The following is a 144179-nucleotide window of genomic DNA, read 5'->3' as shown; positions in this document are numbered from 1 at the left end:
TCTCTGTAGTATTCCAGCATGCTTTTTGTTTGTCTTGCAAGTAATGTATGCATTTTAAAAATTGTTATGGTCAAAGTATTGTGATATTTTTTAAAAAGTCAGCCTTAGCTCAAAGGTAAAGTTTAAGGGTAAAAACCAATCTGTCAAAAGTCAAGGGACAAGGGCCAGTCTGACACACTCGTATTTCGGTGATGATCCGGACCAAAGACGTCAAGAAGTGATTGTAACCTTTTTGACGATTTTTACTCCTTCGCCTGGCACCGAGTTGAATCCGACCAATGCTTTTCTTGCAGCTCTATATTCTTAATTTCCTCAAAGGCTACTTTTAATTAAATTTCAAGAACGTAACATCACCAATTGTTTACAGCTAAGAATACGTCCCTCCCCATCACAAACATGTCACGCATGGATCACAAATTCACAGATCATAAGTCATGAACAAGTCAGGGATCACGAGTTTCCTATTTAACAGTTATGGATCACAAGCACACTATGTATCACAAAGATACATAGCATTGTGTCACAATCTATGCATCACTTTCCTTTGCAGATTTATGGGTCAACTCTTTCTTCCTTCAAATACGATCATATATTTCAGTCATTCCTACAAGATAAACATTTATCCTTCATCATACATTCCGCAATCATGGCCTGAAACTAAGCTTTCAACACAAACGCGTGCTCAGTCCCTTAAACACGACAAGCACGGCTTTCAGACAGTTTCGCAGACAAACTTGCCCCAAGGAAATCCCTCTGAAAGAAACATGGCTCACAGCTCCCACTTCGTCACGAACCGCACATTATTGTTCTTGCCCAAACGTGCCTCGCTTCTATTTTCCGCACACACATTCACGCTGTCATTAATTTCAATAAACGTGTTAACACACGCGACCTAGAGGAGTTTTGAGACCTACTGAGAGCATGTGTGCTCGCAACGGCTACCCAAGAAAAACATACGCGATGCAAACGACGAAGTGACAGCTTTGTCACAAACATTTTCCACAAGTACTTCTATGTCAGTAGTCTGATTCCTTTCGATTACATGCGGGAAATTCAATCACTCGCTCTCACCAAATCCCCAAGGTCTGAGAGAGAGAGAGAGAGAGAGAGAGAGAGAGAGAGAGAGGGAGAGAGAGAGAGAGGATCTGTCGTAAATCTAGTATGATACTTTCACACTTCCTTTTCCTACCTACTAGAGACAGGTTTCACATGCATCATATGTTTCTGGTCTCCCAATGGACCCAGGAGATTGTGATTAGCATTAAGGGGGAGGAGGAGGAGGAGAGGGAGGTGGAAGGCATCCTCGCCGTAATCCCGTCAAGAGATCCTGTCGGTAATCCAAATATGGCCTACAGATACTTACTCATTATGCTAAAAATCGAAAGTAGCCTTTTTCCTCCTTTCGGTACGAGATGCGTATTCTCTTGACGCACCTGAAGGCACTTTTTATTGTTTTCTGGTTTGAAATGGACTTTTAACGAACATTGTAGTTGAATGTAATAGTATTTGTCTGTGTGAATGAGTGCGTGTGTGTGTGTGTGTGTGTGTGTGTGTGTGTCGTGGTAATAGCAGAGGGAAATGGCAAGAACGGGTGAACAGAACTGGATAAAAAATGTTGCCATATAAAACCTCTTGCTTTTAGTACAGTACTGAATGATAATATCCTTTTCAAAGAGCTTGATCATTGCTGATTTATAACAAATTAATGCATTCAGTTGTAGGAGTTTGTTTGTTTAATGCTGACTGGCCTTCGCGGAGGTTGGAACTCAACTGGATGCTGTTGCTGTTTCACCAGATGTTGACAACTTCACCTCCAATCTCCACTACTTTTCAGTCATATTCTCTAAATATCTTACTTAGAATTCTTGAATTCTGAAATATCTTGGTGAACTCATCACCACGAAATCCTTCCCTTTGTTCCTTGAAACTTTGCAGACCTTGTTGTGAAAGATTGCTGTTGGCAACAGGCTCTCTAGGCCTGTTGTTGATGCATAGCCACAAAGGTCATCATCTGAGGTCACATTTTCAGTTTACTGCTGACAATAACGACCTGTACTGGAAGAATAAGTGATGCCAGACTAATTCTCATGCATCATTTGTATATAATTAGCAGAAGGAGAGGCTTGGAATAGCTAATGCGCTCTTAGTTCTCAAGGAAGATAGAAAACAAATTGACCAAACCAGTATGAGAGAGAGAGAGAGAGAGAGAGAGAGAGAGAGAGAGAGAGAGAGAGAGAGAGAGAGAGAGAGAGAGAGAGATAAAGAGAGAGAGAGAGAAAGCATTCATTCATGGACTGAGGTTCACTCCAGCAAGACTACTACTGTTCAATCGCAAAGATTTCTGCCGAGTGTGTGTGCAGTTTCCGTAGAGTTTTACACAAATCTGAGTCCCCGTCTGCAGGAACATTGAGAATTCTTCTGAATAACCATGTCAGACATAAAGGGTTCCGTTATAATTAATGTGAATATTTATCATTTTCCCCATCACATCAACATTTAATCATACACTGATAACAATATATATATTCATATTATATATATATATATATATATATATATACTAGAGAGAGAGAGAGAGAGAGAGGAGAGAGAGAGAGAGAGAGAGAGAGAGAGAGAGAGAGAGAGAGAGAGAGAGAGTTTACAGCAGGTGCTTAAGGATGAACGTGCCAGCTCCATCCCCTTCCCCACCTTGTTTCTCGTTCAACCACAGATGTCTAACAACCAGGTACTTTATTCCCTGTTAAGTTCAACAATGGCACTAGCTCATGAATCAAACTCGGGACCTTTAGGTGGCGAGGTGAATATCCTAGCCCTGAATCATTGGTAAAATAATATATATATAATATATATATATATATATATATATATATATATATATATATATATATATATATATATATACATATATATTTATTATTTATTCCACAAAAATTAATAGTATACATATATGTAGCACACGCACACATATATATGTGTGTATATATATACATATATACATGTGTATACATATATGTATATTATTAATTTTGTGGAATAAATTTTCGATTTTAAGTAGCTTCTTCTTTCTGTTGTTGTCTGCTACTTTTCGGTATAAAGCTATTTCTATTTATCATTTCATATTCCATTCTTTTCTTTCACTGGTGCTTTCTTTTTATTCTTATTTCTTCTTAAAATAGTGAGTAGCCAAGTGTATAACAAAGAAACAATATTGTACTAAGAAATGAGAATAAAAAAGGGACCCCCAGTCAAAGAAAAGAATGGAAAATGAAATGATAAATGGAAATGGCTTTTTGCCGAACGGTAGCAGACGTTGACACAAAGAGAAAGATCGAAAATATATGCTACTAATTATTAGTGCTTCATATGCGCTGATACTCAACCATAGCTGTATAAGAGAGAATCTGTGTCAGAAGTTACATATATGTATATATATACATACATATATATATATATATATATATATATATATATATATATATATATATATATATATATATATATTTGTATATATTGTATATACACATATAAATATATGAATTATTGAATGTTCTTATTATTTTAGGAAAACCTGTTTTCGTCTTTACCATTGGGGGTTTAGCCTTGAGAGTAAGAACAGATATTCAGGAAATCAGAGAAACGTTGTCTTAAAATGACAGACGACACAAGTGTGTCATATATATATATATATATATATATATATATATATATATATATATATATATATATATATATATATATATATATATATATGTATATATATGTATGTATATTGTATATATAATTATATATATACAAATTCATATATATATATATATATATATATATATATATATATATATATATATATATATATATATATATATATATATATATATATGTATATGTATATATACATACAGAATGAATAAAATATCAGATTTCCCATTTGATTTTTCATAAACATTAAACATCCATATCTCCATGTTATCTCTGCCCGACTTCGAAGCCTTTCTTTTTCTTAAATAATTAACCTAACGGGCCTTTCACTTCACAATCACTTCCGTGTCAGGAATTTATTTGCTTCTTCCTTGCTTCCTGAGTAGTCACATTACGGTACTTTCATCATAAAAATAAAGAAAAAGTACCTAAGCTCCATATTTTGTTTTCTTTTTTTTGCAGAGCATGGAGTGTTTTTTTTTTTTTTTGCTATCTGTACCATCTTTCTCCGTGTAGTTCTGAATGTTCTTTTAACTTGCAATCTCTCTCTCTCTCTCTCTCTCTCTCTCTCTCTCTCTCTCTCTCTCTCTCTCTCTCTCTCTCTTCTTTGCGTACACAAACGGACCATGAAGGAAGGGATACAAAATGAAATACCACAGACTTCAAAACACATTTAATAAAACGTATCACACGACCACTTGAACATCAAGAGGTAAGAACACGAAGGGAAAAACAACGGAGGAATCGCCCGCACAACCCGAAGGAGGCGGCGACGAAGGAACACGAAGAAGGCTTTTGGCAACGACGGCGATATCTCTGAATCAGCCGGGGACCATCTTAGTTGATGCGGCGCCCCTGGATGTCGAATTGGACGCCCTCGGCTCTTTGCTGTTCGGCGAACCTGATCTGCTCGATGGCGTGGGCGGGGAGGGGGTGGGGCGTTGGGAGGATGTTGCTCTGGGGCTGGAAGCCGCCCTCGTCGGCGACGAACTCCACACGGGCGAAACCGCCGTCTTCAAGAGGCAGACTGCAAAGAAGAAGAAGACGAATGTGAAACACCATGCAAATGCAAGGCTTATAGCTTATATATATATATATATATATATATATATATATATATATATATATATATATATATATATATATATATATATATATATATATATAGAGAGAGAGAGAGAGAGAGAGAGAGAGAGAGAGAGAGAGAGAGAGAGAGAGAGAGAGAGAGAGAAAGAGAGAGAGAGAGAGAGAGAGAGAGTTCGGTAAAGTATAAAGACAAAGTAAAAATTGAAGAGAAGAATATACAACCTTGGCATTCATCATTCAATGTGTTGACCTACTGTACAGACGTACCTGCGGGTCAGTACCTACGTTCCCTCGTGTATCACAGATAGATAGATAGATAGATAGATAGATAGATAGATAGATAGATAAATAGATAGATAGGTAGACAGATAGGTGGACAGATAGAGACTGCACTAAATAGGAAAAAACTGAGACTTTCGATCAGTTTTTGAATTGGGAATAAGAGGATCACAACCCTTCTAATTGAACTTAACATTCTAGTAGCACATAAATAATTAATATATATGTATATATGCACATATATACAATGCGTGTGTGTGTTTGCGTGCACGCAGTCTTCAAACTCAATCGAAAGAAATATTTTTTCCAAAGCTTTTTCAAATGGAAAATGTAGTCTACAGGAACTTATATATTTTGTAGTGAAATATGGCTTATTGAAAAACTACAGAGTTATTAGATGCAGATAGTAGAGTTAGAGATATTATATATAGGGATAATTTAGTTTATAGACTTGCTATAAAGCTCGTACGGGGCACAGAGAAGATATAGTTTATAGAGGAGCTGTGGATTTAATATAGAAGGTATGGAAGATACGATTCATAGAAGAGAGAAGATATCGTTTATAGAAGCTACACAGTTATTACAAGGCAAAGAGTAGATATAGTCTATAGAAGAATTATAGAATTAATGAAGCGGAAAATGATAAACCTTATGCAGGAGCTATAGAGGTAGTATGCCTTATAGTCATAGTAAGGATATAGTTAGCAGAGGAAATATGGAGCTATATATATATATATATATATATATATATATATATATATATATATATATATATATATATATATATATATATATATTTATATATATATATATATATATATATATATATATATATATATATATATATATATATATATATATATATTATATATATATACAGATTTATATAGCAACAGACGTAAGGACAAATGGAGCAGACGGGGGAGCCAGGGAGACCTGACGACTCACAGGTAGAATCCGCGCATATTGACGGCTCCTTCGGCCCCGGGGGCGCCGGACACCTCCATCTCGATGCCGTTGTCGGCGGCGAAGGCGTAGTTGAAGTTGCCGTCTCCTTGGTCGACGCGTTCGTCGCGGAGGATCGCCACGGGGCGCTCGTCCAACTGTGGGGCGGCTACAGCCGCGGCTACCAGGCAGAGGGCGACTACCTGCAGGAGTAGAGGGAAAGAATTCAGCTATAAAACGGGTACTAGGAATGATGCTCACTGTCTAAAAATGATAAGCTAGAAGACATTCTAGTTATATGCGTGGTGTTGCATGACATTTTTCTCACATTTGATTGTGCTGCGTAATGTAACATTCATTTGCAAAGTACATTAATATATATATATATATATATATATATATATATATATATATATATATATATGTGTGTGTGTGTGTGTGTGTGTGTGTGTGTGTGTGCGTGTGTGTTTGTGTGTGTGTATTTACAGGTGTCAGAGATGCTAAAACATCCGAGGTTATCAAAATATGCCCAGTGGAAAAGACTGTATTAAAATGAACGAAAAAATGTTATTTTTTACGCTTTTATATATATGTATATATATATACATATATATATAATATAATCTATATACATGAAAAGAGAGAGAGAGAGAGAGAGAGAGAGAGAGAGAGAGAGAGAGAGAGAGAGAGAGAGAGAAAAGCATGTGTGTTTCCTGTGCGCATTAAGAAACATTCAAGTGAACAGTTCATTGAAAAAAGGAAATAGTTTCCAATCGTGAATACAAGCAGCTATTAAAATTCTTTTGATATTCATGAGGTCACACAGTAAACCAAACTAACGCACACCTATGCAGACCTGAGATCAGTCCTAGGAGGCAAAAGCAACAACTGAACCCATTTCCTCAAAAGCCAATTGCCCCTCTTTAGGCCTAAGAAGCGAACTGAATATCGGCGGTTAGTCGACGAAGGTTTGTTCCAGCATGAAAGGAAGAGGCCATGGGGCTAGCAACCTCATCCCAAAAAGCTTGCATCCCTCTATGAGAAGATGCAGCGCGCTCTTCCGCATACCCTGAGAATCTCTTCTTCCAGACTTTCCCCCTCGCACACACTCCCACGAATACGCACATTCGCACAGGCACGACGCGTACGGGCCGTCGACCCTACGCCAGCGCCCAGCTACTTACGAATCTCATGATGCGTTGGCTCTCGTTCGGAGGTGAACTGATGCTGCAGGAGGAAGTCCCGGGACCTTTATATAGGATAGAGGGCGGAGGGAGAGATGGAGGGAGGCTCCATCCGTAACCGTCGGTTCCTCAAGGTCACACACGCCGCAGGAGGAGGAGAAGAGGAAGGCGAAGAAGAGGAGGAGGAGGAGGAGGGGAGGACTGGGGTGGGGTGGGGCCTCAGAGGGACAATCGTCGGAAGGATAACCAGGTGGCGGAGCAACATTCCTGAAGGAATGGAGGATATGGAAGGGTTGCCGTGGGGCTTGGGGATGGGTTGTAAGAAGTGGGGAGGGGAATGGGGTGGAGGAAGGGTATACGGGGGTGGGTGTGTTGGGGGGAAGGGTGTCGGTGAGAAAGAATTATGGAAATGGTCAAGAGAGACGAGCCATTCCCTCTATACATTCACTGCCACGGGAACAAGAATGGAGGAAGAAAGGGAGAGTGAATGCTACACTCTAATACTACTGCTGCTACTACTACTATTACTATCAACGTTGCTACAGCTGTCACTACTATTTATGATATTGTTTCATTTGCTACTAATGCTACTAATAAGACTGGTGTTACTACAGCTGTTACTATTACTTCTACTACTCGGCTATTTATGTTTCAGTTGCTGCTGCTACTACTGCTACTTGTAATGACACTAATGCTGCAGCTGTTCATTATACTACTTGTAATGCAAATGTTACAGCACATGCTAATAATACTACTGTTTCTAACAATAATACTAACGTTGGTCAGTTGCCTCTGCTATTAGGAACATTTCTGCTCCTGGATTTTTGCGATCAGATGTTAAAGACAATGAAGAGTTATGTACAGTAGCAGCAGAATTATATTCACAATATCTTTTGCGATAAAATGTTAAAGACAATGAAGAGTTATGTACAATAGCAGCAGGGTTATATTCACAATATCTTTTGCGATAAAATGTTAAAGACAATGAAAAGTTATGTACAACAGCAGCAGGGTTATATTCACAATATCTTTTGCGATAAAATGTTAAAGACAATGAAGAGTTATGTACAATAGCAGCAGGGTTATATTCACAATATCTTTTGCGATAAAATGTTAGTTAAAGACAATGAAGAGTTATGTACAATAGCAGCAGGGTTATATCCACAATATCTCATCAGCGTCGCTGGCATGTGTGATTGCTATGCACAGTAATTTGTTTTGTTGTTTTGTGCTGTACTAAATAAAGAAAGCGAACTACGAAACTAGTTAAACCAGTAGAATAAACACAACAGCAGCAGCAGCAACAACAAAAACAACAAAAAACCACGAACGGCAACACCGTGAGTGACCATTAACGGGTTATAGCAAAATGGCACCGCGCGCCATTGGACGAAGAAGAGACGACTTGACCTTCCTCGCCATGTGGGGGTGAGGGGAAGGGGGTGTGGGAGGGTGGCAGCGGGGGGGGTGTAGTCAGAAGTAACCAGGATGCCTTCCTTCTGTTGATTCAATGTGGCGTTTCAACTCCCCTCCGGGGAATGATGAGAATAATGTGGCATGTCCTGAATGTAGGGATCGTGACACGCTCTAGATGTAAATATCATGTGGTATGTCCTAAAGAGTAAGAATTGTATGGCAAGTCTTGAATGTGGCATATCCTAGATATGTAGGATCATGTGGCATGTCAAGAATCATGAGGGTAATGTGGCATGTTGTATGTGCGTAGGCCACATGACATGTTCTAGATTGCGCATAAAATATGGCAATTATAAATTTCTGGCATGTCATATATATATATATATGGGACTGAATCTTAAGGATCTTGTGGAACGTTTTAAATTTATAGGTGGCATGTCTTCAGCACTAGATCACATGCCCTGTACTTAGAGTAGATATCAGTGTTCTATAACATGAATTATGACTGTGATGTTTCATACATATGACAACAAAGTAGCATGCCCTTAATTACGACGGTAATGGTGTGTGTCCTAGAGTCTTTGGATCAAGTAGCATATCCTAAATATTGATTATGATATGGCATGTCCTAAGTCCTTACACCCTTGTGTTATGTCTAAATCCTGGAGGGGATGTTACAAAAAAGGCCTTTTTATTGCACGCTTTTATTTAACTTGACTTCCGAGTCTGTCTGTCTGTCTGTCTGTTTGGGTCAAATCTTGTAACTCAAGTTTTGACCTGTTCCCTTCTTCCAATGGACCTGAAATTTTGCATGGTTACTCAATTCCGGTGACAATACAACCTCACATGATCAGTAGGTCAGCAGTGGCCTCTAGTGACCCTAACAGTGACCTCTCCCAGTTATCTCAGAGTTTGCATGAAGTGAATAACTCTTCGGATTTTTCATACCTTCTTTGACTCGGTAGAATAAGTTAGTAACTCTACAGATTTTTCAAACCTTCTATGGCTCGACAAAAAATTATAGAGTATCACGTTCAGTTTTGTTAGATACTGTCATAAATCGGTTACAAGTTCTCTCAAAACTAAAAAGTATAAAATAAAAAATATAAAAAAATTTTAAACACGCATTCATTAAAATGCAGTAAAAAGTAAAAAATAATTTTTTGAGACACCAGGATTGTCTCGCAATTAATCATGTCTACACAAATAAAAGCGTTGCTGCCATACATGGAAGGAAATGCTACAAGAAATAAAATATTTTTTTGTATTTCTTGTAACATTTCCTTCCATGTTTGGCCCCCACGCTTTTATTTTTGTAGACATGATTAATTGTAAGAAAATCTTGGTGTGTCCCAAAAAATTATTTTTTACTTTTAGTGCCTTTTTATAAAAGCGTGTTTAATTCTTTTCTTGTTTTTATGGAGTGTGGTTGTGATGTGGCGAATTGTGGTGATGATTTGATTAAATGCATTGGGCTTAGCTTCTCGACATAATTAAATGATGATATGAAATGATCTAAAGTCTTAGGGTAATATATGTGTTAAACGGCTCAGGATATCGTTATATAATACCATCCATTTTTATAATTATCATGTCCTTGTTCTGAATGCAACATATTACCCAGTGAATCGTGTTGAAAAAAATGGCATATACTAAATTGCTCTTTGAAATAAGAAATTAGAGTTCATCCAACTGGAAACGTATGAAGCGCCTTTTTAAACGCAAACTGCCTCCTGTTTGGGGTGAGGGAAGTCCAGCTTAAACTTGATCCAGTGACGCTGGTCACGTAGTAGTGACAACCTCTGTTCAGAAAACCTGAAAAGTCCACAGTTTTTATCTTTTTTCAGTCCTCCTCCTCCTGCTACTAAGTTCTGGAATGACCTTCCTAGTCCTGCAGCTGGATTCCAGGAACTTTGAGTGAATCTTTGTTGAGCACGTGGACACGAGTCTCACGTCATGGTTTGTTATTTGTGCCTCTCATTCTTTGTGATCTATATTATTTGTTGTCTTTTAACTCATTTGATCTTTTTGTTACTTTATTCTTTACTTCTTAATATCTTTTTTTTCTACTGAGGTGTTTTCCTTATTATAGTCCTTGAACTTGTAGCATTCTGCTTTTCTTACTAGGTTTTATATTTGGGTTATAATAATAATAATAATAATAATAATAATAATAATAATAATAATAATAATAATAATAATAATAATAATATAATAATAATACCGTTAGCAGGACAGACTTTATTGGCACTTGATCAAGTTCTATTGGCTTGTAGATAATTCCCACTGATACCGAAAAAGTTTTATAAAACTTCATTGACTTTTTCATTCAAATGAGCAAATAACTGATGATTAGGCACAAAAACAAATAACTACAAAATTTTACACACATACTATATATATATATATATATATATATATATATATATATATATATATATATATATATATATATATATATATATATATATATATATATATATGTCTGTTTGTGTTGTTTCTTCTCACATACTGATGAGTGAAACTAACAGAAAACATCAAGAGATGGAGAGAGAGAGAGAGAAAGAGAACTGGGAAGTGCGTTGTATAAGATAATAAATAAATAGTAAATAGTAAAAAAAAAAAGTGAGCAATTCTACTATTATTATTATGACAAATTTGACGGCAATAGACAAGGTGGTCGAGATATCCTGTCTCGACCCTGGGGACAACACGTACCGTACCGTTCAGAAGCTCAGACCAAGGTACATTCATTAGGCAAGCTTGTACCTTTGTCATTGGTGATCAAGGATGTCCCGGGGCTGGACGACGACTACAAATCTAAACGTGGGGTTCATTATACGAGACACAAGATAATGTATAGACATACATTATTATTATTATTATTATTATTATTATTATTATTATTATTATTATTATTATTATTCATAAAAATCTCATGACAACACGAGTTACTAAAATGGTCAAGAAATCCTCAGTGGTGTAAATGTAAATATATATTTCTAATGTATATTTACATTTACGTCGTTGTGGAGTTTATTATTATTATTATTATTATTATTATTATTATTATTATTATTATTATTATTATTATTATTATTATTATTCATAAAAATCTCAACAACATGAGTCACTAAAACGGTGAAGAAATCCATAATGGTGTAAATACAAACATATATTTACATTTACACCACTGTAGATGTCTTCACCATTATTATTATTATTATTATTATTATTATTATTATTATTATTATTATTATTATTATGCTGAAGGAGAGAAAGGATTGAGAAATGACAAATAAGAAGCGTCAAGAGAAGTTTATGAAACATTACTTTAATGAATATGCTTGACTGCAACTTCGGGTCAGCTAAAAAAAAAAAAGTAACAAATGCGCCTAAGTTTCTTCGGCGCAATCGAGTTTTCTGCACAGCATATAATACTATATGAAACTCTCAGCCACGGCCTACGAAACTCTCAGCCGCCTCCCATGAAACTTTCAGCCACGGCCTGGTGGTGGCCTGTGATAGTGGCCTACGTTGTTGTAGACGTTCGATTTTGGCTAACTTTAACCTTGAATAAAATCAAAACTACCGAGGCTAGACGGCTGCAAGTTGGTATGTTTGATAACTGGAGGGTGGATGATCAACATCCCAATTTGCAGCCCTCCAGCCTCGGTAGGTTTTACGATCTGAGGGTGGACAGAAAAAGTGTGGACGGACAGACAAAGCCGTCTCAATAGTTTTCTTTTACAGAAAGTTAAAAAGTCACTTCCAGTTTATATTAAATTTATAAAGAAATAATTGACCAGTTGACGCAAATTAACCCTGATGAACGCTGTAAGCTGGCAGGGGTTTGGATTTTGCACTTATATAAAAACAGTTCTAATTGTACTGTTCAAAGTTTATTAACTGAAAAATGTCAATTGCAGACACCACCCTACTTACGAACGAGTTCCGTTCCGGGCGGCCTTTTTCGTGTTGAATTGTTTGTAAGATGGTTACTGTACTCTTCCTGCCTATTTAAGCACAGTATGATAGAAAAGTAATACAGTACTGTACATTTTTCTCCTAAAACACAATACACTGTACATACAGTACTGTATGTGCAGAATAGGCCCGCAAAACAAAATTTAAACCTGCGGACAGCAAAGAGGAGCGCTCCGTACACAATCTTAATTTGCGATCCTCTTTGTATCTCTGAATGTTTGTAAGTTGAATGTTCTTAAGCAGGTTGGTGTCTGTGCTTCAGGTCTACATCAGTAGAGCGAAGATGACTGTTTACTGATCCAAAGTCAGGCCGCAAGACGCTGAAATATGCCAGAAAATACGTCTTGGCCGCTCGAGACGCGACTACACGCCTTCAGAAGTAGGCCTAGAATGGCGTTAGGCCTAACGAGAGAGACAAGCGAAAAATTCCAGCATAATTTTGCGGCCGATTGGTGGACCCGATACTGTGGCTGTGGTCTTTTGGAGGTTTACAGAGGTCTCTTGAAGGAAAGCCCTCTCCGTCAGGAAATACTTCGCGGAAGTATTTTCAGATTAGCCTGTTGAGTATCTGAAGAGAGGGTTCTCAAAGTGTCTTGATGCTTAAGGAACTATTTTAAGATTAGCTTCCTTGGTTTTTAAAGCAATTATTATAAAAATGGCTGTCATAATATCTAAAGTATATATTTAAAAAGATGCGGTGAGGATAGCATAATCAACTAATTGTTTGCGTAAAGTTTCTCAAAGTTAGCTCACTGATTATTTTGAGAAAGTATCTTAAAAAGCAACTGAAGTGTTCCAAAATTAGTAATCTAAGTAGGCGAAGCCAATATAGAAAAGAATAATTCTGTGTATTTTAAAACGAAGTATGCTAAAACCGGTTTGCATTTCTGAAAATTTAGAGAAACATTTTCAAGCTCAGTTTTCTGGGTATTTTTCTGGGAATTTGGGTAAAAAGGAGTTTCCTCTTTGTAAGCGAAAAAGGCTTTAGATTCACAACGGATTTTCACCGATTTCCATACGTATCTGAATTGAAGGAATGGTTCTCTGAATGTTAAAATTGCCTTTATTTTTTTCTGATCCTTGAGAATGACTTTAGGCTTAAAATTACCTCTGTGAACACTAAACAATAAAACTATCTGAGATTTCGTATAATCATATGAAATTCTGAATATCTCTCTGGGCTTAAAGATAACCATTTGAACTAGTAAATATCCCTCTGGGTTAATAACTACTGAACTGGTGAATAGCTCTAGGAACTCTAAAAAATTTATATAAATGTGTAAATAGGTCTCTGATATTGTGTGTGTGTGTGTATATATATATATATATATATATATATATATATATATATATATATATATATATATATATATATATATATATATATATATATATATATATAATAAATTTGTAAATAGCTTTTATGTATCTACTGAACTCATAAATATCTCTATGAGCTTTAAGAGTCTGATCTGATCTTGTCAAAGGATCCTTGAGCTTTATAACGATTAGCCTATATGAATTTGCAAATAACCTCTTTGAGCTTTGAAGGAAGTCTCTGAACTTTCAGATAACTACAGCCGCTTCAAAATAGCTGGCTAAATATACAAGTGACTCTTTGCTTTTCAGAATAACAATCTGGACTTGCAAATATTTCTCCGAGCTTGAAAATCGATCTGAACTCCAAAGCAGCCATCCAGACTTTGAGAATATCTCTTATTGAACTTTGAAAACAATTGTATTAGCTTTAAAATAATTTCCCATGATTGAAAATACTTTCTGAAGTTTAAAAAGAGCTCTTCTGACCATTGAAAGCCTCACTGACCATGTAAATAGGTACCTGAACTTCTAACATGGGTTTTAGTTTCTGTAAAAGAAAACTACTAAGATGGCCATTTGTCTTTCCGTCAGCACGTTTTCTGTCCGCCCTCAGATCTCAAAAAATACTGAGGCTAGAGGGCTGCAAATTGGTATGTTGATCATCCACCCTCCAATCACCAAACATACCAAATTGCAGCCCTCTAGCCTCAGCGGTTTTTATTTTATTTAAGGTTTAAGTTAACCATGATCGTGAGTCTAGCACCGTTATAGGTGCCAACAATACAGGCTACCACCGGGCCGTGGATGAAAGTTTCATGGGACGCAGCTAAAACTTTCATGGGCCGTGGCTCAGAGTTTCATACAGCAATATATGCTGTACAGAAAACTGTTTCTTCGGCGCATTTTTTACTTGTTTAGTATAGATATGACTCTCTAAACTGTGCTATTACCTCTCCGACCTTTAAAATGACTGTCCTTGCATTAAGGAAAGCTTTTTCAAGTTTACAGGTAACCGTCTGAGTTTCAATATTGCCTTTCAAAGCTTACAAATAAGTCCAGGAATTTTTAAACGGCTTTATAAATTATCTAAAAGCTTTTTCTTTGAACAATTTCTTCCAAAGTTTTTTCACTCTCGGTGTAAATGTCTTCGGGTGGGTACCTTTCAATCTTATCTCCACTATTTATCTCGAATCTTTTACCACACTCGTTTACGACCGCTCAACTGTACATTTATCTATGTTCTCTCTCTCTCTCTCTCTCTCTCTCTCTCTCTCTCTTTTGCAGTATTCGTTAATTCCCTCTTCTCAGCGGGTTTCGCGCCTTACTGAGTTCGCCATCATATCGCTAATCTGATCATCTTCAGCATCATCAACCGTAGTAGTACTTGGTCAGTGAAGAGGATACGTTTGCGACCTTGACTTCCTGCGTGTGAGTGTGTGTTTGTGTGTGTGTGAGAGAGAGAGAAAGAGAGAGAGAGAGAGAGATAGAGAAAGAGAGAGAAGGTATCTTAAGAATGGACAAACAGAACTCGATGAAACTTAGCCCAAATATGTGTCAGAATGGACAGATGACCGTCTCGCGATAGCTAACTTTTGTGGGAAATCAGTTCAGAACTGACACATGTTACTACAGAAATCACCTCGCTCATTATCAAAAAGATATTTTCAGATGCTCGAGTGCTTCACATACTTTAGGTGTATCATTTCTCTATACTGCAAGTGTTCTCGCTGTGTAGATCAAATTCTACATTCACTTGGGACCAGTAATTCACGATCTGGGGCCCTCAACACTGACTGCTCTCATAGTAGCTATAAGTGTAGTTGTCCATGTGTGTTTACGACGTGCTTCAATGAGATGTGGACGCACCCTTAGTGTAGAAACTTTGGCTCATTGGCTATCTCTTTCCCTTATAGTCAGACTCCAGAATTCTCTTCCTATTTATGTTTCCTCATCTTTCAAGAGTGTTGCACCCCACTTTTTTTTATCATTTTACTTTTTTTTTTGCATTTATCTTGCCTGGAAAATTTTTTCATGAGATCCTAGAGCAAAAATGAAAAAATAAGCATCCTCTCTCTCTCTCTCTCTCTCTCTCTCTCTCTCTCTCTCTCTCTCTCTTCTCGAAGATAGAAATATATATTCACATTGACACACACACACACACATATATATATATATATATATATGTGTGTGTGTGTGTGTGTGTGTATATATATATATATACATATATATATATATATATATATATATATATATATATATATATATATATATATTTATTTATATATATATATGTGTGTGTGTGTGTGTGTGTGTGTGTGGGTATGTATCTGTGTGTGCATTTGCTTATTTATCTGCATATCCATTAATATGGAAATTTGTCTTGGTACTTAATAATGCCAAAGTTATGAAGAACCATTGTCTTTGTAAACTTTCCAGGTAAAACTTTACCATGAGCCTAAAAATTAACTGAAGAGGCCTTTTAAATATCATACAGACAAATTACAGAAAAACTGTCATCCCACTAAACGTCCAATGAGATTAGTAAGATGGTAAATATAACAAACAATGTTGCTGAAAACAGCCATGAACAGAAACTAAAAAATCAAACCTCAAAACGAAAAAGAAAGTATTCGCGGCAAATAGCTAAGTTTAAAAGATAAAGAAAGCGAACAGGATGAAACGGCAATTAGGGAATCTTTCCTAGATAGTGCTTAGTACAAGCCCGCTGGGGATTACCGTGAAAACATAAACAAAAGACTGTAAATATCATAAAGATATTACTCCCGGAAAGCCTTGGGGGTCACTATCTAGGAAAGATCCCAATTAGGATTTAACGCAGAAAAAATCAAATTCACGAATAAAAGACTAAAAGTAAAATCACACATTGGGTGGCTGCACCAACGAAAAATGACTGTAAAGTTATGAGTTCGTTTTCCTAATAAACGTAAGGCTGAGACTGGCCAGGATTAACATTCATCCTGAGACTGGTATGCCAGGTTTGTTTGTACGAAGGACCAGTATGGCATAATGCTGGTCAGTGAAAGGTGGCTCAACCAGAATTCCTTATACTTAAAAGAAGATGTAGTTTCGAAAGAGGAAATTTCATTGAAGCTGAAAGGTCCCGGCGTTCCCAGGTTCCACGTCCAGGATATTTAGAACTTATTCCCATTTATCACGGAGCCCCCAACGAGCAGGTAAGCAGGGAACTCCTGAATTAAAGGTCAGCAGGAAGAGTAACCTCTTCCTCACTACTGGGCCTACGTTAAATGAATGGATGCGCAAAGCAAGAAATCATTGTGAAGTATTTCCGGCAATTTTTGAGAATTAAGTAACTATTACGGCCACTGTATTCAAATTCGGTGCACTAAATATCCATCCTGGCAGTGCTATACACTATTTTTTGTCGAATTTTATGGGGGATAAAAGCAGGACGAGCTTCCTCTGTAAATTAATCTCAACGGGAAACCGGGTAGTGGTTTCATAAGACTTGACTAAGTGCACAAAAACATGAAAGTGCAGTAACACTGTAAATGTGTTATACGTGCAGTATTATCCTGACTCACCTAAGTATTACAAACTATGTGGTCTTTCTTCCGAGGCAGAAGAGATGGGTCTTTTGAGCTAAGTGAAGAGCTTTCAAAAGATCCTTCCCTCCAATCTTCTCAAGAAACATCTCGTAGCAACACTGAACGAAAATGATAGATTGGTGTAGAATACCTTTCCGACGTCACTGGATCTTCAGCAGAGACAAAATGGTGCCTGGTACCTTACCTTTTAGTGCCGCTAGACGGTCGGCACGGTGCCGGATACCTGCACGGTGTCAGCGGATCCTGGCTCCAGGCGAGGCGAGTTTATTCCCGGCACGCTGCTTCAGATCTCACGGCATTGTGTTAATAGTGATTTGTACACCATAAAGCTGAATACTGTAACGTCTCGGCATACTTTATGAACATTAAACATAACCTAACTTAAAGTGCTATAACCTGACAAAATTTGAGTCCCGTTTTAGTTTTCTGTAAAAGAGAACTATTGAGATGGCTTTGTCTGTCCGTCCGCACTTTTTCTGTCCGCCCTCAGATCTTAGAAATAACGGATGCTAGAGGGCTGCAAATTGGTATATTGGTCATCCACCCTCCAATCATCAAGCAAAACAAATTTCAGCTCTCTCGCCTCAGTAGTTTTCATTTTACTTAAGGTTAAAGTTAGTCATGATCGTGCGTCTGGCAACGGTATAGGACAGGCCACCACCGTGCCGTGGATGAAAGTTTCATGGGCCACGGCTCATACAACAATATACGCTGTACAGGAAACTTGATTGCGCCGAGGAAACTTCGGCGCATTTTGTACTTGTTAACTTATACCAATAATGTAAAACCTTTATAAGCCTAAAGTTTCACCCTGTTCACATCAGTGCGCGTGCGCACACTCATCAAAATGGCTGCTTCTTGACCGGTCAGATTAGGTTGTGTCAGGAAGGAACCTGGAACCAAATTGTCTTCGGAGGAGAGGATTTTCGGTGACACCCGAGCAAATACAGAGGCCACGATCCATTTCTACACTTTTATGACTTCTGTTGCCCTATGTTCATATTTGTTTGCTAAATTACCTTTTATTATTTCCTTCTTCCCATTTTCACTTTCTTCGTTACGAACAATCCAGTCTATTCTGAGGCCTTTGCTTTAGAAGTCATTGTCATTTTAGATGTGTTTCTCGTGATTGCAGTTGTTGAATAAGAAAAAAAGACGATAACAATATATTCAACCGATGAGTCTCAGACGCCGTTTCTCAGGTTTCCCGGTCTTTTTGTGGTCGTGTGAAATAACATCGTTTCTTTATGGTATCAGTACTTTTACTCGTCATCTATGCTTTCATATTTTTTTTCAAACTGAAAGCTTTTTGGTTTAGCTGCACTCTTGTTAGTGTTGTTGGGTACGTTCTATTCTTTTCTCTCTAGCTACTTTATAACTTTATATATATATATATATATATATATATATATATATATATATATATATATATATATATGCATATATATATATATATATATATATATATATATATATATATATATATATATATATATATATATATATATGTATATAAATATATATATACTGTATATATAAAATATGTATATATACTGTATATATATAATAAATAAGTCTATATATATGCATATATATACATATGTCTATATATGCACATGAAATGTTATATATATATATATATATATATATATATATATATATATATATATATATATATATATATATATATATATATATATATATATATATATATATATTAACTTTATCAATTACAACAATTGTTCTGTGCATTAGTAGAATTATAAAAGGACTATTCAAATTGATGGTATCAAATGGAGTATTTATTCAGAAAAGGTTACAAGCTTTCTTTTCTTGGACAAACAGTTCACATTATCAAGCATCCGTTTGTACGGATACTTGATAAATACTCCATTTGATACCATCCAGTTTGAATACTTGATAATGTGGACTGTTTGTCCAAGAAAGCTTGTAAATTTTTCTGAATAAATACTCCATTTGATACCATCCAGTTTGAATGAGGTCCTCTTAGTAATATGTATATATATATATATATATATATATATATATATATATATATATATATATATATATATATATATATATATATATATTATCCGTAATAAGGGGTGGCTTCAGGGAAAAAGCAACACGGCGAGCACTGACACATTCATACTTCAGTCTCTCCACATGGCCATACCATCTAGATATACAATAAACCAGTTTTTAGCCTGTGTTCACCTCTTTATCTCATCTACCTTTCACCACATTACTGGGCCTTTCATTGTTCTTATGTCACGTGCTACGGAAGCAGCTCATCTCAGTAGCTTGAACCTATTTTCTTTCATTCGCATTCTACATGCACATTTCACTGCAATACAGGAAAGTTGGCTCAACAATCTCTTCTTACATTTCTCAACTTGAAGAGTCGATATTTTGTTGTGTGATGAAATATCGACTCTACTTGCAGAAGTCCTCAGTTTCAGTTTTACACGACCCCCTCCCTCCATCCCCACCTGCGACAGACCTTTTTCGCACCACACCTGCAGCACATTCCTTAAAGAAATACAACAAAGGTATAAGAGTAAAGAAAGCATAAATATTATTAACATTTAAAGAACTACGACAAATGCAATAGCGGTATGGCGAATGAAATCTAGAAAATAACTTTTAAAAATATTTCAAAAAAGTCGTAACATTAACAGAGACAGGAGCATAAGAGGAGGATAACTCGAGAAGAAGGAGAAAACTAAGTGGAAGGGTCAAAGAAGAAGATGAGCACGAATTAAAAGAAGAAGATTCCTCATGAATGTAAACAAAAACTTGGTCTCAGCTCAGGCAACGCGCAAAGAAAAAAACCAGTCTAGCATCATCTTCTTCTGCTTCTTCTTCTTCTTCTTCTTCTTCTTCGAATCTTGCGGACGAGTGAAAGTGAAAGGAGAATCCAGGAAGGACAACGAGTGACACGAAGATATAGACAAAATAGACAATTCTCTCTCTCTCTCTCTCTCTCTCTCTCTCTCTCTCTCTCTCTCTCTCTCTCTCTCTCTCTCTCTCTCTCTCTCTCTCTCTCTTCGTTGTTCTTAATCTCTTAAAAGCAGGTTATAGGCATATGCACACGCTCTCATCTGTGTATAGGTAATATTTTCTAAATCTGTGATAGGACCAGCTATCTATTGTTTTACAATCTGTGACAGGAGTCCATTTTTAGCAATCGCGTTTTTCAATTCTACATTATGATCCCCCTCTTTATCTCTTAAATCAGTAATAGGACATCTTTTTGGCATCTTTTTTATATACCTATAACTGGAATTCCTTTGTATACTCCTTTTCTATAGATATAATAAGACCACTTCTTCAACAATTTTTTTTTTAGTATTTGATGCCATCTACTTTTAGCAACCTTGGGGAAAACTTTTATAGTACCCTTTGGAGGTGGCGTCAGAATCTATGAGAGAAAAACTTCTTCAATATTTTTCTTTCTAAGTCTTAAATCTATATTAGGAGCCGTCTTTGCCATTTGCTCAGGATAGGTGGAGAACATTAAATCTAAAAGGGTACCCTCTCTGCCATTATTTTAGGAAAAAACCAATCAGAGGAAACTGTGTTAGCATTCTTTTAACTAATGCTTTGGAAACCCATGACAAGACAACAGAAAACCCTACAGGTGCATCGCGCCTTGGGAAAGTATAAGACGATCTCTCCCGACTCGTAGTACCGTGGCCACGCTCATACATACTCGTTTGTCTTTGCCTGTACCTTCCAGGCGAGGCCTTAAGTATTTAATTCTAAGGACTGAACACTCCACGTTGAACGCAGCACCACCGGCGGGGTTGTTGTTCTTGCTGTTGCAGATTTAATTGGCCTTATGCCAGCACGGGGTTGGTTGTAACGAGTAAGTGACCTTTCGTTGACGTCCATACTCGGAACACCCAACCAAAAGCCCCAAATCAAGAAGTCACTATGTCCAGGAAATTACTATTGTCCTGCGTGGCGAAAGGACGAGACTAGTGAGTGTGTGTGTGTGTGTGTGTGTGTGTGTGTGTATGTGTGAAGGCGTGTGTGTGTGTATGTGAGGGAGAGCATGAGCTTTATATAGGTTTTTTTAAGGAACTACTCGAACAAAGCTCAAAAGTTGTGCCTCTCCTCACACAACCTAAGTAAGGAAAGGATACCTATAATCTAGTAAAAGAACAAAAAGTCTTTTCATTGAATTCTACAATCTAGTGTAAAAAAAATCCTGCGAGCTAGTTATTAGAATCTTCCTCTCCAGTCTAGAAATACCTACAACCTAGTATAAAAATCCTGCAGGAGCATAACATCCTAGAATCTAGCCTGAAATTCTAGTCTAATCTAAAAACCGAATATTCCAGCCTGAAGAATTGCTCATTCCCCCTTGCTTCCCTAATCAGGTTTTCGTACAATTTACTCGTTAGCTCTTATTTTACTGAACAATTTGTGTTATTTCAACTTATTTTATTAAACAATACGTGATAGTTCCGGCTTGGCTAATGTGGGCACCAGCAGAGCTGGAAGACCAAGAATGACTTGGATGCGCGTGATGAGACAGTAGGCTGGAGATGAGCGGAGATTTGGGGAAGAAAAGAGGCAGGACAGACATAAGTGGTGGAATTTCACAGTTCCTTTATCACACAGCTGGAGGAGATGATGATGATGATGATGATAATGATAATGATCATTTGACTGCACAAGCTTTCTTGCTAATTATCCATTCTACTTAATCCTACAAAACCGCTTCTTTGTTCCATCTTATTTCACTGAAAAGTTTTTCGTGGTAATTACTCATTCTCAGCTGCAGTACTGAGGAGCTGCCACAATTCAGACAAATATCGCCTGTCGTCCTGAAAGACTTCCTCTACAGCCTCGGCTGTGAAACCCGACTTCAAGGACCAACGAATGTCAGCTGATGAGTTCAGAGCCTTTCGTTCGTGTCGCACGCATCCATCACTGACAAAAGTTGTGCAGTATTAGGCAAATGATGCCCATTCACGCTGATACGTGGAAAAGAATGAAAAAACGACGGTGGGATGACTTTTACTGCTTGTCTTCTCCCACGCGTCTCTCACACTTAATTCCGGCTTCTTCTTCTTCTACATCTGGCATACTCATCGGGTCAAAGGTGACGGTGACGTAAGAGAGGGTCGAGACAGCAAGTCCCGATCCTAGGGACATTACGTACTCGGCAGAAGCTTGGACCATTTAAGTTCGTAGTAGTGGGAAGATGGCTGTTACTTTGAAACGGCTCCATTACTCGTTTTATTTTGCCATAAGCTGTACTGGTTCAAGTATATTTTCTTGGTATTAACCCGGCATGTATCCACCTTCGTCAAAGTCCAGGGTAAACTCATGCTGTGACGCCGTATTTAGTACTAGCCTCTCGGGAATCAAAGCAATATATATACCCATTTCTATATTGTGTGATCGACAAATTATACTAATAAGCGATATCTTTGATTCCCGATGAGCTAGTACTAAAGACGGGGTCCCATTGGGCTTCCGCCATGTTTAGTACTAGCACCTCAGAGTGGATACATACCGGGTTAATACCTATTTTTACTATAGTACCATATGTTTGTATAGAGACCAGTGGAGAGAGAGGCTGTACCCAGCCTCTACAATTCTCAAAACCCCTGTCGTTCAGCAATGCTATCCCCCACCATTTTCAGAAACCACGTTCCTTCTTCTTCTTCTTCTTCTTCTTCTTCTTCTTCTTCTTCTTCTTCTTCTTCTTCTTCTTCTTCTTCTTCTTCTTCTTCTTCTTCTTCTTCTTCTAAATATGGGGTCTACGTTCACTGTAATGTTGACATTATTGCAGCCAGATCCTTTGTTCTTTGGTCTTCTCTTTATGATGAGATCTGGCTCAAATATCATTTAGATTCAATAGGGGTTGTCTGCTACTGTTACTGTTTACCTTGTCAGTTTCCTCAGTAGAGCATTATCTCTCTCTCTCTCTCTCTCTCTCTCTCTCTCTCTCTCTCTCTTTCTCTCTCCTTTATTATATCTCTGATGTATGAATTGTACCTCCCAATACACCGCCATTTGATTATTAATCTATACCGTTGTTGTTAACTAGGCTTTGAACTGAACTGGATTTTGTTGAAAACGAAGGTTATTGACATCAATATCCCCTTGTTTTAAAGGTGTTGATTAATATGTGATTTTTGAGAGTCTGTTACATACGGCGTGTCTAAGTTGTAAGTAAAACCAAAATAGAGAAAGTCGATAGGATTTACTGTAGTTAGACCTAAATGTAAGGTTTTCTTTAAATGAAAATAAAAGAACACTTAATTTTAGATGCCTGACTGTAATCATTGTTCGGATTTTAATGTTCATCGAATGCTTTCACATTCTTTCAGTCAGTAGTACGACGTATCTTAATAGACATTGAATTTTTGTTGCTTTCTCTTCGCCAGCTTTCTATATGTCCTTACTAGAATTATTTGCATCAGTCATACTGTTTTTTTTCTTTTCTTTGGCTGGTTTTTTCTTTGGTCCACTTTTTTTCTACGGAATGTCTATCGTTTGATCCAACTTTATGGCAGAAAATCTCTGGTGTTTTTCATGGCCATTTCTCCTGTTGTAGTTTTGTATTCTCTTGACATTTCCTTGTTATGTTCAGTAAGATACACCAAGTTTTTACTGTCCAGTCCCTGTTACTTTTGTTGCCAAGTCTTCACTTGTTTCAGTTTTGTGTTCTTTATAAGATTCTCTTCAGTATTCGGTGCTTTTTTTGCATATAGCCAGATCATATTACGTATTCCTTGCTAGTTCAAGTTGTCTTGTCCTCACGAGATTCGTGTGTCTGTTAAATTCTAAAATCTTGTGTCATATCTGAAGCTCCTCCATTTTTTTATGCTTCTGTTTGTTCTAACCATCCATATTTTAGTAGCTAACTGGATGATGAAAGAAATATGAAGATAAGATTCCTGGACCCAGACACTTCGATAAGCATGCCCAGGAATCCATAAGATATTGAAAACCAAGAGAAGAAATCTGGCATGATAACACTGAAAAAACAACGCTGATCAGTAGGGCTAGGCTAGGCACACTAGAATTAAATGATATGCATAGGTTAAAATGGAAAGATACAAAATGTGTTTGCTGTGAAGAAATAACTGAAAAACTTACAACATTTCTTACTCTACTGCCCCGCATTTAGTGACATTTAAATACGTATAGATGTGTGCAACAGCCATATCAAGAAAATAAAGAGGAATTAATGGCTAATATCCCTCTATTTGCAGATCTGTCGAAAGAAGAAATTGAAAATAGGAAGCAATTTATAAAAGATTTATGGTGTTACCGAGACAATTAACTTAAACACAAAGACAGAAAGAATAGAACGAACAAGGGAGCCGTTTCAAAGAAATTTCTTTCTACTACTACTACTACTACTACTATTAATTCGGCTTTGCGTTTTTAAATTGCTTTCGTTATTCGGCTGACTTAGGCTATAACAGCACTAATATTAAAGGCACCAAGTGACGATTGTAGTTTCAGAGCTACCCAGGACTGATTGTGGGTTGTCTCTTAACATGTACCTATATAAGTAACAGAGAAGACACAAGAAAACCATGGTAAGTGTCATTTGTTTTGATTATTCTTTTGCTGGCTCTGCTGAAAACTTCTGCTTTCGCTTAAAACACTTAATTACGATTAAAATGGTCGAGGTTATATATATATATATATATATATATATATATATATATATATATATATATATATATAAAAAAATTTTTACGGTAAAACTATAGAATAACTATGCATGGACCATTACCTTGAAAATTGGGTTTTCTTATATGCCTACTTTTAGTGTTGCTGATGATGAAGGTGGTGTTGTATATTGGTGGTCAGTTATCATTAACCTCACATCTCTATCGGTGACCCTTTGAGAGCGGTGGGTTTTGGTTGTGGTAAAACACAGGGAAGGAGAGTGGACATTTTATCGTTATGATGGCCACCCTGGAATGGTTCCGAAGGCATATGGGAGATATATGTTCAAGAAGGGATTGGCTAAAAAAAAAGCATTTATAAAAGGAGCTATACTAACCTAACCTAGTGCAGGGGCGTCATTTCAGATTTTTGTTTGGGGGGGCAAAGACAGTTTGGCCAGCAAAGTGAGCCTAATCAGCCAAGTTTTTTTTTTTTTTTTAGCTATTTTATGTGTTTTTGAAGCCACATGAGCAAGCTATTTCAGCAAAAATTATATACTCCCACTACTATATGTTTTATTTCATCATCACTGGTAGCTAGTAGACAGACAAAGATCAAGAAACATAATATTTCAGAGAAATTTTTTATATTTATGATTGCACATTTAAATAGAAAACATGCTGTTACTTCTTGGGGCTTGGGGGTGAGGAGCCAAGTTGAGGCTTTGGGGGGCAACTTGGGTCTTGGGGGGGGTAAGTTGAGTCTTGAGGGGGGGCAGTTGACCTCCCCAGCCCCCCCCAGATGATGCCCCTGATCTAGTGGGCCGTGTTACTTAGCTGGGGGTAGCCCCAGTTGAAGGAAACTCCACTTTTTACCAAAAGTCCCCCCTATAACACTACGCATGCACAATAGCATTCCAGGATGGCCAGCATACAATAACATAACAGTTCTGAGGTTAATTACAGGTTAATTACAATCTACACCAAAAAATAAAGGTAAATTCTTGATAAGCAACCAAAATACTAGGCCTGTAGAAAAAGTCAAATTCCAGGTCAATTATAGAAGGTGAGTTATACTATAGTACTGTATATATATTATATATATAGAAAATGTGTTGTCGTTCCTTCCAGTTCTTAGTGTTTTGGGATGAGGTTGGTTTGCCTAGCCTAAGCCCTTTGTACCCTTGGTCATGATTACCAGTAACCCACAAGGTAATACTACAGAATAGTTGCACATACGTTAATGTACGTTTTGGGGGGAATGGAAGGCAAGGGAAGCTTGGCCCTTTGGCCATGTTAGGGCACAGTGCCCTAGGATAAGTTAAGTTAAGGGAAGGTTGGGTTAGGAAACATTCCTGTTGAAGTATCTTTGATGTGCTTTTAAGCAAGGCACGGCCCATGGAAATAAGTCTAGCTTGAGCAATTCTTGTTCAGTTTTACCCCTGGTTCACCGTTTAAGTCAACAGAGGTGCGATGAGTTCCCATCGGAAACAAGGGTCTGAACCATAGAGGGTAAATGATATCAGAAGGTGTTATCCGTATACCAGTACTACATAGTTCGGTGGTCTTCCACCAGGGCTGCGCTGCAGAGCCTTGTGGCCATTTTGAAAGTCTTTTAACCACTCAAATTGAACAGGGGCTTGGTGCGATTGTGATTTTTTTTTCTATATCGCATTAATGGTACGATGCGCAGCTAGTAATTGCCAAAATTGGAAAAACAATTCTTCAAGAAAAAATGGGATAATGTTTGACAGGTAAACAAAGCATAATAGAATTTATTTATCCTTAATTTTGTGCTGGTCAGATATATGTCATCTTAGCAGTAGCTCCTCTTTCTCTCTTTAACATGTCTGATATATTCAGCTAATTATCGTGGCACATAAATGTGGTGGAAATTTAATTTTGATATCAACATCATTAATATTGTACATACCACATGATATAAAGTAAGAACGATCTTGATCGTTATTAAAAATGCTTAGTAGTACGTAGGCCTGTAGGTACTATAATGCTGTATGTGTCACCCAGTCTCATCTCTTAAGCATGTTACACTGATGCATGAGGACACCTGCTGTATTTTGTTGGTCATTAAGAATTATCTGCAGTATATAGGCTTCTAAGATAATATGGTCTATGCCATCATTTTTTTCAGTTTTAGACATCAAAGGCATGATACAGTATATACTATTTTTACTTATAGGACTTACCTGGTAGTTACATATAGCTGTCGTCTCTGACGCGCGGCAGAATTTTAAATTTCGCGCTAGCGCTATAAACACATAGGTGATCCCTCTACCAGCGCCCTCTATAGGTAACAAGGAACTATCCCAACAATGTTCTAGAACCCATTAAGTTTTCTGCCGAGAGACCGGCAACACGGTCTCGTTTTGTGGTTGAATTTTTTGTCTGCAATTTATACTTAAGTATTTCTTTGTGGTTTTTTGCTAGCTAGCGCTTTGCAATTTGTGGTCGGAATTAATTCTTTGTACAATATGTCTGATTCTGGTTCCCAGTATAGATTTTGTGCTTTAGGCTGTAGGACTCGTTTGCCTAAGGCGGCTATCGACCCCCATTCAGTTTGCTCTTCATGTAGGGGTAAATTTTGTAATTCAGAGAATACATGTGAGGAATGTATGCATCTAACAACGGATGAATGGTCAGCCTTAGAGAAATATCTACGGAAGTTAGAAAAGGACAGAGTTAGGAAAGCTTCGCAGAGGTCATCATCTGCTAAGTCTGTAGGGCAGGTAATTCAATCACGCAGTCGGAGTTGGATCATCTTCTCAAGAGTATTTTCGCTGTTGTGGAGGTCATCAGTTTCCTTGATTGGTCAGTGGCGGCTCTGGCTAGGAAAGTCAAAGAATTCGGACTTTCGGATGCGACAGTCGACGGATTTTCACTTCGTAGTCGACTGCATAGACAAGGGGGTATGCGATTGTGCCTTGAGCTAACTTCAGTTTTTGCAACCGGAGTTCTGAAGAAACGACAACTCTGGTGCTCTTTTTTTGGCGAAGGGTGTTTCCCGCAGCCAGAGGTCTGCTCTCCTCTTTGCCCCTTTGTCGAAGGACCACTTGTTCCCGAAGGAATTAGTTCGAGAGACTGCTGAAGCTCTCACACAAAAAGCAACACAGGACCTGTTGGCTCAGTCAGCAAAGAAGCCAAGAAGACTACTCCGTAGCTACTTCCACCAAAACTTCGGTGTTTTCGGACAATTCCAAGACGTTCAGGGGCAAGTCTGCTTCTTGGCCCTTTTCCAAGTTTCGTGGGAAAGGAAAATCTTCTACTCGACCTTCCCAATTTTCAACAAAAGAAATGAGTGTGCTGTCCTCCACATAGCAGTAGGTGCCAGACTCCAGTCGTTCTCGGAAGCCTGGCAAAAGGTCACTCAAGATCCTTGGACCTTACAGGTGATCCGAGAGGGGTACTCCATCCCATTCCAACAAAAGCCCCTCTATCGGACGCTCCAGTCGTTTTTTTCCAGCATACTCCAACGACTCTCAGAAGTTTTGCCGCCCTTCGAGAAGAAGTAGAAGCACTACTAAGGAAACGAGCCATCAATTAGTGCCGACCCCATGCTCTCCGGGGTTTTACAACCGTCTCTTTTTAGTTTCAAAGCGCCGGGAGGTTGGAGGCCGGTTCTAGACGTGAGCGCATTGAACGTTTTCGTAAAGAAGACGAAATTTTCGATGGAAACAACAGAGTCGGTGTTAGCATCTCTTCAACGGGCGACTGGATGGTCTCGATAGACCTCCAGGATGCGCATTTCCACGTTCCAATCCATCAGGAATCAAGGAAGTTCCTGAGGTTTGTTTTCCAAGGCAAAGTTTTCCAGTTCAGAGCTCTTTGTTTCGGACTGTCAACTGCACCTCAAGTGTTTACAAGAGTTCTGTCAACGGTGGCGTAAGAATCTTCACTTGCAAGGAATAAGGATGTCAATGTATCTGGACGACTGGCTTCTGAAAGCACACTCCAAAGCCAAATGTGTGGAGGACTTAATGAAGACATTATCTCTGGTAAAGGAACTAGGCCTACTAGTCAATGTTCCGAAATCGTCCCTCTCACCATCACAGCAGATGGTTTATTTGGGAGTGAGAATGGACTCTCTGACTTTTCGGCTTCTCCATCAATCACGGAGAGTAGAGTCTTGTCTAAGCATGATAGACGACTTTCTACATCGCGAGGTTTGCTCAGCCAACCAGTGGATGAGCTTTACTGGGGACCTTAGCCTCGATGGAGAAGTAAAGGTTAAAACTGGGGAGACTCAGATCCAGGCCTCTGCAGTTTTATCTACAAAGCCAATGGCCGTGAGAGACAAAACCCATCCTGATTCGAAACTTTCTTTTCAAGATCTCAGATCAGATCAAGAAGGAACTGTTCTGGTTGAATTCAAGAAGAAAGACTACAGGAGGGAATTTCTCTTTATAAAGTAACCCAGACCTCACACTCTTGTCAGACGCACGTTTCGGATAATTTAGGGAAGAAAACTTTAGACAACAAGGAAAACGGGCCTGTGGCAGGAAGAACAGAAAGAACTGCACATAAATGTGAAAGAACTGAAAGCGTACATCTAGCCCTGATGCAATTTCAGCAAGAGGTAAAAGGCAAGGTTAATCCTAGTTCAGTCGGACAACTGAAGCTCTTGCTTATATCTTGAGGATAACTGGGGCACTCATTTCCTTCTCCTGTATCAGGCGTCCCAAGGAACTTTTAGAATGGTGAGGGCGCTGGAAGAGAACGGCGGAAGGTCACGTTATTGACCAGGTTCATCTCCGAGAGGAATGTAACAGCGGATCTTTTTAAGCAGGAAGAATCAAGTCATTCCTGCCTGGAATGGACCTTACATCCGCAGGTTTGCAAACATTGTGGAATCTGTAGGGGTTGTTAGCTAGTAGACCGTTTGCAACAGACAGAACAAAACGCCTCCCAGTATATTGCTCCCCAGATGACAGACAAGGCACTTTGGGTGGATGCTCTGACAATGAGTTGGGATTGCCTAGATCTTTACGCTTTTCCACCTTTCAAAATTATCAGGAAGGTCTTGGAAAGTTGGCGAACCACAAGAACACCAAGATGACTCTAATCGTTTCCACGAGGGGTTGGCCATCGAGGTTTGGTTCAGCTGCGGATCTTCTGCCTCCTCTGGGGCAGATTCAACCCGAGGATCCTCCACGTCGAGCTGAAAGATCTACTCAGACAACCCCACTTCCTGAGGTTCCATCAGGGAACTTGTCCGCTGTGGAACGGCTTCAACCAGGCCTGGCAGACTGTCGTAGCGACTCCTCAGGTGGTGAGGTTTTTCAAAGTTGAGCCAGGGCAGCGCCATTGCGCGACTCCAGAAGCGAAAGTCTTCGGTTGTGATGTGGTATACCAGGCAAGATGGAATCAGTTTAGAGACTGGTGCAATAGACATGGAGTTTCATGGTCTTCTAAAACCTCTAAATCAACCGTGAGGAGTTCTTGCTATCCCTTTTAAGGAGAAAGGATTGTCTTTGAGCACGATTAATGGGGTATCGATCAATGCCTGGCTTGTGGGTATTTAAGCCACAGACGTCTAGACATCTTTAACAATCAGGATCTGCAGGATTTGCTTAAGTCTTTTAATACCTTTGAAGACGAAAGTTCCTAAACAAATAGCATGGAATTTGGACAGTTCTTAAATGGATTTGTTCAGATCAAGGCCGTGGATGCCTTTGGCAAATGCATCGTGAGGCTGGAGAAATTTGACTAAGAAAACTATTTTTCTAGTAGCAGACTCGCAACAGCCAGGAGGGTGAGTGAGGTTCATGCCTTGAGGGACAAAACTATTGGTTTCTGGGTTTCAAGGAAAAGCTGCCTGTTCTTCCTCTCAAGGTTCTTAGGTAAGAACAAGCTGATGCGCTCAGACCATGGAGAGGTCTTTCAGCGGGATTTCTCTTTCAGATCTTACCTGGGAACAGGAAGGAGAACTGAGAGATTGTTGTGCTGTCTGTGAGAGACCTTAAAGTTCTATATTCACCGAACAAAAGGTGAACCAGGGGCTCTTGAGAACTTGTGAAGTTCTGTGAGAAACCCCTCAAGACCACTTTCTGAAAGAATGCTCTTGCTTTCTTCTTAAGAGAAGTTATTTCAGAAGGTGCTGAATTGTCAGGACTCAGACACGGGAACTTGCTGAAGTGAAGAGCACATGAGATAAGAGCTGTAGCTACTTTTAGCTTTCAGGCACAGCACCTCAGTGCAAAAGATTGTGAATTCTCAGCATTTTGGGATGTAAGGTCGATCTGTGCCAAGGCAGTTGCCTTGTCAGGAATTGAAGACTGATTTTGACAATGGCAGTGCTGGCTGGGCCTTTAGTAGGGTTACTGACACGGTGGTGGGTGAGGGAGAAAGAGGGGCAATCCCTATCCGACTAAACATTTTCTCCTTGAACTCCTGAAATTGAGTTTGAGGTCATCTGTAGGTACTATGTTGTTGGTTTAGGAGTACCTACAATCTTTTAATTTTGTGATTGAAAGTTTTTAATTTTATATTTTGGTGATAGAGGTCAAATCCCTTATTGTTAATTTGGTTTTCGCCCAGAGCAAGAGGACTGTCTTGTCCGTCACTTTGGTGTGTCCTCACGAGACTAACAGATTGTATCTGACACCCGGATCTTTTATATCCTGTCTAGCACAATCGAGGAATAAGCAGTCCCCAGAGGCAGTATGAGCCGCTGAGTCAGCAATCCTTCAAGGTAAGGAACTGGAAAATTCATGTTTTTGATTTCTAACAAATATATGGCTGACATGGTCCCACCCCTCTAAAGGTGCCAATCAGGTATGAAAATAAGACCAGGTAAGTCCTATAATTTAAAAATATTTTTTATGATAAAATAAGGTTTTACTTAGGTACTTACCTGGTAGTTGGGCAGAATAAAGTGGTCCCACCTCCCCCTCTCATGTCAAGTGGGGCTAAAACTTAATGGGTTCTAGAACATTGTTGGGATAGTTCCTTGTTGCACCATATGGAGGGGAGGCCCATGGACTGGATCACCTGCAGGTGCCCATCCGCTCCATCTCGCGAAATTTAAAATTTCGCTCGCCTCCAGAGACGACAGCTATATGTAACTACCAGGTAAGTATAAGTAAAACCTTATTTTATCATAAAAATATGGTATATGCCGTACTTGCTGGGGCCGGGATGTGTGTATTAAACGCCTTTCATGAACTTTAACAGAAGGTGTGCTGACCTGGTCAGGGGCACGGCGCTGATGGTGGGTCTGGGTCCCGTTGAGGTTAACGGTTAGAGACAGCAGGAGTCTGATCACAGGCATTTGTGCTCTCCACGCCGATGATCAGCATTTAAGTGCATGGAGACAGTGTGAGTGCAGGTGTGTGGGGTTCTCTAACGGTGGTATATTATCCCAGGAGGAACAATGGCCAAGGATGGAGATCGACAGGAGCCTGGTGGTTGGTGAGATTGGGGTTCCGTTGGAGGGTTCAAAACCACGGCACGGGTCTGGTGTCTTATTTGCAGCCATCTGGAAAGGGAAGACCATAACTTGAAGGCTCCTATCTTTTCCAGCATCATCCTGCGGATACGGTGTGCTGCACGTGAAACCTACTGTTTTTGAGGCCCATTATGCATTTTCCCATTCTGATCTGCTGGCCGCCGCATTTTTCTGTTTTTGAATAGTTGATGAGCTTGCGGCAGGCATTTCAGGTTTTCCGAACCACTTTTAATAGCGAATTCTGGGAAGCCCTGAGGGACCAAATATTTTGGAAGTGGGTCTGTTTACTCTTTTACACGGGCTATGCATTTGTCCTCTTCAGGCTGGATAAGCTGACCGGCTTTGTTTGGTGACCAGGGTGTTAGCCTTGACGGAGTCTTGAGGTGTTGGTCTAGAATCATTAATCTGAATATTTGTGAATCAGCGATCTGGTTGCGATGATTTCCATTTATAGGAGTTGGGATTCAAAATTTCATGATCGTAGCTTATCTGAGTCATTTTCATTAAATCTGCAAATAAAGTCTGTTTTGTATATCAGTGTTTGATGCCCCAGTAGGCGTCTCTTGGTTTAAGAATAGGTTCAGTGAGCGTGGATTATTGGCAAGGTCGAAGGCAAGGGTCGCCCTGACTGAGCGATGGGTAGGGGCAAGCTGAGGAGGAGAATCTTTGTGGTGCTGAGATGATGGGTGCTGTGTCTTAAAACAGGTACAGCAATAGATGAGTTTGTTTCACCTGGGGATAGGGCGTTGAGCACAGTGCTGGCCTGTAGGATTTCATAAGGACCCGTGAGGTCCGCGATTCTGAAGTGGCTCTCCAAAGAGCATAGCCATACTAGGTTGCAACTCAGAATAGGACTTTGCAGGTTTAGGTGCAATTCCAGGGTAGTGAGATGATTGTTTTGCCCTGAGTCAGTGTTTTCGGAGCGTAGTGTGGAGTATTTAGTGATGTGGCCACGGGCGGGTTTTAGCGGCTGTGTGTAGGTAGGTAAATTTCTGGAGTCCGTTAATAAATACTGAGAATGTTTGAAGGGGGGATAAGAGCATACCCATTTCGGTATTTGACTGATTATGGAGTAGGATAAAACACACAAGTGTTCCTTCCTACGCTCTCTCTCTCGCTCTCTGTCTCTCTCTCGCTCTCTCTCGCTCTCTCTCTCTCTTTCTTTGGTGAGAGTTTGCACGCATCAACGCTGGAGGCATGTTTAGTTATAAGCGCTTTTTTTTTTTTTTTTTTTTTTTTTGTTAATTTTAATGTCAAGATTGATTGCGCCGTGTGCACTGCCGCTAATGGCCCGGGCATACCCTGTCAGTGATGTTGTAAGAGGTGTCAAAGAAAAGAGCAGGTAAAGGTTACTGCTATTTATTACAGATCCAGGAGGTTTATATAGCAAAGGCCGACTGACGCCGGGCCGTGAGAAGACAATGACATTGAGCATGACCTGAGGTCAAAACAATAAACAATAATATGCAGTGAACAAGTCAAATTACAATACAAAACATACAGAACACAATATAGATACAGTCTTGATGCCTGTGAATAAAGAAACATATGATACATAATTTATGACAGATGTATAAATACCATAAAGTAAAAAATTAGAAATTGCGTGACCTGGCACGTTTTAGGCGTGACTAATTGAGCTGTGAAGAAAATGGAAGTCACCAAATAAAACTTGCTCAGCGGAGACTTAATTAATGACGCCTGTGAAACACTATCCTGGCGCCGAATTGGTGACTTTACAAATAGCTTACTGGGGACCTTAGCCTGATGGAGAAGTTCTGAAACTGGGGAGACTGAAGATGAGGCCTCTGCAGTTTTATCTTGAAGACAATGGCCACGCAAAACCCATCCGGATTCCTTTCTTTTCAAGATCTCAGATCAGATCAAGAAGGAACTGTTCTGGTGGAATTCAAGAGAAAGACTACAGGAGGGAATTCTCTTTTTATCAAGAACCCAGCTCTCACACTCTTGTGACGCCGGATCGGGTTTCCCAGCGACTTTAGACAACAAGGAATGTTGGCCTGTTCCAGGAAGAACAGAAAGAACTGCACATAAATGTGAAAGAACTGGAAAGTGGTACATCTAGCCCTGATGCAATTTCAGCAAGAGGTAAAAGGCAAGGTTACTAGTTCAGTCGGACAATGGTTGACAGCTCTTGCTTATATCAAAAGGCAAGGGGGCACTCATTCCCGGCTCCTGTATCAGAGCGACCAAGTGAACTTTTAGAATGGTCGGAAGAGAACGTCAGGTCACGTTATTGACCAGGTTCATAAAAGGCGAGAGGAATGTAACAGCGGATCTTTTAAGCAGGAAGAATCAAGTCTTGCCCACGGAATGGACCTTACATCCGCAGGTTTGCAAACAATTGTGGAATCTGTGGGGTTGTCCGCTAGTAGACCTGTTTGCAACAGACAGAACAAAACGCCTCCCAGTATATTGCTCCCCAGATCCGGACGACAAGGCACTTTGGGTGGATGCAATGACAATGAGTTGGGATTGCCTAGATCTTTACGCTTTTCCACCTTTCAAAATTATCAGGAAGGTCTTGGAAAAGTTCAGGAACCACAAGAACACCAAGATGACTCTAATCGTTCCTTTCTGGCCATCGAGGAATGGTTCCCAGATCTTCTCCTCCTAACCGCAATTTTCCGAGATCCTCCCGTCGAGGAAAGATCTACTCAGGCAACCCCACTTCCTGAGGTTCCATCAGAACTTGTCCGTCTACCACCGCCAGCAGACTGATCCGACTCCTCAGGAAGAGAGGTTTTTCAAAGGAGGTTGCAAGCGCTATTGCGCGGAACCCAGAAGAAAGTCCCCGACGCAGTGATACCAGGCAAGATGGAATCAGTTTAGAGACTGGTGCAATAGACATGGAGTTTCTTTTTCTCTTCTAAAACCTCTCTAAATCTTTTTTGAGAGCAGTTTTGCTAGTTTTAAGGAGAAAGGATTGTCTTTGAGCACGATTATGTCAAATCGATCAATGCTTGCAACATGAGGTATTTAAACACAGAGGTCAGACATCTGAACAATCAGGATCTAACAGATTTACTTTAAGTCTTTTAATACCATTTATTGAAAGTTCCTAAACAAATAGCATGGAATTTGGACATCGTTCTTAAATGGATTTGTTCAGATCAGCAGCCTTTGGCAAATGCATCGTTGAGAAATTTGACTAAGAAAACTATTTTTCTAGTAGCACTTGCAACAGCCAAGGGTGAGTGACATGCCTTGAGACAAGGAAAAGCTACATGTTCTTCCTCTCTTAGGTTCTTAGCGGAGCAGGTGAATTTGGCTATCCAGACCATGGCCGAGGTGTCTTTCAGCATTAAGAGCCTTTCAGATCTTGTGGGAGAAGGAGAACAAGAGAGATTGTTGTGTCCGTGAGAGCCTTAAAGTTCTATATTCAGGAGGAACAAAAGGTATCAGGGGCTCTTCGGAGAACTTGTGGTGTTCTGTGAGAAACCCGTCAAGACCAATTTTCTAAGAATGCTCTTGCTTTCTTCTTAAGAGAAGTTATTTGAGAAGCCCAGGAATTGTCAGGACTCAGACACGGGAACTCTGCAAAGTGAGAGCACATGAGATAAGAGCCTAGCTACTTCTTTAGCTTTCAGGCACAATCTCTCAGTGCAAAAGATTGTGAATTCTACATTTTGGCGATGTAAGGATCTTCGCATCGCATTACTTGTCAGAATTGAAGACTGATTTTGACAATGGCAGTATCTTAGGGCCTTTAGTAGTTACTGACACGGTGGTGGGTGAGGGATGAAAGAGGGGGCAACCCTATCCCGAACTAACATTTTCTCCTTGAAGTTGGAAATTGAGTTTGTTAAATGCGTCATCTGTAGGTACTATGTTGTTGGTTTAGGAGTACCTACAATCTTTTAATTTTGTGGTTGAAAGTTTTTAATTTTATATTTTGGTGATAGAGGTGATCCCTTATTGTTAATTTGGTTCTGCGCCCAGAGCAAGGGAAAATACTAAGTCTTGTCCATCACGAGCGTTGTCACAGCAGTACTAACAGATTGTATCTGACACCCGGATCCTTTATATCCTGTCTATACAATCGAGGATAAGCAGACTACAGAGGCAGTAACCGCTGAGTCAGCAATCCTTCAAGGTAAGGAACTAAAATTCATGTTTTTGATTTCTAACAATATATGTGGCTGACATGGTCCCACCTCCTCTAAAGGTGCCAATCAGCTATATGTAACTACCAGGTAAGTCCTATAAGTAAAAATTATATTTTTATGATAAAGGAGGTTTTACTTATACTTACCTGGTAGTTACAGAGGGTAGTGGTCGCCCACCTCCCTCTCATGTCAAGTGGGCTAAAACTTAATGGGTTCTAGAACATTGTTGGGATAGTTCCTTGTTACCTATAGAGGGCGCTGGTAGAGGATCACCTAGGTGTTTATAGCCATTCGCAAATTTAAAATTCCGCTAAGGGCGTCAGCCTCCCTGAAGACGACAGCTATATGTAACTACCAGGTAAGGGGGTAAAACCTTTTTTATCATAAAATATCATATATATATGTACTGTATAGCCTATGTGTGTATATATTACGCCTTTGATGACTTTAACGAACTATGTGCTGACCTGTCAGTGGCACTTCCATGGCAGGTGCATTTGTGTCAACGTTGGAGGTTTACACGGTTAGATACAGCGAGGTATCTGACACATGCATTTGTGCTCTCCTGACGATGATCAGGATTTAAGTGCATGGAGACAGTGTGAGTGCATATGTGTGTGGCACTCTCTAATGGTATATTATCAGAGGAACAATGACTCACGGGAGGACTTCGGTTTTGGTGGTTGGTGTGATTTGCCTTGCGAGGGTTCAAAAACCACCACCGTGAAAAATACCTTATTTGCAGCCATAGGAAAGTGAGTACCATAACTTATGAACATTTATATCTTTTCCAGGCATTATGTGGAAATACCAGTTGTGCTGCAGTGAAATTCCTGTGTCTCCATTATGCATTTTCCCATTCTGATCTCCAGTGTGCATTTTTCTGTTTTGAATATTGATGTCTTGATTCACCATTTCAGGTTTTAATATATTTCTTTTAACAGGAATTCTGGGTTCATCCTGAGAGGACAAATATTTTGGAAGTGGTGTTTACTCTTTTACATACTATATGACATTTGTTGTGGTCTAGAATAATTATAACCTTTTTACTTTGTCTGGTGACCAGGGTGTTAGTCACTAATATTGGTTGGTCTAGAATCATTAATCTGAATATTTGTGAATCAGAATTTCCGCTAGTGATGATTTCCATTTATAGGGGGTGGGATTCACTCTATTTCATGATCGTAGCTTTTGCTGAGTCATTTTCATTAAATCTGCAAATAAAGTCTAGTTTTGTATATCAGTGTTTGATTCCAGTAGGCCTTTGTTTAAGAATAGGTTCAGTGAGAGGAGTTGGCAAGGGAGAAGGAATTCGCTGACTGAGGATGGGGGCCACCGCTACCAGAGAATCTTAGGAAAGTGAGATGATGGATGCTGTTCTTAAAACAGGTACAGCAATAGAATACGACCCTATTTCACCTGGGGATAGGGTCATTAACAGTGCTGGCAGCGGTGTTAGACATAAGTAGATAAATAGATAGGGAATACGCTTCGAAAGAGACATATCTTATTAATACTAGTATTGGCAACTCAGAATAGGACTTTGATGGTTTCAGCAATTCAGGGTAGTGAGATGTGAGACACGCCTGAGTCAGTTTTTCTCGAGTGCGAGTCTCTGTGTGTATTTAGTGATGTGTCACGGGGCGTAAGGTTTTAGTGTGCGTGTGTGTATAGGGATTTCTGGGCGTTAATAAATACTGGAGAATGTTTAGGGATGTATAAGAGCATTGAATTTCGGTATCTTGACTGATTATGTGTAGTAAAACACACAAGTGTTCCTTCTCTCTCTCTCTCTCTCTCTCTCTCTCTCTCTCTCTCTCTCTCTCTCTCTTCTCTCTTTCTTTGGTGAGAGGATTCTTGCACCATCAAGCAGAGGCATACGTAAGTGTTATAATTTTTGTTGTTGTTAATTTTAATGTCAGATTGGATTGCTTTTTATTGCACTGCAACTAATTTTTGGGCAGTGGCTGTCAGTGATGTTGTAAGAGGTGCAAAAGAAACGAGCAGGTAAAAGTTACTGCTACTTTATTACAGATCCAGGCAGTTTATATAGCGGCTGACTGGCGCCGAACCGCAGAAGACAATGACATTGAGCATGACCTGAGGTCAAAACAATTAACAATAATATGCGGCAAACAAGTACAATTTACAATACAAAAACATACAGAACTTCAATATGGATACAGTCTTGATGCCTGCGAATAAAGAAACATACGATACATAATTTATGACAGATGTACAAATACATATACAGTAAAGTTGAAATGGTAGAAATTGCGTGACCTGGCACGTTTAGGCGTGACTAATTGAGTGTGAAGAAAATGGGAAATCACCAAATAAAACTTGCTCAGCGGAGACTTAATTAATGACGCCTGTGAAGCACTCCACTGACGTCGATGTGGTGACTTTACAAATACTCCCCCCCCAAGACGTGGGACACGTCTGATTAATCTGTATATCTGCTGGGACGCTGAAGGGTGCCGCGGCTTCTTGAAGACAACTGAGGGGTCCCGCGCGTGAGGCTGCTGGGCTGCTGTTTGGTGGGCCCTTCCTGGGACGACGGCGTGCCGCAGTTGGAGGCGGGGCGTGGGCGGGGGAGGGTGCTGCAGTGGCGTCGGTGCTCTCTGTCAGGAAGGCAGGCTTTAAGCGGTCTATTGAAACCCAGTCGTCTTTCCCAGGGAGTGCCAGCAGGAACGCTTTGCTGTTCCACTCCAGCACGCGGAAGGGGCCCCTGTAGGGCCTGGTCAGTGGTGGGCGGACGGCGTCGACTCTGACGAAGACGTGGGTGGCAGATGACAGCTCTGGCGGTGTGAAGATGGTTGATCTGCCGGTGTATGTGCGCTTGCACGGGGCGAACTTGCCGGCCACGTCGCGGAGCCTCTGCAGTGATGGGGTGTGGCGATCTTCTGTCACAAGCTCGCCTGGGACCACAAGGGGCTCCCCGTAGGTTTGTTCAGCTGCAGACGGGGTGCCGTCGGCTCTGGGGGACGTTCTCAAGCCGAGGAGGACCCATGGCAGCTGATGTTTCCAGTCCTCGGCGGTGCAGTGGGCCATGAGGGATGCCTTCAGGGACCTGTGGAACCGTTCGACCAGGCCGTTGGCTGCTGGGTTGTACGCCGTGGTGGTGTGATGCGTGGTCCCCAGCAGCTGAGCCAGGGCGGACCATAATTCAGACAAGAAGGCGGGCCCCTGTCGGTCGTGATGTGATCCGGGACGCCAAAGCGGCTAACCCAACTGGAAAGCAGGGCCTCGGCGCACGCGCTGGCGGTGGCTTCTTGCATGGGTGTGGCTTCGGGCCACCTTGTCGAACGGTCTACCACCGTCAGGAGGTATCTGGATCCGCCTGATGGGGAAGGGCCCGGCAGCGTCAACATGAATGTGGCGGCGGCGCCTGGCTGCGGGAACTCGCCTACCCCCGACTGCTTGTGATGACCCACTTTGCTGGTCTGGCACTGCAGGCACTGTTTCGCCCAGGACGTGGCGTCCTTTTGCACCCCGTGCCAGATGAACTTTTTTGAGAGCAGTTTGGCCATAGTTCTGCCAGAGGGATGTGAGAGGCCGTGAATTATGTCAAATATCTGGCGGCAACATGAGGCTGGAACCAAAGGGCGGGGCTGACCCGTACTGATGTTGCAGAGGAGACTTGGGCCTCCGGGGGGCGAGGGTCACGTCCCGCCACTTAAGGGACATGATGGCAGTGCGGTATGCTGGGGTTTCTGGGTCAGCAGCCTGTTCTCTGGCGAGGTCTTGGTAATTTACACCGAGCTGCACTGCGTTCAACTCGACTCTGGAGAGGGGGTCTGCTACAGGATTTCTCCTGCCGGGGAGGTACCTGACGGAGCAGGTGAATTTGGCTATGGCTGAGAGGTGGCGCTGCTGCTTGGCAGACCATGCGTCCTCTTGCTTCGTGAAGGCGTGAACCAGTGGCTGGTGGTCCGTGAAGATTGTGAAGGGCGTCCCCTCCAGGAGGAACTTGAAGTGCCGGACTGCGCGGTACATCGTGCAGAGTTCCCTGTCGAAGGTGCTGTAGTAGGTCTCTGCGGGACTGAATTTCTTGCTGAAGAAGGCGATGGGCTGGGGGGCGCCGTTGATGACCTGCTCCAGGACAGCACCGCAGGCGACGTTACTGGCATCCGTCGTTAGCTGGAGGGGGGCCTTGGGATCCTGGTGTGCCAAGGCGGTTGCCTCGGCGAGGGCAGCCTTCGTCAGGGAGAAGGCCTGCTGCTGGCTGGGTCCCCAAGACAGAGACTTTGGTTGGCCTTTGAGATCTTCCGTCAGGGGAGCCGTGGTGTGTGCGATCCCGGGGATGAACCGCCTGTAGAAGTTCACCATCCCGAGGAACTCCTGAACGGCCTTGACAGAGGTGGGGGCCGGGAACCTGGTTACGGCTGCTACTTTTGATGTGAGTGGGCGGACGCCTGCCGGGGATACCTTGTGACCCAGGAACTCTGCTTTCTGGACGCCGAAGGTGCATTTGTCAAAACGGACGACGAGGCCGTTCTCTCGGAGACGCCGCAGGACTGCCCTGATGTGCCTTTGGTGTTCACTGTGAGACCTGGAAAATATGAGGATGTCATCAACGTAGCAGACGCAGAATTTTAGGTCCCCGAGGATGCTGTCCATGAGCCGCTGGAAAGTCGCCCCGGCGTTCCTCAATCCGAAGGTGGAGAAGGCGAACATGTAGGACCTGAACGGCGTGATGATGGCGGTCTTTGGTATGTCCTCTGGTGCGACAGGTACCTGAAAATATGATTTAAGAAGGTCCAATTTAGTGAATACCTTGGCCCCATGAAAGGAGGCCGTGAGGTCCTGCATGTTGGGCAGAGGGTAGTGGTCGGGCTCCGTTGCAATGTTGAGCCGTCTGTAGTCGCCGCATGGTCTCCAGGAGCCGTCCGGTTTCTGCACCATGTGGAGGGGGGAGGCCCATGGGCTGGAGGCCTTCCTGCAGATTCCCATTCGCTCCATATCCGCGAATGCTTTCTTCGCCTCCTGAAGGCGCTGTGGGGGAAGCCTTTGGAACTTCGCATGTGTCGGGGGGCCTTTAGTTGTTATATGGTGGTATATGACATGCTTGGCTGGGGTCCCGGGACTTGTCGGTTGGGCTTGAACACCTCAGGGAACTCCGACAGCAGGTGTGCATACTGGTGGGGCGGCGGCGCTGATGGTGGGTTTGGGTCCCGCTGTTAAAGGGAGAGACCAGCAGGAGTCGGTATCGAGGAGGCGCCACGCCCCACGTCAACTAGCAGGCGAAGTCGCCAGGAAGTCGGCCCCCAGGAGTGGGGTTCCCACGTCCGCTGACGATGAAGTCCCAGGAGTAATTCTGGCCAAGGATGGAGATCGACAGGGGCCTGGTGCCGTAGGAGAGGATGGGGGATCCGTTAGCGGCCGTCAGGAAGGCGGCCGGGTCTGGTTTCTGGTTGCGGTCCTCCCTGGATGCTGGGAAGATCGATTTAAAGGCTCCTGTGTCAACCAGCATCATCCTGCCGGAGACGGTGTCGCGGACATAGAAACCTACTGATTCTGAGCCCCTGGGTTTTTTGGTTGCCATGGCAGTTTGTCCTGCTGGCGCCGCCACCCCGTTTTTTTGAAGGGGCGAACGAGCAGGGCGGCAGGGCAGTTTGGGCGTCCTTTCCGAACCACTTGTGATAGCGACAGAGGCCCGGGGAACTCCATCTGTTGTGGGTCGGTGGACGTCTCCTGGCGACGGCGTTGACGCTCTGCTCCACTTCTTCCGGCTGGACGGAGCTGACCGGATATGTGGGTGCTTTTAGCCGCTGTGTAGCCTTCACGGAGTCCGTGAGGTATTGCGCCGTTTCTATGAGGTCTTCGAGCGGCATGGTGTAGGGGTGAGGAATCTGGGTGCGGACCTCCGGGAGGAGCTGGCGAAGGTAGATCTCCCGCGCGAAGCTTATTTCCTGTCGCTTTTTCGTGCCGTCGAAATCTGGCAGTGACAGGAGATCCACGACCATGCTCCATGCGTCCCTTGCGTTGAGGTCGTGACGTGGGTTGACGGCAAGGTCGATGGCACGGGTGGCCCGCTCGGCGATAGACAGGGAGCATGCTTCGAGGAGTAACTTCTTCGTGGCGCTGTATGTGAGGGTGCTTGTCTCGGGTACCCACGAGACAAGTTTTCTGTACACGTCCTCAGCCTGCAGGATTTCGTCCGTCAGGTGCGCCACCCTGAAGTGGCTCTCGACCCTACGTAGCCACACCATTGGGTTCCCCTGTATAAAAGGTGGCAGCTTTACGGTGAGGGCGGCCCGTGATTGTGTTGCCGGCCCATGGAGTGTTCGGGGCGCTGGCGTGGGTGTGGAGGTGCGGGAGGGCCTCGGTGCGGGTGAGATGGGAGGTAGGTAGACCTCCGAGTCCGCGGTTAAATGCATGAAGGAGGGGATACCCGCGTCCATGCTCGCTCCTTTGCCCTCTTACTGGAGTGGGGTACTCGCGTCAGAACGCACTTTCGTGCGCCGTGTGGGTCCGCTAGTGACGCTGGTGGGGTTTGCCGGCGAGAGTCAGCGCTCAGCGCTGGTTACAGCGCGTGTTTAGGCCGCTAAGAGCGTTGGAGAATTCCTGGAGCCAAGACTGAGTCGCCGCGTGTCTGTCCGCTAATGGCTCCGGGATACTCCGGGGTCACCACTGTAAGAGGTGCAAAGAAACGAGCAGGTAAAAGTTACTGCTACTTTATTACAGATCCAGGCAGTTTATATAGCGGCCGACTGGCGCTGAACCGCGGAAGACAATGACATTGAGCGTGACCTGAGGTCAAAACAATTAACAATAATATGTGGCGAACAAGTACAATTTACAATACAAAAACATACAGAACTTCAATATGGATACAGTCTTGATGCCTGCGAATAAAGAAACATACGATACATAATTTTATGACAGATGTACAAATAATATAAAGTTGAAATGGTAGAAAGTGCGTGACCTGGCACGTTTAGGCGTGACTAATTGAGTGTGAAGAAAATGGGAAGTCACCAAAGAAAACTTGCTCATCGGAGACTTAATTAATGACGCCTGTGAAGCACTCCGCTGACGTCGATGTGGTGACTTTACAATGTCATCCCCTGAGTGATGTGTCAGCGACGTCATTAGTTTGGGCGGAGTTTCTTGCCTTCTTCGCCATACTCTGTGCAGTGCACTTGAATTTTGGGCGTGCCTTATATGTTTTTTTTTTTTTATATAGCAATCGGCAGTTCGCATCGGCGTTTAGGGTCTAATAAAGGGAGTATTTTAATATTGTATTATCTCTGGGGACTTTGATGATTGGGTAATAATTTTATTTGACATTTGTGGAGTTACTCTGAGTAAACATTTCTTACACAAGTGTGTATACATTTCTTAGACTGTTTTTAACTTTTTTTATACTTACACACGTACGTGTTTTATTGTGGGTACGTACGTGCGTGTATGAAAAGGTAGAAGCTGTTGCTGTACTGTAAGTTTACTGGGTAATTTTTGCCATGGTGACTGGAGGCGAGCTCGTCTCTTTGGGGTCTTGCGCTCGGCGTTTTTTCCTCTGTGCTTCGGCAGACCTTGGAGTAGTGGTATGGGGAGAGGCCACTTGTCTTCTTGTATTACCTGGAAATATTAAATGCAAAGAAAATGCGTTGAAATTTTTAGGACCTGGTTCAAGGATGAGAACAAAGAAATTCACTCATTTTGAAAAGTGTTTTTTGCAGTTTTTATCGATAGTTAATTCCTGTTTTTATGAAAGTAGATTTAGCGAAATGAAGTCACTGTTTCCAAATTTCTCTCAATTCTCAAAGCCAAATATTAAATCGCTTTTTCAAAAATAGTTGACACTGGTGGAAGTAATGTCTGCGTATCATGCGTTATTCTTGTTATTACTTGTGCCGCTTCTTTTTCAAATGTTTCTATCGTTATGTAGTTTTGTCGATAGAAGTGGTTTCATTTTGGCTGATGCCACACACTTGGATTGTGCGTATGAAGTACATGGGATTTTGAGCATTTCCGGTACTTGGCCAATCATTCTCTCTCTCTCTCTCTCTCTCTCTCTCTCTCTCTCTCTCATACACAGTTAATGCCGTGTTGTGGGATCTGTGGTGGGAGGTTGAAACCAACATATTCTTTGGAAGCTTGAATTTCAAGTAAATGGCCCTTGGGCTTGTTCCATATGAATAGGTTTCATCTACTGGATAAAAAGAGTTTTTTTCAAATGAAGTATAAATACAATGCGACTCCTAGACTGAAATATTAAGCTTTACCCAGAGTAAAGCACAGTATTGCAATCAAATACATACAGGTAAGGTGAACGTGGTATTATGCTCCCAATACACTAAGTTCTGGTATTAACCCAGTCTGTATTCACCTACACGTCCCCTCCGACGTGCTAATACTACTAAATATGGCGGAACCTCAACGGAACCCCGTGTTTAGTACTAGCCCCTCGTTGATCAAAGGTATCGTTTATTAATATACAGAAATATATAGAGATGGTTGTATTATAATACTTTGATCCCGAGGGGCTAGTGCTAAACACGGCGTCCCATCGACCTTCCGCCATGTCTGGTAAGTACTAAGCAAAGTCTAGCACCTCATAGGTGACGCGTAGGTGGATGCGTACCGAGTTAATATCCTAAGTACTGATATGTTGAAGACGCAGTGAAGTAAATCATGTGATTCCTTTTACATTTACCGAAAAATGTACGTACCGATAATGCAAGAGATGAACCAATGGCTTCAAGTCATATTCATTTTATACGTAATATGTAGGTAAAAAAAAGTTTTTCTTGACAGGAACAGTTCAGTCACGAATAATACTTACTTTAATAATTTCTTCTGTAAATTTCTCTAAATAAAGAGAGAGCGGTGACTTCGCAGACGCAAAGCCTACCCCCGTCGAAGTAAAAGCCGGCGCCCCGCACACCCTCCCAAAAGGGTAATGCTACAAAAGTTCCTTCAAACTCTGCCATTTTTCATTGCTCTTCAGTGTGCATTTTCTGTTGCAAGTTACTGCACTTGATTGGAAGATCAAATGTACTTTTAATGTATCTGCTTCTAAACAAACGAATGCTGTTGCCTTAGTAGTTAATGACTGTGATCTCTGCTTCGTTTTAGTGATTGGTATCCGTGTAGTACGTCTTGGATAAAATGATGATGGACTTCATTTGAAGAGGAATGATTTTCAGTTTTTATGGTGTGTATGAAATCATACTTTAGAAATTTTAAAAACACACCAAAGACGAAAATCAACATATCTCGAAGTGATGAGTGCTAGAGGAAAACCGTCCGGGATGCGTTTTTTCCATCCCTGTCACACAAAAGTTGTCACTGCCCTCCCATTCCCACGAGACGGAAAAGGTGGGCGGTATTTCGCTTCTGCTTTGTGCTTCGGAACTTTTTATCATTCTCACGTGTATCTCTTGCGACTGACTTCTGACAGAACACACTTAAGTGTAAGGGTTTTGTGTTGGTGGTTGGATATGGCGAGTCGATTGAGGAATATACTTCTTGGGCTAATGAGAGATACAAAAATAAATGAGTGCTCTCTCTCTCTCTCTCTCTCTCTCATCTCTCTCTCTCTCTCTCTCTTACGAACATAAGAATTCATGTGCATGTCTGGTGTTTAAAAAACAAATCCCATCTTGAAAAAAAAATTGCAGAACTGAGTCATACTCAAACAACTGACACAAAAGACGTTTTAACACTAAGGTAACGAAATAATAATATACAACTCCTTGCAAAAGGCAATCAAATAGGCGAGTTGGTAACACCGAAAATAAGACGGCGGTGTCGTCATTTATGTTTGGGTCTTGTTTTGCCTTCGTCATCGATTTGTTTTCCTAACACCGGCTGACTACCTCTTCACTCCATCCTATTTCTCTCTCGGTATTTCCTTCTATCTTCATCTATTATGATTTTACATTTGTTTTCATTCCTGTCGTAGGAGAACACAGGAACAGATACATCTCTCTCTCTCTCTCTCTCTCTCTCTCTCTCTCTCTCTCTCTCTCTCTCTCTCTGGATAGCGACAGTATAACGTTGACATTATCTTGACTACAGTATTTGCTTATATATTTGTATTTGATCTTTCATTAGGATAAGCTCTGTACACAGGAGGTTTAAACATGATTCAGTAGTTAAACTGTTAATTTGTCAATGATTGTTGTAATGTATCTTCAATGGAAATATATATGTATATATATATATATATATATATATATATATATATATATATATATACTGCAAAAAGGTATGTATGTCTCTCTCTCTCTCTCTCTCTCTCTCTCTCTCTCTCTCTCTGTATCTTTATCTGTATATATATATATTATATATATATATATATATATATATATATATATATATATATATAGTGTGTGTGTGTGTGTGTATTTATATACATATATGTAAATATATATATACACAGTATATATATAGAGAGAGAGAGACTTCATAGATCTGATTCAACAACGCTTGCATGCCATATGCAAACATACCAAGTTTTGTTTTGTAGCAACGGAGCTCTCTAATTGATTTGCTTGCTCCCTCGTTCCTTTAGTGTGTATTCCCGTAGTATATCTTTCTGTGCATCTGTCTGTTTATCATTAGTGTATTCCTCAGTAGATCTGTCAGTTTATCTATCGCCCATTTTCTCTCCCTCTCATTTTTACAATAGGAATTGAACAAATGTCTCAACAATGAAGATAAACGCATTTATTTCCCATCGATCAGAAGTCGCCAACATTGTGGGTCGGAATTTTTTCGCCACCTTAGGCAACTCTCAGTCCTACTTCTGCCTCGTCTCGACTGACGCGTCGCGGCGTCAGTACCGGATTCCCCTTCGGTGCTGCCTGCGTTTTAAAACTTTGCTCTTCCTCATTCGGCTGAATTAGGCCATTACAGCACTAATATTAAAGGAACCAAGCGACGATTGTAGTCTGTGAGCGACCCTTGTCTGATTGTGGGTTGTCTCTTAACATGTACCTATATAAGTAACAGAGAAGACACAAGAAACCATGGTAAGTGTCATTTGTTTTGATTATTCTTTTGCTGGCCTCTGCTGAAAACTTCCTGCTTTCGCTTAAATTACTTAATTACGATTAAAATGGTCGAGGTTATATATACATATATATATATATACTATATATATATATATATATATTTTATATATATGTATGTGTATGTGTTGTGTGTGTGTGTGTGTGTACATGTATTTTTCCACTTACGAGGTGATCAAAGCAGTTATCGTTTGGGGCGGGTGGGTGATGTAAGGCAGTGGTGGCTTATGAGGGTTGCCATTCAGTACGATAATTATCCCATGTATATTACGATAATTTGGGCCTTTGTACGATGTACGATAGCACATGAGGTATTGTACGCATCTGTACGGTAATTCTGCTCCCCCCAGATAATTCAAACTTCATTATCTTTTTCTGGAATGGGTATTACCCAAATTCACTAATTTCATTGCCCTTTTTCAGTCAGACAAAGTTGTAATAAGTGTACTGCATGAAAAACTGATTTTGCTCTACAAGGAATTGCTTTTCTCATTCATGCAGAGAGAGTAGCCTACAGTATGTTGCTAAAACTGACCTTAAGTTGTTGGATCCTTGTAGGCAAGATAAATACCTCAGAGACTCAGAAATGCACCTTGGGATTGGAGTTCCAAGTGAACTTGATAAACTAGATTTAAAGGAAAGGAAGCCAGAGGTAGATGATTTTTATAAGCGTTGCAAAGAATTCTTGAAAGTAGGTACTTTGGAAATCAGAAAAAGGTGACTTTGGAGACAATGTAATTTCTCGAGTAAATTTGTAAGGTGTCAAAGAAACGAGCAGGTAAAGGTTACTGCTGATTTATTACAGATCCAGGCGGCTTATATTTGCGGCCGACTGACGCCGGGCCGTGAGAGACAATGGAATTGACTGTGACCTGAGGTCAAACAATAAACAATAATATGCAGTGAACGAGTACGAATTACAATACGAAACATACAGAGACACAATATAGATACAGTCTTGATGCCTGTGAATGAAGAAACATGTGATACACAATGTGTGACATTCGTATAAATACCATAAAGTAAAAATGATTAAAATGCGTGACCTGGCACGTTTTAGGCGTGACTAATTTAGCTTGAAGAAAACGGGAAGTCACCAAAGAAAACAAGCTCAGCGGAGACTTAATTAATGGCGCCGCCCGAAACACTATCCTGGCGCCGAATTGGTGACTTTACAAATCTCCCAAGACGAGGGACGCGTCTGATTAATCCCCTGTACCTGGTGGGACGCTGAAGGGTGCCGCGGCTCCTTGAGGATAACTGAGGGGCCTCCCGCCTGTGAGGCTGCTGTTTGGGCGGTCCCTTCCTGGGCGGCCGCGCCTGCGGTGGTGAGGGCGTGCTGGAGTGCGTTTGGGCGGAAGGGTGCTGCGACGCTGCCGGGACTCTCCGACAGGAAGGCGGGCTTTAATGGTCTATGGAAACCCAGTCGTTCCTGCCTGGAAGTGCCAGCCGAACGCCTTGCTGTTCCGTTCCAGCACGCGGAAGGGTCCCCTGTAGGGCTTAGTTAGTGGTGGACGGACGGCGTCGACTCTGGCGATGGGAAGACGTGGGTGGCGGATGACAGCTGTTTACTACATAAGGTGGTTGCTCTGTCGATGTATGAGCGCCTGCAAGGCGCTTAACTTGCCGCCACGTCGCGGAGCCTCTGCAGAGATGGGGAGTGGCGATCATCCGTCACGAGCTCTCCCGGCACCACGAGGGGTTCCCCATAGGTTTGTTCAGCTGCGGATGGGGTGCCGTCGGCTCTGGGGCGGTCCTCAACCCGAGGAGGACCCACGGCAGCTGATGTTTCCAGTCCTCGGCGGTTGCAGCGGGCCATGAGGGATGATTTTGAGGACCTGTGGAACTGTTCAACCAGGCCGTTGGCCGCTGGGTTGTACGCTGTGGTGGTGTGGTGCGTGGTTCCCAGCAGTTGAGCCAGGGCAGACCACAGCTCGGAGAGGAAAGCGGGGCCTGTCGGGTTGTGATGTGGTCCGGGACTTTTGGCAAAATAGCAACCCAACTGGAGAGCAGGGCCTGGCGCACGCGCTGGCGGTGGCTTCTTGCATGGGCGTGGCTTGGGCCACCTCGTTGAACGGTCTACCACCGTGAGGAGGTATCTGGATCCGCCTGATGGGGAAGGGGCCCGACGACGTCGATGTGGATGTGGCTGAGCGGCGCCCTGGTTGTGGGAACTCGCCTTTGAGCATCTGCGTGTGACGACCCACTTTACTGGTCTGGCACTGCAGGCACTGTTTTGCCCAGGCTGTGGCGCTCTTTTGCACCCCGTGCCAGACGAACTTTTTGAAAGCAGTTTGGCGTGGTCCTGCCGGAGGGGTGAGAGGCCGTGGATGATGTCAAATACCTGGCGCGGCGTGAGGCTGGAACCAAAGGGCGGGGCTGGCCTGTGCTGATGTCACAGAGCAGGCTGGGGCCTCCGGGGCGAGGTCACGTCCCGCCACTTGAGGGATGTGATGGCGGTGCGGTATGCTGGGGTTTCTGGGTCAGCGGCCTGTTCTCTGGCAAGGTCCTGGTAATCTACACCAGCTGCACTGCGTTCAACCCGACTCTGGAGAGGGCGTCTGCACGGATTTTTCTTGCCGGGAGGTACCTGACGGAACAGGTAAATTCGGCTATGGCTGAGAGGTGGCGCTGCTGTCTGGAAGACCATGCGCCCCCTTGCTTCGTGAAAGCGTGAACCAGTGGCTGGTGGTCTGTGAAGATTGTGAAGGGCGTCCTCCAGGAGGAACTTGAAGTGCCGAACTGCGCGGTACATCGCGCAGAGTTCCCTGTCGAAGGTGCTGTATCGGACTCTGCGGGATTGAACTTCTTGCTGAAGAAGGCGATGGGCTGGGGCGCCGTTGATGATTTGCTCCAGAACAGCACCGCAGGCAACGTTACTGGCGTCTGTAATCAGCTGGAGGGGAGCCTTGGGATCCTGGTGTGCCAAGGCGGTTGCCTTGGTGAGGGCGGCCTCATCGTCCGGGAAAAGGCCTGCTGCTGGCTGGGTCCCCAAGACAGGGACTTGGTTGACCTTTAGGACTTCCGTCAGGGGCCGTGGTGCGCGCGATCCCGGGATGAAGCGCCTGTAGAAGTTTACCATCCCAAGGAACTCCTGGACGGCCTTGATGGAGGTGGGTGTCGGGAACTTTGCTACAACGGCTGCCATTTTCGATGTAAGAGGGCGGACGCCTGTCGGAGATACCTCGTGACCCAGGAACTCTGCTTTCTGGACGCCGAATGTACACTTGTCAAAACGGACGACGAGGCCGTTTTCTTGGAGGCGCTGGAGGACTGCTTTGATGTGCCTCTGGTGTTCGCTGTGAGACCTGGAAAATATGAGAATGTCGTCGATTTAGCAGACGCAGAATTTTAGGTCCCCAGGATGCTGTCCATGAGCCGCTGGAAGGTGGCCCGGCGTTCCTCAGCCCGAAGGTGGAGAAGGCGAACACATAGGACCCGGGGGCGTGATGATGGCTGTCTTTGGTATGTCCTCTGGCGCAACAGGTACCTGAAAATAAGATTTAAGAAGGTCCAATTTAGTGAATATTTTGGCCCCGTGAAAGGAGGCCGTAAGGTCTTGCATATTGGGCAGAGGGTAGTGGTCGGGTTCCGTTGCAATGTTGAGCCGTCTGTAGTCGCCGCAGGGTCTCCAGGAGCCGTCCGGTTTCTGCACCATGTGGAGGGGGAGGCCCATGGACTGGAGGCTTTCCTGCAGATGCCCATCCGTTCCATCTCCGCGAATGCTTTTTCGCCTCCTGAAGGCGCTGAGGGGGGAAGCCATGGAACATCGCATGTGTCGGGGGCCCTTTAGTCACTATATGGTGGTATATGCCGTGCTTGGCTGGGGCCCCGGGAACTGGCGAAGCTCGGCTTAAACACCTCAGGGAACTCCGACAGAAGGTGTGCGTACTGGTGGGGGCGACGGCGCTGATGGTGGGTCTGGGTCCCGCCGTTAACGGAGAGACCGGCAGGAGTCGGGATCGAGGAGGGCGTTTTGCCTTCGTCACGTCGACTAGCAGGCCTAAGTGCGCCAGAAAATCGGCCCTCAGGAGTGGGGTTCCCACGTCCGCGACGATGAAGTCCCAGGAGTAATTCTGGCCAAGGATGGAGATCGACAGGAGCCTGGTGCCGAGGAGAGGATGGGGTTCCGTTGGAGGCCGTCAGGAAGGCGGCCGGGTCTGGTGTCTGGTTGCGGTCCTCTCTGGATGCTGGGAAGACCGACTTGAAGGCTCCTGTGTCGACCAGCATCATCCTGCCGGAGACGGTGTCGCGGACGTAGAAACCTACTGTTTTTGAGGCCCTGGGTTCTTCGGCTGCCATGGCGGCCTGTCCTGCTGGCCGCCGCCACCCCGTTTTTGAACGGTTGAACGAGCAGGGCGGCAGGCAGTTTGGGCGTCCTTTCCGAACCACTTGTGATAGCGACAGAAGCCGGGGACCACCGTCTACTGTGGTTCGGTGGACGTCTGTTGGCGATGGCGTTGACGGGCTGCTCCACGCCTCTTCAGGCTGGACGGAGCTGACCGGCTGAGTGGCCGGTTTTAGCCGCTGTGAAGCCTTGACGGAGTCTGTGAGGTGTTGTGCCGCCTCTATGAGGTCCTCGACAGGCATGGTGTAGGGTGAGCGATCTGGTTGCGTACTTCCGGAGGAGTTGGCGAAGGAAAATTTCCAGATGGCTTATCTCCTGCCGCTTGTTTGCGCCACCCGAGACTGGTGTTGACAGGAGATCTACGACCATGCCCCCAAGCGTCTCTTGGATCGAGGTCGTGGCGTGGGGTTATTGGCAAGGTCGATAGCACGGGCGTATTCCCCGTCGGCGATGGGCAGGGAGCAAGCCGAGGAGGAACTTTTGTGGTGCTGTATGTGAGGGTGAGTGTTTGGTACCCGCGAGATGAGTTTGTTGTTCCCATCCTCCGGAAGGGCGTTGAGCACTGTGTCGGCCTGTAGGATTTCGTCCGTGAGGTCCGCGATTCTGAAGTGGCTCTCCACCCGCGCAGCCATCTCGATGGGTTGCCCTGCGTAAACGGCGGCAGCTTTAGGGTGAGGGCGGCCCGCGATTGTGTTGCCCGGCCGCCGTGTTCGGGCGCTGGTGTGGAGTTGCGGAGGGCCTCGATGCGGGCGGCGCGGCTGCGATGGGAGGTAGGTAAACCTCGAGTCCGCGGGGTCGCGTTTAACTGCATGAAGGAGGGATATCCGCGTCCATGCTCGCTCCTTTGACCCCTTACTGGAGTAGGATACTCGCGTCAGTACGCACTTTCGTGCGGCGTGTGGTTCCGCTAGTGACGCTGGTGGGGTGCGCTGACGAGTCAGCACGCTCAAACGCTGGTTACAGCGCCGTGTTTAGGCCGCTAAGAGCGTTTTTGGAGAAATCCTGGAGCCAAGACTGAGTCGCCGTGTGAGTCCGCTTAATGGCTCCGGGATACTCCGGGTCACCACTGTAAGGTGTCAAAGAAACGAGCAGGTAAAGGTTACTGCTGATTTATTACAGATCCAGGCGGCTTATATTTGCGGCCGACTGACGCGGGCCGTGAGAGACAATGGAATTGACTGTGACCTGAGGTCGAAACAATAAACAATAATATGCAGTGAACGAGTACAAATTACAATATTGAAACATACAGAGACACAATATAGATACAGTCTTGATGCCTGTGAATGAAGAAACATGTGATACACAATGTGTGACATTCGTATAAATACCATAAAGTAAAAATGATTAAATGCGTGACCTGGCACGTTTTAGGCGTGACTAATTTAGCTTGAAGAAAACGGAAGTCACCAAAGAAAACAAGCTCAGCGGAGACTTAATTAATGGCGCCGAAACACTATCCTGGCGACAATTGTGAATTTTACAAATTGTCTAATTTGAGAATGCAATTTCCAATTCTTTTAGGAAGTAACTCCTTTGTATCCTCTCATTGCTGAAGTACCATTAATGATGCCTCCTAATGATAAATCACTAATGCAAAACATAGATGATCAATGGAGGATTCTTCCAGCCTTTAAAACTTCAATCTGTTTTGACAGCAGTGTGTCCATTGACAAGTTGTGGTCAGATATTTTGAAGAATAAAAACTTTCCTGATTTGGCAAAATTTGCTCTTGACTTGTTACCCCAAATGCCCAGTGTGAGGGTTTTCAGCAAACTCAATCTTTTCAAAACCAAAACCAGGAATAGGTTGAACACAGACACAATTAACAGTGCTTTACTGACTTCTGACTGCATAAAGAGGCAGAATTCGTGCATTCAGTTCAAACCTTCAAAGGAGATGGTTGCTCGAATTAATAATTCACAAGTACTGTATGAAAATGTCAAAGATGATGAGTTCGAAGACTAGTCATTTTTTGTTTGTTTGTTTTTTGCAACTGAATTACTTTGTGTGTACTGCATGATTGAGTATTTTTGTCTTGTTCAGTGTTCATATACTTAACATTTTCCTTCCCAGTGTGTGAAGACTGCATCAGTGATTAAGTTCCTTTATTCTGTACAACGTTCATAAGCATTTTCCCTCCCAGTGTGTGAAGACTGCATCAGATTAATGTGTTGTCAACATACCTGTGATAAAGTCCACTTTTACCGGTCTTGGAAGGAATGTCCAAAGTGCTACATTCTTTAATTTTAAATAAATAACATAAAGACTTTAATACTTAGAGCATACTCTCTTTGCAGCTCCTGGCAGTCATTTGACCAGAAATAAAATTTCTTTAAACTATTTAAAAATAATTCTAACCTTAGTAACATAATATTTTTATGAATATTTTGCTGTTCGCCCTCTATGCAGTTTATTGTAGAAAAATACACGAACAACGACAGGGAGACATCTTTGTCCTAGCAGGGTAGGCCAGGCATTTCAAAAAATTATCGTTCATAGCAAGACTAGGTAGCATTAGGGGCCTACACCCATGAAAATGTTTTATTATGATAACTATTGAAGGTGCTACTTTTCCCTGTTCTATGTTGCAAATGTTTTGACAAAATTTCAGACCCTAAGGGCATAAGATACAAGGCCAGCCACCCTGTTTGACCTGAAAACAAGCAGAGAGAAATTTGCCCATCAGATGAGGTCTCGTAGTCCTCTCCTCTGACAGTGTTTGTTGCTATCAGTGAATTGGGAAGACTGCTATTATCAAGACAGATGTCCGTTGTAAAAAACAACTTTTGACTAGTCTGATTCTTTTGGCAAAGGATTTGCTAGTATCTCTTTCTTTATTTCAGTTCCTTTGTTTCCCCCTTCACCACCATCTAGATAAACCAGATAAACAATCTACCTTTATGAAGTCTAGATTAAGAATAATTTATATTGTTTCATTCAACTATTTGAAGTAACTATTTGGAAGGTTAAACAAGCAATTTACAGCATTTGAGCCTTGTGTCTCGATCCCATTATTCAGAAGAGGAATAGCCTTTTATAGCGCTAAGGGATTTAAACCGTTGTGTTAAAAACATTACTCAGAGAAAATTGACTGCAGTTGAGGCGTTGTTAGTAATTTCTTAGCTAACTGATATTCTTTGTGTGGATTTTTATTTGTTGACCTTATCCATTAATAAACATCTGTCTTTGAGGTTAATTTAAGCTTCAATTGACAGGGACGTGTGGGCACTCAGGGGGTGGTTTAATCAAGTAATAAACTCATCAGCCAAGTCCCCATACGTAACAATATAAAGAAATAAAAAAGTTTAAATAAACCTCTTAGTATAAGTAGCAAAATAGGTATACCAAGGGTTGTTAAACTGACCATGTATTTTAAATTACCATATATGTGATCCATGTTCTAAATATGTTACAAGAAAACTGAAAATATCAACATATTAACACATTTTTATTTACCAACAACTGTTTTATTCAAGCATTGTTAAACCATTGATAAACTTGACATTGTGTCTGTGTATTTACAAGTGTGGACCTGTGCTGTGAGAGGTGCTAAAGAAACAGCAGAAGACAAGTACTGCTAGTTTATTATTGAAGCGACCCGCTTATAAAGCGGCGTATGGACGTCTGGTGATACTCAGAGACTGCTAGTACAAAAATTTTTATATGTGACCTGAGGTCAAACTATTTCTCTACACAAAACAGGACAGGTACATACAGAAAACATCATGATTAACAATAACTGGTTGACATAAAAATACTCTGTCACACATACATGGTACAAGGGCAAATGAATAGATAATAAATAAACAATTCACAATAATGATAATAAGATTGTGACCATTCGATCTTAGGTCGCATGTGAAGGCACTGTAGAAAACGGGATGTCTACCATAGAGAACCCGTTGAGTCCCCAAGACGTAGGTAACGTCTGATCACAGCAGATATCTGCTGGGGCGGCGGAGGGGGCCCGCCTCCTCGATGCCAGCTGGGGGGGAATGCGTCCTCCACGGTGTCCTGTGGATGGATGTGTTGAGCTGTTCTGCTGCCGGGTCCCGGGACCTTCCGGGGGCGGCCACGAGGCCTTCTTGCTGGGGGGGCGCCACCTCCTGCGGGAGGCTTTGGGAAGTGCCCCCAACATCCTCCTCCAGAAATGCGGGCTTGAGACAGTCAATTGAAACCCAGTCTTCCTTCCCGTGGACGGCTAGCCAGAATGCCTTCTTGTTCTGCCCAAGCATGAGGAAAGGCTTCCTGTAGGGCCTGGTTAAGGGTGGGCATACGGCATCATCCCTAACGAAGACGTGGGTGGCAGAGGACAGACCAGGAGGCATGAAGGGGGACATCCTGTCGGTATACATCCGCTGGCAGGGGACGAACTTCCCAACCCCGTCACGGAGCCTCTGCAACGATAAGTCGTCCTGCTCTCCTGTGATGAGTTCTCCCGGGACTACGAGGGTCTCCCCGAAGACCTTTTCTGCTGCGGACGGATCGCCGTTGGCTCTGGGGGCGGTCCTCAACCCAAGGAGGACCCAGGGCAGCTGGTATTTCCATCTGTCAGAGGTGCAACGAGCCATGAGGGATGACTTCAGGGACCTATGGAACCTTTCCACCATTCCATTGGCTGCGGGGTTGTAGGCGGTGGTGGTGTGGTGAGTGGTCCACAGCAGGACAGGAAGGTGAGGCCCCAGTCCAGAGTTATATGGTCCGGGACACCAAAAAGGCTGATCCAGCTGGAGAGGAGGGCCTCTGCGCACACTGGAGGTGGCTTCTTCCATGGGCATAGCTTCGGGCCACCTGGTGGAGCAGTCGGCAACTGTTAGAAGGTACCTTGCTCCTCCTGATGGGGGAAGAGGACCCATGACGTCGACGTGGATGTGCCCGAAATGCCTCCCCGGCTGGGGAAAACCACCCACCCCGGATTTGGTGTGCCACCCTACTTTGCTGGCCTGGTACTGAATACACTGCCTTGCCCAGGCCGTCGCATCCTTCCGTATGCCGTGCCAGACGAACTTCTCCGCCAGCAGCCCGGCCGTCGTCCTTCCTGAGGGGTGGGACAGTCCATGGATTATGTCGAAGACCAGCCGACGGCGGGAGGCGGGCACTAGTGGGCAGGGGTGGCCAGTGCTTGTCGCTCAGCAGTGTTAGCCCTCCAGGGCCGAGGGGGACGTCCTTCCACTTCAGCGACGTGATGGCAGTACAGTAGGCTGGAGTCTGTGGGTTGGCTTTGTTCCGGGCGAGGTCCTCGTAGTCGATCCTGAGCTGCACTGCGCCGATTTCAATCCTCGAGAGGGTCAGCTACTGGTTCTTCTTGCCAGGAAGGTACTTGATGGTGCAGGTGAACTCCGCAATGGCCACGAGGTGCTGCTGCTGCCTGAGGACCATGCATCCCCAACTTTGTGAAGGCGTGGACCAGCGGCTGGTGGTCCGTCCAAACTGTGAAGGGCGTACTTCTCCAGGAGGAATTTCAGCGGCGTACCGCCTGGTACACCGCAAAGAGTTCCTGTCAAAGGTGCTGTAGTGGGACTGGTGAGCTGAGCTTTCCTGCTGAAGAGCGATGGGCTGGGGGGCTCCATTGACGACCTGTTCCATGACGGCCCTACAGGAGACATTGCTTGCGTCCATTGTTAGCTGGAGGGGGGCGCTGGGGTCCTGGTGGGCCAAAGCTGTTGCCTTGGCAAGGGCGGCCTTCGTCAGGGAGAAGGCCCGCTGCTGGTCGGGGCCCCACACTAAGGTCTTCAGACGGCCCTTGAGGATCTCCGTCAGGGGGGCCATGGTGTGCGCCCCCCGGGGATGAACCTCCTGTAGTATGACCATCCCGAGAATTCTTGACAGCCTTCTGAGGGGTGGGGAACCTGCACGGCCTCTATGCGACACCTCCCAGGGACAATGAGGCCACCATATCGACCCCAAAGATGCACTTTGTCAAACCTGATGACAAGGCCATTCTCCTGCAGGCGTTGCAGGACCTTCTGGATGTGCCGAAGGTGTTCCTTGTGGGACCTGGAAAAAATTAGGATATCATTGATGTAGCAGACGCAGAAGTTCAGGTCCCCCAGGATGCTGTCCATCAGTCTCTGAAAGGTCACCCCTGCGTTCCTCAGGCCGAAGGTGGAGAAGGCGAAGACGTAGGACCCGAAGGGCGTGATGATGGCAGTTTTGGGGATGTCTTCTAGAGCTACTGGTACCTGGAAATATGATTTTAAAAGATCTAGTTTTGAGAATATTTTTGCCCCGTGGAAGGAGGCCGTTAGGTCTTGCATGTTTGGTAAAGGGCAGTGGTCGGGTTCTGTAGCGAGGTTCAGCCACCTGTAGTCGCCGTAGGGTCTCCAGGAGCCTCCGTTTTCTGCACCATGTGAAGGGCGGAGGCCCATGGGCTGGGGGCCTTCCTGCATATGCCCATGCGCTCCATCTCAGCAAAGGCCTTCTTGGCCTCCTGAAGGTGCTGTGGGGGAAACCTCTGGAACTTTGCATGCGTCGGGGGACCCCGTGTCTTGATGTGATGATATATCCCATGTTTGGCAGGGGCCCTGGGCACTTGACGAAGCTCGGGTTTGAATACCTACAGGAATTCCTTCAGGAGGGAGGCGTACTGGTGGGGGAAGCGACGGAACAGATTGTGGGCACTCTGGGGCCCAGCGACAGGGGCAGGGACTGGCAGGACTCAGTGTCCAGCAGGCGCTTGTGGCTGATATCAACTGCCAGTCTGAAGTGGGCGAAGAAGTCCACACCCAGGAGCAGGGTCCTAACGTTTGCGACGATGAAGTTCCACTTGTATCTCCGGCCCAGGATGGAGACCAACAGGAGCCTGGTGCCATAGGGGGAGAGGATGGGGACCTGTTGGCGGCCGTCAGGGGAGGCAGCCAGGTCCAGCGGACGTCTGCAGTCCTCTCTGGAAGGCGGAACACTGACCGCATGGCCCCAGTGTCAATCAGCATCATCCTGCCAGGAGATGCAGTGTCGCGGATGGTAGCCTACTTGTGTGGGGCCCTGGATGTTTCGGATGCTGCTGCCATGGTGGCCTGTGAGGGTGGCCGCCGCCTCCCCCATTTTTTGGATGGGAGAAAAGGCAGGGCTTCACAATTCAGGCAGCTTTACCAAACCTCTGGTGGCAATAGCAAAGCCCCAGCCTTTCCTTCTTCTGGTGGTGGGGTGGCTGCCTCCTGTCGAATGACGTTGATGCACTCTGTGGTGGTGTCCTCTGGCTGGAGGCAGTTGATGGGGTGTGCAGGCGTGGACGCCCACTTCGCCTCCCCCATGGAGTCTGTCAGCTGCTGCATCACCCTTGTCAGGTCCTCGACCGGCAGAGTATGGCTCTGTGATCTGCCCAGGGACCCTCTGGGAGTAGCTGCCGCAGGAGGATCTCCCGACAGGCTAATCTCTTTGTGCCTGCCGCTGCTGTCAGTCTCTGGGAGGAGGAGGAGGTCCTGGAGGGCATGCCACTTCTCCAAGAGGTTTGTGTCCTGCCGGGGTTGTTGGCGAGGTCAGGGCGTGGCGGCCCTCTTGGAGACCGGCAGGAGCAGGTCTGTGAGTGGCCTTTAATCCCTGGAAGGTGGCAGGGCCCATCGTTGGCGTCACCGGGGGCGACCTTTTGTATATCTCCAGTAGGGTGTTGATGGCGATGTCATCCTTCAACACCTGTTGGTCAGGCGTGCCACCCTGAATTGCCCCTCGACCCTGTAGAGCCAGGACGCTGGGTTCTGATGGGTGAATGGCGGCAGCTTTATACTGAGGGCCGCCCTCGGTTGGTCCATCAGGAGGGGCATCACAGAGGGAGGAGCGCACGGGTTTCAACATGGAGGAGGGTGCGAGATGGGGTTGCGCGAGGGAGACATCTGCCTCCAAGAAGTTCACGGAAATTTGTATGTGGCTGGGAATGTCTGCATCCATGCCTCATTCTGCTCTCACGTGAGGTGAGGGAACACGGCATACACACACACTTGGGGAGCGTGCCGTGTGGCCCGCTAATGATGCCGCATGATTTGCGATGAGGGTCCGTGCGCCTGAACACTTTGTTAGAGCACCGTAGTTAGTCCATTAGGGGCGTGGGTTGGTTCATCGGGCCAAGACTAAGTTGCCAATTGGGTCCGTTAATGGCTCTGGAAACCACTCCGGGGGTCACCACTGTGAGAGGTGCTAAAGAAAGAGGAGGAAGACAAGTACCACTAGTTTATTATTGAAGCAACCCGTTTATAAAGCAGCGTGCGGACGTCTGCGTATACACAGAGACTGCTAGTACAAAAATTTTATATGTGACTTGAGGTCAAACTATTTCTCTGCAAAACAGGACAGGTGCATACAGAAAATATCATGATTAACAATAACTGGTTGGACATAAAAATACTCTGTCACACATACATGGTACAAGGGCAAATGAATAGATATTAAATAAACAAATCACAATAATGATAAGGTTTGACTGTTCGATCTTAGGTCGCATGTGAAGGCACTGTAGAAAACGGGATGTCTACCTCAGAGAACCCGTTGAGTGGGAACTTTACAGCACCACCTACATTGGCCAGTCAAAGAGGTCAGTCCGGACAAGATCTTCCGAACATTATGGCATTTCTCCTCGTACTGGTTGCTTGTTGGCCAAGCCAACCAGATCACCGATTTTGCAACATATAGAGGAATGTAATACAGGTAGAGTATTAGAAAATTTTAGTGTTCTTGGTACTTTTAATGCAGAATCGTTGTTGAGAATCTCTTAGTCGATTGAAATATTTTTCAGAAAACCAGAGCTTAACCTTGACAATTCACCTTATACCTTGCTTTTAATATAAATTATTTAATGATTCATTTATAATGTAAACAGTTCAATTTCTGTTTTACCCAATAAGTAGTTTATATGCTATTGGAAATCATTTTAAAGATTTTATCAATTATCTCTATTGTTGTCACTTTGACTCAGCTTTGTCAGCCAATAATGATTGTATAATCTTAACTATTAAAAATACTGTAATGTCCTTTGAGGCTTGAAAATGTTTTGAAGAAACAATGAAACGTGTCGCAAATATATATGTACGAGGGTAAGTCAAAAAGTTCCAGGGAAAATTGTTGAATGATGTATTTACACAGGAATGAAACAACCCAAATACTTGGTAAACAATTATCTGTGATGTAGTGATCATATAGACTTGTTACCTCAGTCATCCTCTTGCTACCGTGGTGTTAACATCTGCTTCAGAAAAGTAACTTCTTGAACCCATGGAAAATAAAAATTTTGAGATGAGAGCTAACATCAAGTTTCTGACCAAGCTTGATTGAAACCAGGAAAAATTATTGAAGCTTTGCAAACAAGTTTATGGAGATTCTTCTCCATCTAAATCAGTTGTTTATGATTGGATAAAGCGATTTAAGGATGGTCGGAGGACCTCAAAGACAACCCAAGAGAGGGAAGACCATCGACTGCAAAAATGAAAGAATTGTGGCTTTGGTGCAGAATCTAGTGGATGAAGATCGTCGGATTACTATCAATATGATAGCTAATGAAACTGGGATCTCCCATGGTTCCGCATTTTCAATTTTAAATGAAAATATTGGTTTGAGTAAACTTTCAGCACATTGGGTCCCAAAAGCGTTTGTGAAGACCAACTGCATCAAAGAGCTGAACTTTCTCTTGCAGTTTTAACGAAGATTGAATCAAATGAATCAGAGTTTTTTGACCGGATTGTTACTGGAGATGAAACTTGGATCCATCAATATGACCCAGAAAGTAAAATTCAATCAAAGCTATGGTTACCAAGAGGTTCAGCTGCACCAGTGAAAGTTCAAAGTGGCGAATCTGCCCAGAAGGTTATGGCAACAGTGTTTTGGGACTCCAAAGGAGTGATTTGATTGATTTCCTTGAAGGACAAAACAATCACCGGGAACTACTACAAAGGTGTTTTGCAAAAACTGAAGACTGCATTAGCTAAAAACGTGTCGAGGAAAGTTGCACCGCAGAATTTTGTTCCATCATGATAACGCTCCAGCACATTCATCAACGGTTTGCAAGAAGTCCCACGGAAATTTAGGTGGGAAACTCTTCCACATCCTCCTTATAGTCCTGCTCTTGCTCCTTCAGATTTTTCCCTGTTCCCAAAACTCAAGGAACACTTAAGAGGAGTCCGGTTTGAATCTTTGGATGCTGCTAAACATGCAGTTTCAACATGGTTTAATAGAAAGGCCCCAAATTTCTACAAAGAAGGGTTGCAGAGGTGGAAACAGCGCCTTGAAAAGTGTATAGAGTTAGATGGTAGATATGTAGAAAAATGATGTTTGAATTTCCTTAAATAAAGAGTATATTGAATTTTTCCTGGAACTTTTTGACTTACCCTCGTATATATAGATAATTATATACATCTATATATATATATATATGTGTCTGTGTGTATATATATATATATATATATATATATATATATATATATATATATATATATATATATATATATATATATATATATATATATATATATATATATATATTATATATATATTTTTTTTTGTTATATGTTTCCTGGTGCAGGTAATTCTTAAGTCTCCACATTCAGTACTTTACTCTACAATGGCCTTGAAAGATAACCAGGAACATATAAAACAAAAAAAATAAAAGGAGTTATACAGGAGATGAGGGCTCTTTCTCAAAGGGAAGTGCGTGAAACACGTGGATACAGAAATAAGTATATTTACATGACAGACAAGATCAAAAGGGAAAATTAATTAAAACACGTTAAATTGCTGCTGCAGAAGTCCTCCCTGAGTGGGGGAGGGGAGGAAAAGCTAGAATGCCCAGGAACACAGACCAAGGAGAATTCTGCTCACGATCGTCCTTCTGAAACGATATGAGGACCCAGGTTACAATCTAAGGCTGGAATTTGGGAATGCTTTACTCGAGAGTGCGCTGAGGGCGCCAAGGACATCCTCGAGGCGTGATTAGTGACTTAGAGCAAGAAGGCAGTGAACACGTGGGCTGGGATTGAACCAAGAAGCTCAGGGAATACCAAGTTATAGGCCCAGAAGTTTAATAAATGCACAAGGGCGAAACATAACGTGACTAAGCAACTCTTTCTGGGTACTTTACCACATAGTAGGGGCGTAAGGCTGACGTCTGCATCCAGCGTCGTCCAAGTCCTTCTCCGCATCTTCTGCCTGGGTTCACTTGTGTGTGTAGACAAAGGCCTCCCTCACCAAGGAACTACTTTCGGTCGTAGGTTTGGAGCGGGAAAAGGGCACCCTTATGATGATGGAGGCTGCAGTTGAGTTTCCGCTCACTCTGGGATTTGCACTTCCCCACTTGCAATGGATACTGGCCACCTGGATGGAGTACAAAGCAAAGGGCAGCTACTTCCACGTGGCGATGAGGGTAAGAAGCCGGGGGGGAGGTCTGCACTTGTGACCTCCTACATTAGCTACTGGACTGCGTGTGAGAGCGAGCTCCTGGCGCCCTGGCTTTTTATTACTTCTGGACGGGTGTAGGGGAGGGGGGGCGATGGCCTGACCGGGTCACGCTTCTGTACCAAGAGAAAAAAGCGCCAGCCAGTTACTGCCCTAGGCTAAGATTATCTCCTGAGCGTCTCTTACAAACCCTGAATTTTACTGCTTGAAACTAACCCAAACCAGATTTCACTACTTCTCACAGGTCTAAATAGACAGAGGCCTATCTATCGGCCAAGCAAAGCAGAAAGGCAGGCGCTTTTGTAGCTTAATTTGGCACTAATCTGTGTAATGTATATATATATATATATATATATATATATATATATATATATATATATATATATATATATATATATATATATATATATATATATATATATATTGATACGTGTGGTCTTGGTTGATCATGTATTATTCAATTTACGTAATTTTACAGCCCTGCAAACCAAGATTACACGTAACCTGCCACTTGAAGTCAAAAAGTTAACCTCAAAGACAGTCGTTAATTAGCCAAAGGTCGCCAGTTAAGGGTAATTAACCTTAACAAGAATATTTGAGATGAATTTGATTTTAAACGCAACGTTCTTCCAAACATTCAGACTTAAGGCATACAAAAGCATCGAGATTTAACCTGATTTTGCTTACCTAAATCTAGGTATTTTACTGGAATAACGGGGGTTGAAGCTAACAATATAATAATTAGGCTTAATCTGACTTCGTAATCACATATACACTAAGTGGTGGCTGAAGGAAAAAACAAAGAAAAAATGTGAAATACAGAAAAGTACTAGTCAATCGACGAAGCTTCAACAAGAATCGGACTTACCGTGAATGTCGAAGTCGCTGCAAACGAGGGACCTCAGGAGTCGTATTCTGGCAGTCTTCCCAATTCACTAATTAAGATAGACGTGGGAGAAAAAGTAATAAAGAACAAAGAATATCGTTTCGGCACGCACGCAGCGTCACCCTGGCTCCGTGACCGCTGGGATCTCTCTGACCCGACCTCGCCGTTCCCGCCAGATGAGGGCTTATACCGCTCGGGCAATCCGACATTGACAAAGGCATCGTCGAATGCATAGAATAAAGCTTAAGGGCCACCATAACTAGGGGTCATTGAGCGTAAACCCTCTCTGAGGCTTAGGTCCCTAATGCCCTAGCATATTTTGTTTATAAACTTTCCAGCCTATGCGGCGCCATTTGTCTACTGGGGTGATTGTTATTTTTGAATTGCCTAGCCTACCAAGCGGGCAGAGATGTTCTCTGTCGAGGTCAATCGGACTAATATTCCTACACCTAAATACATCGAGGGCGAACAGCAGTAATATTTATAAAAGCTCCCCTTAAGAGGGCCTTCTCCCCCTTTCGGTGTGAAGGTCTATACTAAACAAGCTGTTCGCCTCTCGTAGGTTACTCTCCTTCCCCTGAGCAGATTAGTCCTGGTTAGCCTACCTAGCTACAGAACTACCTAACCCTAGATAGGATACGAGCTGTATTCACTACTTTACCTAATTCTAATAGTACTGGAAGGTGCTCACGGTTGTTATAGGCTACCTCCTACAATCAAGATGTGTTTTAGACCTAGCCTAGTGGTACATTCTATGATATTCCCTAGCTTAACCTATCCTAACCCGACCGTAGCACCAACATAAGAGTTAATGTTCTAACTAAATCACAACTTGGTTTATTTTTAATACAATTAATAGTTACTAGTTAATTCATGAGGGTTGCCTCATATGATAAATGGGTGCCTCACTGAGGTCTTAGGCCATGCGTGTCACGAGCATCGTGGCTCGTTTCACAATAGTTAAGATTACTGAAATTAGTTAGGCTACTTACATGATTACTGCGGCTCGGTGGTAAGTGGAAGGAACAAGGCTACTAAATTGATGTACTGTACTTTTAAGGTGGCCTAGGCTAGGTACAAATAAAAGGAAGAGATCACACTGGCTACCTTCTCTGGGCAAGGGGCCAGGATCACTTTAGATGTTAGGGCACTGTGCCGAGAGGGCACTAGTGCCAGGATGAGCGATAGCTCGGCAACTACTGGGCTCTCTTCCGCCCCTTCTTCTTCTTCTTCGGGTTCCTCCAAGGCCTATCAGTAGCTGGCCTAGCAGGTGATGAAAGCACCGACTCCGGGACAGGCCAGAAGGGCTAGCGGGCGCGAAGTCAGGGGCAACTGCAAAAGCTGCGGGAGGACTCCTACTCCGGCTGCTGCGACAACCGGAGCGAGCGATCTCAACTTCTGCATCCGAGGATCCCAGTTCCTGGTCTTCCAAGGGAGGGGTACCATTTCGATCCTCCAGGGGTTCATCCCCTGGAGTCAAATTTCGAAGAAGAAGGTTCGGTGCTGGAGGCTCTCCAGTCGCGATGATCAGCTGCATGGGAATCCTAAATCTCCCGGAGGAGGATTCGCCTCATGATTTAGACCCGGCATGGGGGCCTTTTCCACTGGTAGCTCAACGTCCGTGGCGGACGGAGTCTGGCACTGCTCAGTGCTCGCAAGTGGCACTGGCAGCAGTTGAGGGTCAGGCATGCCTGACAAGGGGTCCGGAGGTGCAATACCTCTCGGACGACTTGGGTTTGGCTGCGGCAGAGATTCCTGCCCCAGCAGGAGATCGTAGCCTCTCGGTGAGTTTTGTTCGGGGCGTCCGCTGGGGCGTTGCTTGGTTGGGCAGCCCTCCCAATTTGTGGAGTGGTCTGCCCGCTTGCACGTCCTGCAGCGGTACTGCTCCTCCTGAATCTCTCTTCGCGGAGGGGGAAGACCTCTTGGTGGGCCAGCCCTTCGCAATTGGAGAGGGCTAGGCCTGGAATAGTTTGGTTTTATGCCCCTTCCGCGGACCACTTTGGTGGGGCGGAAGGTGGAGGTTTGTCATGGTTGAGAGTTTTACATGTGGCCTCTGTGGAGGAGGCAACGACTGCGAAGTGGCGTTGGTGACGGGCTTCCGCAGAGAAGATCCCGACCCAACAAGAAGACCACTCCGGGCCGAATTCCACCTACCACGCCAGGCGGTGGGGTAGCGTGCCCCAAGGTGTCATAACCTGGAGTTGGACCGTGGGAACGGTGATGGTGTGGCCCTCTGTCCACTCCATTTCCCACCGCGTTTCTTCGTCAACCATGGCACCGGCTGGCACTTGGGCCCTAGTGATCAGGCTAATGTCTGCCGCGGTGTCTACTGTGACCGGAAGGGTCACGGGCAGGCTAGTGCTCTGAAGAGGGCCACCGAGATGAACTGGGTTTCCAGTCTCTCGGGGTAAAGGATCCGTGCGGACCAGCAGCAGAAAATGAAGTGCTGATTAGGTTGACAAATTTGGTGGTGGGGACATGATGTGGACAGGCCGGAGATCCAGCATTGTAGTGACTAGCAGCCCCACAGGATTTGCACGGGCCTTTTGGATGGGCTCGGTGGCCTGCAGTAACTGTTGGAGGAGAGGGCTGAGCGGATGAATCGGGAGCGGAGTTCTGGCTGGTAGGGTTAGGCTGCTTATTAGTGCCGAGTTTGTATCGGCATTCAGCTTCAGCGTGGCCCCCTTCTTGCAATAGTTGCACAGGGTCTTGCTAGGCAGTCCATTCTTCGGCGAGTGGAGTTCGAGAGGTAGGCGGAGGGATGATTCGCTTCTGAGAGGTGCTATGCGACTGATTGAAGGTTTCCCACGAATCAGCCATGCGACAAGCTTCCATAAGTGTGGAGGGCTGTTTATCGTTAAGATATACCGCAAGGGGCCCTGGCACACATTGGAAGAGGTCTTCTAGCATGGTCCGATTGAAGAGATCCTCAAACGTCGTGCAGGCCAAGGAGTCGAACCAGCGCGTGCATCGACTGGGTTTTGTGACATGCCCATTCCGTCCAAGACCAGCCGACTTCCTTGGCAAGACCTCGGAACCGTTGTCTCCATTTTTCTGGGGTTATCTCGTAGGCCTTGGTAATGACTCTACGAACTTCCGCCATGTTGCCTCTCTGGCTCTTCTCCAGTGAGCGAAGCGCTGCCTTGGCTTTTCCCTCCATATGCTTGGCTAGTATTAAGGCTCTCTCCGTCTCCGTGGTGCTGTAGTTATCGAAAAGAGCCTCGATCTCCTCCAGCCATGCTTCTGGCTCGTCCTCAGTCCACTTGGGGACTAGGGAATTGATGCTCGAAATTGGAGCGTTTGATGCAGCAGGTGTAGGACTGGAGGCTTGATGGCTAGCCATAGCCGGCATTCTCCATTTTCGCTCTCTCAAGCTCGAGCTCCTTCTCCTTTAGGGCTAACTCAGTTTCCTTGCAGGCTAACTCATGCTGTCTCCTTCTTTCTTCTCTTTCCTCTTCATATTGCCTTTGCTCTTCTACTTCCTCTGCTCGGCTTCATACTTCCTTTGTTCTTCTTCTTCATACTTCCTCTGCTCGGCTTCATACTTCCTCTGCTCGAGTCTTTCTTCCTTCTCCCGCTTGGCCAAGTCGTCCACTTGCTCCTTAACCCAGGTGGTAAGTTCCGAGCCGGTGAGACCTGCCGCCGTCCCCAGCCCCAGGAAGGTTTTATAATGCTCTGCTGCCATGGTTCTGGTGGGGAAGGGCGTCTAACCGGGTCGACTGGGCGTACTTGGGCAGCGAGGAAGTGTCTCTTCAATAATGACGTGGCACCCTTTCAAAAGGTGGCACTGTAGTTTGGGTGTGCCGTGTACAGGTCACACTGGTGGCACTCAGTATCCCTAGGCACTGGTGCAGGTTAGGTCCCAGAAGAACTTTCTCTTCTGTGTTCCCTTTGTTTTGTTTTTAGTGGCACTTATGGTGCCAATGTGTTCCTAGGGACCCTCTACTGGAGTCCAACTAGGCTATATGGGAGGAAAGGCACTTTACACCCCTGCAGAGTGCAACAATCGAATGAAGAGAGAGAAGAGAGAGAGAGAGAGAGAGAGAGAGAGAGAGAGAGAGAGAGCTATTCAAGTGATGACAGTGCTGCAAATTATTGGCACTGTGGAATAAAGTGAATTTGGGTTTTTTTTTTTTTTTTAAAGATCCTCGTGAGTGGCTGGTCCCAGTACTGGCCCCAGTGCTGGCCCCTTCTTTTTCAGAGGGTGAAAACTACTGTTTGCTTTTGGTCTGGATGAGACCTTACCTGACCAGAGTTTATCACTGTATAATTACTCTGTAACTTGTCCTCATCTATTGTCCGGACAGAATTTTCTTTTAATTGGTTTAAGTGTTCCGGTCAGGTAATTAGCCTAGTCCCGCCGTTCTTTCTTTAAGAGGAACCATTCACATTTTCTTTCAGATTTTCTTGTCGCCGGACTGTCAAGACTTGTTGTCAGTTCCTCCGAGAGAGAGAGAGAGAGAGAGAGAGAGAGAGATTTTTCAATTTCAAATTTCTTGTCACTTGAGAACATGTAAACAAAGATTTTATACATGCACAATGGCATGGATCTTAATAAAATGATATAGATGGACGTTTTGGCTTTGCTTTGGGACTACTTTCTTATCTTAAGATTTTCCTCTAGCTATCGAGTCACAAAAGTTTATGGGTGAATGTTTAAATTTTCTTTATATGATTTTATAGTTCCTCATTCTTTATGTATGATATGTAAGGGTGTTCAATGCTCTAACTGATAATCCCTAATAAATTATCTTTGGTTTTCTGAGCTGGAAGATATATAGAGGCTTTAATTGGAGCGTGATAGGCAAAAAAAAATCTTCCTCCAAGAGTGGCCTTAGTTGGACAGTCAGGTCACTAGTAACCCTGTCGTAAGATTACTAACCCTGTAGTTTGTTGCCTAAAGGTTCAAAACAACCTCGCTCGTGTGGGAAACAAAAATGGCCGTTCTCTTGAAAAAAGTGAATGCAATTTCAAAACAATAGTGTTAGTGCTAGGCCCCCAAGTTGTGGAGGGTATTTCAGATTTCCCTATAATTCTAAATAACCTGGACCTCTGTCAACTCCCAGGACCAGGGAGGGGGCATGTCAAAAATCATGAGGGTTACTGGGGCTTCCCAAACATCTGGCGTCCCTTTTATCGCAGGTCCTGATGACGCTACCCAGGCTGCCAAACATCGTGCTCAGGCACGCATCCTGAAGGATTGCTTCTCGTCCTCCGACACGTTCCCCCGCCTGAAAAAGGAATCGGTTGGACTCCCGCCCTTTAAACCATTTAGAGGAGAGGACGCTACGCCCTCTTCCTCTCACGTTTGTACTTCTTCCCGAAAGTTTTGGATATTCCTCTGCAGAAGAATAATAAAGTGTTTTTCGACGATCACTTCTAAGTTCGACCCCTGTCGCGCAAGGCAAGGGCTCCGCGCTTCTTCCCTGTGGAAGGAAGTATACGTCTCTCGCCCTCTTTCCTTCTCTCAGGTTCAGCCCTTCTTCCGAGAGAGTGGCTTCTCCAACGCTTATGATTTTGTTGGGTTTGCAACAACAGCTGGATGCTCTCATGAACCTGACAAGATTCGAATCTGCCTGTTAAGAGGTACAGACTTTCACCTTCGTCCCCGTTTGGAAACGATGTGAGAGCGATATCTGTCGCTCTATTTTTTGAGAGAGTGTTTAGTGGCTTCTGGTCGTCTTCCCGAGTTGAGGTGTTGGCCTTTTCTCTTGTCTCGCCCAGGAGCGCCTTGCTCTTTCAAGCTTACACGCGCTCCTCACCTTGACGCCCGCAAACCTTAATGACGCCTTAACCTGTGACTCTCTTCTAGACGTTAATTAGCCAAAGGTCGCCAGTTAACGCCATGACTAACATTAACAAAGAATATTTGAGATTCAAGTCTTGATTTTGACACCGCTCCAGTTGTTCATCATTCGACAACTACCCGCAATCAAAATGCATCTGATGTCCTTCTTAATTTAGCCAAATACTTGCTTTTTACTGGAATAATGGGGTTACTAATTGGAAAATAAGAGAAGATTAGCATGGCTTTGCGCAACATGACACGCTAATCGTGGCTGAAGGAAGAAAACACATTTTTTATGTTTACTATAAAATAGAGTCAAGTTGACAACTTCTTCAAGAATCGGAGTTCCCGCCACGTATCGTCGAAACGGGACTACTTTCACCACTCACTTCAAGACCCACCAGCTGCGGAAGAACATCCTCTTCGTCAAGCCTTTGTATGAAGAGAAACTAATAAAGAATTCTTCTTCCTCTGATTATCAGACTCTGGCTTTTTCTTAAGGATCTGTTTCTGAGACTTTTCAACCGACTCTCTCCCACCTTCTCAGTTGTCTTTGTCTTAAGGAGGACGTTTGACTAAAAATCGGAAATAAAATTTTCAAAGGATATTTTATATATGGCATCATACATATCCTGACTATCTTCTCAGAAAGTTTTATTTAAAAGTTCCCACAGTTAGAAGTTATAAACAAAACAGTAACCTATCATAGTCAAATTACATTTTTCATATAATGTAATGATATTGTCAGTATATCGGTGGTAATTTCCTTTTAGCTATGAAATAATATCTAATGCGATCTATGGCAACCCTGTGGACATAGTATTCAGCGAAAAGACAGGAATGCCGCGGGGCAGTCAGTGGCAGTCAGTCAGTAGCAGCTCAGAGCTTGACTAAGTAAAACGTCTCGCTGGCCAACCTCAGCCGTGTTTTGACACTCAGCTTCATTTAGCTTCATTTAGCGAAGTTATATTACTTTGCAGGTCTATTTTAGTGGCTTTTCATTATGTCATAAAAACATCAAACTGTGTAACGGCAAGCAAATAGATACACAGAGCTAAAATATAGTTTTTACTCAAAACTAAAGTTATAGTATTCAAACTGCATCTCCTTCATAACGCTTGCACTATCTCAGATACAAAAAGTAAACGATGCTAAATGTTTGCATAATATAGGGCTTCCATGGGAAGCAACACGAGACCTATCACCACGAGAGGGAGTTTTTCCCAACAAGGAATGTCAACATCAAGAGAGGTAACAAGTTTACTCCCTTCATCTCCAGACTCCCTTTGCAACCAGGCTTCATTTTGCACAAGCCTGGAAAGAGTGAGGGGCAGACGTTTGGTCCCTCCTACTGTTAGAGAGAGGTTACTTGATTCCCTTCCTGTCTCCTCTTTACTGAAATTCAGTTTTTTGTTTCCCAACTGCCTTCCTGTCAAACAGAAAATTGTTTTGACCTGCTCGAACAGATGTTGAGCGGAGAGCAGTGGAACAGATCTTGGACTTACGGTGTTCCCGGGATTTTACTCACAACAGATTGTTTCTAGTCCAAAACTTTCAGTAGGCTGGAGACCCGTCTTGGACGTCAACAGGTCGGGCAACTTGGTCCGAAGGAAAAGTTCAAGATGGAGACCTCTCTGTCAATACTAGGAGTCCTTCATCCCGGGATTGGATGGTATCTTTGGATCTCCAAGATACTTATCTTCACGCCCCAATTCATCCACGCCTCGGTGAAGTATCTCAGGTTGTCTTGGGGACTAGACGTACCAGTTCAGGGCTCTCTGCTTTGGACTCTGCATGGCCCAGCCAACACGTTGGCACCGCTTGATGTCCGATCAACTCGAAGTTAAACAACGTTGGGTCTGGTCAGTACTTGGATGGTTGACCGCCTGGGAACACCAGATGCTGTTGGCACTCACATTTTGCTCCGAGGGTGTTTACATCGTCTCATGAAAAACGTTGCGATGCAGTTGCATCTTCGCTCCGTCAGGATCTCACTCTACTTGACGCATCTGGTTGATTCGGCGTCCGCCGGCGAAGGTATCTGGAGGACCTTCAGTTGACTCTGCAACTCGTGAAGTCCCTGGGACTTCTGGTCTGTGGAGAAAGTCGCAGCTGATCCTCACTGTCCATTGTGTCTGGGAATTCAGATCTATTCAGCGGCTTTTATAGCGTCTCCGTCGCAAGAACGGCAACTTCTATGTACGAAAAAGTTTTGCCTTCTTGGAAAAGGAAACATGCTAGGTGAAGGAAGGAATGAGTCTGCTGGGGACCATTTCCTCGCTGGAGAGTTTGTTTTCTGGGAGTCTGCATCTCAGGCCTCTTCAGTTCTTTTTGTTGGAGAACTGACAAAGCAAGGAAGACTTGAAAGAGGAATTGAGAATTCTTCCTTATATAAAGAGAATCTGTGGTGGTGGCTCGATCCAACGGAATTGCAGAAAGGGATCTCCCTCAAGCTTCTGAACCCCAACCTAGTGTTGTTTTTTCCGACGGGTCGTCAACAGGTTGGGGGCAACACTAGAGGGAGAGGAATGTTAGGAACCTGGAGAGAGGAACAGGTGTCCTAGCACATCGACTTCTAAGATTTGGCGGCTATCTTTTAGCCTGAAATTCTTGGAGGTCCAAGTTTGCAACCGTGTAGTTCTAGCAAACTCGGACAATACTACTTGTTCCTGTTCAGCCTTGCAAGAGAGATTATTCTTTGAGCCTATGCTCGCAACATTTCGATTCTCACAAGTTTTGTTGCAGGGGTCGAAAATGTTCCGAAGCAGACCTGCTCTGTTGGCGCCATCAACTCCTGCCCGCAAGAATGGACCCTTCATCAGGAGGTTTGCCAAGATTTTTGGAAATTTTGGGGTCGCCATCTTGTGGATTTTTTCACGACCTCAAGAACAGCAGGCTCCTCTATAAAGCTCATCTGTACTCGACCCTGGGGCAGTTAGCGATCAGAGTTGCTCTTCCCTGGGATTGGACGGGAATAGATGTTTACGCCTTTTTCCCCGTTCTAAATTCTGGGAGAAGTCAACGCAATGTTGGTGGCGGCCTCATGAAGGGACGAGGATGACTCTCATCCCCCAGCGTTTTGGCCTTGAACCACTGGTTCTCGGAGTTTCTCTTCTGGTTGGTAGACGTTCCGAGGACCCTTCCTATGAGAGCAGACCTGCTCATACAAACCCACTTCACGAGATATCTTTGAATCTCCCCTGCCTGAACCTGACTGCTTTCAGACTAGCGAAAACTTGGTCAGAGCGAAGGGGTTTTTCTGGCCAGGTGGCACGGGCCATCGCTAGAGCCCAAGTTCTTCATCTAAAGGATATATCTAGCGATTTGAGCAACCTTCAAAGGTTGGTGTAGAAAGAAGGCTTTCCTCTTCCTCTATCACTGTGAGCCAGGTTGGGATTTCTCCTTTACTTAAGAGAAAATCCTCGATTAGCAGTTCCGACTATCAAGTGTTATCGGAGCATGCTTTTATCGTATTCAGACACAGAGGATTAGCTTTGTCTGACAATAAGGACCTCCACGATCTTGAGCTCTTTCAAGACGTCCAAGGTTCCTCAGCTGATTTCCCCTGCTTGGAACTTGGACGTAATGCCCATTTTGATGTTTAGTCCAGCCGAGCCTCTCCTCTGCATCTCTTAAGGATGTTACATTTTTCTGGCATTATCCTCAGGCCTTTGAGAGTGAGAGAAGTTCGAGTTGCCGTCATGTGGGCTTCAGGAACACAATGCTGTCTATTCTTTAAGCCCTAAGTTCTTGGCTAAGAATGATAGGTCTTCTAACCCTTGGCCTAGACACTTTGAAATTAAAGGTTTAGCAGACCTTATTGGACAGGAACCTGAGGGCCTATGTCCAGTTAGAGCTCTCAGTACTACTTTAAAAGAACACAGGACACTCGTGGTCCATTGGATGTTTTATGGTGTTCTGTGAGGCAACCAGTTAAACCTATGTCATGAAGAATGCACTGGCATTCTTCATTAGGGACGCCATTAAGGATTTCACTCTAGCTTGTGACGACTCCAACTTCTCCTTGTTGAGAGTTAACGCTCACGTTTCCTTGGCAGTTGCTACCTCCATGGCGTTCAAGGAAAATATGGTACTCAGTGACATTTTTAGTGCCACATTTTGCGTCATCAATTCGGTGTTTGCCTCACACTCTTGGCAAGATGTTTGGTAGCATCAAAATTGCTTTTCTGCTGGGACCATACATTGCTGCTTCAGCAACCTTGGGGACAGGGGGTAACTCTGATCCTATCCCCTTTTAATTGTGTTTTTGTGGTTGTTGGGTCGACTACTGGAGGCAGTCTTCCCAATCCCAGCAAACTAACGCTTTAATGTGTTGGTTATGTGGTTAGTAATGCTCTTTGTCCTCTTTGTATGGGCTATGATCTAGTCACATTGTGGTCACGCCCCGTAGATCATCTAGAAGTCGCCAGCTATATAGGTCACTACCTCGCTGGGGTCTCTAGTAAAGCAGAAGCAGACTAGAGTGACAGTAACCACTCAGTCAGCTGGCTATCAGATAAGGAACCAAAATAATTTTACCAATAATTGGTTTTTTATAATTTTTGGCTGTCTCTACCCCCTCCAAAGGTGGTATTCAGGTGCCAATATCTGGCAGGTACCTCATGAACAAAATGATATTTTAATGATAAAAAAAGTTTGTTCACCCCTACCTGGTGCAACAATCGAATTATATTGCCCTCCTCCCTAAAGGAGACAGTGGCGTTAGAAAAAATCTGAATAGAAAATGGGAATGGTTCAAATACCGCCTCCCAGCGGTGGAATGGGTACTAACCACCTGACCGGCCACTTTTTTTTTTTTTTGAAATTTTTTCGGACCTTCGTGAGAATACAGCTGGTATATATATCTGCCAGGTAAGTATGAACAAACTTTACTTTTTATCATTAAAATATCATTTTGCTTTTTGGTCTGGATAGCAGGCCTCACTCGTGACCGACAGTTTATCACTGTATCGTAATTACTCTTAACTTGTCCTCATCTATTGTGGGACAGAGGTGTTTCTTTTATTTGGTTTATTGTATTCGAATTAATTAGCCTAGTGTCGGCCGTTCTTTCTTTGAAGAGGGTCACGTACACTTAGGTTAGGGATGCTTACTTGAATGACGAGAGAGAGAGAGAGAGAGAGAGAGAGAGAGAGAGAGAGAGAGAGAGAGAGAGAGAGATTTTCAATCAGCGAATTTCTTGCTGCTTGAGAACATGTAAACAAGATTTTATACATGCACAATGGCATGGATCTTAATAAAATGATATAGATGCGTGTCTTGGCTTCCTTAGGGATTACTTTATTATCTTAATTTTCCTGGGAGCCGACGTCACAAAAAGTTTATCGTAAAATTTTAAATTCTCTTTATATGATTTTTATAGTAGGTATCTGTATAAGAACTTGTTATTACTCCTAACTAAGGCCTATCTTTCCCTGCCTAAATTATCTTTTGGTTTTTTTTAGCTAAGATATTAGGAGGTGGGTTCATTTAACTAAAAAAAAAAAAAAAAAATGACCCAAGAGTGGCTCGGAGCAGAGTCTGGTCACAATAACAAGGTCTTTGAGATGGTGGCCAAGGTCCCGTTAGGCCTAAATTTCAAAACAACCTCGGCGTGTGAAGGAACACCAAAATGGCGTTCTCTCACAAACAGTTCGAACAATTTCAAAACAACCGCGTGAACACGGCGGAGGAATCAAGATGGCGGGTATTTTTCTTTTTTCAAACAAATTCAAAAACAACGCAACAAATGCAGGTATCCAGATTTTACTTTAAATATACCACTCATGCATAGCGTTTTACGTTACGGATGGAAAACTAAATTACTAAACAACTTTGTCTTTTGTTATCGTATTCTCACCCGGACATTAAACAAAAGAATGAAAAGAGAAATGCTAGTCTGCCTGCGTAAATTTACGTTGTTGAACGGTACCTTTATTGTAAAATTACTATTTCAGTTCGTTTGCTACTTCACTGACACGGTTTTTTTTTTTTTTTTTTTGAATGATTCCCGCTATATGCAAACAATAACGATCGGAATTGCCGACGCGATTAGTATATTACTTTGTGTACATGAAACGGGCTCCGCGATTCGGACTTAGTAACGACACAAATTGTGATTCTCTTGTCTTAAACGTTATAAATTATGACACTCTGCTCTCCTACCCTTTCGCGCTAATTCTCGCTACACTTGTTATTATAACTATTCTCTTTACTGCTTATTATTATGCCTGGTTCCTTGTTTGGAAGAATGAAATGGAATTCAATATCTGACTTTTATCTTTGGAATTAATGTAATTTTAATTTCCTTTTCTCCAGATTCTTTCTATAAAATGTACTTTAGATTCTACGCAAGGTCGCCAATGTTACGTGTGAGGGTCTTGGTTGATCATGTATTATTCAATTTACGTAATTTTTTACGGCCCTGCAAACCAAGATTACACGTAACCTGCCACTTGAAGCCAAAAGTTAACCTCAAAGACAGTCGTTAATTAGCCAAAGGTCGCCAGTTAAGGGTAATTAACCTTAACAAGAATATTTGAGATGAATTTGATTTTAAACGCAACGGTTCTTCCAAACATTCGACGCGAGGCATACAAAGCATCGAGATTTAACTTGATTTTGCTTACCTAAATCCTAGGTATTTTACTGGAATAACGGGGTTGAAGCTAACAATATAATAATTAGGCTTAATCTAGACTTCAGTAAACACATATACACTAAGTGGTGGCTGAAGGAAGAAAACAAAGAAAAAATGTGAAATACAGAAAAGTACTAGTCAATCGACGTAAGCTTCAACAAGAATCGGACTTACCGTGAATGTCGAGTCGCTGCACAAACGAGGGACCTCAGGAGTCGTATTCTGGCAGTCTTCCCAATTCACTAATTAAGATAGACGTAGGAGAAAAAGTAATAAAGAACAAAGAATATCGTTCGGCACGCACGCAGCGTCACCCTGGCTCCGTGACCGCTGGGATCTCTCTGACCCGACCTGCTTGTTCCGCCAGATGAGGGCTTATACCGCCCGGCAATCCGACCTTGACAAAGGCATCGTCGAATGCATAGAATAAAGCTTAAGGGCCACCATAACTAGGGTCATTGAGCGTAAACCCTCTCTGAGGCTTAGGTCCCTAATGCCCTAGCATATTTTGTTTATAAACTTTCCAGCCTATGCGGCGCCATTTGTCTACTGCGGTGATTGTTATTTTTGAATTGCCTAGCCTACCGGGCGGGCAGAGATGTTCTCTGTCGAGGTCAATCGGACTAATATTCCTACACCTAAATACATCGAGGGCGAACAGCAGTAATATTTATAAAAATATATATATATATATACACACATATATATATATATATATATATATATATATATATATATATATATATATTTATACTGTATATATAAAGGTAAATGCCACGAAGGAAAAATGAAATAACAAAGTGGTTGCTAGGCCTTTCAACACAACGATCCTTTACTATAGTGTGACCATTTTAGGAAGAGACTTTTCCCCACTGATAGAGACAGTACGTTGATGCCACTTCTTCGATGTCCTTTCAATTCTAAACCTGTCAAGAGAAAACGATTCTGTTTATTGCAATAAGAAGAGTGTTAGGTATTTTTGGACATGTATACTCTCCCGCTGAAATTTATTTCATTCATAAATCATCGTCGATGTTAATGTAATTTAAAAACGTGGCATATGTTTATACAGGCGCTGCCAATAATTCCTTTCAGCTTAAGGCAGGTCATTTTCGGGATGGTTAAGCCGTGTAATCCGAGAAATAATGAAGGATTATTCTCTTATGTTTCTACCTTTAATGGGTCATTGTTTGGTCACCTAGAGTTTCAGAAATCTTACACTCCTCTCAGATGGGTTTAGTTAGTGAACTAAGCCATTTCTATACGAAACAAGCTTGAGCACAGCTGATCATGGAAAACTCTCCAAGGCGAGTTCTGCCTGGAGCATCCCGAGAAATAGCTTGGAACGTTTACAAGTACTTCATCGCTGAAAAAATGAACAACGGTCCCTTACGCGACGTTTCAAAAGCAATTTTACGTGCTACTGACGCAACGAAGCTAAGTAAATCGACTGTTCATCGTATTGTTAAAGAAGCTGAAGAGACGGAAGAATATGAAACTCCTGTTTTCCCACAGAAAAAACGCTGAAGATCAAAACCGGTGACAAACTTAGATGACTTTGATAAGTGTACTTTACGAAGGACAGTGCTAAATTTCTACCTCAGAGAGGAAATTCCCACACTTGAAAAGATTTTGTTTGCATTTAAAGAAAATATAGGATTCAGTGGATGCCAGGAATCATTACGGAAAATATTAAAACAAGTTGGGTTTAGATACGGAAAGGTGAATGGAAGAAAATTTCTCATGGAACGAACAGATGTGGTCAGTGCTCGGACGAAATTTCTACAGACAATGAAAAAAGTTCGAGAGGATGGATATAAATCCGTGATTTATGTCGATGAAACTTGGGTGAATCAAAATTATACCGTCAGCTCTTGTTGGATTGATTCAGAATCTGTAAAAGCCACAGGAGTCAAACCACTCACTGGTAAAGGAAGTCGACTTATAATTTTGCATGCTGGCTCCCAAGAAGGATTTGTTCAGCATGCAGATTTGATATTTGAAGCTAAAAATGATGGAGATTATCACCAACAGATGAATTCTGCAGTGCTTGAAAAATGGTTTAAAACCCAGCTTCTTCCCAATATAGGGCCATCTGCCATCATAGTGTTGGATATAGCTTCTTATCATTCAGTTCGAATTAATAAACCTCTGACAATGTCTGCCAAAAAGGATGAAATTAAAGACTGGCTAATAAAAAAGGGCGTCAATTTAGGAGATAATCTAAATAAATGTGAACTGATCGAATTAGTAAAGTTACAAACACATTCATGTAAAGAAAATGATTACATGATTGACAGACTGGCAAGAGATCATGAACACAAAGTGGTTAGGCTGTAAAGACATCCGTAAAGTCATTCGTGAAGTCTCTGCTAAAAGTGTTAATTGTAAAGTCTCTGCTGAGCAAGTTTTCTGTGGTGGCGTCCCATTTTCTTTGCCTACAATTAGTCACGCCTAACTCACCAGGTCACGCCAAGTTCAATCATTTAAACTATGTATATATTTTGTTTACCTGCTGTCAACAATGTATCACATGTTTCTTCTTTCACAGGCATCAAGATTGTATCCAATTCCATTTCTGTCTGTTCTTACATTGTAAAGTGTACTGGTTCGCTGTATTTATTGTTATTTATTATCGACCTCAGGTCACTGAGGTTTCCATTGTATTCCGCAGCGCGACGCCAGTCGGCTGCTATATAAACTGCCTGGATCATAAATAAAGCAGCAGTAACTTTATCCTGCTCATTTCTATCGCACCTCTTAAACTGCTTGGATCATAAATAAAGCAGCAGTAACTTTATCCTGCTCATTTCTATCGCACCTCTTAAAGTGGTGACCCCGGAGTGGTTCCCAAAGCCATTAGCAGACCCATACAGTGACTCAGTCTTGGCTTCAGGAACTTACTCACGCCCTTAGTGGACTAGTCACAGCGCTGAACCAGTGTTTGGGCATGCTGACTCTCGTCGACAAAATCACCAGCGTCATTAGCGGACTCACACGGCACGCTTCCAAGTGCACTTTGACGCGAGTACCCTGCTCCAGTTAAGAGGGCAAAGAGCGAGTATGGACGCGGACATCCCTTCCCTGGTTCAGTTAACCGCTAACCTCGTGGATTCGGATGTCTACCTCCCCCCATATCACCCACGCCTGCCCCCGCACTGAGGCTCTCACACTCCTCCACACCCCTGCCAGGGACCCGCACTCTCCCCTGCCCAGGGCCCTGCCCGGCAGGACAATCACGGGTCGCCCTGACCTTAAAACTGCCGCCGTTCACACAGGGGAACCCATCGTCATGGCTGTACAGGGTTGAGAGCCAGTTTCGGAGGGCGGAACTCACCGACGGGGTGCTGCAGGCGGACACCGTACTTAACGCCCTGTCGGAGGAAATCTTTTAAAAGCTCGTCCCGTGGGTGTCCGATGCACGCCCCTCACCTACCACCTCCAGAAGAAGTCCCTACTCAAGGCATGCTCCCTGCCAGTTATCGAGCGGGCCGCCCGCACCCTCGACCTCGCCGTCAGCCCACGGCAGGAGCAGAATGTCATGGAGTCATGGGGCATGATAAAGGACCTCCTTACCCTCCCAGACACCCACGGCACCGGAAAACAAAAAGCCTGTCGCGGGAGCTCCTCCTTCGTCAGCTCCTCCCGGAGGTCCGGACACAAATCCCTGAGCCCTACGCCATGCCCCTCGACGACCTGATCCGCACAGCGCAGAACCTGACGGACTCCGTGAGGGCAACGAAGCGGGTACCAGCACCCGCACTACCAGTCAGCATCATCCAGCAGGAGGAGGGCGCAGAGCAGGAAGTCAACGCCGTCGCCAGGAGGCGCCCAGCGCCTCACACAGGTGGAATTCCCCGGGGCTGTGCCACTACCACAGGCGGTTCGGCAAGGATGCCCGGAACTGCCTGCCGCCCTGTTCATTCACCCGTTCAAAAAACGGGGGTGGCAGCAGAAGAGCCCAGGGGCCCAGAACCAGTAGGCTTCTACGTCCTCGACACCATCTCCAGCAGGAAGGCGCTGGTCAACACGGGGGCCGTTAGATCAATCTTCCCCGCATCCAGAGAGGACCTCAAGTGAGAATCGGACCTGGCTGCCTTCCTGACGGCCGCCAACGGGTCCCCCATCCTCTCCTACGGCACCAGGCCCCGTTGATCTCCATCCTTGGCCGGAGATATTCCTTGGACTTCGTCATCGCGGATGTGAGGAGCCCGCTCCTGGGTGCGGATTTCCTTGCCCACTTCAGGCTGGCAGTCGACGTTGGTAGGAAGCGCCTCCTCGACACCGACTCCTGCCAGTCCCTCCCGTTGGCAACGGGACCCAAGATGCCCACCATCTGTTCCGCCGCCCCCCACCAGTACGTACAGCTGCTGATGGAGTTCCCAGAAGTTTTCAGGCCCGAGCTCCGCCAAGTCCCCGGGGCCCCAGCCAAACATGGCATCTACCATTACATAAAGACAAAGGGGCCCCCGGCACACGCGAGGTTCCGGAGGCTTCCCCCGCAGCGCTTACAGGAGGCTAAGAACGCATTCGCCAAATGGAGCGGATGGGAATCTGCAAGAAGGCCTCCAGCCCGTGGGCGTCCCCCCTCCACATGGTGCAGAAACCAGACGGCTCCTGGAGACCCTGCGGTGGGATCTCTTGAAATCCTATTTTCAGGTACCAATCGTGCCAGGGGACATACCAAAGACCGCCATCATCACGCCTTTTGGTTCATACATGTTCGCCTTCTCCACCTTCGGCCTGAGGAACGCCGGGGCGACTTTCCAGCGGCTCATGGACAGCATCCTGGGGGACCTGAAGTTTTGTGTCTGCTACGTAGATGATATCCTTATATTTTCCAGGTACCACAGGGAGCACCAGAAACACATCCAGACAGTCCTGCAGCGCCTATAGGAGAACGGCCTCGTCATACGTTTCGTCAAGTGCATCTTCGGCTTCCAGAAAGCTGATTTCCTGGGCCACGAGATATCCCCGGATGGTGTTCGCCCACTCACATCCAAAGTCGCAGCTGTCACCAGGTTCCCCGTCCCCACCTCCGTCAAGGCCGTCCAGGAGTTCCTCGTGATGGTGAACTACTACAGGAGGTTCATCCCCAGGATCGCGCACACCACGGCCCCCCCTGACGGAAACACTCAAAGGCCAACTAAAGTCCTTGTTGTGGGGACCCAGCCAGCAGCAGGCCTTCTCCCTGACGAAGGCCGCCCTCGCCGAGGCAACCGCCTTGGCCCACCAGGATCCCAACGCCCCCCTCCAGTTGACGACGGACGCCAGCAACATCGCCTGTGGTGCTGTCTTGGAGCAGGTCATCGACGGCACCCCCCAGCCCATCGCCTTCTTCAGCAAGAAATTCAACCCCACAGAGGCCCGTTATAGCACCTTCAACAGGGAACTCTGTGCAACGTACCGTGCAGTCCGGCATTTCAAGTTCCTCCTGGAGGGCACGCCCTTCACAATCTACACGGACCACCAGCCGCTGGTACACGCCTTCACAAAGCAAGGGGACGCATGGTCTTCCAGGCAGCAGCAGCATCTCTCAGCCATCACCGAGTTCACCTGCTCCATCAAGTACCTCCCCGGCAGGAAGAACCCTGTGGTGGACACCCTCTCCAGAGCCGAGATGAACGCGGTGCAGCTCAGGATCAACTACAAAGACCTCACCAGGGAACAGGCCACCGACCCAGAGACCTCAACCCACCGCACCGCCATCACGTCCCTGAAGTGGCGGGACGTGCCTCTCACCCCCGGGCGCCCGAGTCTCCTCTGCGACGTCAGTACCAGCCAGCCCCGCCCCCTGGTGCCAGCCTTCCGCCGCCGCCTGGTATTCGGCGTCATCCACGGCCTCTCACACCCCTCCGGTAGGACAACGGCCAAGCTGCTGTCAGGGAAGTTCGTCTGGCACGGAATGCAGAAGGACACGAGGTCCTGGGCAAGGCAGTGCCTGCAGTGCCAAACCAGCAAGGTGGGGCGTCACACCGAGTCCGGGGTAGGCGAGTTCCCGCAGCCAGAGCGACGCTTCAGCCACATCCACATCGACATCGTCGGGCCCCTTCCCCCATCAGGTGGGTCCAGATACCTCCTGATGGCGGTAGACCACTCAACGCGGTGGCCCGAAGCCACACCAATGCAAGAAGCCACCGCTAGCGCTTGTGCCGAGGCCCTGCTCTCCAGCTGGATCAGCCGCTTCGGCGTCCCAGACCACATCACAACCGACAGAGGTCCCGCTTTCCTGTCCGAATTGTGGTCCGCCCTGGCTCAGCTGCTGGGGACAACGCATCACACCACCACACCACGGCCTACAACCCAGCTGCCAACGGCTTGGTCAAGAAGTTTCATAGGTCCCTGAAGGCGTCCCTTATGGCCTGCTGCACCACCGAGGACTGGAAGTACCAGCTGCCGTGGGTCTCCTCGGGTTGAGAACCGCCCCCAGGGCCGACGGCGCCCTGTCCGCGGCTGAGAAAACCTACGGCGAGTCCCTCGTGGTCCCGGGTGAGCTCATGACAGAGGATCGCCACAACCCATCGGTCCAGAGGCTTCACGACGTAGTCAGCAAGTTCGCCCCGTGCAAGCGGACATACACCAACAGGTTGGCCACCTTCACGCCACCCAGGCTGGCCTCCACCGCCCATGTCTTCGTCAGGGTTGGCGCCGTCCACCCGCCACTGACCAGGCCCTACAGGGGACCCTTCCGCGTGCTGGAGCGGAACACCAAGGCGTTCCTACTCACACTCACGGGAGGAACAACTGGGTATCAATTGACCGGGTCAAGCCCGCCCTCCTGGAGGAGGACACAGACGTCACCGCATTGCACCCTCCACTTGCTCAGACTTCGCCACAGTCGGCCCTCGTAAGGGGCGGGCACGCAGCCGGCCCCCCGAAAAAGCCCGCCCACACCTGCAGTCAGGCAAACCCACACAGAGGGCGTTCCCCTGATGTCCTCACGCAGCCGGGGCTCCCTGCAGCGCCCCAGCAGATACGCCGACTAATCAGACGTTACCCACGTCTTGGTGGGGAGTATTTGTAAAGACATCTGTAAAGTCATTCATGAAGTCTCTGCTAAAAGTGTTAATTGTAAAGTCTCTGCTGAGCAAGTTTTCTGTGGTGACGTCCCATTTTCTTTGCCTACAATTAATCACGCCTAACTCGCCAGGTCACGCCAAGTTCAATCATTTAAACTATGTATATATTTTGTTTACCTGCTGTCAACAATGTATCACATGTTTCTTCTTTCACAGGCATCAAGATTGTTCCTCTGTTTCAGGAATAATTTACATGTAAGTGAGTGCTAGATAATTGTGACCAATAGATTTGTTTAGTTAGGTTTCAGTATGTGTCTTTGGTTTTGGAGAAATCCTTCGATCCAGTAATTCCAGTAATTTCAGGTTAAATTTGTGCCAGCATCCATGGTTAGACTGGGAGTAAATATGGAGGGAAAAAGGTTATTGGTTACGGGAGTATGTATTTGCAAGTTTCTTTTTTGTAGAGTTAAGAGGTGAAATTTATAGTTCGATAGTAAAGTTGAATCTTGTTGATTTTCTTGGAGGCCATTGAAGTTTAGGTTTAAACCAGGATTAGATACCCTGTTATTCTAAACTTAAAGTTTATTGCTTGATTAGTATCAGTTATGAGCTTGAAATTTAAAGGATTTGGCGGTATCCAAGTCTAGTTAGAGGAACCTGCCATTTAAACGATATGCCACGAATGATCTTACTTTGTCTTGTCAAACAGTATGTATACCGCCATTATTAGGTGGTGTATTAATATAGCCATTAAAATTAATTTATATTAAGTATATTAGGTCAAGGTGCAGCCCATGACAAAGATATCGGTGGGTTACAGTGTGTTATACATAAACGGATGGACTTTTGAAATGGGGTCTTGAAGGTGGATTTAATTGTATTTCTTTTTTAATATGTTAGATTGATCGTAGCTCTAGGATATGTACACATCGCCCGTCGCTCTCATTCTTTAAAGTGAGATAAGTCGTAACATAGTAGTTGTATTGGAAAGTGCATCTAGGAGTATGAGTTGTAGCTAATGTCTAAGCACTCCACTTACGCTGGAGGGATTGCCTTTATCGGCACTACTTAATAGTTGTTTATTATTAGTGGGGTTTGTGTGTAGTTTAATTATATAAAAAATTAATTGATTTTGTTGATTAGTATTCTGTAGAATTTTGTTATTAAGGTTATAGTTAATGAGTACAGTGATGGAAGTTTTATTGAATTAGGTTAAAGTAGCGTTGAGTTTTCGTACCTTTTGTATCAGGGGTGAACTAAATTGGTATATTAGTTATGGAGTCCCAAACAAAGAGAGCTAGGTTTTGTTGCTTTTTACGTGGTAAAGTGATTTGTAATGAGTCTCTAGTGGTGATATGTTAGTCGATTTTTGTATATCTGGTTTTCCGTTAAATGAATTTAACTTTGTGTCAAGTTAAAGTTTAATTTGATAGTTACTGATAGGAGGAATGAGCTTCTTATCTGTTGTTTTGTTAAGCGTCTTATCAGTTTTCATTTGAGGTGGGCTTAAAATCAGCCATCTTGGTATAACGTTAGAGTAATATTGAGGTTTTTTTATTTTTATAAGGTGTTTGCTTTTATTAGCGGAAATGCCGTTTATTGATTAAGCGGCAGTTAAAATGTTTATATAAGTAGAATTGAAGTTAATTTTTATTTTAGAGTGTTATTTGTTTTTAAGTAGTTTGAGAAGCGCTTAGAAGGAACTCGGCAAATTTTGTCCCCGCCTGTTTATCAAAAACATGTCTGTGTGAATTAGTTATAAAGTCTAGCCTGCCCACTGATTTATTTAAAGGGCATGATAATTTGACCGTCTAAGGTAGCATAGTCAGTAGTCTTTTAATTGGAGGCTTGAATGAATGGTTGGACGAGGATAAACTGTCTCCTTAGCGGCATTTGAATTTAACTTTGAGTGAAAAGGCTCAAATTGTTTAGGGGGACGATAAGACCCTATAAAACTTGATATAATTTAGGCTTAACTTGCGATGTGGGTGAAAAGTAGTTTTGTCTGGTTTATATTTCGTTGGGGAGATGAAGATATAATGAGTAACTGTCTATAAAATTTTATAGCATTGACTAGAATTTGATCCTTCCTTGGGGATTAGGAGAATAAGTTACTTTAGGGATAACAGCGTGATTTTCTTTGAGAGTTCTTATCGACAAGAGTAGTTGCACCTCGATGTTGAATTAAAATTTCAGCTAGGTGTAGCCGTTTAGCTGGTGGGTCTGTTCGACCTTTAAAATTTTACATGATTTGAGTTCAAACCGGTGTGAGCCAGGTTGGTTTCTATCTTTTAGTGGTTAAAAAATGGCTTTAGTACGAAAGGATTGAGCTTTTGGGATAGTCTTTATGTAAGATAAACTTTAATGGATTGTCTTGGCAGATTAGTGCGTCGGATTTAGGATCCGTTAATATAGTGATTACTATAGACAATAGGAAGGGGCTCTCTTGTGCTTTCTTTCTGTGATAATTTTGATTAAGTTAGTTAGTTATCTAATTTTAGTAATTTTGGTTTTGGTTTCTGTTGCATTCTTTACATTGCTTGAGCGTAAGACCTTAGGTTATATTCAGATTCGTAAGGGTCCTAATAAAGTAGGGTATGCTGGTTTATTGCAGCCTTTTGCTGATGCTGTTAAGTTATTTACTAAAGAGCAGACTTTCCCCACCATGAGTAATTTTATTCCTTATTATTTATCTCCTGTGTTTAGGCTATTTATCGCCTTGGTCTGTTGGTGTTTAATGCCGTATGAGTTAGGGTTGTTCTCTTTTGAGTTTGGTATTTTGTTTTTTCTCTGCTGTACGAGAGCAAGAGTGTATTCCACTATGGGTGCTGGCTGGGCCTCTAACTCTAAGTATTCTCTCTTGGGTTGTCTTCGTGCTGTTGCTCAGACTATCTCTTATGAGGTGAGTCTTGCTTTGATTTTGCTGAGCATGTTATTTTTGGTGGGAGGTTTTGATTTGAGATTGTTTGAGAGATATCAGCGTTATTGTTGATTTTTTATTTTAGGATTTCCATTGGCTTTGCTGTGGTTTGCTTCTTGTTTGGCTGAGAGAAACCGAACTCCTTTTGACTTCGCAGAAGGTGAATCTGAGTTAGTGTCAGGGTTTAACACCGAATATAGGGGAGGAGGATTCGCTTTAATTTTCATGGCTGAGTACGCCAGGATTTTGTTTTTGAGAGCTCTTTTTTCTATCATTTTCTTGGGGAGTGGACTTGTTTCCTTGCTGTTTTATATGAAAATTATGTTTATTGGTTTTTGTTTTGTATGAGTGCGTGGTACTTTGCCTTGGTTTCGTTATGACAAGTTGATGTACCTTGCTTGAAAAAGGTTTCTTCCTGTGGCTTTAAATTATTGCATTTTTTTTATAGGGTTGAAGGTCTTTTTAGAAGTTACCCTAGTATAGCTTTGTAAAGAAATTAGGATAGACTATTAAGAGATTCGAACTCTTGTTGGGTGCTTTCAAAACACTTGTCTTCCTAAAGATGAATAGTCAGTCTATGAGTTTATCTCATACAACCATTGCTAGCGGGTTAATAATGAAGAATGAAAAATACAAGACTGTTAAGATCTGTCCTGTGAGGATGTATGGGTCTTCTACTGGGCGGCGCCGATCCATGTCAATAAAATTACGATTCTAATTATAGATCAGAATAAGATTTGCCTGATCGGGTAGAAGGCTAATCTCCGAATTTGTTTTTGTGCGTAAACGGTAAGATGAATAAGATAGCTACCGACATCACTAGGGCGATAACTCCTCCCAGTTTATTGGGGATTGATCGTAGAATTGCGTAGGCGAATAGGAAGTACCATTCTGGTTGAATGTGGGCCGGAGTGACTAGGGGGTTGGCTGGGATGAAGTTGTCTGGGTCCCCGAGGAGATAAGGATCGAGGAGTGTGAGGATGATTAGGGCGGCCAGTGTGACTACAAATCCTACGATGTCTTTGAATGAGAAGTAGGGGTGAAAGGGAATTTTTTCTAGTTGTCTGGAGATTCCTAGTGGGTTGTTAGACCCTGTTTGATGTAAAAATAAAATATGGACTATGGTGGCAGCTGCAATAATGAATGGGAATAGGAAGTGAAAGGTGAAAAATCGTGTTAGCGTTGCGTTACTTACTGCGAATCCCCCTCAAATTCATTGCACTAGGTCTGTTCCTACAAATGGAATTGCAGACATTAGGTTGGTAATTACAGTGGCCCCTCAGAATGATATTTGTCCCCAGGGAAGTACGTACCTAGAAAAGCTGTTGCTATGGTGAGAAATAGAATAATTACCCCAACTGATCAGGTGTGCATATATAAGAATGATCCGTAGTAGATTCCTCGTCCGATGTGTCTATATAAGCAAATAAAGAAAAGGAAGCGCCATTGGCGTGGACTGTTCAGTAGGAGTCACCCATAGTTTACGTCTCGGCAAATGTGAGCTACTCTTGAGAATGCTAAATCCACGTTTGCTGTGTAGTGTATCGCTAAAAATAGTCCTGTTGCGATTTGAACTACTAAGCATATACCTAGAAGAGAGCCAAAATTTCATAGAATAGAGATGTTAGCTGGGGTGGGTAAGTCAACTAGGGCTCCGTTGGCGATTTTAAATAGGGGGTGTGATTTTCGTATTGGTGCTGTCATTAGGATGTTCGGAGGGGTCCAGAGAAAGTTGATCTTAGTTTGACTACAACGATAAGGTTAATAAAAGATATAAGATGATTATACCTGTAAGTGTAGCTGTAGTGGGGTTGTATATGTGCCTGATTGTTATTTGTGTTGATTGAATATCTTGGAGGCTCCTTAGGAATGAGAGTTCTGCAAAATGAGTCTTTAGTAGGGGTTATTATTTGGTCTGTGAGAGGTAGGATGAGTGCTATCGATAGGGGAGAATAAAGGCTGAGATTATTTTAATTGATAGCTTGAACGTTTCGTTTGAGGCAAGGGGAGGCTACGTAAATAAATAAGACTAGTGTGGCCCCAAGGAAAATTAAAAATAGAATATAGGAGAATCATATGAATTTAGATAAGAGGCCCGTGAGATCATGCAGATTAAAATAGTTTGGAGGATTAGGGTCAGCCCCATGGCGAGTGGGTGTGTCATGCAGTGAAGCAAATTGAAGAGGATATTAGCAAAAAAGAAGACAGAATGAGTGTGTTGATGCAGAAAGTAGTTTATGCAAAATATTAGTTTTGGGGACTAAGGATGGGAGTGATTTCTTCTTTCTGAGCTTCAAGAACAAGAATTCATCTACGGTTTACAAGACCATTATTTTATTTAAACTATTGAAACTAATGACAATTTTCAATTTTTGACTCTACGTTCCTTTGTTTTGTTTGTGTTGTGGCTTGTTGGCTTTTGTGGGCAAGCCCAGCATTTATTAAATGTACTGTTGAGTTTAGAGTTTATTATAGTAAATATTTTTGGTTTATGGCCCAGGCTTTCAGTCATCTAGGAGGAGACTTGTACTTTGTGTTGTTTTTCTTACTCTTGCTGCTTGTGAGGGGCTTTGGCTCTTGCTCTTCTTGTTTCTATCGTTCGAGCCATGGCAGCGATAATTTTGGGAGTTTTAATGTTTTAAGATGTTAAAGTTTATTTTGATGGTTTTGTTGATAATTTTGGTGACTGATAGTTGGTTAGCTGTGCAGGTGTCTTTGTTTGTGGCTAGTTTTGTATTTGGGGTCTATTCACTTAATGGGTTCTCTTTTTCTTGTTTAGGTCTCGGGCTTGGTTTGGATTATATTAGATACATTTTAATTTTACTGAGGTTTTGGATTATGGCTCTTGTTGTCAGAAGGAGTCAGAAGGTTGAAAATTTTAAGGATTTTGATATGGTATTTCTGTCTGTTAATGTGTTCTTGCTGTTGAGTCTGGTGTTAACTTTTTCTTGTCTTGATTATTTAATATTTTATGTGTGTTTTGAGAGTTCTTTAATTCCTACTATAATTTTAATTTTGGGGTGAGGGTACCAGCCTGAGCGACTACAGGCAGGTGTGTATATGTTATTTTATACTTTATTTGGGTCTTTGCCTTTGTTAATTTCTATTTTGAGTTTGTACAGAGGTGGGGTTCTGTGACTTTTGGTTTATCTTTGGTTCCTGATGGCAGGATGAGGCTCCTGTGGGTTTGGTACCTTTGTAGGGTTATAGCTTTTATTGTAAAGCTTCCAGTTTATTTAGTTCATTTGTGGTTGCCTAAGGCTCACGTGGAGGCTCCTGTGGCTGGATCTATGATTTTGGCTGGTGTCCTGTTAAAATTGGGGGTATGGTTTTGGTGCGTGTGTGTCATCTTTTTGTTTATTCAGCTTTGACTTTCAGGTGATTGTGGGTCTCAAAAAAATCTGTTAGGGGAATTTTTGTAAGTTTCATTTGTCTCCGTCAGACTGACATCAAGGCTTTAATTGCTTACTCTTCTGTGGCACATATGGGGTTGGTCTTATGCGGCCTTAGTGTTTTCAGGTGGTGAGGACTATCTGGTGCTGTGTCTGTAATGGTGGGCCATGGTCTTTGTTCTTCTGGTTTATTTTGTTTGGCTAATATGGTGTATGAGCGTCTAGGGAGACGAAGATTGCTAATTAGAAAGGGCTTACTTAACTTTATGCCTACTATAGCTTTGTGATGATTTCTATTGAGAGCCGGTAATATAGCTGCGCCTCCCTCAGTCAATTTATTGGGTGAGATTAGTCTTATTTTAAGTGTAGTTTCTTGGGCGTTGCTGGCGATGCTTCCCGTTGCTCTCCTCTCTTTTTTAAGGGCTGCTTATAGGCTTTATATGTTTTCTTTAAGTCAGCATGGGAAGTATTTTAGAGCTTTGTTTTCTTGTTGTTCTGGTAAGGTGCGGGAGTATTTAGTTTTAATGCTTCATTGGTTGCCTTTAAATATTTTAGTGTTGAAGGGTTCAATTTTGGTTTGTTAAAAGCTTAAATAGTTTAAATAAAATGTTGGTTTGTGGATCCAAAGATATAATTTTTTATTTTAGGCAGTGTTGTGGAATAATAAAATGAATTTGAGGAGTATGGTGTTTTTGTTGATTGTGTCTGTTGTCAGCTTAGTTGTTTCTTTGAGCTTGCTTTTTTCGGGTAGCTGTTACTTTTTGGATTGGGAGTTGGTAAGGATTAATAGGGCTAAGCGTTGAGATGGCTTTAATTGTTGATTGAATGTCAATGATATTTATATCTTTGTTTGTTTTATCTCTTCTATAGTTTTATATTATAGGGGTGGTTATATGTCTGGTGACTATAATATTGGGCGTTTTATGTATTTGGTTTTAGGTTTGTTCTCTCTATGCTTTTATTAATTATTAGTCCTAATATGATTAGTATTCTGTTGGGTTGAGATGGTTTGGGGTTGGTGTCTTATGCGTTAGTCATTTATTATCAGAATGAGAAATCTGCTGGTGCTGGGATGTTGACTGCTTTATCAAATCGGGTTGGTGATGTTGCTATTTTACTTAGTATCTCTCTAATGTTGAGTTTAGGGGGCTGGAATTTTTATTTTTATGTCGGTGGAGAGTCCCTCGCTAGGAGATATGTTATTTTTTTGGTTGTGTTAGCGGCTATGACTAAAAGAGCTCAAATTCCATTTTCTGCTTGACTTCCTGCTGCGATGGCAGCTCCGACTCCTGTTTCTGCTCTAGTTCACTCTTCGACATTAGTTACTGCCGGAGTTTACCTTTTAATTCGGTTTAGTCCTAGATTGATGTCTTCTTTGCTAGAACTTTATTGCTTTTGTTAGGTGTTTGACCATGTTTATAGCTGGGCTGAGGGCCAATTTGAAACCGACTTGAAGAAGATTATTGCTCTTTCTACTTTGAGTCAATTGGGTGTGATAATTACTATCTTAAGGCTGGGTTGGGCTACTTTGGCCTTTTTTCATCTGTTAACTCATGCCTTATTTAAAGCTCTTTTATTCATGTGTGCTGGGTCTATTATTCATAGGGTTGGGGATTATCAAGATATCCGAATAATAGGGGGGTTAGTTAATTTTATGCCTATTAGGGTGATGTGTATTAATTTAGCTAATCTTGCTCTTTGTGGTTTTCCTTTTTTAGCCGGGTTTTATTCTAAGGATCTAATTTTAGAAGTAGCTTTTTTAAATCCTCTAAATGAGGTTAGTTTTTGATTGTTGGCTTTGGCCACTGGTCTCACTGTTTGTTACAGGTTTCGTTTGGTTTACTATAGGCTTAGTGGGGATTATAATTTGAGTTCAATTTCTTCAGTAAGTGATTCTGATGTTTTAATGACTTGGCCTATGCTTGGATTGGGAGCTGGGGCTGTGGTGGGTGGCGCTGCTGTCTCTTGGCTTGTGTTTCCAGCTCCTGTTATAATTTGTTTGACCCTCTCTGTGAAATTGCTTGCTTTAATTGTTAGTTTGATTGGGGGCTTTGTTGGGTATATTTTGAATTTGATAGTAGAAAACTATAAGCTTAAATCTTTAAGGTTGTATCCTGTGGTTGTGTTTTTCTGGTTCTATATGGTTTATACCCCCTGCTTTCTACTATTGGTATCAGGCGGAAGGTTTTTAGGGGCGCTCTATTTACTCTCAGCTAGGGGATGGAGGCTGGTCTGAATATTACGGCGGACAGGGTATCTATAGAACTTTAATGAAATCTTCTGGTTATCTTCAATCTGTACAGGAAAATAGAATTAAAACTTATTTAGTGATTTTACTGGTTTGATTGGTGGGGTTGCTTTTAATTATCTAAACTTAAGAAGCTTAATACTGTGAGCGTCACATTGAAGCTGTGGAGGAGGCGGGTTCGCCCTTGAGTGTTTTAAAAAGGACTGGTACCTTTAGCCCTACAATGAAAATGTAGTGTGTTAATTACACTATAAAAACCTAGGAATAAAGACCGGGTCAAGCCCGCCCTCCTGGAGGAGGACACAGACGTCACCGCATTGCACCCTCCACTTGCTCAGACTTCGCCACAGTCGTCCCTCGTAGGGGGCGGGCACGCAGTGGCCCCGAAAAAGCCCGCCCACACCTGCAGTCAGGCAAACCCACACAGAGGCGTTCCCCTGATGTCCTCACGCAGCCGGGGCTCCCTGCAGCGCCCCAGCAGATACGCCGACTAATCAGACGTTACCCACGTCTTGGTGGGGAGTATTTGTAAAGACATCTGTAAAGTCATTCGTGAAGTCTCTGCTAAAAGTGTTAATTGTAAAGTCTCTGCTGAGCAAGTTTTCTGTGGTGACGTCCCATTTTCTTTGCCTACAATTAATCACGCCTAGCTCGCCAGGTCACGCCAAGTTCAATCATTTAAACTATGTATATATTTTGTTTACCTGCTGTCAACAATGTATCACATGTTTCTTCTTTCACAGGCATCAAGATTGTATCCAATTCCATTTCTGTCTGTTCTTACATTGTAAAGTGTACTGGTTCATTGTATTTATTGTTATTTATTATCGACCTCGGGTCACTGAGGTTTCCATTGTATTCCGCAGCACGACGCCAGTCGGCCACTATATAAACTGCTTGGATCATGAATAAAGCAGCGGTAACCTTATCCTGCTCGTTTCTTTTGCACCTCTTAAAAGGCTGCCTCCATATTATCACTGCCAGTATAATGCAATAGAACTGATATGGGCACAGGTGAAATCATACGTGGCAAAGAGGAATAATTTTTAAAAATCAGACCTGCTTCCTTTGGTCAAAGAAGCAATTGAATCGATATCTTCTGACAACTGGGCTAACGCTGTGAGACATACCGAAGATCTACAGAGATGACACTTCAAGAGATGTTTGCATTAATAAATATATAGATTCTTTTGTTATCAATTTAGCATCCTCTGACGAGGATTCTTCTTAAGTACTGTAATGCCTCGTCTCCTCATACTTCGAATATAAATAAATTTACTGCTTTCCCTTGTTGTGTGATATCCTATTGAACATTGAAATTGAAATAAATTGAAATATAGATATATTTTTTCGACAGAAAGTTGCAGAAATATCTTTAGAAATCTACATATAACCGAAATGCCACAGCAATGATGAGTATTATATGACAGTACTTTAAAAATCATAGGTAAATCTAATACTGTATATCTGTGTAGTATATATATATATATATATATATATATATATATATATATATATATATATATATATATATATATATATATATATACAGTAGAACTTCGGTCCTCAACGCTAATTGTTCCAGAAGTGTCGAGATTCGATTTTGTTGAATTCTGAGTTAATTTCTCTCATAAGAAATAACTGAAAATGGATTAATCCATTCCTGACCACCAGTCATTACCCCAACCTTGCCTTTTTATACAAAACTTTACACAAATTACAATTAAATAAGTTCAGAGTTGAATAACTTACCGTATCAGAAGCACTTTTACATTTTTAAATGCTTACTGTATCAAAAAACCGAGTGCCATAGGCTAGGCTAGGTAGCCTATAGGCACTACCAGAATGTACTGCAACAGGTACACATGAAAACTGTTGTTAATAATGATAACATTGAAATCAAGCCAGATTCTCACATTAAATTAATAATACAGTATTTATAAACCGAATTACTGTATGTCTGTTATCATAAAATTAAGAAAAATTTCTAAATTACGTCGAACTCGCAGCTTGTGGCAGATATAAACAAACCAAAGCGTCGCCCTGGTGGTGTATCGCAGTACTAATTACATAAACATTCAATGTTTATGGGAAATTTCATACAGAGTCTACTGGAATAGTGTACAAAATCACTGTAAAACATCTTTCAGTAAATATTTACTGAAAGATGTTTTTGTACATGCAACTTACCCGTCAGATATATACTTAGCTATAGTCTCCGACGTTCCCGACAGAATTTCAAAACTCGCGGCACACGCACAGGTAGGTCAGGTGATCTACCATACCGCGCTGGGTGGCGGGAATAGGAACCATTCCGTTTTCTAATCAGATTTTCTCTGTCGCTGGTTCCGCAACATCTGTTGTTGGTTCCTCCTGCTTTGATTTTCGTTTCTCGCTTGCTGAGGATCTGTTTTGGCCTGATTTTGGTGACGTATTGGATCTTTGGTTTGGCATACGCTATTGTGGACTGTTTTTTGGATTTGCTTTTTGGATTGTTCATTAAGATGTCTGATGTTAATGTTTCGCCTGTGTTCCGTGTGTGTGCTAGGCAAGAGTGTAAGGTGAGGTTGCCGAAAGCTTCGGTAGACCCTCACACTGTATGTATGAGGTGTAGGGGGAATGATTGTTCTTCGGACAATAGGTGCAAGGAGTGTGAGAAGTTGTCTGATCAAGAATGGAAGGTTTTGACTTCTTATTTGAAGAAGCTCGAAAGGATAGAGTTAAGAAGGCTTCCTCCAGAAGCTCGAGTAGGTCTCGCTCTGCTGAGCACGAAGTAGAGATTAACACAGTAGACTCTCCTAATCCTTTGGTTTCAGCCCCTTCTCCCTTCATCGAACCTGTGGATTCGTCCTCTGAAATGGCTGCGATGAAGGCGGAACTTCTTTGGATGAAATCGCAACTGCGTGCGATGAAGGAAGGTAAGAGTGATAGTGATATGTGCAGTGTCCCCAGTGCAGTGGAGGGGGCGTCTGATCGGCTCCGCATTGCTCCTAGGCCTAGACCTCTTCCAAACTCCCAGGACCAGTGGAGGAATGTCGAAAGCCGCAGGGAGGATGTAGAGCATCCCCAACGATCAGGCGTCCCTTTAAAGATCCTGTAGTTGCTTCCCAGGCTGCCTTGGATCGCCATAGAAAAGGCATCCTGAAGAAGTGTTTCTTCGCCTGACGCCGTCTTCTCCGAGGCGCGGTTGGAGTTCGGCTGAGGAGTCGCGCCCTCTGAAGAGATCCTGGAAGGCTCCTAGAGTAAAGCTTTTGGACTCGAGCCCTGAGCGCTTCCCGGAGGATTCTCCTATAGTCAGGAAGAGAGCTCAGAGATCCCCTCCTCCTCTCCAGCAGGAGTTAAGGATTCGACGAAGAAGATTTTGATCGGCCTCCAGGAGCAGTTATCGGCACTTGTTGGATCTCTTGCAAAGGATACCTGCGCTCTCTCCTGAAGACGCTCTTATACAAGTTTTCTTCTTCGAGCAGGCGCCCGCTCTCCCAGCAGGCGCACTTCTTCCAGGCGCTCATCATCGGAGGAAACGCCTCCTTCCAGGCGCACTTCGCCTCGCAGTACTTCTCCTTTGGACAGGCGCTCGTCGTCTTCCAAGCTCCTCCTTCCAGCAGACACCGCTCCCTGCCAAGCGTCCTCGCTTAGGGCCTCCTCTCCTGGAAGACTCTCATCAGTGGACAGGACCCCTCTCCTGTCAGGCGCCCGTCTGGTGTCAGGCGCCATTCTCCTGGCAGGCGCTCTTTGTTGGACAGAGTGCTTCTCCATCCAGGCTCGCTTCTCCTGATAGGCGCTCCTCTTCTTTTAAGCCTTCCTCTCCGCCTGCTGCATTGGAGGAAGTATCAGAGGAGGAATCTCCTAAGGACGCTGGAGTTTCAGATTACAAACGGTTGGCTTCAGTTCTGATTCAGGAGTTTGGAGATTCTCTTTGTCATGCTGCCCCTCCTTCTCCGGGATCTTTGTGGGACAGCACCAAGTCAGCAAGACCCTCTTCGTTCGTCAAGATGCGCCCTACGATCTCGATGAGGAAAGCCTTTAAAGGAGTCGGAGAATGGATGCAATCTAAGAAGGATGCAAGCAAGACGGTTTTCTCTTTTCCCCCTTTGAAACTTTTGGGAAAGTCAGGGATGTGGTATGAGACCAAGGAGCCTATGGGGTTGGGGCTCCCCACATCAGCAGATGCAGATTTTTCTAATCTGGTAGACTCCCAGGAGACTTTCTCTTTCATCAGCAAAAAGACTTGGGAATGAGCGAAATGGACCATCTCCTCAAGGGTCTTTTTAGAGTTGTGGAAGTTTTCAACTTTATGGATTGGTCTCTTGGAGCTTTGGCCAACAGGACTCGGGACCCAATTCCTGTGTATGGATGACTTTGTGAGTGTTTTGTCTTGTTTGGACAAAGCCGTGAGGACAGTTCCGCGGAAGTCGCTGCCTTATTCGGAGCTGGTATACTCAAGAAGAGGTCAGTATTCAGCTCTTTCCTCACCAAGTTCGTGTCTCCTCTTCAGAGATCCTCTCTTCTGTTTGCTCCTCTTTCTCCCCACCTTTTTCCTCAAAATTTGGTGAAGGAGATTTCTCGCTCTTTATCAGAAAAGGCGACACAGGATCTTTGGCCCAGTCATCGAAGAGGATCAGACCTGCTGTTCCTCTCGCCAAGAAGGAGAAGGCTCCTTTCAGGAGCCCTTTTCGAGTGGTCCTTCCTCTAGATCCTCCTTCAGAAGCAAAAGACCCGAGAGAAGAGGAAGGTCTTCCTCTTGTCCGATCAAAAGGACTAAGTGAGGAACGAGTACTCCAGACGACAGTGGGTGCCAGACTGTTACAATTCGCCGAAGTCTGGGCACAGAGAGGGGCAGACGACTGGTCCCTCTCCATTCTAAGAAGAGGCTACCTTATCCCCTTCAGGAAAGTCCTCCTTAACATCAACTCCCAGGAGTTATCCGCCAGCTACAGGGATCCCGTCAAGAACCAGGCTCTTCTTCTAGCAGTGGAGCAAATGCTAGAAAAGGAAGCCATAGAACCGTTCAAGAGCTCCATTCCCCAGGGTTTTACAATCGGCTTTTTCTGGTTCCGAAATCCTCGGGGTTGGAGACCGGTTCTGGAAGTAAGCGCCTGAATTTCTTCGTGATCAAGACGAAGTTCAAGATGGAAACTACCTCTTCAGTTCTTTCAGCTCTTCGTCCAGGGGATTGGATGGTCTCCTGGACCTTCAGGACGCTTACTTCAACATTCCCATTCATCCTCGTCAAGAAAATTCCTGAGGTTCGTGATTCAGGGAAAAGTTTTTCAGTTCAGGTCCCTGTGCTTTGGACTTTCGACAGCCCCAAGTGTTCACGGGCATTTTAAAGAATGTGGCACGCTGGCTACACTTAGAGGGAGTGAGGATATCAATGTATCTCGACGATTGGCTGATCCGAGCGCAATCGAAGGAAAGTTGTCTGGAGTACTTGGCGATCACCCTAAAACTGACCCAGTCCCTTGGACTATTAGTAAATCTACAGAAATCCCATGTTGTTCCGCAGCAGAGCATTGTTTACCTGGGGATTCTGATGGATTCTCGGGATTTTCTAGCCTTTCCATCCCAGGAGAGAATAGATCGCTGCATAGAAAAGCTGACAGTCTTCCTAAGGAGAGAACATTGTTTGGCGAGGGAGTGGATGAGTCTGCTGGGGACCATTTCCTCGCTGGAACAGTTCGTCTCCTTGGGAAGACTTCATCTAAGACTGCTTCAGTTCTACCTAAAGGAGAGATGGCACCAGAAGTCTCAGGACTTAGCAACTTCGTTCCTAATTTCGGACAAGGTAAAAGAGGATCTCAGCTGGTGGTTAGACCCTCGAAAATTAAGCAAAGGACTGTCTCTTCAGTTGCAGGCCCTACCCTAGTGTTGTTCTCAGGCGCCTCGGAGTCGGGATGGGGGACAACACTAGGGTCGAGAGAAGTGTCAGGCACCTGGGAAGGAGACCAGGTGAACTGGCACATCAACAAGAAAGAGCTGACAGCGGTACATTTGGCTCTCATCAAGTTCGAGTTCCTAGTCTCAGGTCAAGTAGTCCAAGTGAACTCAAACAACACTACTGCCCTGGCTTATATAAGGAAACAGGGAGGAACACATTCCTTCTCCCTTTGAAAACAGCAAAAACGTTGCTGTTATGGGCGAAGGAGAGGAAGATCAGACTCCTCACCAGATTTGTACAGGGAGAAAGGAATGTGAGGGGTCGACCTTCTCAGCAGGAAGGATCAGGTCCTTCCCACAGAGTGGACTCTCCATTCAGAAGTCTGCAGAAAGCTGTGGAACCTGTGGGGAAGGCCGAATATCGACCTATTTGCAACCCACTGGAATGCAAGACTGGAAAACTACTGCTCTCCGATATCGGACCCGAGAGCAGTTGCAATAGACAGTCTTCTCCTAGAATGGACAGGATTAGACGGGTATGCTTTTCCCCCATTCAAGATCTTGGGAGAAGTGGTAAGGAAGTTTGCGTCGTCGGAAGGCGCGAAACTGACCCTGGTAGCTCCGTTTTGGCCAGCTCAAGATTGGTTCACAGAGGTACTGGAATGGATAGTAGATTTTCCCAGATCGCTTCCACACAGGAACGATCTTCTCAAACAGCCCCACTTCAACAGATTCCACAAGAATCTCCCCGCTCTCAGTCTAACTGCCTTCAGACTATCGAAGGTCTGGTCAGAGCGAAAGGTTTTTCGCACAAAGCTGCGAAGGCTATTGCAAGAGCCAGGAGATCCTCAACCCTTCGCGTCTACCAGTCGAAGTGGGAGGTCTTTAGAAGATGGTGCAGGACCTATAAGATATCCTCTTCCAGTACCTCTGTGACAAACATTGCTGATTTCCTTATCTTCCTGAGGGAACAATGCAACCTCGCTGTATCTACAATTAAAGGTTACAGGAGTATGTTATCATCAGTTTTCAGACACAGAGATCTGAATATCTCTGAAAATAAAGACCTTCATGATCTTATAAGGTCTTTGAAACGTCAAAATTCATGACTTGAAACCTCCCAGTTGGAATTTAGACAGTCTTGAAATTCCTAATGTCTAAGAAATTCGAACCTCCTCATCAAACTTCCTTCAGGGATCTCACCAGGAAGTCACTTTTTCTCTTTTGCCCTCGCCTCAGCTAAGAGAATAAGTGAAATACAAGCCTTAGACAGTAGAGTTGGTTTTAAGGAAGATTCGGCTATATGCTCCTTCAAACCATTCTTCCTGGCGAAGAATGAAAATCCTTCTAAACCGTGGCCAGAACCTTTGAATTAAAAGGTCTTTCTTCAGTGACGGGACATGAGTTGGAGAGGACTCTATGCCCTGTCAGGAGCCTTGTTAAATTCTACTTAGAAAGGAAAAAATTACTGGGAGGATCGGTTGAAAGTCTTTGGTGCTCTGTCAGGATCCTTCACGAGCGATCTCAAAGAATGCGCTTTCCTTTTTTATTAAGGGCGTCATCAGGGAAGCGCATATCTCGTGTGAGGATGAGCACTTCAAGCTCCTTAGAGTGAAAGCACACAAGTGAGAGCCATTGCAACATCCTTGGCTTTTCACAAGACGTTGTCTCTCAGTCTATTATAGAGGCAACTTATTGAAGGTGTAACTCAACGTTAGCATCTCATTACTTATGAGATATTAGAGTAACGTATGATAAGTGCTTCTCTCTAGGAGCATACGTATCTTCGATTCGGTGCTGGGACAGGGAGCTGAATCAATCCTATTTAGTTTAGTTAATTCAGTTGTTTTTTATTGCTTGGTGATGTGTGTTTTTATGGTTGGTTGGAAGAGGGTGGTGGAGTTAAGCCCCCCCTTTCAATTCTTATCACTAACAAGGTTAGGCTTGGTCAGGTGGTCGGGATTGGTTGTCATGTTCCTTGTATCTTTTATGGACACCTAGCTCTGTCATATAAGAGGGATAGCCCCCATTGATACGATTCAGGTGTAGGCTCGGTCATGTAAGTGGGTCAGCCCCCTTTGACACGATCCGCTATAGGCTCTGCCATGTTAGTGGGTCATCCCCCATTGGCACGATCCAGAAGGGCTGTCAGTCATAGGTCACATCCTCGCTGAAGCTCCTGAGGCAAGCAGACTCATAGACAGTATCCATGAAGTCTTCTGCCCAATCAGGTAAGAACCATGGTTTTTTGTTTATCCTACAACATATGTTGTTTCCCGTTTTTTAGTTATTTGCTGTCTCTTGCCCTCCTCCAAGGGTGCCAATCAGCTAAGTATATATCTGACGGGTAAGTTGCATGTACAAAAATGATATTTTTATGATAAAATAAAGTTTTGTACATACTTACCCGGCAGATATATACGATGTGAAGCCCAGCCTCCCCTCAGGAGACAGGTGGAAGAGAAAATCTGATTAGAAAACGGGAATGGTTCCTATTCCTGCCACCCAGCGGCGGGTATGGTAGATCACCTGACCTACCTGTGCGTGTGCCGCGAGTTTTGAAATTCTGTCGGGAACGTCGGAGACTATAGCTAAGTATATATCTGCCGGGTAAGTATGTACAAAACTTTATTTTATCATAAAAATATCATTTTACTGTATTATTAATTTAATGTGATAATCTGGTTTGTTTTTCGACAGCAGCATGTGTGGGCTTTAAATGCTTTTAAATAAGCATGGGAAGAACGCCACCAACAACGCCAACTAGCGGCAGCTTTCTTGAAACTCTTTTTCTACAAACATCGTTATTTTGATTCATCGGGTCGGATTCGGTTTGTTGTTTGAGCTCCGCCTGTTTTTTCTGGTTTACTCAACATTTCCTGTTGAAATCCGATTATGTCGAGTTCTAGTACAGTCGAGGACCGAGGTTCTACTGTATATATATATATATATATATATATATATATATATATATATATATATATATATATATATATATATATATATATATTATATATATATATATATTGTCATAAACTGGGGGTCTTGGTTGGGGAGAAATTGAAACAAGGTTTATATTGATGCTGCCACAAAACCAAGAAAGCCCAGCTTATGAGCAAAAGGAAAAGCTATTTGAAAACTTACCTTAGATTTTCCTGGATTTACAACTGAATGAGAAAGTTCGCCATTTGGAATTAGAAGTCTTTTACAAATTTACAGGGATTTATTCACAGAGACTTTAGCAATGAAACAAGGAGACAAACAATACGACATGATAACTGATGGGCAGACTCATTAATAGGACACATGGAACAATAATGCAATGATTGGCAACAAGCAAGCTGATTAATAAGGGGGGCCAATGTGCAGTACAATCAGTCAATGATAATAATAATAGTTAGTCATGCCCCGATTACACGAAATAGTCTCAGATGATGCAAATGATGAACATTTTCGGGCCACAACGGACTTGGTATCGACTGCGACCAGGAATATCAGGATTGTGGGGTGGCAGACTAAATAACGGAGCACGGATTGCGATCGGGCAGCTTGTCTCTCCTGAAAGAGAGGTCCCAGATTAACCACGGAGACACACAAGGAAATGGAATCCCCCTTATAAATGGGGATACTTTACACAATCAAATATTAACCACTACGTAGCCCAGCAGATAATTAGGATGAAATCACTTAGGCACAATATGGGAATCATAGCTGCGTGGGCTTTAACACAAGCACACGCACTCGCACAAAGAGAAAATTAACACTTGTATTGCTTAGCCTAAATAGCCCTTGAATTGCACTTGGGGAGGGATAATTGATACTTAGCACGGGATTTTTACTTAAATTCAAGGCACATTAATGGCGAGATATGGGAGGCAGGCAGGACTCTTACAAAGGAGGATTGCTTTGTGGAGGAAGGAGTTAAAGTTTAAAGAAATGGAATTTTAAGGAGTTTAAGTAAAAGGGGGAAGGGCTGGTTTACTGACTATTTGCGATGGACACCTTGTCTGATAATTGTGGCGCCAACAGTCATCTTGGCTGTCCGTCGTCGGTAGTTCAACCAGCATAAACGGGGGAGGGGGCGATAGATCCGCCTGGTTCCGAGATGAGAAAGCTTCTGTCTTCCCAAAGCCAGCTGCGTCTTGTGGGGTCTCAGCGTTAGCCCGACATCCCTGCAAATATGTCAAGAGAACCAGCAAAGAGGTGCTTTAAGATTAAAATCCTACCTGGTCCCTAGCTTTAAATGGCCTATTTGACCTCCCCAATACCTACATGCTTCCCCATCACGTGATGGGGGTGAAAAAGAGAGTGCCTATTGTCTCCCAGGATCAGGCGATAAGGGGGTGTTCCCCCCCACTGCTACACACTGGTACTAACAGCCCTGATCTGGTTCAAACTATGCTTGTTTCCGTCCGATGCCTGCCAATTTCCCTAGCCCGACAGTCAAATGAATAGCAGATTATTTCAAAATTAAATAATGCAAAATCTACAGGAGGAAGTGATGTATAATCTTAACAATATATATATATATATATATATATATATATATATATATATATATATATATATATATATATATATATATATATATATATATATATATATATATATAATATATATATATATATATATATATATATATAATATTATTAATATATATATATATATATATATATATATATATATATATATATATATATATATATATATATATATATATATACAGGCAGTCCCCTGGTTCTACGGTGGTTCCGTTCTTGTGTTTAACTGAAATATCGTCAATAGCGGAGAATGGCATACGACGCTAGAAAATGTATAAAAATTTGAAACAAAAGTTATTCAAAAGCCTTACTTTTAATCCTTTGGGTATACTGCATGTTGTTTCTTGATGTTTTACCTACATTTTGATGTGGTGTGTATCCAAAACTGGTGGTTCTGGAATGTAAAAATTTACAATTTACTACAAAGTACAGTACTGTACAGTAAATCCTGTATGCAGTAAAGTATAGAGTACTGTACATATACTGCACAAAAGTAAAATACAACATGTTATACAGTAACACAGGTGTACAGTACACTGTACTGTAATTTATACAAAAGAGTTTATAAAAGATAAAAAAAGTGAATTCCTTACTTTTATTTTGGAAACCCCGTGCTTCTTAACCCTGGAAAATGGTGTGGCCTCATGATTCAGGGGATTCTGGAATGTAAAAATTTAGTATTAGTGTACATATAATACTGTACAGTAGTCCTGCATGCAACAAAGTACAGTACTGTACTGTATAAATACAGAACAGTCAGTATTTTACAGTAGAATAATAAATATATAAAAATTATAAAGAGTTAGGAATTCCTTACCTCATTCAGTGATTGTCAAAGCTGTTACAACATTCAGGCTAGGTTGGGGAGATGGAGATTGTATGCGTGGGGAGCCTGCAATGATAAGGATAAAATTGCTGCAGAGTTTGTACTGTATGTGTTACACTGTTCTGTATCAGTTCAGGTATTTCACAAACCTATGTTCAACAGTACAAAATAAAAATATGAATGCCTTACCTAATTTCAGTGATTTTTAGAAGATGGAGGCGAGGATGAGGGGAGCTCTAGTAAAGGTGCTGGGCAGTCTGGAATATTAGAATGAAGACGTTACTTTATATTTATCAAATGTACTGTACATATGACCATTTATAACATTAAAAACAGTGAAGAATTCAATACCTTGAGTGATTTGAAAGATGTAGGCTACATGAGGAAGGTTTTGTACAGTTCCAGTAGAGGTCAGGTTAAAGGTGCATGTCAGTCTGGAATGATAATGTACATGATAAAGATTAGAATAAAGTACTTCTGTGGATTTCATAAACAGTACACTAATTTTATAAAATGTATAACAATTTATAAAACAGAAAGTGTTCTTACCAAATTCTAGTGGTTGGCTTGCTTACTGGGATGGGCATATGGTAGATGAGAACAGGGGGCTATGGTGTGGCATCTGCAGGTGCTTGAGGTCTGCAATGAAAAGATAGAAATGATACTGTACACAGCAGTACTGTACTGTACTGTATAAGTATAATAACACAATTTAAAACAATGTAGGCTAATAGAAATTTCTAAAAAGTGAAGAATTCCTTACCTGGTGGACATGAAATGGGTGCAGGTGAATTTGGAGTTGAGCAGGGGACACCTGTCATTTGTGGAATGATAAAGATAGAAATTACCACACAGGGGTATGTATGCAATAAGCTACTGTACTGTATACAGTTTTATAAAGTGATTTGAAAAAAAAAAGTCATGAAATCCTTACCTGATGGGGCTGGAGAGGGGATAAGGTCAGCTGAGTTGGGCCGGGAGGAGGCTGTAACATGTGGATCTGGAATGATAATGATTATGTAAAGTTACAGCAAATACTAAAGCAATAGTGTACTGTACAGTGGGTGAAGTGCAGTACACTTTTGTAACATTTATAAAAATTTATAAAACATTAAAAAAACATTAAGAATTCCTTACCTGGTGAAGTTGGGGAGGGCAGACAGGAGGTCCCAACTAGGCTGCCCCTGGAATTCTTCAGGGGGTCAGGACTGTCATCACTACCAAAGAGATCTGGAATGGCACATAATGGAAATAAATTAGGTTATCACGATAGTAAATATAAAATTTGTACCATATGTACAGTACTGTATGTACAAATGATTTCATGCATGAAAATTATAAAAATTAAACACTTAGGAATTCCTTACCTGATAGAGCTGGAAAAGCTGCTGGGGAGGTTACTGCAGGTACAGGTTCAGGCTCAGGTTCTGATTCATAGCCAGGTAGAGTTCTGGGGAATCTGGATTAGGAGTCACTTCTGCAATGATACAAATGATAAAATTTATTGGGTTATGCTGTGTATCTACAGTATGTAAATATAAATTGCAGTAACATTTTTATAAATATTATTACAAGTTATAACAATTTATATTACAGCAGTTAATAAAAATAAAGTTGAGAAATCCTTACCTAGACTAGGAGTGGCAGGTGGTGCTGAAGACTTCTTCACGAAGAAAGAGTCTAGCCTAGACTGCACTTTCTTCTTCAGCTGCTTCTCCTTCAGCGCCTCCCTGTAGCACGTAGTAAGATCCAGCATTCCTCTGCGAATCCTCTCAAACCTGGCAATGTTAGGTCCTCACCCTCAAATGCTGCCAAACATTTCTCCAGGTGAGCAAACCCTCTGTCAAGCCCTTGATTGTTAATTCCTTGACCTTTGGTTGTGGTGCCTCTTCCTCCTCCTCGATCATCTGCTTCTCCAGCTCAATGAGGTCCTCCATGACAATTCCTCTCCGTGGGATGCCAGCAGCTCGGTGACATCCTCAGCTTCCAAGTCCAGTTTCAGCCTCTTGCTTAGCCCAACAATTTTCCTTGTCACAGCCTCAACATCTTCTGCCTGCTCAAACCCCTTAAAACTATTCACAAACTGCGGACACAGTTTCTTCCACGCACCATTCAGAGTCGACACCTTTACTTCGTCCCAAGCACGTGCGATGTTCGTCACAGCATCTGCAATGTTGTAGCCCTTCAAAAATCTTTCAGAGTCAACTCCTTGTTACCTTCAACGGCCCGTAAAGCAGCGCGTATTGTCCTCCTCAGGTAGTATGCCTTGAAGTTAGCAATGACTCCCTGGTCCATCAGCTGTATGAGGATGTAGTATTTGGTGGTAGATACACCACCTTCACATTAGGGTTCATATTACTAAGATTAGCCGGGTGACCAGGAGCATTGTCTAAGACAAGCAGGACCTTAAAAGGCAGACCCTTGAGGCACAATACCTTTCCACTGTGGGCACAAAGTGGTCATTGAACCAGTCCTCGAAGACCATCAAGGTAACCAAGCTTTCTTATTGGACTTCCAAATGACGGGAGTTGACTCTTGAAAATGCCCTTAAAAGCCCTGGGATTTTCTGCCAAGTACACTAGCAAGGGCTTAAGCTTCAAATCGCCACTAGCATTTCCCCAAAGAGTAAAGTCAGCCTCTCCTTACCAGCTTTATGGCCTGGTGCTGACCTCTCCTCCTTGGAAATGTATGTACGATTTGGCATTCTTTTCCAAAATAACCCTGTCTCATCTACATTAAATACCTGGTCAGCAGTGTAACCACCTTCCCCTAATTATCTCAGCCAAACCACTAGGAAACTTTCTGCTGCTACGTCATCAGCGCTAGCAGCTTCACCTTGCAACTTCACATTGTGCAAATTTGCACGAGCCTTGAAGCGGTTAAACCAACCCCTACTGGCGGAAAATTCTTCACTAGCACTGCCTTCCCCATTTTCTTCACCACTGCTGCATGCAGCTCCCTAGCCTTCTCTTGAATCACACTCAGGCTCACTGGAACACGCTTTGGTTCTGGTCTTCCAGCCAGATCAACAATAACTTCTCCATCTCCACTACGTTCTGGCTAACGTTGCTTCACGTTAATCACCGTTGCCTTCATTGGTGCAGCGTCTTGCACATGTTTTAGAATACGCTGCTTGTCCTTCACTATGGTAACAACCATCGTTCTGCTAAGGCCCAAGGCACGGCCTATCTCGGTGTTACTTTCACCCTTCTCCGAACGCTTAATTACGTCGTACCGGACTTCCGTGGTGATGCTCTTCCTCGGCTTCTTGGATGCACTAGCATCAGATGATAAATTCTGCCGTTTTGGAGCCATAGTGAAGGCACAATTCACGAAAAAAACTGCAGCTAAAGAAAAGCAACAATGAGGCAACGTTTGAACTCTGCGGGAGGCAAACACGTGAGTGAGGAAAGGGTTGTTTGGTATTGTTACACGCGCCTGGATGTGATCGACCCAGGAAGGTCGTTGTCGGTCAACTACTGTACAGTACCAATGCAGTTACATACAGAGCGCAGCTACGCTCACGAAACTAGTTCGCTTACAAAGCGGCGTAAAAGCGCCGAAAAAAGTCATAACCTTTGCAATGTATTTTAATAATTGTAACCAGAAACTGATTTTTGATGATTACTGTTAAACCAGAAACGGATTTTTATAAATATACGTAATTGAAAGCGTCAATAAACAGGCTGCGTCGTGAACGGGCTGGCGTCGTTAAAACTTCCTTAAACAAACGTCTCGTAAGCTGGCCTGGATTTTTAATGAATATATCTGAAAAACCGTAAGCCTCGAACGTCGTAAGCCGGGACCGCCTTGTATATATATATATATATATATATATATATATATATATATATATATAGTATTGTAACAATATTTAAAGAATATTTATTGAGAGCTATTTTATAGCTGTACAGTGAAAATTCAACCTTGATACAGCAAGGAGGTAAAGACGGATTACAGCATGCATAAAAGAAAACAATTCAAAAGCTCCAAACTATGTCACAATTATATGACTTCAATAAAAAACTATAATAGATGACATAACTCAAGAACATTGCTCAGTACAGCATCCAAATAAACAAAACTGAAAATGAAAGTGCATCCAATTGAAATATAGGTTTCCAAATTTCTTGCATTTATTATTTTCATATGTTATGCAGTGAATAAGTATGAGATTCACTGATCAGGGATTGAGAAAGAGAGAGAGAGAGAGAGACGATGTTGATAGTTTAAAGTGATGATCCATGAGACCAAGTAAATTGAAGTATAACCATAACAAACCTCCAAGATGTGGGAAAGGAAGGAGCTAGAAGAAAGGTTATGAAGCGAAAAGGTCAGCAAAATTGACCTGATTTGTCCTTGCCAAAAGTGGGAGTTAAAATTGAACCATTAAGAGTAAAGTAGACGTCCTCAAGGAGGCGGAGTTTTGTTCAACATAGGTCCAGAGTTCATTCTGATCAATTTTTAGTTAGAGTTAACTTGAAACCCATTTGGGTAGGGTCTGTGTCACTCTCTCCTCTCTGACATCAAGTAAATTTCTAAGTCCAGAGTGGCTGGCCGTGTGAAATAGTTTAGTGTTAAGAATAAATATGAAAAACCGTGCCCGGCGAAATACTTAACCCCCTCCTGAAAAGTAGAAAGCATTAATAGACAATTTCAACCTAACTTACCGAGTCCCCTGCATTACTATCAAATGAAAATCAACAGACAGAAACGGAGTCATTCATATGTGGTGCACACACAATACAAATAAAAAGGGCACCGCATAACACATATATTGAAATTTTTTTTTAATCTAAAATTTAAGTGGGACAGCAAAATTTCATTCAGAACTTTCTATTATAGTACACGTGCTTGATAACAGGCGCAAACAATGAGAGCTTGAAGTCAGAAGGTTAATCCAGGATTTACAAGGTCAATTTAAGACGAGATTAGGTATTCCCAAAGGTAATCGGCTTCTCTTGACAGATGTAGGATTAAAAGGACATCGAAGAAGAGGCAACACTGCACTGTCTCTGTCAGAGTGGCAAAGTCTCTTCCTAAAATGGCCGTACTATAGCGGACTGATGAAAAATATAAAAATAAGTTTACAAGAAAGCTCCTATAATTGACAGATGACATACAGATATCCCTGAGGATGGGGATTATAAGGAACAGATTCACCCGGAATCCAACACAGTTGAAGAATTAGTGGACCTACCAAAACAACATAATATATAAAATTCCATGCTTGGACTGCTCTTCTTTTTATATAGGTCAATCTAGAAGTGAGAATTAAGCAGCATAATTTTTCTGCCAAAACTGGGTAAACATCCAATGCAATATTCATTCATTTAAGTGAAAACTCACACAGGATCAATTGGACTGACAGTTCAGTGATTGCCAGATCGAAAGATGTCTCTTCATGAAATCTTTTAGAATCTGCTATTATACAGCTTACTTCCAGTGTAATTTCAACCTTAGCCCTGGCATGTATTATCTGGACCCATGTATTATTAAAATGTTCAAGAAGACCTTAAATATAAAATCATGGCTTAATTACTAATTAGTTACTTCCTTATATATGTTTTCTATGTATTCATATCTTTAATAGTTTTTGAGAATGTTCATTTTGAAAAATTTATATTCTCTACTAAAAGGAGAAAATATGTTGTACTTTTATGAATATGTAATCAGGTTATTCATTCCCTGTATAATTCTTTAATTGACTCCTCCCTGCTTTTGAGCCAGTTGTCCTAATCCTTTGTAAAACCTCTGAAAGATTTACCTTTGTTTTGATAGGTCCACTAAATCTTCAATTGTGTTGGATTCCAGGTGCATCTGTTCCTTATATTCCCCATCCTCAGATATCTGTCCGTCATATGTCAATTATACGAGCTTTCTTGTAAACTTATTTTATATTTTTCACCAGTCTGCTAGTAAAGGACCGCTGTGTTGGAAGGCCTAGCAACCACTCCATTGTTTCATTTTTCCTTTGTGGCATTTGCCTTTATGTAAATTCATCATGTTCCAATCAGTTACACACACACACACACACACACACACACACCCATATGTATATAATGAAATCGAGTCTGTATAATGGAATAAACTAAATATCTTAACATAAGCACGAGGACATACAGAAAATCATCGATAAAGACACAGAGAGCAAAACAGAAACGGGGCGATAACTAACTAAGCGATTCCAGATGCTGAGTTTGAACGGTCATCGCCCATACGAATTAAAGTGTTTATCTTATACAGCACAGGGCAAACAAAAGAACTAATTGAAATCTTGACCTTGCCCAGTGACCTCTTGCACACCGTGACATTAACACGATAACAACCGTTGAACAAAATGTATAAATAAGTAAATGTAAAACATTAATGGAAAAGGGAAGCCCATCTGGGCGAAACTTGGGAAAATTATACCAGATTTCGGCATTGAATGAATACCCTTATGTACGAAAACTCTGGAAGCCGAGCAGTTAGAAAAAGGCATCAGGGTAGTGAGTGTGTGATATGTGTGGAGAAGTGACAGTGAAAGCTCAAAATGTCTTGTGAACTTGTATAAAATTTCTAAATGCCCATAGACTAAGTGAAATTCTAAGTCCAAGAATTTCACTACTACCCATTTAAAGGTGGCAAATTTATATACAGTTTGAACCCAAAATAAATGTATTTAAGAGGAAACAATTTTCATTTAACGCAAGATATATAAAAGGAAAAACTTATGAAAATTTTGAAGATAGCCGACATTTGAGCACAATAAGTGAAGCTCCAACATACTTAATTATCGAGCAACTTGTTCTTATGGAAGAGAAAGTACGCAGAACAACAGACAGTTTTCAAGAAGTGAATACCTTCCCTACTACATATATATATATATATATATATATATATATAAGGTGGTTTCAGTTAAAAAGAAGATAATGGTCACTGACAAAATCGTATTTTAATTGCTGAATCGTGGATGAACTTCATTTGCAGAAAACCCCCATTTTGCTATCCATTTCATATGCTTACACGGAAGGCTCATTAGCATTGCAACAGACCCAATTACTTCTATCATGCAAGCACTCTTGTACTTCCATAATATTAAAGACCTTCCTTTCTGGTGCCTCTTCCCCATCATCTGACCTGCACACCAATGTGTCTTATTCCATTCTTTCCACAACACTGAAGCATCTCACATAAACTAACACATTTCACGAGGTCTTTGTTTTTTTTTCACATTTTCTTACCGTAGCAATTATCCCTACACCACCTATGCTGTACAAATCATTGCCTCATCAGCACCAACCTTTGTTCATCATTCACATTCAGCATCCACACTTCAGTTCCATAGAGGAGAGTTGGTTCAACAATCATTTTCAGTTTTCCATCTTGGGATGTTCTAGACACTTCAGTTCCTCTCCCAATTTTTTGCATACACCTTCTTACCTCCCTTGCTTCACCTACCCTGACTCACCTCTTCTCTCATCCTACCACCATCTGATATATTTACTCTCAAATACCTTGATGAGTCAACCCCTTCCATTCTCCCGCCATAACTCTTTAACATTCATTTCATTTCGCCTTCTCCTTGGTGTCATATATCCTCATAGCCTAGCTCATACCATTCTTAGAAACACTTCAGATTTTTCCCATAAGTACAGGCTGAATTTGTAGATTTTCAATCTATTATACTATGAGAGCAAAATGGATGTTTTGAAATAGTGCTGATTGAGATTTCTTACTTAGTATCAGGTACTTTTTAAAGTTTTTCTTTACAGAATTACTTTACCATAACGAAGATAAATCTAAATTTTAATTATTATATAAGAAGGACGAACACTTAATCACTGGCAAACAAATTTAGTCTGTTCAGGTTACTGAAAATTCCTTTCTCATTGAACATTGTTTTTCTTCTGTTATAATCAGTAGCAAAGTTACCATTTCATATGAGTGTATGTTGTAAAACTATACGCAATCTCTCATTTATTTACAAAAGATTCATTGTTTGCTATCTTTTCTAGGCTTACAATCCCCTTGAGTGTGACATCTGTAGCAATGAGTTCAGTGACGATCACTGCCCGAGGATCCTCCCTTGTTCCCACACGTTATGCGGCTGTTGCATCGATAAGCTCATCTCCAGCCAGACGAAAGCTTGCCCTGTTTGCAAGAGGGCATTCACAGCAGTGTCAGCCGAAGACCTGTTACTCAACAGGAACCTCCTCGATGCTGCAAAGCACAAAGGAGCCAAGCCTTCTTCGAGAGGATCAGTGTCTTCTTTTGAAGAGTTCATTAACGGTTTCAGGGTGAATTTTACTCAGAAGTGCCTCGCTGACTATGAGGAAACAGAGACTCTGGTATTGGATGCCCTTGAAATATTAAAAGGGATGAAAGCTGATGCCCTTGAAAACCAAAGAGGAGCTGAGGGACTTACCCACATGCTGCAAAAGTTGAAGCTTTTAAACAAAAAAACTTTGAGCAAAATTAATCAGAATTCCAAATTGCTGACGGGCCGACTAAACGTTATACGACATAAGAAAGCAAAGATCAAGAAATCTGATGATGAACTGAAAGAAACAAAAGGCTTTTCTGCAGCTGGAGTCATTATGGACGAAACTAAAGGGATTCTAAATGAAGCTCCGGAGGAAATCCAAGAAATCGAGGCGCTTCTTCAGAAGAACGAAAGAGAAAAAGAAGATATTATTAAGGTGAGGTTTTGCTCTCTCTCTCTCTCTCTCTCTCTCTCTCTCTCTCTCTCTCTCTCTCTCTCTCTCTCTCTCTCTCTCTCTCTCTCTCTCTCTCTCTCTCTTAATTATTCAACCTCCTACACGTAAAATTACCATTTCTTTTCTTACTCCTATTATTTCAATCACCTAAGTAATTAGAATATCTTCAAATTATTCATTGAATATTAAAGAAAGCTTCTGTTAGTGTGTACTTACCAATATATTTTTTCCATGAGGCAATTTTGATAAACATTTATATATTTTCTGTCTGTTATCTTTATGAACTAAATCTTTTGTATAATCCGAAAAGTTGTTTGGTATCAGTAAACGTTATGATCCCGTAATCAGTCATGATATGAAATGAGTACGCGTTGTAGTTGTGCTATTAAAAGTTTTCTTATAATTTTTGTCTTGATAAGGCTAATTAATGAACATTTTTCCTGATTTCTCTCTCTTGACTTGTCATTCTAGGAAAGTCTAAGCACAAAATAAGGTTGGAAAATGTCTCGGTGGAATTAGGGAGAATAGAAGACGAAAGTTCTGTGAACATCACGGTAAAGTCTTTCTTTTTCTTACATATAGGGAAAAATTAATAGTTACCAATAAATTGTCTGTTAAATATTTTCATCTTAAACATGCATTAGGAAGATAATATATTGCGAATTAAATTTTTTTTTCCTATCTTCAAGATAAAGACAAAAGTATATTAAAGGCTTGGAGTGAAAGGCTAGAATTATTTTGAACTGCAAAAATATATTAAAGGCTTGGAGTGAAAGGCTAGAATGTATTTTGAACTGCAAAAATATGCTAAGGGCTTGGAGTGAAAGGCTAGAATTTATTTTGAACTGCAAAAATATATTAAAGGGTTGGAGTGAAAGGCTAGAATTTATTTTGCACTGCAAAAATATGTTTAAGTCTTGGAGTGAAAGGCTAGAATTTATTTCGAACTGCAAAAATATATTAAAGGTTTGAAGTGAAAGGCTAGAATTTATTTTGAACTGCAAAACTATATTAAAGGGTTGGAGTGAAAGGCTAGAATTTATTTTGAACTGCAAGAGTATATTAAAGACTTGCAGTGAAAGGCTAGAATTTATTTTGAACTGCAAAAACATGTGAAAGGCTAGAATTTATTTTGAACTGCAAAAATATATTAAAGGCTTGGAGTGAAAGTCTAGAATTTATTTTGAACTGCAAAAATATAATAAAGGTTTGGAGTGAAAGTCTAGAATTTATTTTGAACTGCAAAAATATATTAAAGGTTTGGCGTGAAAGACCAGAATTTATTTTGAACTGCAAAAATATATTAAAGGCTTAGACTGAAAGGCTAGAATTTATTTTGAACGGCAAAAACATTTTAAAGGTTTGGAGTGAAAGGCTAGAATTTATTTTGAACTACAAAAATTTATTAAAGGCTTGGAGTGAAAGGCTAGAATTTATTTTGAACTGCAAAAATATATTAAAGGTTTGAAGTGAAAGACTAGAATTTATTTTGAACGGCAAAATTATATTAAAGGCTTAGATTGAAAGGCTAGAATTTATTTTGAACTGCAAGAATATGATACAGGCTTGGAGTGAAAGGCTAGAATTTACTTTGAACGGCAAAAACATAATAAAGGCTAGAATTTATTTTGAACGGCAAAAACATAATAAAGGCTTGGAGTGAAAGGCTAGAATTTATTTTGAACTGCAAAAATATATTAAAGGTTTGAAGTGAAAGGCTAGAATTTATTTTGAACAGCAAAATTATATTAAAGGCTTAGATTGAAAGGCTAGAATTTATTTCGAACTGCAAGAATATGATACAGGCTTGGAGTGAAAGGCTAGAATTTACTTTGAACGGCAAAAACATAATAAAGGCTAGAATTTATTTTGAACGGCAAAACCATAATAAAGGCTTGGAGTGAAAGGCTAGAATTTATTTTGAACGGCAGAAACTTCGGCCGAGAAAACAAAATGTTTGATGAAAAGACAAAACCTTTGAATGCTTAAGTAATGACCAATATTTATGCTTTCGAATCTTCCATGAGCGGGGTCTGGCGTTTAATGTAACAATTACCCCAGGTGAATATCCTCCGAAGTTTATGTGGTCCGTTGAGGAGCGATGCCCACAGAGAGGTCTTTGCTGTGGAGACTTTCGAAGGGAAGCAAAGGGTGGCTCGCGTCAAGATTGGGTCCAAAAACCAGGTCTCTCTCGATCATCTTGAGGAAGGTGATGTGCCACCAAAAAGCTATGTCATACAGGTAAGATTATTTCACAAAGGGAGTGGCTATCAACTCCTGTTGTCTCTCATTGTCCTCACAAAGGCTTCCTTTTCAAGTCTTTCCTGACCTCAGCACAATGAAATGTTAGAGTTTCTTCATTAGGAAGAAAATCCTAACATATTACTAAGTTCAAGTCTTTGCTTGAACTCAGCAATATGATAAGAGTTTCTTCCTAATGAAGAAATTCCTAGCATATTTCTGTACTGAGTTCAGGCAAAGACTTGAAAAGGAAGTCTTTGTAACGACTACGAGAGAGTTAGGAGTTTCTTCATTAGAAATTAACATCATGAATAGTTCATATGCTGAGGTTAAGAGGTCTCATATGGGAAGGGAGAGGTGAGCCCACCATCGGCCCAGTTCACAAATTATAACTAATCTTTTTACAAAGGAGATGAACCGGAAGCCAAAGGTAATGACTCCAAACTTATGACTGATGTAGACTTTGCGGTCAGTTTGCTTCTTTTTTTTCTTTTCTTTCTTTACTTTCTGTTGGTAATCGAGGCCACTTGTCTTCCTGTATTACCTGGAAATATTAAATGCAAAGAAAATGCGTTGAAAATTTTAGGACCTGGATAAAGGAAAGGATGAGAACAAATAAATTCACTAATTTTGAAAAGTGTTTTTTGCAGTTTTTATCGATAGTTAATTCCTGTTTTTATGAAAGCAGATTTAGCGAAATGAAGTCACTGTTTCCTAAATTTCTCTCAGTTCTCAAAGCCAAATATCAAGTCGCTTTTTCAAAAATAGTTGGCACTGGTGGAAGTAATGTCTGCGTATCATGCGTTATTATTGTTATTACTTGTGCCGCTTCTTTTTCAAATGTTTCTATCGTTATGTAGTTTTGTCGATAGAAGTGGTTTCATTTTGGCTGATGCCACACACTTGGATTGCGCGTATGAAGTACATGGGATTTTGAGCATTTCCGGTACTTGGCCAATCATTCTCTCTCTCTCTTTCTCTCTCTCTCTCTTTCACACACACACACAACTGATGAATATAGGGGAAACACTTGCATGCCAATAGCCCTCGGAAAGAGAAAATGATCAGAAAATCAAAAATATAAATTACAGAACCGATGCAGTGAGGTAGTTTTCATAACACTGATGTTAATATGATGGTGATGATTATTATCATTATTGTTCTAATCTAAAGGATCCACAATAATATAATTGTTAAAGGCTCAAATAGAATTTTATAAAAGTTTTCGAACCCTTCTCTGGGCTCATCTTCAAAAATAAAAAAATGAACCCAGAGAAGGGTTCGAAGACTTTTATAAAATTCTGCTCGAGCCTTTAAAAATTATATTATTGTGGACCCTTTAGAACATTTATGAAGTCTCGTGATAGAGAGTTTTTCTCCCAACATTATTATTATTACTGTTAATATTATTATGATCGTAAAGGAATATTATATCATTATTATTATTATTATTATTATTATTATTATTATTATTATTATTATCATAAAGGATGTTTTCAATGATAGTGGTATTATTACTCAACTTCACCTTTAGCACTGTCTTTCGAATTCAAATAAGTATGTGTTATGTGTACACACAAACAGAATAAAAATGTAAATGATATAAGATTTAGGAAAACAAGGCAAAATAAAGACTTGTAAGACGAGGAGAAAAGAGGTAATTCTCTCTTAAGTGATAGCACATGGACCAGTGAAGTGGGTGAAGTCACTATTTATGCTGGTTTATAAATACATACATACATATATGTATATATGTATATATACATATATATATATATATATATATATATATATATATATATATATATATATATATATATATATATATATATATATAAATATATATACTCATGATGTCTTTAAAATGTATATCTTTCTCATGATTTTGATATCTTTACTGTTCTGTTCTAGTTATCATGTGCTTTGTGTCATGATAATAACAGTTGAAGTATCGTATGTAGTGTAATGTCAGATCTCAAAAGAGTTAGTGATTTAGATAACTTAACAGCGTAATTTAGAATAAATAATGTGTTTTAATAGTAACATAGTATACCAGCAACACGTGTGTGTGGTAGCAAATACTCTGTTTTGCTTCGATTGTCATTGTGAAAGATAATGTGTTGACAGGTCAGGGTAACAATAGGCTGCTCAGTTCTGAAAACCAACTTCGGTTCTTCGTCTTGTTTTAAAAACATGCCATTTATGATTAGCCAGCTGCATCTATTTTGATCGTATTAAGAGTTTGTTAACAGCTTTGTCCCATACGATTTTCTGGTTAAGACATGTACCTTTTTGAGAAATACGAACAAGTTGTTGCACCAAAGCACATGGCAATTGCTTCATGTTTAAGATTATATTGCTCTAATCACATATTGTTCTAACACGCTAGTTTTGGCCCCAAAACGTTTTGCTCAGGAAGAGATGTTATTTTCCTTTCCTAGAATTTTCTGTTGTATCTCGTTCCCAAAATGCCTTAATAATGATGTCATCTGATTGTTTTACTTGTAGCTGGAATCCTAAACTTTGCTTATTCTGACTTCAGAGACCGTTCATGTGGTTCCCTCCTTCTCTCTCTCTCTCTCTCTCTCTCTCTCTCTCTCTCTCTCTCTCTCTCTCTCTCTCTTCTCTCTCTTCAAAGAGAAGTGGTTAACATAAAATATTTGTGTGGTCATTGATATTAGTTTTAGCTTTTGAGATCTGATAGAAGAAAGTGTATATGTTTGTGAATCTGTAGCAGCTGCATTTCAGGTAATTTTGCAAAAGTTTTCACAAGCTTATGAAAGGTAATGGGAATTTTACTTATTATTACCATGGTATACTAAGGTATATATTAAGGGATTTTTGCCTTAGTGAAATTGTTTTTGGTAAATTGTTTGTGAATTTTTGTGTATTCTTGTGTTTGCAATCTCTTAATTTTCCACATTTTATATAGAGGTGGTTTAACGTTTATTTACTTAGCAATTTTGTAAAGACTGGGGCATTGAAGAGTGCCGCGGCTACGTGAAGTAAGCGGGGGTAGCACTGTGCGTGGGAGCAGCTGGCAGCGGGAGTCCCCACACATGTGTTTGGAAGAGACAGCGACGGGCTCTTACAAATGCTCCCCCCACCAAGCAAGGCATCGATGCGGAAATTGTCTTGCCGACAGTTGTAGTTGGCTCGAAGGGCTTGGGCTAGGTGCGGGTAGGAGGCTGAAGGGCAGCCCTGGCCGGCAGGAGCTCGAGGAGGACGGGAGCGGGTTGAAGGGTGACGTCGGATGATCCTTCGGTAGCCAGCTGAAGGGGGCCGATCCTTCGGTAGCCGGCTCGAGGGCTGAAGGATGACGGCGGCTGATCCTTGGTACTCAGCTCGAGGGGGGCAGCAGCAGGCTGAAGGATGACGTTGGCTGGCCCTTCGTTGGTCAGCTCATCCAGTACGAGTGCGGGGGCGGCTTCAGGTTTCCTGGAGGAGGCATCCAGGGCTCCGGTGGTGGGGTGGGTCATCTCGGAGGGTCGGACATCTATTGAGAACTCGGGAACGGCGGGAAGCAGCAAGGCGGCGAAGGGTCTGTTGGCGCGTGGGTCATCATCGTGGGTCAGCTGGGTCCTTCAGGTCACTCCGGGGTCACCAGTGTAAGGACTGGGGCATTGGAGAGTGCCGCGGCTACACGAAGTAAGCGGGGGTAGCGCTGTGCGTGGGAGCGGCTGGCAGCGGGAGACCACACATGTGTGTTTGGAAGAGACGGCATCGGGGCAACGGGCTCTTACAATTTAAGTATTTCTTAATTTAACATTGCATACTTGATTTAATTTTCATTTACTAAGATTTTCTTTTCAAATCTTGAGTAATTCTTGATAGTTTAAATTTTGCTTGATTGATTTAATTTCCTGATAAATTAACCTTTTAGTTTAACTCAAGAATTAATTAAATTTTGTTTTCAAGTAATAGTTTTTTTCAGATTGTGAATTCTAATAATGAATTTTGAATTTAAAAATTATTTTTTATTTAAAATTTTTAAAAACAGTGTTTCATTTATTGAAAATCAGTGAATAAGATTACTTGTGTACCTATGGCAAAGTGATATACATGTTTTGTTCCTTTAGTTTTGCTGAAGTGAATTAAGACCAGGGGAAACAGTTAAAGTTGATTGATGGAGTGATGCCCTTTTACTTTAGTGTATTTCTTGTTTAAATGTTGATACCTCACACTTCTTTTGATAAACTTAGACTGGTTTCTCACATGATTAGTAAGCTTGTTAAGGGATTACTGTTGCCTTTAGAGTACTCAGTTGCAATTCTATTGTTGAGAGTTCAGGTATCTGGCTGAAGTGAGGTAAAATTTTGAATTCTGTGATTAGTTGTGTAATAACCAAGTACTTGGTACACATCATGACAAAATTATATATATATATATATATATATATATATATATATATATATATATATATATATATATATATATATATATATATATATATATATATATATATATATATATATATATGCATGCATATTCAAACTTTACATCTAACCCATTTTTAGATATAAAGCCAAAACCAGTCAGGATTTGCTGCCATTATTTCACTTTACCTGAGGTAAAGTTGGATATATAAATCATGTGCCATTGCGATTACAATCATGTATAAAATATGTATGTGTGAGTGTATATGAATATATATAAATATATATATATATATGTGTGTGTGTGTGTGTGTGTATGTATGTATGTATATTCAATCAATTGTTTTCCAGTAGGTCTTAATGAAACTCTTTCTTTGCATTGGCAGCTTGAATACCTGATGAAAATATCCTCCCGAAGGGCATTCCTTGATCTGAGTGTGGACGGGACACATCTTGGAAGAATAATAATCAAAGTGATGGACCGAGGGAAACCTCGCCCTCAACTTCCTCCATTTGTGCTGGGAGATCTGGAACCTCTTACGCCAACTCACAGGTCTTGGTGTGGACGGCAAGGATGAAGACGGTGAAAACGTTGATATGGGTTATTATAACATGCTGTTGTCGGGGTAGATTTAGGAGAGGAGATGGAGAGAGAGATCTATGAAGAGAAGTCATGGAAGGCGGGGGCGTTGGGGTATATGAAGGCGATACTACACTGCTTTTATCGTTACCAGAGATAATTTTATAAATGATGGTTGCCATCACCTCGGAATGGTAGAAGAAGGACTTGAGGTACTGCAGGACGCCATCTTGCGGTATCGAGACATTCAGAAAATAAAGATTGTCGAATGTGGACTTATATCGTCTCTGTAGCTTTCCTGTAGTGAACTTTTGATCTTGAAATCATTTTTTATTTTTTCATCTTAGTCATAAGTAACCTAAACAAAACAGCAATTATAAGTATTCTAATATATATATATATATATATATATATATATATATATATATATATATATATATATATATATATATATATATATATATATATATATATATATATATATATATATATATATATATATATATATATAATATATATGTGTGTGTATATGTGAACTTTTGATCTTGAAATCATTTTTTTATTATTCATCTTAGTCAAAAGTAACACAACAAAACAGCAATTGTATGTATTCTAATATATATATATATATATATATATATATATATATATATATATATATATATATATATATATATATATATATATATATATATATATATATATATATATATATATATATATATATATATATATATATATATAATATATATATATATATATATATATATATATATATATATATATATATATATATGCATATATATATGTATATATATACATATATATAAATATGCACATACACACATATATATAAACATATATGTAAAATTTTGCCATCTATAAAGAACTGAAATTACCTTCAAGTGTTTTATTACTTCATAGCACATTGTTTAAAAAAGTACACAAAACTCAAGTGTGTGGGTGTGTCACATGATAGTTAAAATAAGCACCAAGTTATCATCTGGAAAAGTGTCGGGAATTTCGAACTGATCATTCGAAGTCCCCGCCATTTAACTTCACAAGTGTTGCGTTAAATTGGGGCAAAACTGAGGGATCTCGCGGGCAGTTCATTGTGCAGAAAGTTGTCCAATACGCGACAGAGTTAAGAAGTAATTCTTAAATGCCTGGAGGGGAAGGAGCGCGTCTTATAGTAATGAAGACACTATGAATTTTCATTAATGAATATGATTTGCTATTCCTAGTACGAGCTAAATTGTCTATGTAGAGATTTGGAGCCAAGGACTCCGTAGCCATTCAAGAATTTGCAGATTACGGCCTTCAGCCAGAACTTCGAGTCAATTCATTGATCCCAGATGATAACTTAACTGTCATTCTTCCTATTCACAAGTAAAGTAGATTCATTGATCTCCGTAATGCCTAAATAAGCGATGATTCCCGCCTGAATTACAAGGATTCTGTAGTTTACGGGGAAAGCGTAAGTTTCCTTTGAAGTAGGGCGAAGCGACGCCTCATTCCTGCCCTAGTCCTGAACGTCGTAAGTACCGTGATGTTTTAGTGTGTCTCTCGATTCTCTGGCAGCCATCGCCATACCAGGTCGAATTCCGTAGTAACTGTGAGTTATCTTTATCCATGTATAGATGTGTCATCCTTGCGATGAGGGACTTGATTTGCGCAGCAAACGAAAGCTGCAAGCGTAAGAATGTCATTTAATTGTAGTTTAGAGTAAATAGTTCTCGATTTGTTGTGTTTTTTCGTCCAGTCGTGGACTTAGTGTCTTTCAAGCACGTGATATCAAAGACCCTAAGGGCTACCAAGTAACAAAACCCAGAGAGCTTTCAGGTTCCTTGAATTGGATTGGTGAGAGTAGTAAGAAACTGCGTGTGCAGTGGAAATTTGCTATTAATGTTAATCAGTGTTGGTTCTTAATGCACATTGGCTTAGCCGCCCGTGATGCTCTTTCATTCATGTTCAGTATTGTTAATGGGTTTAAATGTTTGTTTTTTGTAATAAAACTGTAATTTGTTGACCAAATATTATTGAATCCCACCCAGATAGTTTTAGATAGTGCGCCTCCTCAAGGCCTTGTCATGGGCCCATAACATCAGGGCACCAATCAGAACAAAAATAATAAAAGTCGAAGAAAATCCCGACAAAAAGCGTGCTTATATAATTATGTCATGGCAGTTCAACAGAAAACCGAAGTGCGGAAGAGATAGGCTACAGAGAGAGGAGAGAAATGTACAGGAACAAAAATAAAGTACACAAAGAGGACAGTTGAAACTGACTTCTGTTTACTGACGTTTGCCTTTTAAACGATTCTCTAATTAGGAAATGTTCAGTTCCTCCAATGGGCCAGGTTACTGCTACCTGTAGCCTACGAGGTTTTCACAGGCCTTGGACAGTCCTGAATAGCTTTTCAGTTGTACTTTGAATGACGTGATGATAAGAAAACAGTTGGAGCCAAACAGATATGCCTTCCATTATGTTTCTGTGGAGCACAACACATAGGGCCTTGTTCCAAGCGGCAATACAAGGTCAGACTAACTGGAAGTTGAAACTGATGAAACAAAACGAATAATTAAAAGGATAAGAAAGATTACAGCAGCGGGAATCGAAAGGGAAAAACACAGATCAATTTCGGTATTGATTAAGCTGTCAAAAGAGAAAATGGACTATAATTATCAAATAAGACGAAACTGGAAAATTAGAAAAAGGTAAAATATACAGAGACCTAATAAGATAAGAAAGGGAGAAGCTGGGGGAAGCACTAAAAGAAAACCAACAAAGGTGGAAGGGAATTAGGTTGCTTTTAAAAAGAGCGAAAAATGGGACTGAGCACGAGCAGGTAGGAAGGGAACGTGAAAGGCAAGATACGCCAGATAACAGACATTGCCTGAGACCAGCATTGACAGAGCAGAAGAAATGTCATTCAGTTTGAACAATAGAAACTGACAAAACAAAATGCATATCAAAGGACGGATGGGAACATCACAGCAAATAACCAATAGACAAAATTAAATAATGTGGATGAAGCTAATAAAAAAACAAGGATTAACAAACCAAAAATAGCTAGAACCCGAAAACATACTTCATGTGATAGAGACGTCAGAATAGTAAGTAGCATAACAGAAATCGCTAAGAAGAAGGAAGCGGATAAAAAGCTTGAGAGCAGAGGAGACGTCATTATGTAACGACCTATTTCGCATTACTGGCTAAAGAAAGGAACTAAAACTCATAGGAGAGAATTAAAAAGCACAAGAAAAAGAGCAGATTCTTTTGTAAGACCTCTGTAGGCACCTGAGAATGACAAGTTTCCAGAGAGGCAAGGAAAATATGAAAAGTAAATGAAACGCCATCAGGCGTAGGCTAATACTACCAAACAGCCACGAAAAGTTCAGAGGGATATACGCATGGCAGAAGAAATAAAATGGCCAGAGGGAAGGAGAGAGGTAGAAAGAACATAGATATAATCAATTCATAGAAGAGAAAATCAAGACAAAGAGACTAGTGAAGGAAGGACGAACTTGCCTAAGAAGAAAAGAGAAGAGTGGTGAAAAAGGGCAGGATGACCCTGAATAGGTCTAAAAACCAACAGGCAACAGCCGGGTCATTGGTTTTATTATAGGTATCTACCCACTTTTAGCATATTTCATGATTTATTGGAAATATATAGAGAAATTTTCCTCTCTAAACACCGAGCAGCAGAAATTGCATTCATTTTTCTCATTAATGACCGTTTTTAAAAAATTAATTCGTGTAACAGAAAGCAAACACAATTACACAGAGTTATTATCTTTTAATATAGTTTACCATAGCCATATATTACATTTTCTATGAAGCACTATTAGTTCAAATTTCGTTTTCTGTATTTATCTCTGGGAGACTATTTATAATCTATAAATAGCTAGAGCATTATTTTGATTCAGTTTTCGTAGTTTCCCGCCACTTATGTAATAATGGTAAGTTTCCCAGATGATATTTTGGCGTAAATTTGCCTGCCTCTGCATTCCATCATCCATGAAGTCTCTCTGTAGCCACCATGGCGGTAGGACATTCGCAGTAAAGTTATATGTAACGAAAGAAGGCCGGTTCATTAGTAAGTAAAACGACGGTCAACTAGTGATATTTCATGAAGCAGTTATTCAGCGTGTGCTAAAACTCCGAAAATGGCCTTACTTATCAGTTATTCAGAATCTGAGATTTCGCTTATTTTCAGCTTGTTTTTCTCAAGTTTGTCTTTGATGTAAATGCATGGCCACGTATCAGCCTATCCTTATTTTTTTTTTTTTATGCAATTTAGATGTGTTGTTGATCACCGCGGGTATAGGTAGCGCCCTTTAAATCGAACCAACTCCATGCACAGGATGACCTGGGTCGTGCGTCCAGTCATAGTTTTTACCGATAGACAGCAAATTTTTATATGCCCATTCCTATGTTTGTCACAGCGGTGGGTGGTACTGCGATAGACGACGGCGCCATGAACCATTTGTTTACTTCTTGTGAACCATTCGGTCTACAAACGTACAGAAGATAGCAGAACCAGAAAAATTTTAGTATATCCACTTGAAATAAGGTAAGACTATTTTCGTCTTTTTTTTCTAATGTTAGTAGACAATGTTTGAGAAGAAACGTGTGGTTACGACACCTTTCATTGTTAACGATTGTTAAGAGCCTCCAGTACAGTGGAGTAAGTGCGAAGTTGGGAACATAAATTGTTGTGTATCGTTGCATTTGATTTTGAACGCTGATTTAGAAAGGGTGTTGTGGCAGCAGAAGGCGTGTTTTTCTGTTGGAGACAGAACTAGCCCATGTCATCTAGCTGAAATTTGCTCTTTTCTCATTTCTGTTTCTGGATTAGCGCATGTAAAAGAAAAGTAAAAACGAAGAAAAACAGCACGAACGCTTTCCATTCAATTTCCTTCTGAAAACGACGCTTAGGCCGTAACTACAAACGTCCCCATTCTCCGCTATCTTATATAAACTCGCGCTCCCTAGAAATTTTAAATCCCTTCCTTCTCAGTACAGTATCTCTTTCTTGCCATCCATCCAACAACCTTTCTAGGTCTTCCTGTCACCTTCCTTCCATTACTTCCGAATCATAATTATTTATTATCACTGTAAGCCAAGCTGCAACCCTACTTGGAAAAACAAAATACTATCAAGACGAATGGCCTCAGTAGGGAAAGCAGCCCACTTCAGACAAACAATTTGAGCAGTAAATATATATAAACTATAAAAGGGAAATAGCGAAGAAAGCAAATACAATAACTGAAAAATAAATTACGAAGTGAAGCTCGTGTCATCCTTAAAAAAGATTGCGCCAAGTTTGAACTTTTGACATTCCAACGATTCGACTACAAGATTAAGATCATCCACAATTTGGTCACAACAGAAACAAAATTTATAGAAAACTGTTTAGTACTGAACCTCACAAAAGAAGAGCCAAAACTTTTAGAATTAACTATTCATCTATCACAGGGTATTGGATAGTATAATCAGAGTAGATATGAATGCAAAGCCTGATCAGAATTATGAAGCATCTTATCCAGGATGTACAATAAAGACAATGCTGGAGTTTAATATCAAGATCAGGGTTAAGAAATTCATTGAAACTGAAACTTTTTTCAACAACTGAAGCAGCTATCAGCCTATCTTCTCCACACTCGGTGACTCTTATAACAAGTAGAAAATGCGCCGAAGTTGCTTCGGCACAATCGAGTTTTCTGTACAGCCGCTACAGCGTATAATCAAGGCCACCGAAAATAGGCCTGTCTTTCGGTGGTCTCGGTATAATACTGTATGAGCCGCGGCCCATAAAACTTTAACCACGAGCCGGTGGTGGCCTAGCCTATACCGTTGTCAGACACACGATTATGGCTAACTTTAACCTTAAATAAAATAAAAACTACTGAGGCTACGGGGCTGCAATTTAGTATGTTTGATGATTGAAGGGTGGTTGATCAACATGCCAATTTGCAGCACTCTAACCGCAGTAATTTTCAAGATCTGAGTGCGGACAGAAAAAAATGCGGACGGACAGACGAAGCTGGCACAATAGTTTTCTGTTACAGAAAACTAAAAATTGTCCAGGAATGTTATTATCACTTATTGTTAATGGTCTTCCCACGAACTCTTCTTTAAATGTTTAGCATAAACTTTCTGGTTAATCGTCGTGACATTTCTCAATTAACTTTACCTGTTCTTCTTTTCCTCCCATATCTTGTGTCTCTATATTCGCTCTACTAATATTTAATGTTGTTGTGTAACGCAATCAAGTCAAAAACATCATTATCTTTAGATTCGTCGAGTGTAAAGGTGGTTACCTGTCAATGCCTGCGAAAAAATCTGATAAGGTTCCAGAGTCACTCCTGTTAGTAATGACTAAGATCAACACGATGGAGAAGTTCACCAAAAACATTTTTTAGAATGAATGGATAAATGGAAGCCACAAGAGAAAAGAGCGGATTATTAGAAGAAGTCTAACACTACAGCAAAAGGTAATGGACTGGAGAAAGTTACGTAAACGATTCGTACTATTTCTTTAGAAAGTCCAAAGCAGGCAAAAATTAAGCACTCAGCATCGAGATTCCGACAGGGCAAAGTTGAAGACGCTAAAAGTAAATTAATTAAATGAATTGACGCGAAAAGTGAAAATTTTATTGGATGATAAGGGAAAAAACAAATGTCATAACTTACGTCCCAGAATACGAAGAAAAGACAATATCTAAACTGAGTAAAAATTAACAATGGATTAAAAATTTTGCTTCACTCAATTCTAAAACCAAGCGGATGATACATTACAGCCCAAAAAGGTTCACTACCAGTAAGAAGGAAAATAAGAAAGTGTGCAGCGTAAGCACAGATATTGCAAAAATATACATAATAGCAAATATACATAAGAAAAACAGTTTAAAGGAGCCAAGATGCAACAAATTCATTGGAAAGAAAAGACCTTCGGCACCTAGACAGTTCGATAAGATGAGTCAATAATTCAAAGATAATAAGGGAATTTACAGGGAAGAACAAATATTCAAGAAAATTATGAACTGAAACTGAAATAATTGGGGCACGCCGGTTGGGCCTAATGAAGATCGGTAGGAGGGCCGCCAAAAATTAACTTTGATGGTGATGATGACGATGATAGTGCTGCTGATGACGGAGTCTCTGCCGAGGTTTTTTTTTACCGATGTCATCATTGTTACGGTGACCGGATGAAAAACAAATCAAATGTGATCCTTAAAAGTTCCTCTGATATGATTCACTGAATGACGAAGAAGAATAGAAGTCTTAATTAACTGAGAGAAAAACCTCGCCCTCAGGCCGATTAAATGTTTACTGCTTATTCATAACAACTAAGGCACGGACTGCTTCCGGACTTTCTTATCAGAATCACATGATTCGGTCAAGGTGCAAACGCTATCACATGATAAGCTTTTACAATGATTAGTTAAGGCAAGGGCGACAAAGGTGACGCTATTAAGCGTTCAGCTCCCCTGCAAGAAACACAACTGTTATTTGTGTGTGTGTGTGTGTTTTTTCTGAAACACTGGAATAGCACCGCCGGAAGGAATCTTCCATTCGATTTTTAGTCCGAAAGTTGGGAATCCGCTGCTTGCAGCAGAGTCAAAATGGTAAGGGATTATTTATCGTTACTCGCAGAGGCTTTTCAGCCGATTGGAAGCTGAAAAATACAAACACAAATACGTGTCTTGTACACACACATGAATAGACGGTTTCTTAACAAGTCTCTACAATGAAGTTGCTAGCAGGAGGTAGCTCAATAGAAAAAACAACACGTTGGTCATTGCCACACTCACATCTTATGTGCTAAACTGTGTTTTAATTTATAATAAGAAGCTGAGAGCAAAAGGTGCAAAGTTCATGCGAGGAATCGAAAGCCTTGTCTCCTTGAGGATAGGTTCCAACAATATTTCTTATCACAAGAGTTTTACCAAAACGCCTTCATATTCTCAGGGGTATCGTGACATTCTAATAAAAATGCCATTATTTATTATCAATGATATGTTAATTTATTACATAGTATTACTCTGCAGCTCTGTAAGTGTGTATTCAATTTTCTATAATTCTATCAAAATGTTTTAAGCATTAGAATTCGTAATCTTCCGTCATTTTTTTTCTTGCTTCTTCTCTCACTTTTTATCATAAAATGCCAGAAAGTGTCTCAGAAGAGTCAAATGCCTTTATATGTAATTCTTCCTCCAAAGAAAGTCAAAGGACGCCTCTTGGGCGAGGGAGGATGACAATAATTAAAGAAAGGGCGTGAATCTGGACTGTGGTCTATCTCATAGGTACTGTATATGAAATAATCTTATAAAAGAACATTCAGTTAGATGAATAATCTTCGTATGCAATTTGATCAACATTAAGTTTACGTAATGGTATCCACGTCAGGCCTCCAAGTGCTTCATATCAAAGCCTGTTAAACAGATAATTTTCCGCAAAAAAATCTCTCAAACAAAACTTAAATTAAGATTACTTACACATAAGACGCAGACATAAAAGTTGCACAGCCTAGATATTCTTTAGGGACTTATTCACATTTACCAAACTTACACATTGTACGTATAGATAATGGCATACACATGTAATTTGTTTACCTGTTATAATAATATTGAAAACATTATAACCTTTTTAATACTTATCAAGAAACTACAGAAACTATAGATTTTATGGAAAACATTCCAAATAAATTTCAAAAGCTTGTAAGGGATCTGCTAAACTAAGTTAAACACTGACATTTAAAATCATTTGCATTAAAAACCATTTGTGCCTTGCATGCAGTACAGGCTGTGTCTGCTTTTAGTACATTTTTCTTACTGAACGGTTCTTCAGTATGAACAGAAAAAACAGCAAAGTGGAATTGGTAAATCTCTTTGGGTATTTCAATAAAAAAAAACTGTTGAGGGGAGGAAGCAAATGATTCAGGTAGAAAAATTGTTACAGGTCCTTTAGAGCATTGCCATTGTGTCTCATTCAGTACAGTAGGCATGTTTCCCACTTGAAACAATATATTGCTCATTATCCTAAATATGCTGCGATATATAGAGAAAAACAATAACAAATGGAAAAGTAACCATAGCTGTTGCAGATTCAGTTACATTTAATTAAACTGTGTAGGAAACAAAAACGAAGATCAACCAGCTGATTGCAGTAACAACCGCACCGCCCCCATCTCTCTCTCTCTCTCTCTCTCTCTCTCTCTCTCTCTCTCTCTCTCTCTCTCTCTCTCTCTCTCTCTCAGGCCAAAAATGCATAAAATGGACGAAAATGCTACCATAGACCCGAATGGCGTTCCGTATTGCTTTGTATCTCACAGGTTTAGGTAAACTGAGACTTTAAAAGGAGATTTTTTTTAAATGTATTATTTCAAAAAAGATTGTTTTTGAAGGGAACCTGTTCCCTTAGGAAGGTAATTATCCAGAATCCGAATAACCCAGTGTAAGAGAAGATTACCCTGGGAAAGCGACAATGTCACGTATACTGCTCGGTACCATAGTAAAAGTCATGATTAATCCTGAGTAAAAGTCATGAAGTTTTTCACTTGACTTGTCCTAAGAAGATCATTTCCAGCTTTGTTTCGTGATTCTCAATAACTGCATTATCTTTGCCAACTTGTTAAAAGGGAAATCATTGTCTTCCAGATATATCCTGCCTTGCATACTTGCAAACATTGTTCATACCTCGAGGTTCTTCGGCAAAGTCTGGTGTTGAAGAAATTTCATCTCATAGGAGATTACTGTTACATCTGGAAGGATAACTGACTTGCGTGTCCTTTTCAGGCGTCCCATGCCTTGGAGTGTGGCGTTTGCAGGAATGTGTTCAGCGATCACCATTGCCAGTTACTTTCATCGTGCAAGCCCTATAAACCTCTCGTGCTTCTTGAATGTTAAGACCCTTCCCTTCTAGTACCTCTTCCCCGTCATCTAACCTACACACCAACATGTCTTCTTTTAACTTTCCGCAAGACTGGAGCATCTCCTCCAAACTAACACATATCACAAAGTCAATGTTTGTTTCACATTTCTTATCTTTTCTATTTTCCTTACACCACAGGTACCGCACAAATCATTTCCCTCAACAACATCAACCTTTGTTCATCTTTCACATTCAATATCCACACTTCTGTTCCATAGAGGAGAGTTGGTTCAACTATCATTTTCAGTTTTCCATCTTGGGATGTTTTAGACACTTCAACTCTCTGCCAAATTTTTTGCATACACCTTATCTCTCTTGCTTCACCTACCCTGACTCACCTCTTCTCTCATCCTGCCACCATCTGATAATAATATTTACTCTCAGATACCTTGACGAGTCAACCACTTCTATTCTCCCACCATAACTCTTCACATTCATTTCATTTCGCCGTCTCCTTGGTGTCATATATCCTCATAGCCTAACTCATACCAATCTTGGAGACACTTCAGATTCCCATAAGTATGGCTTAAATTCATAGATTTTCAATCTCTTATTATAGTTGAACAAAGTGGATGTTTTGACATAGTGCTGGTTGAGATTTCTTACTTAGTATCAGAATCACGTCACCATAACGAAAACAAATCCAAATTTTCATTATTATATACGAAGGGCTAACACTTAATCACTGGTAAACAAATTTATTCTGTTCAGGTTACTGAAAATTCCTTCCTCATTGAACATTGTTTTTCTTCTGTTATAATCAGTAGCAATGTTACCATTACATATGATTGTATATTTCATGTCAGTCATTATAAAAGTATACGCAATCTCTCATTTATTTACAAAAGATTCATTGTTTGCTACCTTTTCTAGGCTTACAATCCCCTTGAGTGTGACATTTGCAGCAATGAGTTCAGTGACGATCGCTGCCCGAGGATCCTCCCTTGTTCCCACACGTTATGCGGCTGTTGCATCGATAAGCTCATCTCCAGCCAGACGAAAGCTTGCCCTGTTTGCAAGAGGGCATTCACAGCAGTGTCAGCCGAAGACCTGTTACTCAACAGGAACCTCCTCGATGCTGCAAAGCACAAAGGAGCCAAGCCTTCGAGAGGATCAGTGTCTTCTTTTGAAGAGTTCATTAACGGTTTCAGGGTGAATTTTACTCAGAAGCGCATCGCTGACTATGAGGAAACAGAGACTCTGGTATTGGATGCCCTTGAAATATTAAAAGGGATGAAAGCTGATGCCCTTGAAAACCACAGAGGAGCTGAGGGACTTACCCACATGCTGCAAAAGTTGAAACTTTTAAACAAAAAAACTTTGAGCAAAATTGATCAGAATTCCAAATTGCTGACGGGCCGACTAAACGTTATACGACATAAGAAAGCAAAGATCAAGAAATCTGATGATGAACTGAAAGAAACAAAAGGCTTTTCTGCAGCTGGAGTCGTTATGGACGAAAGTAAAGGGATTCTAAATGAAGCTCCGGAGGAAATCCAAGAAATCAAGGCGCTTCTTCAGAAGAACGAAAGAGAAAAAGAAGATATTATTAAGGTGAGGTTTTGCTCTCTCTCTCTCTCTCTCTCTCTCTCTCTCTCTCTCTCTCTCTCTCTCTCTCTCTCTCTCTCTCTCTCGTAATTATTCAACCTACACGTAAAATTACCATTTCTTTTCTTACTCCTATTATTTCAATCACCTAAATAATTAGAATATCTTCAAATTATTCATTGAATATTAAAGAAAGCTTCTGTTAGTATGTACTTACCAATATATTTTTTCCATGAGGCAATTTTGATAAACATTTATATATTTTCTGTCTGTTATCTTTATGAACTAAATCTTTTGTATAATCCGAAAAGTTGTTTGGTATCAGTAAACGTTATGATCCCGTAATCAGTCATGATATAAAATAAGTACGCGTTGTAGTTGTCCTATTAAAAGTTTTTTTATAATTTTTGTCTTGATAAGGCTAATTAATGAACATTTTTCCTGATTTCTCTCTCTTGACTTGTCATTCTAGGAAAGTCTAAGCACGAAAATAAGGTTGGAAAATGTCTCGGTGGAATTAGGGAGAATAGAAGACGAAAGTTCTGTGAACATCACGGTAAAGTCTTTCTTTTTCTTACATATAGGGAAAAATTAATAGTTACCAATAAATTGTCTGTTAAATATTTTCATCTTAAACATACATTAGGAAGATAATATATTGCGAATTAAATTTTTTTTCCTATCTTCAAGATAAAGACAAAAGTATATTAAAGGCTTGGAGTGAAAGGCTAGAATTATTTTGAACTGCAAAAATATATTAAAGGCTTGGAGTGAAAGGCTAGAATGTATTCTGAACTGCAAAAATATGCTAAGGGCTTGGAGTGAAAGGCTAGAATTTATTTTGAACTGCAAAAAATATATTAAAGACTTGGAGTGAAAGGCTAGAATTTATTTTGCACTGCAAAAATATGTTTAAGTCTTGGAGTGAAAGGCTAGAATTTATTTCGAACTGCAAAAATATATTAAAGGTTTGAAGTGAAAGGCTAGAATTTATTTTGAACTGCAAAACTATATTAAAGGTTGGAGTGAAAGGCTAGAATTTATTTTGAACTGCAAAAATATATTAAAGGCTTGGAGTGAAAGGCTAGAATTTATTTTGAACTGCAAAAACATGTGAAAGGCTAGAATTTATTTTGAACTGCAAAAATATATTAAAGGCTTGGAGTGAAAGGCTAGAATTTATTTTGAACTGCAAAAATATAATAAAGGTTTGGAGTGAAAGTCTAGAATTTATTTTGAACTGCAAAATATATTAAAGGTTTGAAGTGAAAGACCAGAATTTATTTTGAACTGCAAAAATATATTAAAGGGTTAGACTGAAAGGCTAGAATTTATTTTGAACTGCAAAAATATTTTGCAAAGGTTTTATTTTGGCAAAAACATGTGAATGGCTAGAATTTATTTTGAACTACAAAAATTTATTAAAGGCTTGGAGTGAAAGGCTAGAATTTATTTTGAACTGCAAAAATATATTAAAGGTTTGAAGTGAAAGACTAGAATTTATTTTGAACTGCAAAATTATATTAAAGGTTTAGATTGAAAGGCTAGAATTTATTTTGAACTGCAAAAATATATTAAAGGCTTGGACTGAAAGGCTAGAATTTATTTTGAACGGCAAAAACATTTTAAAGGTTTGGAAGGAAAGGCTAGAATTTATTTTGAACTACAAAAAAATAATTAAAGGCTTGGAGTGAAAGGCTAGAATTTATTTTGAACTGCAAAATATATTAAAGGTTTGAAGTGAAAGACTAGAATTTATTTTGAACGGCAAAATTATATTAAAGGCTTAGATTGAAAGGCTAGAATTTATTTCGAACTGCAAGAATATGATACAGGCTTGGAGTGAAAGGCTAGAATTTACTGTGAACAGCAAAAACATAATAAAGGCTACAATTTATTTTGAACGGCAAAACCATAATAAAGGCTTGGAGTGAAAGGCTAGAATTTATTTTGAACGGCAGAAACTTCGGCCGAGAAAACAAAATGTTTGATGAAAAGACAAAACCTTTGAATGCTTAAGTAATGACCAATATTTATGCTTTCGAATCTTCCATGAGCGGGGTCTGGCATTTAATGTAACAATTACCCCAGGTGAATATCCTCCGAAGTTTATGTGGTCCGTTGAGGAGCGATGCCCACAGAGAGGTCTTTGCTGTGGAGACTTTCAAAGGGAAGCAAAGGGTGGCTCGCGTCAAGATTGGGTCCAAAAACCAGGTCTCTCTCGATCATCTTGAGGAAGGTGATGTGCCACCAAAAAGCTATGTCATACAGGTACGATTATTTCACAAAGGGAGTGGCTATCAACTCCTGTTGTCTCTCATTGTCCTCACAAAGGCTTCCTTTTCAAGTCTTTCCTGACCTCAGCACAATGAAATGTTAGGAGTTTCTTCATTAGGAAGAAAATCCTAACATATTACTAAGTTCAAGTCTTTGCTTGAACTCAGCAATATGATAAGAGTTTCTTCCTAATGAAGAAATTCCTAGCATATTTCTGTACTGAGTTCAGGCAAAGACTTGAAAAGGAAGTCTTTGTAACGACTACGAGAGAGTTAGGAGTTTCTTCATTAGAAATTAACATCATGAATAGTTCATATGCTGAGGTTAAGAGGTCTCATATGGGAAGGGAGAGGTGAGCCCACCATCGGCCCAGTTCACAAATTATAACTAATCTTTTTACAAAGGAGATGAACCGGAAGCCAAAGGTAATGACTCCAAACTTATGACTGATGTCTTTGCGGTCAGTTTGCTTCTTTTTTTCTTCTTTTTCTTTCTTTACTTTCTGTTGGTAATCGAGGCCACTTGTCTTCCTGTATTACCTGGAAATATTAAATGCAAAGAAAATGCGTTGAAAATTTTAGGACCTGGATAAAGGAAAGGATGAGAACAAATAAATTCACTAATTTTGAAAAGTGTTTTTTGCAGTTTTTATCGATAGTTAATTCCTGTTTTTATGAAAGCAGATTTAGCGAAATGAAGTCACTGTTTCCTAAATTTCTCTCAGTTCTCAAAGCCAAATATCAAGTCGCTTTTTCAAAAATAGTTGGCACTGGTGGAAGTAATGTCTGCGTATCATGCGTTATTGTTGTTATTACTTGTGCCGTTTCTTTTTCAAATGTTTGTATCGTTATGTAGTTTTGTCGATAGAAGTGGTTTCATTTTGGCTGATGCCACACACTTGGATTGCGCGTATGAAGTACATGGGATTTTGAGCATTTCCGGTACTTGGCCAATCATTCTCTCTCTCTCTCTTTCACACACACACACACACACACAACTGATGAATATAGGGGAAACACTTGCATGCCAATAGCCCTCGGAAAGAGAAAATGATCAGAAAATCAAAAATATAAATTACAGAACCGATGCAGTGAGGTAGTTTTCATAACACTGATGTTAATATGATGGTGATGATTATTATCATTATTGTTCTAATCTAAAGGATCCACAATAATATAATTGTTAAAGGCTCAAATAGAATTTTATAAAAGTTTTCGAACCCTTCTCTGGGCTCATCTTCAAAAATAAAAAAATGAACCCAGAGAAGGGTTCAAGACTTTTATAAAATTCTACTCGAGCCTTTAAAATTATATTATTGTGGACCCTTTAGAACATTTATGAAGTCTCATGATAGAGAGTTTTTCTCCCAACATTATTATTATTACTGTTAATATTATTATGATCGTAAAGGAATATTATATCATTATTATTATTATTATTATTATTATTATTATTATTATTATTATTATTATTATTATTATTATTATTATTATCATAAAGGATGTTTTCAATGATAGTGGTATTATTACTCAACTTCACCTTTAGCACTGTCTTTCGAATTCAAATAAGTATGTGTTATGTGTACACACAAACAGAATAAAAATGTAAATGATATAAGATTTAGGAAAACAAGGCAAAATAAAGACTTGTAAGACGAGGAGAAAAGAGGGTAATTCTCTCTTAAGTGATAGCACGTGGACCAGTGAAGTGGGTGAAGTCACTATTTATGCTGGTTTATAAATACATACATACATATATGTATATACACATACATTATATATATATATATATATATATATATATATATATATATATATATATATATATATATATATATTATAAATATATATACTCATGATGTCTTTAAAATGTATATCTTTCCATGATTTTGATATATTTACTGTTCTAGTTATCATGTGCTTTGTGTCATGATAATAACAGTTGAAGTATCGTATGTAGTGTAATGTCAGATCTCAAAAAGAGTTAGTGATTTAGATAACTTAACAGCGTAATTTAGAATAAATAATGTGTTTTAATAGTAACATAGTATACCAGCAACACGTGTGTGTGGTAGCAAATACTCTGTTTTGCTTCGATTGTCATTGTGAAAGATAATGTGTTGACAGGTCAGGGTAACAATAGGCTGCTCAGTTCTGAAAACCAACTTCGGTTCTTCGTCTTGTTTTAAAACATGCCATTTATGATTAGCCAGCTGCATCTATTTTGATCGTATTAAGAGTTTGTTAGCAGCTTTGTCCCATACGATTTTCTGGTTAAGACATGTACCTTTTTGAGAAATACGAACAAGTTGTTGCACCAAAGCACATGGCAATTGCTTCATGTTTAAGATTATATTGCTCTAATCATGTATTGTTCTAACACGCTAGTTTTGGCCCCAAAACGTTTTGCTCAGGAAGTGATGTTATTTTCCTTTCCTAGAATTTTCTGTTGTATCTCGTTCCCAAAATGCCTTAATAATGATGTCATCTGATTGTTTTACTTGTAGCTGGAATCCTAAACTTTGCTTATTCTGACTTCAGAGACCGTTCATGTGGTTCCCTCCTTCTCTCTCTCTCTCTCTCTCTCTCTCTCTCTCTCTCTCTCTCTCTCTCTCTCTCTCTCTTTCAAAGGAGAGAAGTGGTTAACATAAAATATTTGTGTGGTCATTGATATTAGTTTTAGCTTTTGAGATCTGATAGAAGAAAGTGTATATGTTTGTGAATCTATAGCAGCTGCATTTCAAGTAATTTTGCAAAAGTTTTCACAAGCTTATGAAAGGTAATGGGAATTTTACTTATTATTACCATGGTATACTAAGGTATATATTAAGCCCTTAGTGAAATTGTTTTTGGTAAATTGTTTATGTATTTTTGTGTATTCTTGTGTTTGCAATCTCTTAATTTTCCACATTTTATATAGAGGTGGTTTAACGTTTATTTACTTAGCAATTTTGTAAAGACTGGGGCATTGAAGAGTGCCGCGGATACGCAAAGTAAGCGGGGGTAGCACTGTGCGTGGGAGCGGCTGGCAGCGGGAGTCCCCACACATGTGTTTGGAAGAGACAGCGATGGGCTCTTACAAATGCTCCCCCCACCAAGCAAGGCATCGACACAGAAATTGTCTTGCCGACAATTGTAGTTGGCTCGAAGGGCTTGGGCTAGGTGCGGGTAGGAGGCTGAAGGGCAGCCCTGGCCGGCAGGAGCTCGAGGAGGACGGGAGCGGGTTGAAGGGTGACGTCGGATGATCCTTCGGTAGCTGGCTGAAGGAGGCCGATCCTTCGGTAGCCGGCTCGAGGGCTGAAGGATGACAGCGGCTGATCCTTGGTACTCAGCTCGAGGGGGGGCAGCAGCAGGCTGAAGGATGACGTTGGCTGGCCCTTCGTTGGTCAGCTCATCCAGTATGAGTGCGGGGGCGGCTTCAGGTTTCCTGGAGGAGGCATCCAGGGCTCCGGTGGTGGGGTGGGTCATCTCGGAGGGTCGGACATCTATTGAGAACTCGGGAACAGCGGGAAGCAGCGAGGCGGCGAAGGGTCTGTTGGCGCGTGGGTCATCATCGTGGGTCGGCTGGGTCCTTCAGGTCACTCCGGGGTCACCAGTGTAAGGACTGGGGCATTGGAGAGTGCCGCGGCTACATGAAGTAAGCAGGGGTAGCGCTGTGCGTGGGAGCGGCTGGCAGCGGGAGACCACACATGTGTGTTTGGAAGAGACGGCATCAGGGCGACGGGCTCTTACAATTTAAGTATTTCTTAATTTAACATTGCATACTTGATTTAATTTTCATTTACTAAGATTTTCTTTTCAAATCTTGAGTAATTCTTGATAGTTTAAATTTTGCTTGATTGATTTAATTTCCTGATAAATTAACCTTTTAGTTTAACTCAAGAATTAATTAAATTTTGTTTTCAAGTAATAGTTTTTTCAGATTGTGAATTCTAATAATGAATTTTGAATTTAAAAATTATTTTTTATTTAAAATTTTTAAAAACAGTGTTTCATTTATTGAAAACCAGTGAATAAGATTACTTGTGTACCTATGGCAAAGTGATATACATGTTTTGTTCCTTTAGTTTTGCTGAAGTGAATTAAGACCAGGGAAACAGTTAAAGTTGATTGATGGAGTGATGCCCTTTACTTTAGTGTATTTCTTGTTTAAATGTTGATACCTCACACTTCTTTTGATAAACTTAGACTGGTTTCTCACATGATTAGTGTTTGTTAAGGGATTACTGTTGCCTTTAGAGTACTCAGTTGCAATTCTATTGTTGAGAGTTCAGGTATCTGGCTGAAGTGAGGTAAAATTTTGAATTCTGTGATTAGTTGTGTAATAACCAAGTACTTGGTACACATCATGACAAAATTATATATATATATATATATATATATATATATATATATATATATATATATATATATATATATATATATATATATATATATATATATATATATATATATATATGTATGCATATTCAAACTTTTTTACATCTAACCCATTTTTAGATATAAAGCCAAAGGATTTGTTGCAGTCACTTTTACCTGAGTAAAGGATTTGCATGTGCCATTGCGATTACAATCATTATTTCACTTTACCTATATAAATATATATATATATAAAGTTGGATATATAAATCATGTATATATATATATATGTATGCATATTAAACAATCATTTAGATATAAAATATGTATGTAAAGTTGGATATATAAATCATGTGAGTGTCATGTAAAAATATATATAAATATATATATATATATATATATATATATATATATATATATATATATATATATATATGTGTGTGTGTGTGTGTGTGTGTATGTATGTATGTATGTATGTATATTCAATCAATTGTTTTCCAGTAGGTCTTAATGAAACTCTTTCTTTGCATTGGCAGCTTGAATACCTGATGAAAATGTCCTCCCGAAGGGCATTCCTTGATCTGAGTGTGGACGGGACACATCTTGGAAGAATAATAATCAAAGTGATGGACGAGGGAAACCTCGCCCTCAACTTCCTCCATTTGTGCGCGGGAGATCTGGGAACCTCTTACGCCAACTCACAGGTCTTGGGTGTGGACTGCAAGGATGAAGACGGTGAAAACGTTGATATGGGTTATTATAACATGCTGTTGTCGGGGGTAGATTTAGGAGAGGAGATGGAGAGAGAGATCTATGAAGAGAAGTCATGGAAGGCAGGGGACGTTGGGGTATATGAAGGCGATACTACACTGCTTTTTATCGTTACCAGAGATAATTTCATAAATGATGGTTGCCATCACCTCGGAACGGTAGAAGAAGGACTTGAGGTACTGCAGGACGCCATCTTGCGGTATCGAGACATTCAGAAAATAAAGATTGTCGAATGTGGACTTATATCGTCTCTGTAGCTTTCCTGTAGTGAACTTTTGATCTTGAAATCATTTTTTATTTTTCATCTTAGTCATAAGTAACCCACAACAAAACAGCAATTGTAAATATTCTAATATATATATATATATATATATATATATATATATATATATATATATATATATATATATATATATATATATGCATTATATGTGTATTTGAGCTTTTAATCTTGAAATCATTTTTATTATTCATCTTAGTCATAAGTAACCCAGAACAAAACAGCAATTGTAGGTATTCTAATATATATATATATATATATATATATATATATATATATATATATATATATATATATATATATATATATATATATATATATAATATATATTATATATATTGTATATATATATGCACAATTTATATGTATATATACATATATATAAAAACACACATATATATATATGCATATATATAAATATATATATATATATATATATATATATATATATATATATATATATATATATATATATATATATATATACATACATATGTAAAATTTTGCCATCTAGTAAAGAACTGAAATTACCTTCAAGTGTTTTATTACTTCATAGCACATTGTTTAAAAAAGTACACAAAACTAAAGTGTGTGGGTGTGTCACATGGTAGTTAAAATAAGCACCAAGTTATCATCTGGAAAAGCGTGCTTATATAATTATGTCATGGCAGTTCAACAGAAAACCGAAGTGCGGAAGAGAAAGGCTACAGAGAGAGGAGAGAAGTGTACAAGAACAAAAATAAAGAGTACACAAAGAGGACAGTTGAAATTGACTTCTGTTTACTGACGTTTGCCTTTTAAACGATTCTCTAATTAGGAAATGTTTAGTTCCTCCGATGGTCCAGGTTACTGCCACCTGTGCGAGGTTTTCACAGGCCTTGGACAGTCCTGAATAGCTTTTCTTTTCAGTTGTACTTTGAATGACGCGATGATAAGAAAACTATTGGAGCCTAAACAGATATGCCTTCCATTTTGTTTCTGTGGAGCACAGCACATAGGGCCTTGTTTCAAGCGGCAATACAAGGTCAGGCTAACTGGAAGTTGAAACTGATGAAATAAAAAGAATAATTAAAAGGATAAGAAAGATTACAGCAGCGGGAATCGAAAGGGAAAAACACAGATCAATTTCGGTATTGATTAAGCTGTAAAAGAGAAAATGGACTATAATTATCAAATAAGACGAAACTGGAAAATTAGAAAAAGGTAAAATATACAGAGACCTAATAAGATAAGAAAGGGAGAAGCTGGTGGAAGCACTAAAAGAAAACTGACAAAGGTGGAAGGGAATTAGGTTGCTTTTAAAAAGAGCGAAAAATGGGACTGAGCACGAGCAGGTAGGAAGGGAACGTGAAAGGCAAGAGACGCCAGATAACAGACACTGCCTGAGACCAGCAATGACAGAGCAGAAGAAATGTCATTCAGTTTGAACAGTAGAAACTGACAAAACAAAATGCATATCAAAGGACGGATGGGAACATCACAGCAAATAACCAATAGACAAAATTAAATAATGTGGATGAAACTAATAAAAAACAAGGATTAACAAACCAAAAATAGCTAGAACCCGAAAACATACTTCATGTGAAAGAGACGTCAGAATAGTAAGTAGCATAACAGAAATCGCTAAGAAGAAGAAAGCGGATAAAAAGCTTGAGAGCGGACGAGACATCATTATGTAACGACCTATTTCGCATTACTGGCTAAAGAAAGGAACTAAAACTCATAGGAGAGAATTAAAAAGCACAAGAAAAAGAGCAGATGCTTTTGTAAGACCTCTGTAGGCACCCAAGAATGACAAGTTTCCAGAGAGACAAGGAAAATATGAAAAGTAAATGAAACGCCATCAGGCGTAGGCTAATATTACCAAACAGCCACGAAAAGTTCAGAGGGGATATACGCATGGCAGAAGAAATAAAATGGCCAGAGGGAAGGAGAGAGGTAGAAAGAACATAGATATAATCAGTTCATAGAAGAGAAAATCAAGACAAAGAGACTAGTGAAGGAAGGACGAACGAACCTAAGAAGAAAAGAGAGGAGTGGTGAAAAAGGGCAGGATGACCCTGAATAGGTCTAAAAACCAACAGGCAACAGCCGGGGTCATTGGCTTTATTATAGGCATCTACCCACTTTTAGCATATTTTATGATTTGTTGGAAATATATAGAGAAATTTTCCTCTCTAAACACCGAGCAGCAGAAATTGCATTCATTTTTCTCATTAATGAGACTTTTTAAAAAATCAATTCATGAAACAGAAAGCAAACACATTATAAACGCAGAGTTAATATCTTTTATTATAGTTTGCCATAGGTCTATGTTCCATTTTCTATGAAACACGTTTAGTTAAAATTTCGTTTTCTGTATTTATCTCTGGGAAACTATTTATAATTTATAAATAGCTAGAGCATTATTTTGATTCCGTTTTCGTAGTTTCCCGCCACTTATGTAACAATGGTAAGTTTCCCAGATGATATTTTGGCGCAAATTTGCCTGCCTCTGCATTCCATCATCCATGAAGTCTCTCTGTAGCCACCATGGCGGTAGGACATGCGCAGTAAAGTTATATGTAACGAAAGAAGGCAGGTTCATTAGTAAGTAAAACGACGGTCAACTAGTGATATTTCATGAAGCAGTTGTTCAGCGTGCGCTAAAACTCCGAAAATGGCCTTACTTATCAGTTATTCAGAATCTGAGATTTCGCTTATTTTCAGCTTGTTTTTCTCAAGTTTGTCTTTGATGTAAATGGCGGCCACGTATCAGCCTATCCTTATTTTTTTTTTTTATGCAATTTAGATGTGTTGTTGATCACCGAGGTATGGGTAGCGCCCTTTAAATCGAACCAACTCCATGCACAGGATGACCTGGATCGTGCGTCCAGTCATAGTTTTTACCGATAGACAGCAAATTTTTATATGCCCGCTTGATTTAGGCCTACCCTTGCCCATTCCTAAGTTTGTCACAGCGGTGAGTGGTACTACTGCGATAGACGACGGCGCCATGGACCATTTGTTTGCTTCTTGTGAACCATTCGGTCTACAAACGTACAGAAGATAGCAGAACCAGAAGAATTTTAGTATATCCACTTGAAATAAGGTAAGACTATTTTTGTCTTTTTTTTTCTAATGTTGGTAGACAATGTTTGGGAAGAAACGTGTGGTTACGACACCTTTCATTGTTAACGATTGTTAAGAGCCTCCAGTACAGTGGAGCAATTGCGAAGTTGGGAACATAAATTGTTGTGTATCGTTGCATTTGATTTTGAACGCTGATTTAGAAAGGGTGTTGTGGCAGCAGAAGGCGTGTTTTTCTGTTGGAGACAGAGCTAGCCCATGTCATCTAGCTGAAATTTGCTCTTTTCTCATCTCTGTTTCTGGATTAGCGCATGTAAAAGGAAAGTAAAAACAGAAGAAAAACAGCACGAACGCTTTCCATTCAATTTCCTTCTGAAAACGACGCTTAGGCCGTAACTACAAACGTCCCCATTCTCCGCTATCTTATATAAACTCGCGCTCCCTAGAAATTTTAAATCCCTTCCTTCTCAGTACAGTATCTCTTTCTTGCCATCCATCCAACAACCTTTCTAGGTCTTCCTGTCACCTTCCTTCCATTACTTCCGAATCATAATTATTTATCATCACTGTAAGCCCAGCTTGAACCCTACTTGGAAAAACAAAATACTGTCAAGCCCAATGGCCTCAATGGGGAAAGCAGCCCACTTCAGGCAAACAATTTGAGAAGTAATTAATAAACTATAAAAGGGAAATAGCGAAGAAAGCAAATAGAATAATTGAAAAATAAATTACGAAGGGAGGCTCGTGTCATCCTTAAAAAAGAGATTGCACCAAGTTTGAACTTTTGACATTCCAACGATCCGACTACAGTTTAGTCAGTACTGAACCTCACAGAAGAAAAGGCAAAAATTTTAGAATTAACTGTTCATCTGTTACAACGTACTGGATAGTATATAGCATAATCGGAGTATATATGAATGCAAAGCCTGATCAGAATTACGAAACATCTTGCTAAACTTTTATTCAACGACTGATGATGCGGGTCAGCTGTTGAGGATCAAACGGAACAGTATTCAAAACGTAGAAGAATAAAAGAATTAAAAGATGTTCTCAGTTCACCGACCGTTCCGAGCAACTGAAGAAGAGAGAGACCGACTGTGTTTCTCAAAAGTGAATTTGCAGTTAAGGTTGACACCTAGAATTGTAAATAAGTTGCAAGTAGTTAAAGAAACAATTCCAATGAAAAGACCTGCGTTGGGGGGATCGTGCCGCAGACTTACTGAAAATGGTACTTCGAGATTTTGGAGTTGACATTCATACACCCACAATTTGCACTATAATGTTCTTAGGTAAATTAAATTTGTTTAAATGAAATAGTTTCAAAGAAGTATCATAACCTGTATAGGCTACTATATAAACTTCTTTTCATTAGCCCAACGTCCTGCATTCTTTCCATGTTACCAAAGCGTGTCAGTGCAATCCAATCCATTCTTTCACTTATAATCATTGTACTACCTCCGCATTTATCTCCATATTTCTTATTTCGATTTTTGTCATGTTATTATTATTATTATTATTATTATTATTATTATTATTATTATTATTATTATTATTATTATTATTATTATTATTATTATTATTCTATCTCAGTCATCCTATTCGACTGGGTGGTATTTAGTGTGGGGTTCCGGGTTGCATCCTGCCTCCTAAGGAGTCCATCACTTTTCTCACTAGGTGCGCTGTTTCTAATAGCACACTCTTCTGCTTGAGTCCTGGAGGTACTTCGGCATCTAGTTTTTCTAGGTTCCTTTTCAGGGATCTTGGGATCGTGATTATGGGTAAAATTTCCACTGGCATATCCCATATCCTTCTTATTTCTATTTTCAGGTCTTGATACTTATCCATTTTTTCTCTTTTTATCATCTGCTCTGGTGTCCCATGGTATTGCGACATCAGTGAGTGATACTTTCTTCTTGATTTTGTCAATCAGCGTCAAGTCTGGTCTATTGGCACGTATCACCCTATCTGTTCTGATACCATAGTCCCAAAGGATCTTTGCCTGTTCGTTTTCTATCACTCCCTCAGGTTGATGTTTGTACCACTTATTACTGCAAGCTAGCTGGTGTTTCTTGCACAGGCTCCAGTGGAGGGCTTTTGCTACTGGATCATGCCTCTTTTTGTGCTGGTTCTGTGCAGGCGCCGGGCATTCGCTTGTTATGTGGTTTAAGGTTTCGTCGTTCATATTGTACTTCCTGCATATGGGTAAGATGTTATTTCCACCTATTGTTCTTTGGATATATCTGGTTCTTAGGGCCTGATTTTTTGCCGCATTTAACATTCCTTCTGTTTCTTTCTTGTTTTCCCCTCTGTAGCCCATGATTCATTGCTGGCCTGTTCTTTAGTCTGACTCATGTACTGTTCTGTTTTTAATTCTCCTGTCTCTATATATTTTTGGGTCTTCAT

General features: G+C 41.5%; 2 protein-coding genes and 3 pseudogenes across 5 annotated transcripts; 4 read left to right on the top strand and 1 right to left on the bottom strand.

The window, feature by feature from the left end:
- Positions 1-4354: 4354 nt before the first annotated feature.
- On the bottom strand, positions 4355-7316 carry LOC136827990 (cuticle protein AMP4-like; annotated as a pseudogene).
- Positions 7317-24888: 17572 nt separating this feature from the next.
- LOC136827744 (E3 ubiquitin-protein ligase trim-21-like) lies at positions 24889-119532 on the top strand. Its single transcript, XM_067085206.1, has 5 exons — positions 24889-25077; positions 47393-47735; positions 111636-112319; positions 114399-114578; positions 119341-119532. Exons 2-5 carry the CDS (start codon positions 47733-47735, stop codon positions 119530-119532), a joined length of 1059 nt encoding a protein of 352 aa, XP_066941307.1. The 5' UTR covers positions 24889-25077; positions 47393-47732.
- LOC136827989 (NADH-ubiquinone oxidoreductase chain 1-like) lies at positions 86261-87237 on the top strand (annotated as a pseudogene).
- Positions 90159-92516, top strand: LOC136827988 (NADH-ubiquinone oxidoreductase chain 5-like; annotated as a pseudogene).
- A 7482-nt stretch (positions 119533-127014) lies between the features above and the next one.
- On the top strand, positions 127015-138714 carry LOC136827985 (E3 ubiquitin-protein ligase trim-21-like). 4 transcript variants are annotated; one of them, XM_067085603.1, is made up of 5 exons: positions 127015-127168; positions 130347-131027; positions 131494-131577; positions 133113-133292; positions 138193-138714. In XM_067085603.1, the coding sequence occupies exons 1-5, from the start codon at positions 127166-127168 to the stop codon at positions 138682-138684; spliced, it is 1440 nt and encodes a 479-aa protein (XP_066941704.1). In that variant the 5' UTR covers positions 127015-127165; the 3' UTR covers positions 138685-138714. The 4 variants fall into 4 exon arrangements, with proteins under 4 accessions (XP_066941704.1, XP_066941706.1, XP_066941705.1 ...); XM_067085602.1 differs by lacking the exon at positions 127015-127168 and adding an exon at positions 129201-129443; XM_067085604.1 differs by lacking the exons at positions 127015-127168; positions 133113-133292 and adding an exon at positions 128889-129443.
- Positions 138715-144179: the final 5465 nt, after the last annotated feature.

Source organism: Macrobrachium rosenbergii, chromosome 42, assembly GCF_040412425.1.
Source record: "Macrobrachium rosenbergii isolate ZJJX-2024 chromosome 42, ASM4041242v1, whole genome shotgun sequence".
Lineage (NCBI taxonomy): Eukaryota > Metazoa > Arthropoda > Malacostraca > Decapoda > Palaemonidae > Macrobrachium > Macrobrachium rosenbergii.
The sequence above is the reverse complement of the archived record's forward strand: the minus strand, read 5'-3'. Positions and strand labels throughout refer to the sequence as shown.

Bases quoted from the DNA above. Each gene is read 5' to 3' on its own strand.
- LOC136827985 (XM_067085602.1), top strand. From the start codon at position 129,345: ATGCCTTGGAGTGTGGCGTTTGCAGGAATGTGTTCAGCGATCACCATT. The intron at 131,028-131,493 runs GTGAGGTTTTGC...TTGTCATTCTAG, and splicing joins AAAAAGAAGATATTATTAAG to GAAAGTCTAAGCACGAAAAT. The intron at 133,293-138,192 runs GTACGATTATTT...TTGCATTGGCAG, and splicing joins CAAAAAGCTATGTCATACAG to CTTGAATACCTGATGAAAAT.
- LOC136827744 (XM_067085206.1), top strand. The intron at 112,320-114,398 runs GTGAGGTTTTGC...CAATTACCCCAG, and splicing joins AAAAAGAAGATATTATTAAG to GTGAATATCCTCCGAAGTTT. The intron at 114,579-119,340 runs GTAAGATTATTT...TTGCATTGGCAG, and splicing joins CAAAAAGCTATGTCATACAG to CTTGAATACCTGATGAAAAT.